General features: G+C 43.9%; 4 protein-coding genes and 4 long non-coding RNA genes across 9 annotated transcripts; 3 read left to right on the forward strand and 5 right to left on the reverse strand.

The window, feature by feature from the left end:
• Positions 1 to 22,749: 22,749 nt before the first annotated feature.
• LOC120041718 lies at positions 22,750 to 28,479 on the forward strand. Its single transcript, XR_005475929.1, has 3 exons — positions 22,750 to 22,763; positions 23,092 to 23,169; positions 28,206 to 28,479. It is a non-coding gene; the product is annotated as an uncharacterized LOC120041718 (long non-coding RNA).
• Positions 28,480 to 34,509: 6,030 nt separating this feature from the next.
• Positions 34,510 to 45,262, reverse strand: LOC120041721 (dynein regulatory complex protein 9-like). The gene is made up of 4 exons (XM_038986585.1): positions 45,251 to 45,262; positions 36,254 to 36,385; positions 34,819 to 34,920; positions 34,510 to 34,646 (listed from the first exon to the last, which is right to left on the reverse strand). The coding sequence occupies exons 1-4, from the start codon at positions 45,260 to 45,262 to the stop codon at positions 34,539 to 34,541; spliced, it is 354 nt and encodes a 117-aa protein (XP_038842513.1). The 3' UTR covers positions 34,510 to 34,538.
• A 4,205-nt stretch (positions 45,263 to 49,467) lies between these two features.
• On the reverse strand, positions 49,468 to 50,544 carry LOC120041722 (dynein regulatory complex protein 9-like). The gene is made up of 3 exons (XM_038986586.1): positions 50,327 to 50,544; positions 49,969 to 50,171; positions 49,468 to 49,630 (listed from the first exon to the last, which is right to left on the reverse strand). Exons 1-3 carry the CDS (start codon positions 50,453 to 50,455, stop codon positions 49,468 to 49,470), a joined length of 495 nt encoding a protein of 164 aa, XP_038842514.1. The 5' UTR covers positions 50,456 to 50,544.
• A 16,091-nt stretch (positions 50,545 to 66,635) lies between these two features.
• LOC120041716 lies at positions 66,636 to 68,079 on the forward strand. Of its 2 annotated transcripts, none has more exons than XR_005475926.1 (3): positions 66,636 to 66,801; positions 67,859 to 67,915; positions 68,020 to 68,079. It is a non-coding gene; the product is annotated as an uncharacterized LOC120041716 (long non-coding RNA). The 2 variants fall into 2 exon arrangements; XR_005475927.1 differs by lacking the exon at positions 66,636 to 66,801 and adding an exon at positions 67,722 to 67,756.
• An 11,020-nt stretch (positions 68,080 to 79,099) lies between these two features.
• On the forward strand, positions 79,100 to 81,335 carry LOC120041724 (axin interactor, dorsalization-associated protein-like). The gene is made up of 6 exons (XM_038986588.1): positions 79,100 to 79,199; positions 79,422 to 79,430; positions 80,218 to 80,340; positions 80,544 to 80,666; positions 80,822 to 80,939; positions 81,152 to 81,335. The coding sequence occupies exons 3-6, from the start codon at positions 80,253 to 80,255 to the stop codon at positions 81,246 to 81,248; spliced, it is 426 nt and encodes a 141-aa protein (XP_038842516.1). The 5' UTR covers positions 79,100 to 79,199; positions 79,422 to 79,430; positions 80,218 to 80,252; the 3' UTR covers positions 81,249 to 81,335.
• A 2,493-nt stretch (positions 81,336 to 83,828) lies between these two features.
• LOC120041723 (transport and Golgi organization protein 1 homolog) lies at positions 83,829 to 103,494 on the reverse strand. The gene is made up of 23 exons (XM_038986587.1): positions 102,744 to 103,494; positions 102,298 to 102,462; positions 101,939 to 102,072; positions 94,439 to 94,564; positions 94,289 to 94,310; positions 94,075 to 94,151; positions 93,892 to 93,969; positions 93,653 to 93,763; positions 93,124 to 93,195; positions 92,903 to 93,007; positions 92,663 to 92,785; positions 92,405 to 92,486; positions 91,216 to 91,268; positions 91,002 to 91,092; positions 90,786 to 90,924; positions 90,405 to 90,597; positions 90,149 to 90,216; positions 89,747 to 89,835; positions 89,269 to 89,331; positions 86,309 to 86,383; positions 86,157 to 86,203; positions 84,784 to 85,132; positions 83,829 to 84,627 (listed from the first exon to the last, which is right to left on the reverse strand). Exons 1-23 carry the CDS (start codon positions 103,492 to 103,494, stop codon positions 84,368 to 84,370), a joined length of 3,273 nt encoding a protein of 1,090 aa, XP_038842515.1. The 3' UTR covers positions 83,829 to 84,367.
• Positions 103,495 to 104,739: 1,245 nt separating this feature from the next.
• On the reverse strand, positions 104,740 to 107,111 carry LOC120041719. Its single transcript, XR_005475930.1, has 3 exons — positions 107,031 to 107,111; positions 105,419 to 105,475; positions 104,740 to 104,826 (listed from the first exon to the last, which is right to left on the reverse strand). It is a non-coding gene; the product is annotated as an uncharacterized LOC120041719 (long non-coding RNA).
• A 5,595-nt stretch (positions 107,112 to 112,706) lies between these two features.
• Positions 112,707 to 113,188, reverse strand: LOC120041717. Its single transcript, XR_005475928.1, has 3 exons — positions 113,102 to 113,188; positions 112,910 to 113,008; positions 112,707 to 112,787 (listed from the first exon to the last, which is right to left on the reverse strand). It is a non-coding gene; the product is annotated as an uncharacterized LOC120041717 (long non-coding RNA).
• Positions 113,189 to 118,436: the final 5,248 nt, after the last annotated feature.

Below are 118,436 nucleotides of genomic sequence, written 5' to 3' on the forward strand. Positions count from 1 at the left end.
TCTCACACACGCCGTACCATCCGATGGGGAACGGGTCCTGCGAAAGGATGAATAGGACGTTGGGAAACATGATCCGGGCCCTGCCAACGAGAGCAAAGCACAGATGGCCTCAGGCGCTGAAGTCCCTCACGTTTGCGTACAATTGTACAATCCACGAGACCACAGGCTTTGCCCCTTTCCTGCTAATGTTTGGGAGGACGCCAAGACTGCCTGTTGACCTAGTCTTTGGCTCTGTCATAGAGAACCCAGAAGTTGTCGACTATGACCAGTTTGTTCAGTCTTTGAGGAGAGATCTGAAAGAAGCCATGAATACAGCACAGGCATCTGCAGCGAAGCAGTTGAAGAGACATGCTGACCTTTATGACAGAAGAGTCAGAGGAGCACCAGTGGAGATTGGTGATCGAGTGTTGCTGGCTAACAAGGGGGAGCGGGGAAAGCGGAAGCTCGCTGACCGTTGGGAGGATACTGTCTACCTTGTCACTGGGTTGAATGCTGACAGCCACACTTTTAAGATTCAGAACAGCTCCACTGGACGGGAGAAGACGGTACATCGCAACCTGATAATGCCAGTCAACTTCATTCCTCTTCCCCATGCTGCCGTTGATGAGGGAACAGACATGTCTGGATTAACAGAGTCTGAGGGCATGAATGACAGCCTTATGGTCTCAGCTGCCATGGACACTGCAGTGGATGATGATGCTGAGTACAGAACAAGAGTGTGGGTGTCAGAATTGCCTTCTGAAGGAACAGGTGACACAAGCCTGGAGGGTGATGTGCGATCCTTGGATGCTCAGGATATTCCACCTTTGGATTCGGTGGGAGATATACTGCAGCTGGAAGGTCTGCCTCGGTCAGAGTCTTCAAGAATCTGACCGAGACCGTAACAGTGTAGTGAGTGAGCTAATTGACCAGTCTACTTACGATATCCGTACTGACCTACCAAACTCGGACCATTCCTTACCTGATCAGTTACAGACGGACTGTGTTGACAGACCCACTATTGCAACAGTACAAAACACTGTTACCCCTTATGCAGTTGAAGCTAGTCGGGGTCGTATTAGGTCAAGGGCAGGAAGACTATTTAAACCAGTGTCAAGACTGATTGAGATTATGAATCAGCAGACAGTTAGCTCTTGAAGGTTTAATATGTGAATAGAGGGTCAATGGTATTGGCATCTTTTATTTGTTTTGCTTTTACATCATTGTGACCATGATTAGAGGTTGCAAGATGGTAATGTGACGGATATGATCAACTCTCTTATGGTAGTTTATTTTATTACTTGGATGTTTTAAAGTCACTGAGTGTACTTAACATGTAACGGGCATGTTTACCTATGAGGGCTAAGGGGATTGATCAACCGCTTTTCACTCTAATTCTCAAGGAGAATAGTCTAATGACTGGAATATTTAGTGACTGATTTAAAGCAGGGTCTGCATCCTTGGTATACACAGCTTTACCTTTTAGTTTCTCTATTAGGTAGTATAAAAATATATCAAAAAAAAAATTCTCTGGATTATTCTGTACATATGTTGAGTGTCTCTGTATCTGGTATGTTTGCACAGTGCCGTTTTGTATTTTTATTATTTTTCTTTGCAAGTGGAATTCAGTAGGGGGGAGTGTAACAGGGTTTTATTGGTGATTCCCCTTGCCACTTTATTGTTAAGCCAATGGGTTTTTGGTTTTAGTTTTGTCTTGCCGTCACCTACTCAACATGGCATCTTATTGGCTGGTTTGCGTAGCTTGCTTACGAGGGAGGATGTTTCAGTTAGAATCGTCCCAGTGAACAAGCACCAAACCAGCGTGCGTGAGTGCAGAGTTGGATGGTGAGCCGTGCATTGCATGACGTGCAATTTTGTGCTGTTCCTATCAGAATAAATCTCCATGACTGGTGCTACACGTTGGAGTTCGTGTCGAGGATTGATTGTACACAACGCAAGAAGAGTACTGTTACACCTTCACTGAGGCTGCTGTCCTTATAGGTAAGACACTTCCTGGAGAGTGTGTCTGCGACAGGGATGTCTTTGCCTGGACGGTGAGTGATTGTGAAGTTGTATTTTTGTAGTTGAAGAATCATTCTCTGTAGCCTTGGCGGGGCTGCGGCTAGTGGTTTCCTCATGATTGACTCAAGGGGCTTGTGGTCGGATTCCACAATGACTTGTCGTCCATATACGTACTGATGGAAACGTTTACATCCGAACAGAATGGCGTAGAGCTCCTTTTCAATTTGATTTCACAGTCTGTGAGAGATTTGGAAGCGTAGCCGATGGGCTTTCCTTCTTGCAGTAGCACTGAACCTAGTCCATACTTCGACGCGTCTACTTGGAGTCTGAGCTCTTTGTCGGGGTCGTAGTAGGCAAGGATTGGTCCTGGTTCTCTCGGGATCAAGTCTTTCACATTTGGAAAGCAATGTTGTGTTGCTTGTCCCAGAGAAACTCACTGGACTGCTTTAGCAGTTGATGCAGGGGTGCATTAGCATTGGAGAGGCTGGGTGCGAACTTGGCTAAGTAGTTGAAAAGTTGTCTCGTGTGCATAATAAATCATAATACATCTCTGTTTGAAGCACAGAGTTGTGGGCTTCTATTTTATTAAATTGTCTGGAACCTAGCTCTGGTCCAAGTCGGAACGTGCACTAAAGCCCCGAACAAGAGCTATCTGGAACCCACCTGTCTCTCTGCACCTTGGCCAGGTTGTCAGGGGACAGTGGGTCCTCCTCTAGCGTGCGGTTCAGTTCCTTCTGGGATCTGTGCAGCTCACGGGTGGCATCTGACAGTCTCCCAGACTCTCTCTCAAACTGACGGGCTGCTTTCAGGTTCTGCTCTGCCCCTTTCTGCTGTTCAAGGACCTGTCCAATGTCGGCTGACACAAACTTCCACAAAAACATATGAATACGGGCTGAATAGGAGAAAATTACAGCTTAGATAGCAAGCATACCATTAATTTGCTAAAGACGCATCATCGCTTGAAAAAGCCAATTGACATTAGCTCCGCGTATAATGTTAGCTGAGGATAATCAGATAATACCTTATCAGCTTCTGGACGACCCCTGTAGGTGTCGGGCATGATGTGACCCAGCACTGCCAGCTGTGCCTCACAGTACTGGAGCACTGTACACACTCTGAGCAGCTCTACCCCAGACAAAGGAACCGACATCCTGATGGTCTGTGAACACTGAATTCGAGCGAAATTAGCCAAGCAATTTACAACATCGCCTATCTAGCTAGCTACTAACGATACCGTTTTCTAACTGTGACATTTTTGTGTTAGAAAATATCCTGGGCAAAATGCTCAATAACACAATCAACAGATTCGTAGCTAGGTATATTTCTTACGTGTCTTCACGGGACGTGTTGAAGTTTACTAGCTATATTTATGCACAATAAAAGGCCAGTAGTTTAACTAGAGCATAGTTTAGCTTGTCTAGCAGCACACTTGGTAGTTTACCCCGGTTACCCTGGTAACGCACAACATTTGATTATTGTTTTCAAAAAATGACAAATTCTTATCTACTTTGATTATTATGTTGTGTGAAACGCACGAGAATGCAATAAAGTGACAGTTAAATAGTTAGATACAAATAAATACATGTTTTGATTATGCGTTTCTGTCGTAACCGACTACGTGAATTTCCCAGCATTCCATTCCAATTTCCTTTTCTGCCATTTTTCTTACAGTGAAGGTGAGAATTACAAAAGGCCACTTTTATAAAATTGAAATTTCTATGTTATTAAGTCTACATTTGGCATAATGTAGTATAACTCACTCACACAAACACGAGTCCAGCTCTTTGGCAGATTTTCAGTCTGTGTTGTCGTGTCTCTGTTCAGTTTTTCACAAATGTTTTTTGGCCTCTGTTGATGAATAACTACCTGAGAGAGAGACCAAATCAAGACGCTGGACAGAGTGGATTTCAGTTGTAGCAAAATGGCAGGTTTATTGAGTCAAAGATATCTTGTCCTGCAGTTTATCGTGCACGGACCTAATCATATGGCTCTTAAGGAGTCAGCTGAAAAAGGGTAGCCTAAACAGAGATTACAGCAGATTTTATACATGGAACAATGTAGGTAGAGTCTCTTCGTGTTGGTCTTCTGACTGGTCCTGAAGAGTTGGAGGCGGGTCTGCTCTGGCCATAGCAGTAGCCCCATTGGTGCACAGCAGAGTCCTCTGCTCTTGGCACCCGACCAGTAGAGAGGGGAGTGAAGTGTGTGTGTTCATGCGATGATGAAATATTTGTGTGTCCAGGAGTCATGAGATAAGGGGAACTGTAACTGGCCGTTACTGTCTGGGGCTAGGGGGTTTCCTGATTAGAGGGATGTGAGCAATTACTTAAGTCAGGCGGTTTAGTTTGGCGCTCTAATACTGTCTTGTGCGGTTAGTGTCTTTGTGACAAAATGGGGAACCATGTGTTATGCAACAACAATCTTGTGTCTTAGCAATGGGGTGTGTTGTGCAAGCTTTAATCCTATGGTCACAAGCAGGCTCTAAATCAGCCTAGGCCACCTAAATCATGTTTAATATATGTGCTTGATTTATGAGCTATGTATATGAATATATGTATATATGACAAATCCCCCTCTTCACGTCTATTAGACGTGAAAAATAAAAGCAACCAAACAATTTGGTAGAAACCAAATTTTTGAGTCCCCCGTCTTTTAAGACGTGAAAACTATAGCAGAGACAAAAAATAAGGATATAACGAAAACAAGAAGCCCCCTCAAGTATGCAGCGAAGCGAGGTAAATGAGCAAGGACAAAAAGGAGACCACTCCAAGAACTACACCTGGAGTGGCCAAGAGGAGAAGTCAGGAGGGAGGGGTTCCTGAAAAGGTGCAAAGGCCTCATTAGGGTCCTCAACCTCCAAAAGCGGGTACATATGGGCCTGGTCCTTGGGCATAGGGGTAATGGCAGTGGTAATCAATCTAGTGGCTAATGTGCGAGCGCAAGGAATACAGCAACAACCGCACAGGGTTAGGATAGCCACAAAAACAGCAACGGACACTAGGACAGAGGAGATCAGGGTCTTATATTTACCAAACGCATCCATCCAGGAGTCCCACATAGAGGTGTCAACCCCGGAGTGGTGCTTCATCTTCCCATTAAGTGTACGAAGACCCTCTAGGGCAACAGTAAGACTACCATCAGTTGCTGTGTTATTGGGAATGAAAGTACAACATTGCTCCCCAAACATGGCACAGACCCCCCCGCGTTCAGCCAATAACATATCTACCGCGATTCTATTTTGAAATACCATCAGGGATGTAGCTGCCAATTGGCCATGGACCGCCTCGAAGCCTTGTTGAGTCCAATTGCCCAGTTTCTGGACATTAAAATGAATGTAATTAATTCTGTCCACATTTTTATTAACTGTACACCACCAGCAAAATGATGATTCAAAACCCGCGGCTACTTGGTCAACCAATTTATACTCATCTGGTACCCCCCTGGGGACGCCAATTGCATCAATGTAAGTTGGGTCCCCAGCAGAAGGGCCCACCGTGCGCTTGGTCCTGGTAGGCCAATATTCAGGACCCAGGGCTTGTATACGGGTGAGCAGATCTTGGACGCCTATGGGGTAAACAGAGATGGGCAACAGAAGAGTTACAAGTGCACAGGTACCAGTGGCATTGCGGGGAAGTCTGTCAAACAGACGAGTTCCCCCACACCACCACCACACATCAGCTCTAGACACTGGTTTAAAGATGGCCGTGAGCATGTGAGTGTACAAGCACCAACTAGCAGGGAGCTTACCAAACAATGTCCCTCCTCCTGTCATGTTTATGCATGTGAAGTTAGCTCTAGCCACGCTAGAGGAGAATATCGGTTTCTTGACCACAGTGGTGACTACCGGATAAACAGCGTCCCACTGTGAACACTTCTCAGGTGGGTTGTCTTTGTCCATAAGGGGCATTAGACAGTCTCCGGTAATGGCGGCTGGGACTATGCGGAGCAATGGTCTAGCTCCCATGCAAACGACACAGCTTTGCAGGGTCGTGTTAGCTGCTTGTTCGGTCAATAAAAGCCAATTGTTAGAGAAACCTGAGATTCCGGTGGCAGTAAGAATGGTATCATCAGGGGTGGTAGGAGTGGTGACCAAAATAATAGGACCCCAATCACCCTTCCCCTTAGATGTTAAAACAGTAAACCGGTCAGAAATAGCAGAGGGCTGAGCCTGTTGTGTAATGCAGATTTTTAATGGCCAGTAGAGTTGAGCCTTGCTAGAATCTTCATGTGGTGCTAGTATAAAATCCTGACAACCCGTCCCAGTACCTGGTCGGATAATTAGTGATAGACCCCAATTATGCAATCCAGTCCTAGTCAGCGACAATCTTTGTCGCCAGATAAGAACTGCTTGTCCTGATGAATAACTGGACCAGTCAGGACCAGTCTCAGCGACCAGGTTCTTCCATGACCACTCCTGAAACCCCCCTTTTGTCATGTACCAGTTAAATCTGGTGTACTCCAGAGCATGCCCTCCCAGGCCATTCCTAGCATTTCCCAATACCCCCCAAGGCAGTGTAATGGTGGTGGTCACATTTGAGGGTACACATAAGGTGGTGCTTCTGACCTTTGTTGGAGTGCATTGTTGTTCTGTGGGTGCAGTGCTACGTTTGGGACGGGAGTGATTGGAGGGAGTGATGTCAGGGACGGTGTTTGGGATATGGGTAGGGGTAAGTGTACGTGATGTGGTAGGGTGTGATAGTTGTTCTATTAACCATGTGAAGGTGCCCAGGGACACCCCAAATATCAGTAGGAATATCACAAATAAGGGGCCAGATATCCCTAGCCTTTCCCAGGGAGGGAGAAATGTCCCTCTAACTGGGCGAGGTTCCTTTTTCAGGGGAGGCGGAGTTTGATGCCGCATCACCTGAGTCAGGAGTGTCTTCATTTGGAATCGAATTTAGGCCGCTCAAATCAGCTCTGACTTCTGTCAGTGTTCTGGAAGGAATTGGAGCTGGAGTGCAATGTGTTAGGTGGTGCCAAGGTGCGCCTGATTTACCTTTGACCTGAACTGAGTGTGAAGTAACCTCCTTCACTTCGTACGGTCCAGTCCACCTGGGTTCCAGCCACTTTCTCTTGTGGACTTTAACCCTCACCCAGTCACCAACTTTTACCTTCAGTGGTGGCGTGTCTCCCGTCAGCTCCCCCTCTTGGACCTTGCGAACCTGGGTAGAGAGTGCTGCAGAGAGTTCCGTCAGTAGTTTCACATAATCAGACATTTCAATTTGTTGTACATCAAGAGCGGGCATATGACCTCCCTCTCTTGGTGGACCAGGCATGACTCTTCCAGTCATTATCTCATGAGGAGAGAGATGGGTGCCTGCCCCTGGTGAGGCTCTCATGGCCATCAACGCCAGAGGCAGGGCTTCAACCCATGTCAACTTCGAACCTGCACATACTTTTGCTATCTTAGCTTTCAAAGTCTGATTTGAGCGTTCCACCAGGCCCTGAGATTGGGGCCTGTACACAGATCCAAATCTGTGCGTTATGCCAAATCTTTCTTCCACCTGTCTCAGGTGTTTGTTACTGAAGTGCGACCCATTGTCGGATCTGATTTGTCGTGGGATGCCATACCTGGGTATAAGTTCTGTTTGTAGCCACTTAATGACTGACCTGGCATCCTCTTTTGCTGTTGGTATTGCCTCTACCCATTTGGAGAACCTATCTACCATGACTAAGAGATAGCGTTTCCCTTTAGATACATTATCGGCGCCCATGTCGGTGTAATCTATGCTAATGTCCTGAAAACATGCATTGGGCACTGGGTATGAACCCATCGGTGTTTGATATGGTTTCTTTGAGTTGTGGCTGCCACAAATGTTGCATTCGTCACAAAATAAGTCAGTCATTCCTTTCATGTGAGGGTGCCACCAGATGTGCGAGACCTTTTGAAGGGTCTTCAGTTTGCCTTCGTGTGTGGGGCCATGTGCTTCTCGTAAGAGTTCTGGACAGAGTTTTGCTGGGGCAACCAGTCTTCCGTCGTGACATCTCCAGAGTTCATGTGGTCCCTTGGTTGCCCCTTTCTGTGCCCATACTGAGTGTTCGTAGGGTCCGGCTGAGTGTTGAAGCACCGCTATGTCTTGCTGGGTAAGCTCTGTTTGTGATAGCTCTGGTTGCAGTACCATCTGTCTGGGTGTGTAACCTCCCGCTTTCTTGGCTGCCGTATCCGCTGCATCATTTCCCACACTGACCCTAGTTTTTAATTGCTGGTGTCCTTTGCACTTCATGATGGCTACCTTTTCTGGTAATGAAACTGATGCTATTAGTTTCTCCATCTGTGTCTTGTGTTTGATTGGGAGATTTCCTGTTGTTGTAAAGTTTCTTCTCACCCATTGGGGTCCATCAGTGTGGACTGCTCCATGAGCATAAGCTGAGTCTGTGTAGATGTTTACAGTTTTTCCTTTTGCTCTAATGAGAGCCTGTGTCAATCCTATGATTTCTGCCAATTGGGCAGATGCTGGCTGAGGGATGATGGCCGATTCAAGGGTGACATGTGAACCGTCTGGTAGTTGCTGTACCACTGCATAAGCTGCAATGTTACCTTCCTCTCCTTTGTAGCAGCAGCCATCAGTGTACAGCCATTGGTCGGGATTGGTCAGTGGTTCATTCTTCAGGTCTGGTCTCAGTTTTAGTTCTTGTGCCGCTCTTTCAGCACAAGAGTGGGGCAGTCCTTCTTCTGCGTTGAGTGCATCTGCCATATTTTTGTCGGTGTTAACAAACGCGATGTGTGACTGAGTGCATTTGTTCTGGATCTTGGTTTTTCTTTCAGCACTGAACGTGAATTCTTTGCTCATCAGATACGCAGCAACGCCATGATGGGTGTGGATCTCCAATGGATGACACATCACGAGGTGAGCTGTTTTTTCAATAGCTTTCGCTACTGCAGCAACGTATCTGGAGCATGTTGTCTGTCCTACCTCAATGTGGTCAAGTTTGGAGGAGTGGTACATCAATACCCTTCTCTCCCCCTCTTGTTTCTGGAATAGGACGGACGAGGTGAATCCTTCCTTTTCAGAAACATCCAAATGGAACTTGTTCTTGTAATCAGGTGCAGTCAAAGCTGCTGCCGCTGATAGATCAGTTTTCAGGAGTGCAAAAGCTGTTGACGCTTCAGGCGTCCAGGCCAGGGGAGAATGGAGGTTCCTGGGTCCAGCATCACGCACTATCTCTCTCAGTGGTTCAGTTCTGGCTGTATAGTCAGGGATATGCGTTCGGCTGTAACCCGTCAAGCCTAGGAAAGACAACATCCCAGAGACAGTGATTGGGCGTGAGTGATGGAGAATGGAGTCTCTGTGGGACTTGGAAAGTCCCGCTCCATCTCCTGAGATTTCTCTTCCAAGGAAAAGCACAGTTCTTCGACAGGACTGTACTTTGCTCAGCTTGACCTTGTATCCTTTGGTAGCAAGGAAGTCCAGTAGCGTTTTTGTCATTTGTAGGCAGAGATCAGAGGTAGGAGCTCCAAGCAGGAGGTCGTCCACGTATTGAATCAGAACCACACCTTCTGGGATTTCCAGTTCAGACAGGTGAGTCTTCAGGATGTGGTTGAAAATTCCTGGGGAACACCTGTAACCTTGTGGAAGAACAGCGTACGTGTACTGTTGGTTTTCATAGGTGAACGCAAAGAGTGGTTGAGATGCTTCATCCAGAGGAATGCTGAAAAAAGCATTAGCCAGGTCCACTACCGTGAAGTACTGATGCTTGGGTGAGAGATTGCTCAGTGTGATGTGAGGGTCAGGGACAGGCAGGTCGATGGGTGCAGTAACGTCATTTACCGCTCGGAAGTCTTGGACCATCCGGTATGTTTCACCACCAGCTTTCAAGACCGGCAGAATGGGCGTGTTCCATGGAGAGACAGTGCGATAGATGACTCGCGTTGCCAGGAGGCCATCTATGGTTGGCTTGATTCCAATAGTCTGCTCAGGTTTCAAGCGATATTGTGTTCGGTAAACAGGTGTCTGATTTGGGTTCAGTAGGGTGATGGCGACTGGGGCAACTTGGAGCTGACCCACATCGAATGGGGACGTGGTCCAAATTTTCTCATCAATAGTGGAGATCAGTGCTTCCGATGAGGGATGGTCAGTGTATGGTTTCCCATGATGTCTTGGCAGGGGTAGACGTTCAGGAAGACATTGTTCTTCAGTGTCTAGGTACAGGAATCTCCACATATTTTCAGAGGTGGCCTTGTGTATGCCTGGTGATGAGGTGGGCTCCCAGGTTAGTTTGGATGCCCGCCTGATCATGGGACCTAGGCTTCGTGCTTCAAAACCATTGCCCACAGCAAGCGTGACATGAGGTGCCGACTCTTCACCCAACATGTACCAGGTCTTCAGGTGTGGTTGTAGGATAACCGGTGCTGCCACCCCCTCTGGGCCACACACAATGGTGCAACACCTGATAGTTGGTGTCAGGTGCATCATGTTTTCGTCCCAGTCGTCTGTATAGGGGCAATCATCAGTATCCGTTACATTGAGTGTACAATGGATCTCAGCTTGTGGAGTCTTATATGGATGTAGAGTGTAGATCTGTGATTTCAGTTGGTTGAACTTGAACTGGATGTGTGGGGTGGCCGGCCCCATGGGAGTTAATTTCAGCCAGTACACTTCTTGGGTTTCGGACATTAAAGGGGTCGGCAGGAGTGGCATCATTATGATTCTTACCGGGTGATCAGGTGTTGAGGAGGGTGGGTGGGTGGATACTTCCACCCCACCCTCAGTAAGGTATATGGTGCACCCCATTTTACATAACAGGTCCCTCCCTAGTAGATTGATTGGGCAGTTGGGGCAATACAGGAACTGGTGTTGCAACTGAGAGTTTCCCCAGGAGAAAGTCAATGGAATGGTACGTCTTTGGTTTTCGGGAGATCCAGTTACTCCCACCACCGATATGGAGTCTGATGACAGCATGTGCTGGGATCTGATTGCAGAATAGGTGCACCCCGTATCTACAAGGAACTGATGGGGAACACCTCCTACCTCACACATAATAGTTGGCTCAGTGTGTAGTTGAAAATGTTGTTTTCCCCCTCCTGCCGCAGGTCTCCCTTCTGCCGCAGGTGGTGGGCATCTTCATGGCCAGGGCATTGTGTCTCCAGCCATTCCCTGGAACTGAGGTTGGTTGTATCCTCCCTGCTGCTGCTGTTGCATGTGAGTAGGTCCTGGGTGGTTGTATGCTGGTGTTGGTGTTGCTGGTTGCATATAGTTTGGTCCGGATTGGTGGTGATGGTAGTGTTGCGGAGGTGGGTATCCCCCACTTCCTCTTCCCCGTCCCCTACCTTTCCATGCACGTTGTGGTGCAGAGAGTGGCTGTTGACACTCCCGTGAGTAGTGGCCAGGGGTACCACAGTTGTAGCAGGGCCCTTTAGTCGGACCCCGTTGTTCCCATCTAGTGTATGGCTGTTGTTGCTGCTGGGGGGGTGGGTATTGTCCCACCATTGGTTGAGTCCCTGTTGGAACAGGGAGTGGTGCAGCCTGCTGTTGAATCATCTGTGAGACAGTCTGTGCAACTATTTGAGAGATGTCAGGTTTAGAGTCAGGTTCCGGTGTTTCTTCAGCCACCATCTGTTTCTTTGGTCTGTCCCCCTTCTGTGCTTCTTTGAGTTGTAGCTTCAAGAGCTGAACTTGAAGGGACTGGAACTGGCTCTCAGCACCCCCTTTTTCCTTGTTGTGTTGGGTCACATGGTGATGCACATGCGTATTGAATTGTGTCAGAGGGAGTGCAATCAGCCCCACGGTTCCTCTGAGTTTGGTTTTTACATCACCTGGGCACCCATTCACCACCATGTCTTTCCACATGTTGAGAGTGGTGTCCGTGTGATCGAATGGTTCATCGTGGACTGATCTCCAGGTGGTTTTGGCCCTGTCCAGGTATGCTGCTGGATGCTCACCTGGATTGATGGTAAATGAAGACAGGGTGGCATGGTTTCTTTCTGTAGGGTATGCTCTGCGCAGTTCCCCCCATAGTATGGTCCTAAAGTGGTCCAATGGCAAGGTAGGCTGGTCGTCGTCCAGGTTGGCTGCTGTTATGAGAGCGGTCATTGTGCCATGGTCGGTTGCTCTGGCTAGTAGTGCTTTCATATCTCCTAGGCAGAGATTCAGACCCGAGGTCAGAGTCTGAAGTTGGAGTAGCCATGCTGAGGCCCCTCCATGCAGACTGGGCATTTGTTCCATAATTGTGGTCAAGTCAGTCATTTTCCAAGGTTGGTACTCTAAGAAGCGTGGATCAGCTGCTGGGCGTAGGGGAAGCATGCAGGCTCCACCCCGTTCAGAGTCCCAGTGTTCTCTGGTGGTCACTCCTTTAGCTTTCAGTCCAGCCTGCCGGGCGGACGTTCGGGTGGTGGTTGCCCTCTGGGTGTCGGTCACGTCCGTCACCTTACCATTCATTATGCCTTCGATGTGGTATTCACCCATCCCTTCTCCTTCGACGCCCATCATTCCTTTCGCTAGGGCTATCGATTCACTTAGTTGTCTTCTTAGGTTTTGTATTTCGTATTCAACCTCTACACTGGTGGGTGCGTTTCTGTTACTGTCCTCATCATTTTCCGTTGCCTGGCTCACGTGGCTTTGGCAGGATCCTTCCTCAGCTTGGAGGCTGCGCGGGGAACACTCTCGGTAGTAGGTGGGGTTAGGTTGTGAGGGGAAGCACACACCTCCATCTTTATTTTTCAGACTCATGAGAGAGCCCACAGACTCTCTGAGGTCTATCAGGTGGGGTCCGGTTCCGGGGAAAACCCCGGAGTTGCATTGGGAGGTGTTCCCTGGATCTGGAGTGCTGGTGGTGGGGAGTTGCTCACACATAATCTGCCCTCCTGTTATTCCAAAACTCATAGCCCCCTTCAGCTGGCCTGCCTGTACACTTAGAACAGGGGCCTGTATTGCGGGCTGGGTCCTGGTGAGGAAAGGGTTACCATTGAACGGGTTGTGAGACGGGCCTTGTTGATTATGGCCCATTGAATATGGTGGAGGTTGGGCCCCCTCTATTGGTATTTCTGGATATAGTGTGGGAGGAGCAGACGCCGTGTTGGTGTTGTCAGCTTGGGGGGCTGTGGGAGAATAGTCGTGTGTAGCTTTGGTATCTGCTGACGTTTCAGAGACCATGCACATCATGTCTGGTTTGTTATTTGGTAGCACCCTCCTAGTCTCCTCTATCGCCCATGTCCCTATTCTTAGTTCCGCTTCTGCTCTCTCTCTCTCTTTTTTGCCCTCGTTTTTAAACATGTGTGTCTTGTTCCTCTCTGTCTCACTTGCTCTTGCTTTCTCCACTGCTTCCTCTAGCCCTCTCTGCATGGATTGGAGTTTCCCCCCTGTAGGGGTTCCCCCGCTAAAGTAGCCTGCTTGTGTCCATTGTAGTTTTATCCCTTCCCACACTTTCTTCACTTTCCTGTACTGTTCTTTACCTCCCGCTCTATCAATCATACTCTGATCTAAATACTCATTGAATTTAAGTTTGGGCATGGTGGATGCAGTCATTTGATCTAATTCGTCTAATAATATGTATAATGCGTTATCTAGGTTTAGTCAGTCCTTTACTATGTGGTGTTTATTTCTATCTTTGTATACTTAGCCCGTCCTTGGTCGAAACCAGGGATGTATTCGTGGTGCAGCCACAGACTTATCTCTTGTGTCCCACCCTCGTACACAAAGAGTTAATGAGTATGTGGTGATATCGTCGGGGGTGTGTTATCGGAATCTGTTCAGTGATTTATATAAGCATTTTCTAAAAATGATTCGGCAATATCCTTTTGGAACAATATATTAGTAAATTCAAGCGGTTCTATAACAATTGTCAGAATAATTTTAGCACTTTGGGAAATACCAACAGCACAAAGAGGGAAAAAGCAAAGTCAGCATTCAGCACGGCGGCTGGGTTAATTCACAGCTCGGCGGCTGGTATGAGCAGTATTTGGGCTCAGCGGCCGTAAATGTTACCCCGTTTATGTATTCTTAGTATGGCAATTATTCCCCAACAAATGTTTTCTCTCTATTTAATCGTCAATATACTCCCAATCTCTGGACAGTAGAACGTCAAAACTGACTATGGTTACAAATAAATTTTTCCGACTTCACTTCATACATAACCTATTTAAAATAGGACGGTTTTCTATGCAGATTTCAGTCCATTTAACTTCACTTCATACATAACCTGATCAACAGGACGGTTTTCTATGCAGATTTCAGTTCATTTATCATTTAACTTCACTTCATACATAACCTATTTAAAATAGGACGGTTTTCTATGCAGATTTCAGTCCATTTAACTTCACTTCATACATAACCTGATCAACAGGACGGTTTTCTATGCAGATTTCAGTTCATTTATCATTTAACTTCACTTCATACATAACCTATTTAAAATAGGACGGTTTTCTATGCAGATTTCAGTCCATTTAACTTCACTTCATACATAACCTGATCAACAGGACGGTTTTCTATGCAGATTTCAGTTCATTTATCATTTAACTTCACTTCATACATAACCTGATCAACAGGACGGTTTTCTATGCAGATTTCAGTTCATTTAATTCATATGGTCAATACAACAATAAATCATAGAATGTTCTACTCAACACAAGATATCTTTTGAAGTATACCCACAACAGTTTAGTAACAATTTAGCAACGATTCATACTCACACTCAGTACTACTGATCAAAATTTTGGTCATACTAAAATACAATATGCAGATTTTGATTTAACAGGCTCTGCTTACCTTTTAGTTGAGCGCTCTGATCAGTTTCCTGAGGCAAGTCGAATGGTTGAAGATCTCCTGGACTGCAGGTCACTCTTCCGTCTGATTTGCGCTCAATGATTTGTCTCCTCTCACACCAACTTGTCATAGATCGAAATCAGATGTTGAAACCATCCTCTGCTACCAAGTTTTGTTGATGAATAACTACCTGAGAGAGACCAAATCAAGACGCTGGACAGAGTGGATTTCAGTTGTAGCAAAATGGCAGGTTTATTGAGTCAAAGATATCTTGTCCTGCAGTTTATCGTGCACGGACCTAATCATATGGCTCTTAAGGAGTCAGCTGAAAAAGGGTAGCCTAAACAGAGATTACAGCAGATTTTATACATGGAACAATGTAGGTAGAGTCTCTTCGTGTTGGTCTTCTGACTGGTCCTGAAGAGTTGGAGGCGGGTCTGCTCTGGCCATAGCAGTAGCCCCATTGGTGCACAGCAGAGTCCTCTGCTCTTGGCACCCGACCAGTAGAGAGGGGAGTGAAGTGTGTGTGTTCATGCGATGATGAAATATTTGTGTGTCCAGGAGTCATGAGATAAGGGGAACTGTAACTGGCCGTTACTGTCTGGGGCTAGGGGGTTTCCTGATTAGGGGGATGTGAGCAATTACTTAAGTCAGGCGGTTTAGTTTGGCGCTCTAATACTGTCTTGTGCGGTTAGTGTCTTTGTGACAAAATGGGGAACCATGTGTTATGCAACAACAATCTTGTGTCTTAGCAATGGGGTGTGTTGTGCAAGCTTTAATCCTATGGTCACAAGCAGGCTCTAAATCAGCCTAGGCCACCTAAATCATGTTTAATATATGTGCTTGATTTATGAGCTATGTATATGAATATATGTATATATGACACCTCCTCCACGTCTCCTGATGTACTGGCCTGTCTCCTGGTAGCGCCTCCATGCTCTGGACACTACGCTGACAGACACAGCAAACCTTCTTGCCACAGCTCGCATTGATGTGCCATCCTGGATGAGCTGCACTACCTGAGCCACTTGTGTGGGTTGTAGACTCCCGTCTCATGCTACCACTAGAGTGAAAGCACCGCCAGTATTCAAAAGTGACCAAAACATCAGCCAGGAAGCATAGGAACTGAGAAGTGGTCTGTGGTCACCACCTGCAGAACCACTCCTTTATTGGGGGTGTCTTGCTAATTGCCTATAATTTCCACCTGTTGTCTATTCCATTTGCACAACAGCATGTGAAATTTATTGTCAATCAGTGTTGCTTCCTAAGTGGACAGTTTGATTTCACAGAAGTGTGATTGACTTGGAGTTACATTGTGTTGTTTAAGTGTTCCCTTTATTTTTTTGAGCAGTGTATATAAAAGTATGTGTACACCCCTTCAAATTAGTGGATCTGGCTATTTCAGCCACACCTGCTGCTGACAGGTGAATACAACTGAGCAAACAGCCATGCAATCTCCATAGACAAACGTTGGTAGTAGAATAGCTCACTGAAGAGCTCAGTGACTTTCAACATGGCACCGTCATAGGATGCCACCTTTCCAATAAGTCCATTTGACAAATTTCTGCCCTGCTAGAGCTGCCCCGGTCAACTGTAAATGCTGTTATTGTGAAGTGGAAACGTCTAGGAGCATCAATGGCTCAGCCGCGAAGTGTTAGGCCACACAAGCTCACAGAACGGGACCGCTGAGTGCTGAAGCGCATAGCGTGTAAAAATCATCTGTTGTCAGTTGCAACATTCACTACCAAGTTCTAAATTGCCTCTGGAGGCAATGTCAGCACAATAACTCTCAGTTGGGATCTTCATGAAATGGGTTTCCATGTCCGAGCAGCCGCAAACAAGCCTAAAATCATCATGCGCAATGCCAAGCGTCGGCTGGAGTGGTGTATAGCTCGCTGCCATTGGACTCTGGAGCAGTGGAAACGCGTTCTCTGGAGTGACGTATCTGGATTTGGTGGATGCCAGGAGGACTGCCCCAATGCATAGTGCCAACTGTAAAGTTTGGTGGAGGAGGAATAATGGTCTGGGGCTGTTTTTCATGGTTCGGACTAGGCCCTTTAGTTCCAGTGAAGGGAAATCTTAACGCTACAGCATACAATGACATTCCAGAAGATTCTGTGCTTCCAACTTTGTGGCAACAGTTTGGGAAGGACCTTTCCTTTTTTAGCATGACAGTGCCCCTATGCACAAAGTGAGGTCCATACTGAAATGGTTTGTCGGTCGGTGTGGAAGAACTTGACTGGCCTGCATAGAGCCCTGACCTCAACACCATCGAACACCTTTGGGATGAAGTGGAACGCCGACTGCGAGCCAGGCCTAATCACCTAACGTCAGTGCCCGACCTCACTAATGCTCTTGTGGCTGAAGTCCCCGTAGCAATGTTCCAACATCTAGTGGAAAGCCTAACCAGAAGAGTGGAGGCTGTTATATCAGGTGTCCACATCATTTGTGTCATGTAGTGTACCATCACACAGACGCAAACACCCACAAACACAGTTGTTGTTTTGTTGCCCTTATCTGTGCAGCATGCTGTTTCCACTGTGCTTACTCAATTAGCAGAATAGTACTCAATGTTCTCTTTATCTTTCTCAGCATTTAACAGTCTCTTTTAATCTTATTTTTCTTGAGTTACATTTTTATTTTAAAAAATCCTTCAATCCACCTTTTGGCTTTACTCTCTTGTCTCTCTCCTTTTATATTTTTGTCCCCCCCACCCCAGTCTCTTTCCGGGTCTGGGATGTCCATAGATATCGTCCCCACGTGTCTACTGCAGGTACTGCGAACTTGTACGTCTTCTTTTCAACCTCCCTTCGCCGTCTCTTTCTCTTTATTTCCTTATACTTTGGGTGTTAAAGCATGTTTCTAAACACTGGCCCAGGGCCAGTTAGGTGATTGTTAGGGTTTGGCTAGCGCATGTGTGGTGCAAAATGGCTGCCGTAGCATCACCCAGGTGTGAGCTGAGGTGTTTCTCCTGTACAATGTGAGGTTCTGAATTATGCATTACAACCCAATACTATATGTGATTGTGATTGAATACTCAATGTGATTGAATATTAGCAACTGTTGGCCTGGGCGCCTGGGTGTCTGTGTGTGTGTGCTGGAAGTAACAGTTAGCCCCCCAGATAAGTGTGCTGGGAAGCTGTGGTTAGCCTTGAGCGAGAACAGTGTGCTTTTGTATACAGGTGCAAATAGCTCAGACAATGTTGCAGAGCTGTCTGACCTCAGTCTCTGGGGTGAGGGAGCGTAATCTACACAGCAACAGCGCCGGGACACCAAAGAGCGCAAAGAGGCTAGGACTAGCCTGAGCGCCGGTGATAGGCTGGGTGAGTCTAAACCACGCCCAGTCTCTACTCTGACAGGCCGGCTCGGAAGCGGGAACTATCTCTGTCATGAGTATATTATAATATCTTTGTCAGGAACAAGTCAGTTCTCTGTTCTACCCTGCGGGGTGGTGCAGTGAACCCGTATATACGAAAATTGCATTTGCCATTTATTACTTAGTTAATAAAAAGTACATAGCATACAATTAGTGACTCATTGTCATACTTGTCCTTATACCAGATTGAATTGACGCAACCCTAACAACAATGTAAAGCACTTTGAGCACCTAGTAGGAAAACACTAGGTGTATATAAATCCAATCCATTAGAGATCAACCGATTTATTTTTCAACACCGATATTGATTATTGGAGGACCAAAAAAATCTGATTTTTATATATATATTTGTAATAATGACAGTTACAACAATACTGAATGAACACTTTTATTTTATGTCACACCCTGGTCTCTGTTATATTGATTTTCTTTATTAGTTTAGTTAGGTCAGGGTGTGACATGGGATGTTTGTGTGTTTTTCTAGTTTAGGGTGTGTGTATTGTTTAGGGGGTTGTGTATGGGGTTGTGTTCAGTAGAGAGGTCTAGGAAAGTCTATGGTTGCCTGGTTTGGTTCTCAATCAGAGACAGCTGTTTATTGTTGTCTCTGATTGGGAGCCATATTTAAGGCAGCCATAGACTTTAGGTGATTGTGGGAAATTGTCTATGTTCTATGTTGCATGTGTGCACTTAGTTCGGTTTAGCTTCACGATCGTTTGTTTTGTTCGTTTATAAGTGTTTGTTTTTTCCTTTATTAAAAGATGTATTTTTTCCACGCTGCGCCTTGGTCCACTCATTCGTCTCATAACAATCGTGACATTTTAACTTAATATAATACAAAAATAACATCTATTTAGTCTCAAATAAATAATGAAACATGTTCAATTTGGTTTACATAATGCAAAAACAAAGTGTTGGAGAAGAAAGTAAAAGTGCAATATGTGCCATGTAAAAAAGCTAACGTTTAAGTTCCTTGCTCAGAACATGAGAACATATGAAAGCTGGTGGTTCCTTTTCACAAGAGTCTTCAATATTCCCAGATAATACGTTTTTTTTGTTGTGGTTATTATAGGACAATTTCTCTCTATAACATTTGTATTTCATATACCTTTGACTATTGGATGTTCTAATAGGTAATTTAGTATTGCAAATATCAAATCATAGACTTAATATAATAAACTCAGAAATAGAAGCCTTTGGTCATTAATATGGTCAAATCCGGAAACTATCATTTTGAAAACAAAACGTTTATTCTTTCAGTGAAATACGAAACCGTTCCATATTTTATCTAACAGGTGGCATCCCTAAGTCTAAATATTGCTGTTACATTGCATAATTATGTACATTTCTGGCAAATTAATTACGGTCTTTGTTAGGAAGAAATGGTCTTCACACAGTTCGCAACGAGCCAGGCAGCCCAAACTGCTGCATATACCCTGACTCTGCTTGCACAGAACGCAAGAGAAGTGACACAATTTCCTTCGTTAAAATACATTCATGTTAGCAGGCAATATTCACTAAATATGCAGGTTTAAAAAAATATATACTTGTGTATTGATTTTAAGATAGGCATTGATGTTTATGGTTAGGTACACATTGGTGCAACAACAGTGCTTTTTTCGCTAATGCGCTTGTTAAATCATCACCCGTTTGGTGAAGTAGGCTATGATTTGATGATAAATTAACATGCACCGCATTGATTATATGCAACGCAGGATAAGCTAGTAATATCATCAACCATGTGTAGATAACTAGTGATTATGTTAAGATTGATTGTTTTTTATAAGATAAGTTTAATGCTAGCTAGCAACTTACCTAGGCTCCTTTCTGCACTCGCGTAACAAGTGGTCAGCCTGCCACGCAGTCTCCTCGTGGAGTGCAATGTAATCGGCCACAATCGGCGTCCAAAAATGCCGATTACCGATTGTTATGAAAACTTGAAATTGCCCCTAATTAATCGGTCAACCTCTACAATCCATGAATATGATTGTTATTTTAAGCTAACTCTAAGGAGCACTCTACCTACCTGCAGCCAGAGAGCCTACTTCATGGCTCTATGCCCATAGTCCACCCTCTCTTATGTAACAGTTGCCCATCTTTGTTGTAGCGCTAAACGATAGGTCTGTAAACACCAAACAGTCGAGTGATGTTTACAGGCCTTTACCCTCCCCCATTACATCTCTGGTGTCAAAGGAGGGGTGAGACCGGAGTATTGTTGAGGGAACTGTATATGCATGAATGGTGTTTTCGTCTTGACTCAAATTACATGAATTCTCTCTCTCCCTCTCTTTGTTTGCTCTCCGCTCGGACTCGACTGGCCACTCAGCAGGGCGAGGATCGCTCCTCCTCCCTGTCTCCCACAGGTAAGACACCAGTCACACTATTCCTCCATTTCCCTCTACGGTTACATCACGGCTGCCATACACTGCTCGGTGCAGCTTGTCCTACTGGCTTCCAGGGAAACCAGATTATAAATGGATGTGAACTTGAGCGGCTTCCAACACACTCCTCTCTCTCCTTACTAATTTATGTATTCCAAATTGACCACTACCCCCTAGACGTTCCTGTGGATCTGAAAGAATTTTACTATTCACTCTGCCGCTCTCCCACCTGCTCACATCCTGTTCTGCTTGCAGCCCTCCAATCACCTTCTTACCCCGGCCCTGTTGCCCCGCCCTCCTGCCAGGGGCCCGCCCAGCGGCCAGACAGCTTCTTGTTTCGCCTCAGCCAGAAGGAAGAGCAGAGGAGAGGTATGTCACCGGATCACAACCTCTGGATCTTGCTGCATGGCCTTGGGAGCTTTCAGAAGAGAGTGTTGGTACCTCTTGAGCGTGCAATGCGCATGTCACAATTGAGTGTCGTATGTGACATTGTTCTGGTAACTGTGTCTGGGCTGATAGACATGTCTGGATGGGATCCTGCAAAGTCACTGAGCAACACTGTAGATAGTTGATCAAAATAGAAGGGGGGCAGTGGGGAATAATTTTCAACATGGACAGATTTCTATGTTTTAAATGGGGGAGGGGAAATTGTCGGCTTTTTGACTTGTACGTATGATGTATGATGTTCAGCTCTGTTGGTTTTCTGATCCCATCTGTTACTTTGAGTGCTGTCTGACTATAGGTCACAGCCTGTCTGTTGCTGTAGAGTTCCGCCTGTATGTTGCTGTAGAGTTCCGTCTGTCTGTCTGCTGTAGAGTTCCGCCTGTCTGTCTGCTGTAGAGTTCCGCCTGTCTGTCTGCTGTAGAGTTCCGCCAGTCTGTCTGCTGTAGAGTTCCGCCAGTCTGTCTGCTGTAGAGTTCCGCCAGTCTGTCTGCTGTAGAGTTCCGCCAGTCTGTCTGCTGTTGAGTTCCGCCAGTCTGTCTGCTGTAGAGTTCCGCCAGTCTGTCTGCTGTAGAGTTCCGCCAGTTTGTCTGCTGTTGAGTTCCGCCAGTCTGTCTGCTGTAGAGTTCCGCCAGTCTGTATGCTGTTGAGTTCCGCCAGTCTGTCTGCTGTAGAGTTCCGCCAGTTTGTCTGCTGTAGAGTTCCGCCAGTCTGTCTGCTGTAGAGTTCCGCCAGTCTGTCGCTGTAGAGTTCCGCCAGTCTGTCTGCTGTAGAGTTCCGCCAGTCTGTCTGCTGTAGAGTTCCGCCAGTCTGTCTCCTGTAGAGTTCCGCCTGTCTGTCTGCTGTAGAGTTCCGCCAGTCTGTCTCCTGTAGAGTTCCGCCTGTATGTTGCTGTAGAGTTCCGCCAGTCTGTCTGCTGTAGAGTTCCGCCTGTCTGTCTGCTGTAGAGTTCCGCCAGTCTGTCTGCTGTAGAGTTCCGCCAGTCTGTCTGCTGTAGAGTTCCGCCAGTCTGTCTGCTGTAGAGTTCCGCCAATCTGTCTGCTGTAGAGTTCCGCCAGTCTGTCTGCTGTGGAGCTCCGCCTGTCTGCTGTAGAGTTCTCTAGAGTTCCGCCTGTCTGCTGTAGAGTTCTCTAGAGTTTCCCCGTGTCTGTCGGCTGTAGAGTTCCGTCTATCTACTGTAGTTTGTCTTCTGCATTGTTTGCCAGGCGTCTGATCATGCCATTGTATCTGTAGAGAGCTGGACTTCACCCTCTTCAGAATAAATGATTAGCACCCATTCTGCTTTCACCAGCTTTTGATCTTGTATGTGTATGTTTGAGCCTGTCTGGTTCTGCCTTCCCCCCCAGGTGATGGTGCCGCCCCCAGGCCGGAGCCTGAAGAGGTGACCCCTACCCAGCCTCAAGGCCCCATGGGAGAGGAGGCTGCTCTGGTGGAGCAACTGCGGAAGGTGAACAACACCCGACAAACAGATTCTCCCGCCTTTTGACCAAGCCATTAGGGCCTGGAGTTTCTACTGGGTTCCTTGGCCCATATACATAAAGCATTTCAGAGAAGTGCTGAAATAGAATCAGTCTTTCCTTTCAGATCATAATTAGATGGACACGGGATCTGATCCTAGAACATCACTATTACTCTAAGATGCTTTATGAGCCCAGGTCAGATCACAAAGTCAGGAAAAACTCCTGGCCCTACTTGTGCTAATCCCCCTGAAATTGTGTCCTGCTCTATTTTGTAGAACATAGAGTCGCGTCTGAAAGTGTCCTTGCCCAGCGACCTGGGAGCAGCACTGACCGACGGGGTCGTCCTCTGCCATCTGGCAAATTATGTGCGGCCACGATCCGTACCCAGCATCCATGTGCCTCCCCTGCTGTGGTGAGTGTTTGTGTGTGCACTTTATGCGTGTGCTGTGCGTGCATACCATACGTGCATTAGTGAGATGTCAGTTTTAGAATGAATTTAGTCAGTCAGGAACACTACACTTCAAGCATATCAATACAACAATGCTCCTTTTTACTTTGCCATACATTTGCATTTGGGTTATGATCAGACACTGCTTATGTCCCAAATTGCACCCTATTCCCTACATAGTGCACTACTGTGACCGTAGGCCCTGGTCAAAAGTAGTGCACTATACAGGTAATAGGGTGCCATTTGAGACAAGCCAATGTCGTTGTGCTTATCGTTGTCTCTGTCCATCAAGCCCAAACTGACGATGGCCAAGTGTCGGCGGAACGTGGAGAACTTTCTGGAGGCGTGTCGCAGGATCGGGGTTCCACAGGTAAGACCTTCACACTAGTTGAATAAAGGACTGGTATACAACTCACTAGTCCTCATGCTAAAACGTCTGTGTGTTTGTGATGGGTTAGAAAAAGCATGTGATACAAGAGAACCTGTACTGACGGACTGTTCTTCAGATTTTAATTTGCTAGTAGCAGACGGTGACATCACCAATGTAATTAAATACCTAAAGGCTACTGTCAGTGCAGGTTTTTCTCTTCTGTCATAAGATTTCTTCCCTCTACTACTCTGCTTTTTGTATCAACACTAAAGTTTAGCCTAGTTCTCTGTCCCTGCTCTTTTTATCAGCTGACTCCAGGTAACTCAACTGGCAACCTGCAGAGCTTTTGTAAACTTGACTTGGAGAGCCGCTTGCCTGTTACTAACAGTAGCTTTCTCTTTCTGCTCCTCCGCTCTTCTTCCTTTTAACCGTAACACTTCCCCCTCAAACTCATCTTCCATCTGTCCGTCCAAACACACAACTCCCCTATCTATGTAATTGTATCCTTTGCCTGCCCATTCTCTCCCCTGCTTCATCGCCCATGGGACAGGAGAGGCTGTGCACAGTGGAGGAGGTTCTGGATGGCCGGGGAGGCTGTGTTTACTGGACGCTGGGGGTCCTGCTTTCCATGGCTCCTCCCCCCCTCCTAATGCCTTCTCCCCTGGCCCAGCTGGCAGGCTTCGCCCTCTTCTATCTGTCCACCATGTCTGTGCTGTGTGCCCTGTACTGCAACCTGGTGCCCCACCTCTGAACTGTCTGTCTGGACCACACAACCCCTTCCTCACCTTACCCAACTGGCTCTCCACCACTCGTACACACACATGCGCGCTCACACACCACTCGTACACACACATGCGCGCTCACACACCACTCGCACTCCTACGCGCTTCTCATTTCATATTGCGCCGACTCCCATCACCACAGCGGTATCCATTCAGACGCAGCAGAACTCGACAAGGGAAAAACGCAAGAATGAGAGTGGACCTCTCTGTCCCACTCTACCATAACAAAGAGGAGCGCTCGCCACTGCCTGGTTTGCCATCCACTGAAAAGGGAACAACTCCATATGCCAAAAGCCATATAGTAGGTTTTATCTTTTGTTGTTCCAGTTGTTTGTTGGGGAAGGTTACTTGCTTCCACTCAAGGAGTGGCGAGGTGGACCTTCAATGCTCCCTCGTTACCCTTCTGTGATGTACTGGCACTGCCCCCATTGAGAGAGACAGCGAGACCCGGAGGTTGCTATGTTGTCAATGAGCTGTCTGCTACTGTACCTACCTACTGAACCTCCTTCTGTGCCTTAAGTTTGTCCGCCTGCCGACGTGTGTGCGTGTGTTTTTTAGATGGAACCTTCCCACCCGAAAGCGCTTCCATTGCACAGATAACATCAAAGTAGGAGTGCTTGTCATATGTAGCCTACGTGCTTCCTCCTCCCCGACTGCCTCTGAGAAGAAACAACCACGAGTAATCTGACCATTCAACGCCCTATCGCTTCTCTTCTTTCCTGACTCGAACACGGCTTCGCCTTAGCTGCAAAGTCAGTCGGACGTTTTTGCCTAATCAAGAAGAGAGCAGGTAGCCGAGGGTAATTTGTAAGCCTTTGAGTCCTTGCTGACGCACAATCAAGTATCCTACAGGCACCTTTTTCTCCTTGACTGTCTGTGATCGAGCCCCCCTCTGTCCTAACGCTCATTTTGTGGCTCCGGGGTGATGTTACCCCTAGGTACAGATCTAGGATCTGCTTCCCCTTCCCCAATCCTAACCTAACCTTCCCCTTCCCCAATCCTAACCTGAAATGCTCAAATCAACCTACATTTTACATGTCGACATTAGGTAACGTTGTTGAACGTGATGTTATGAAAATGCTTTTAAAACATATGATAGGTTTTGGAGCACCTAGCACAAGCTTGGAAAGATGTGGCCACAGCCATATTGAAAAAAACGTCATGGGAATGGTAGAGCGTCTGCACCGAACTGTACGCATGGCTTTTTGTTCAAGAAGTGAATAAACGAAAAGCTAAAACTACCAATTTGAGATGGAACAACAATAAAACAATAACAATCATGTTAACAAGACTGTATTGTCCTGTCAAAAAATCCACTTGCATAAGTTTTGAGCTTAGTCAGATGTAGGCTATATAATTGTAATTTTCACATGGGCAGGGGCATCGGATCTACTGTTTCCCGACATTAGTAAGGAGCTAAATACATGACGTCCACAATAGCAAAGCAGTTAGCTAGCATTGAATAAACTTGTATAGTCCAGTCAATAACCCAATTGCACATGTGTTTGTGTTCATTCAGCGAGCAAGGTCTAGCTGTGTGAGGCATTACAGTAGTTTAGACGGGCATCGATCGTACTGTTAGCCATCAAGCTAGCTAAGAGCAAAAAGCTTAGCAAACCGCATGGTAGTGCCCACAACAATAGTCACTTTTGTAGGCACATGGTGTACACTATGCATAAAACAGTATTCAATATGGTTTGCAGTGAGGGACTTCAGATGTGCCAAACCTAAGCGAGGCTAGCTGGGCTAGAAACAGCTGACTAGTAAAACAAGTATTCAGTTAATGCAAGCTAACGTTAGCTACAGACATGTAGGTTGTTAAATGTCCACTCCTATTAAATCAATTGCAGCTAGTAGTCAGACTTACCACACGATGCTGCCAGTATCCATAGTAAAATTCTGAACTGTCGCAAGCTGTTCTGATAACATCGCTAGCTAACTAACAAAATATCCATCAATGATAGCTGAGCTTGGAGTGGTTTTGGTCTTACTACCTAGCTATGATAGCCCAACTTGCACAAGTTCATTTTTTACTTAACTATGTAAGTCAGTTAAGAACAAGTTCTTATTTACAATGACTGCCTACCAAGAGGCAAAATACCTCCTGTGAGAATGGGGGCTAAAAAATTATAATGTAGGACAAAACACACATGACGACGAAAGAGACAACTACACAACATGACAGAAACACATGACAGCACAACATAGTAGCAACACATCATGACAACATCGCCACATGGTAGCAGCACAAACATGGTAGATAACAATAGATCGTGTTAAGCAACCACAAGTGTCAGTAAGAGTGTCCATGATTGAGTCTTTGAATGTTGAGATTGAGATAAAACTGTCCAGTTTGAGTGTTTGTTGCAGCTCGTTTCCAGTCGCTAGCTGCAGCGAACTGAAAAGACGAGCGGCCCAGGGATGTGTGTAATTTGGGGACCTTTAACAGAATAGGACTGGCAGAACGGGTGGAGTATGTGGAAGATGAGTGTTGCAGTAGGCATCTCAGATAGGGGGAGTGATGCCTAAGAGGGTTTTATAAATAAGCTTCAACCAGTGGGTCTTGCGCTGGGTATACTGAGATGGGAGTATAGAGTGCAAGGATGTGTCCTATAAGGAGCATTGGTGGCAAATCTGATGGCCGAATGGTAAAGCACATCTAGCCACTCGAGAGCACCCTTACCTGCTGATCTATAAATTACGTCTTTGTAATGTAGCATGGGTAGGATGGTCATCTGAATTAAGGTTAGTTTGGCTGCTGGGGTGAAAGAGGAGCGATTACGATAGAAAAAAACAACTCTAGATTTTACCTTAGCCTGCAGCTTGGATATGTGCTGAGAGAATGACAGTGTACTGTCTAGCCATACTCCCAAATACAATTTATAGACATGTCTGGAAGCCACTCAAGTTCACACGGCACGCAGTAGTCAATGAGGCAATTTTCTAATGTTTTTGTTGTACTGGTTTAAGGGTTTGAACTTGCTTCTTTATCACATTTGGTTATCAAAAGCCCTTTTAACTTACTACAATGTTTCACTTTGTCTTTAACCTTTAGTAGGTAAAATGCTAAACTGACCCAAGATCAGTGTAGGGGCAACTTCACTCTACCCCCATTTTGTGTCTCTGGTGTGTGATGAATGTGTTTAACACTAGCCTGGTTCCAGATGTGTTTGTGCGGGTAAGATGGCACAAACAGATCTGGGACCAGTCTATGTAGGCACAAGCTGTGGTAACAATCAGCCCCAGGATATGGCAGGACTACAGTGCCTTCCGAAAGTTTTCACACCCCTTAACTTTTTCCACATTTTGTCACAAAAACTTATTGATTTCAGCGTTAAATTTTTAATTAAAAACATAATTCCACTTTAACATTATGGGGTATTGTGTGTGTTCCAACAAAATGTGGAAAAAGTCAAGAGGTGTGAATACTTTCTGAAGGCACTGTATATCGCAATGAGTGCTCTTATACCGTTCTATACGAAGACAAAGCACATATTTTGTGAGACAGAGTGAATCTGTGGTTTGTTCCAAATAGGACCCTATTCTTTATAGTGCACTACTTTTAATCAGATTCCTATGTGCCCCCTGGTTAGAAGTAGTGCACTCAATAGGGAATAGGGTGCCATTCGGGGGACGCAGGCTGTGTGTGTAGTTTGTTGTTGGTCTATGCTGAATGACAAGGAGTAATGTCTCCTCTGGCTCTGAAGAGCGGTGTGTATGTTCTCTCTGTCAGTGGTCTGTTTGCTTCCAGTGTGTGTAACCACGTGTCTATCTCTCCTGTGTCTTCTGTTGTTGACCTTTCAACTCTTTCCCAGAGCTCCTCCTTTCACAATAAAATGAACCAAATATTTGGTGTGACTTCCTTCCTCTTTGCCGCCTGTCTTCTCTCCTCGCTACTTCTGCTTGTGTTCAGCTTGTTCTCTCTCTCTCCTGCTCCCTCCATATTTGCTCCTGTGGGATATGTTGTTCAGTGGGTGTCTCAGTTCACAAGTCCCTACTTATTGTAACCCTGTGCCTGTGTTTGCACACCTGCTCCCTGCTCCGCTTCCATGCTCTCCTCAAGGTCATGCCGTTTGGATCCCATTCACCTCCTTTTCCATCTTATGTTGAGTTTGTCTTTCCATTTGTCTTGATTTCTGTTATCTTTTGGTAGTTTGTTATTATTTACCCATCCATTGACATACCCTTTTTTGTTCTCCCGTTTTCCCTCCTCCCTTTGTTGTCTGTGTGCGTGTGCTCTTCATCTGGCCTCAGACCCAGCTGTGCCTGCCCCTCCACATCCTGGAGGAGAGAGGGCTCCCCCTGGTGGCCGGGATGGTACGTGCGCTCCTGGAGCTGGCCCCGCCCAAATACACAACCTCCCCTGCCACCACCACTAACCCTCTGGCCATGTAGGGCAGCAGAGTTCCACACTCACTCATGGATGGACAGATACAGGACCCACCCTCTCGCTCTCCGAATGTACGTTATATGGCTTTCCCTCTCGACCACCCCCCACTTCCCCTCAACCCTAGACCCCCCCCCCCCCCCCCCCCCTCAACCATACAGGGTCACCCAGCCTTCCCAGACAGGTCTTCCCCAATGAAGAGAGAAGAGGGAGCACGAGTACGTCAAAGAAAGGGATGACTGTCTCTTCCTCTGTGTCCTCACACAGACTGCTTACGACTTGCAGCCTTACGGACGAACAGATGGACAACCGAGATTGTCCCAGACAAACAGTCAGTTGGACGGCGAGTAAGAGTGGTTTTTTATTTTCTATTATTAGTCATTTGACTTCTCTCTCCATCCTCCTCTTATCTATGTTCAGTAGGGGTTGTTTTATTTTCTATTATTATTTCATCTTATTTTTCATATTCCTTTTACTTTCACATGTTAGATCCTTGCATGTCAGAGGGGTTGGGTGGGTGTATGGGGAAGGGTTAGGAGACTAGGAAGTTGTCGGTTGCATAAGTAACCTTTTAAGGTCATGTGCTACAAAGAGCAACAATAACGGTGGTGGTCTGTCGTCATGGGAACATTGATGCTGCCAACACTTAAAATGAACCCGTCTTTTTTTTGTTTTGTTATTGTGGTCAAATCACGAGCTGGCTGAATCAAAAACCGATGCTGGATTAGAGAGAGAGAGGGCGCTCCGGGAATCTACGCTTTATACTTTCTCAAAATGTGTACAAAACATTACGAACACCTTCCTAATATTCAGTTGCACCCCCAGAACAGCCTCAATTCGTCAGGGCCTAGACTCTACAAGGTGTCGAAAGCATTCTACAGGGATGCTGGCCCATGATGACTCCAATGCTTCCCACAGTTGTCAAGTTGGCTGGATGTCCTTTGGGTGGTGAACCATTCTTGATACACACTGGAAACTGTAGAGTGTAAAAAAAACAGCAGAGTTGCAGTTCTTGACACAAACCGGTGAGCCTGGCATCTACTACCATACCCCGTTCAAAGGCACTTCTTATATCTTATATCTTCTTGCCCATTCACCCTCTGAATGGCACACATACACAATCCATGTCTCAATTGTCTCAAGTCTAAAAACTCCTTCTTTAACCTGTCTCCTCCCCTTCATCTACACTGATTTGAAGTGGATTTAATAAAGGATCAGCTTTCACCTGGTCAGTCGGTCATGGAAAAGGAGGTTTTCTTAATGTTTTGTACCCTCAGGGTCATTATACAGAAGTGGTGCAAACTGGGACAAAAAAAAAATCGCATTTGTATCCTATTTTTCCCCAACTTTCAGCACACGTCTTCCAACATATTTCAGGTGGACATATATACTACTCACACACTTTGTTTGTATTGCATATTTGAAATATTTATCTGAATTTACCTTAACCCCCCCCCCCCCGCCCCAAAAAAAGTGTTATTACAAAACACAGTGAAAAAGTTGCAATAAAGGAAGAACTATGCACAATAGTGATTATTTTGATTAACCTTCCATTATAGATTCATTGGAGAAATATTTTGCAAACCAAATTGACAAAATAACAGGCGTTTCGGTGGCAAGGGTGTCAATCATAGACATAAATGGAGGACTCCGATAGATATAACTCGTTTCAGTATAGACATTACCATTGAGGGCTTCCACTATTTAAAAGTAGTCAACTGTGTGGGGATTCCTATGGGTTTGGAAGTGATCAGCCAATGATCAGAGAGCATTGGCTTCTTCAAATTGGGTTGCCTATTGTTTGTAAACCAAAGAGTAAGGTAATATCCAGAAGCCAAGACCAAGATTTCTACCAGGACTTTGTTGGTCCCAAGATCCAGACCCAGTGAGTTGAGACCATGACAAGTTAAAGACCGAATGTGGTCTTGGGGGGGGGGACTCAGTCAGGCTTTCAATTTACTCCTGAACATTCTAGTAGTATAATGCACAAGGTGCAATTTTGAAAGTGGGTACATGGTGGTCCTCTGTAGCTCAGTTGGTAGATTATGGCGCATGCAACTTTAAAATGAAGATGGCCTCAATGGCACTGCCCGTGCTGTCACAGATGCCATAATGGCATAGATACAAAGATGAAACCTCTGTATATCTCCATGGTGTCAATTGTTTCGGTTGTGACTTTTTCAGTTTGACTTATTTTGAACATCAAATGAGGTTGGTGGCACCTTAATTTGGGAGGACGGGCTTGTTGCAATGGCTGGAGCGGAATGTATGGAATGGTATCAAACACATGGTTTGTTGCCATTCCATTTGCGCTGTTCCAGCCATTTATGAGCCGTCCTCCCCTCAGCAGCCTCCACTGGCTAACATATTGCTAGCTATCTTTAATTTCCACATCTTCTTACGTTACAGCCTTATTCTAAAACATACAGTATTTTTTCACCTCATCAATCTACACACAATACCCCATATTAACAACGCGGAAGCATTTTTTTTGTTTTAAAATGTATCTAAAAAAATATTTTTTAATGAAATATCTTATTTACGTAACTATTCAGATCTTTTGCTATGAGACTCGAAATTGAGCTCAGGTGCATCCTGTTTCCATTGCTCATCCTTGAGCTGTTACTACAACTTGAATGGGCATGATTTGCAGAGGCACACACCTGTCTATATAAGCTCCAACAGTTGACAGTGCATGTTAGAGCAAAAACCAAGCCATGAGGTCGAAGAAATTGTCCGTAGGGGAAGGGTACCAAAAAATGTCTGCAGCATTGAAGGTCCCCAAAAACACAGTGGCCTCCATTATTCTTACGTTTGGAACCACCAAGTCTCTTCCTAGAGCTAGGAGGTGACCAAGAACCCAATGGTCATTCTGACAGAGCTCCCGAGTTCCTCTGTGGAGATGGGAGGACCTTCCAGAAGGACAACCATCTCTGCAGCACTCCACCAATCAGGCCTTTATGGTAGAGTGGCCAGACGGAAGCCACTCCTCAGTAAAATGCACTTGACAGCCAGGGTTTGAGTTTGCCGAAAGGCACCCAAAGGACTCTCAGACCATCAGAAACAAGATTCTCCGCTCTGATGAAACCAACTCTTTGGCCTGAATACCAAGTGTCACGTCTGGAGGAAACCTGGCACCATCACTAAGGTGAAAGATGGTGGTGGTGGCAGCATCATGCTGTGGGGACATTTTTCAGTGGCAGGGACTGGGAGACTAATCAGGATCGAGGGAAAGATGAACAGAGCAAAGTACAGAGATCCTTGATGGAAACCTGCTCCAGAACACTCAGGACCTCAGACTGGGGTGAAGGTTTACCTACCAACAAGACAATGACCCTAAGCGCACAGCCAAGACAACGCAGGACTGGCTTCAGGACACGTCTCTGAATGTCCTTGAGGGGCCCAGCCAGAGCCTGGAATCTCTGGAGAGACTTGAAAATAGCTGTGCAGCGACGCTCCCCATCCAACCTGACAGAGCTTGAGAGGATCTGCAGAGAAGAATGGGAAGAAACTCCCCAAATATTGGTGTGCTAGGCTTGTAGAGTCAAGGCTGTAATCGCTGCAAAAGGTGCTTCAACAAAGTACGAAATAAAGGGCCTGAATACTTAGGTAAATGTGATATTTCCATTTTTTTATACATCTGCAAAAATGTTTTTAAAAAACTGTTTTTGCTTCGTCATTATAGGGTATTGTGTGTAGATTGATGAGTGGGAAAAAGTCATGGGGTCTGAATACTTTCTGAATGTACTGTATGTACATCCCAAAAGCGTACTTTACACATTTCTTGATATATGAGATGTTTGGTACTGACACTATTTAAAAATAGATGAAGATTTACCAACTTGCTCAAAAATGTTATCGGAAATGTTTGCAGATAGACTACTCACCATGTGGTCATGCTGGAGAGGGGTGCAATCCCAACACCTGGTGATATTTGTAGGAGTTGCTTAAGGCACAGTCTTTTATTGTGTGTGTTTAGTTAGTGATGTCAAAATGTGGGACAGCATTCTTTTTTTGGAAAGATGTTTAAAAATAAACAACTGCTTATTAGATCAGTATCTTTCAATATAATAGAACACCTCTCAAAAGAAATGTGTATAAACAATTACTTTGTACTATAATAATTTAACAATATATTTGGTATTGCCTTAGAACATATTGTGATGTATATAGATGTCCTAAGTTTGGAGACTTAGCTTTTTATTTTTTTTATATATATATATATATTTTTTTTTTCGGGGTGGGATTGCAATTTGCACCGCTTCTGTAGAATCACCCATGTATAAAGCTGTAATTCATGTGTTTTTCCACAAGGAGTTGCGTTCTCGTGTAGCTACATGGATTGGACGATGTCCCTAAGCGCTGGGCCAGGGAAGTAAAATAAAAAGTACTATAAGAAAAGAAAACAGGCCTCTTAAAAGGTTAGCGTTACGAGTGGGATTGGTTCAAGCTGATCCTAGACCAGCGTTTACAGGCAACTTCTTCCTTGAGCACAGCTCAGTCAAGTCTCTAATCAAGGGTGTATGTATGGGCAGGTTGACTGACAGCATATGGGCAGGTTGACTGACAGCATGACATCAAGGCCTGCAACTTTGCATTAGTATCTGTGTTTTTATCTTGCAGTAACGGTTATTTCTTATTGTAGTCCACTCTACTGATGAGCTGTTGGGGCCGGCCAGGTTCTGGGGCTAAGGCACTGGGGATAAACATACACTACCTTTTTTATTTTCTACAAACAAACGTTTCTTTTTTTCTTGTATTTTTTACAAACCACCTCATCACCTTCACATTTGAGTTCAACATGGTGTGTTGAGACCGTAGACAAGTAGTAGTGAATATGACAGTGTCTCCCTCATGCACAGAACTCATCTTTTTATCACTACATGTAGCCAAGTTTGTATGACATTCAAATGGATCTACAGATTTAACTATTGACAGTGTTCAAGACACCTTTCCAATTCTTCTCATGATCAAGTTGTTTTTGGTGAATTGTTCAACCACATCTTAAAGACACAAATGTGGCTCTTGCTACACACACAGGTGTGCATATTGCTAATTTGGTCTGGCAGCGGTTACAGTAATCTGCCAGACCGGAACAGTATTTATTTGTCACTAGCGCTGTCCTTAGTGAACCCCATTGACAAGGTCGTGTTCATTAGGCACCAAACAGAAGAAAACACACTGAAACAGGGATTACCTGTACTTGTCCAATAAGAAACATTGCAGTTCAGTTGCATGCCCTAATGAACATGGCCCAGCTCTACTTAGAGCAGTGTTACCCACAGAAAGTCAGGTTAACGGACTGACTCTTAGTTCTAATGAGGCAGACACAACCTCTCGTTCCCAGGGAGGGGGATGAGGGAGTGCTAGCCTTAGAGCTGACAATAATACTCTGGTGAAGACTGACCCAAGGACCACTGATTGATGGGGTCGGGGATCTTGTAGGCAGATTCCCAGCCTCCCTTTTCAGAACTCTTATCTAAAAGAAAGCTTCTGAAGTGAAAAAATATATCAGAGGTATGTTTTTGCCATTTTAACTTTGTTTTTGATAAGACTCAGAGTTCTGAAAAGGGAAGTTAAAGGTGATTTTAAATATATTATAAATGTTTTGTTTAGATATTTTCACCCCTCCTAACTTATGTCGACTGACTTGGGCTTTCTCCAGCAGAAATCATGTGCCCCTACTGCTGGGTCTGGACCCTGTGACATTTGTACAGTAAAATAGATACATTCCATATGTTTACAAGTAGGTACCAGATAAAGAGAGGACCTTCTTTCATGACCGCAACATGGTCTTTTTAACTTTTTACACCGTTTGCTGAGAAATTGTCCCTGAAAACATGTACAAAATGGAATTATTATTTTCTGGAATTAATATTTGGAATTCTTTAAAGTGCATTAATAAAAGTTACCCATTTCAGTCTCATGAGTACGCTTGTTTATTACCATTCTTGCCCTTGTGTTAGACTGCATATAAGTAAGAACCTGGCAATGGTGGTAGTAGTATTCAAAATGACCATGCCAACTTTACTCTGTTAAAGAAAAAAAAAAGCTTTTCTCATTGAAGATATATTTGCCTACAGGCCAGTGTCGACTTAGATTGTCTGTAATCAGGAATTGAACATTGATGAAAAGTAACATGTCTGTATTGAGATTTTTTTTGGGTTTCCTTTCACTGGAGCTCTTGAAGAAGGGACACCTCACTTTTTCTTCTTTCCCTTCTTTCCCTCCTTGGACTTGGGCTTCTTGCCTTTCTTATAGGGGCCCAGGCCGCGTCGCACTAATGTTCCCCTCCACCACGACTGGATCTGCAAGTGACAGACAGGGAATAAGAAAATGATTTAGTGTAATGAACAAAAGAAGAGGGGAGTACAGTTGTGAACAAGATGCATGGCATTAAACACTGCACTGCCACTGGATGTGATTGGTTTCCTTGCTGGGCAGGTGGTGGTGATTTATTAAAGATTGTTCAATGATTACCTTGGTGGCTGCGTCTCGCTCCATATGTTCCTTCTCCAGCTTCCTGCGTAGGGCCTCTTTCTCCATCCTGTCCTCGATGACCACCTGCTCAATGTCTCTGTACTGGAACAGAAGAAAGTACAAAGACCGAGTCAATATCCAGAGTACAATTTCTGTTCCATACGGGTATACTTTCTAAAAGCGGCAATTTGCAGTCTATTTTAGTAAAAAGCTATGTATGGAAACTCATTACATGGAGCTCCTGATGAACAGTTCTTGTGCTGACGTTGCTTCCAGAGGCAGTTTGGAACTCGGTAGTGAGTGTTGCAACCGAGGACAGACATTTTTACGCGCTTCTGGACTCGGCGGTCCCATTCTGTGAGCTTGTGTGGCCTAACACTTCGCGGCTGAGCTGTTGTTGCTCCTAGACGTTTCCACTTCACAATATGAGCACCTACAGTTGACCAGTGCAGCTCTAGCAGGGCAGAAATTTGACAAACTGACTTTTTGGAAAGGTGGCATCCTATGACAATTCCACGTTGAAAGTCGCTGAACTCTTCAGTAAGGGCCATTCTACTGCCAATGTTTGTCTATGAAGATTGTGTCACAGAACAATGAGACAGATATTTCACCAGATGTGAAGCATCTGCTTGGCGTTTCCACTCAGTACCAAATATGGTAGTGAGAGGAAGCCCACTGACCTGCAGTTGGAGAAGGTGGATTTTGGACGACATTCTGCACATTTTCTCCTTGATGAAACATTTGATCTCAATACAGTTTTCTGTTCCCAAAACTACAATCTGTTATGAACAGAGTGGACTATGTTTTGTAGACTTTGCAAAAGGGTAAAAGTTTTTTAAAATTGCGTTGTTTAGGAGTGCAAGGGTGAATTGAGTTATTGCACAGGCGCACTTCACAGAGTAGGCGTTCCCCAACGGAAATATGCAGATGCATGCTAGAACGCGCCAATATATTGAAAACGACAGACTGTGGTCTATCTCGGTTTAGTTATAGAATCCACTACTTTGAAGGGGTGTCCACATACTTTTGGCTATGTAGTGTACAATTCATTTAAAAGTTTAAAAAACGTATGTAGCAACTGCAGATTTCCCCTTTAATGATCTGAGGACTTGTAATAACAGTTTATTTGCAGGTGGGATGTGCAACTCAATAATAGGACGGTGTTCGTAATGTTTGGTATACTCAGTGTATATCAGGCCTACTATCCTATTCATTACCTAGTGTCAGTGCGCTAAACCGTATACTACAGAAAGAAATGGGTTGTGAGCCATGCAGACCAGGGTTGTATTCATTAGGGCACACCGAAGCAAAACATTATTCAACGGAAAATGAAAACTACTGTTTCTTTTTAGAAAAGTCCAGGTGGTCCCTCCCCATTTCAGTCTGTTTTTCCCTGTTTGGTGCCTAATGAAATCAACCCAGGCTTTGTCCTCACCTTCTTGGCCAGCTCCTGGAGCTGGGAGAGATTGTTAGCTTTTTTGTTCCTCAGGCTGTTGAGTTCCTGCTGCTTGTCCTCCATGTCTCTCTCATAGCGCTCCATCCACACCTCCAGCTTCTCATCCAGACTCTGAGAGGTGCACACAAACACACATTGTTGCAGCTTCACCTGACAGACAAATATGGCTCTGCTGACGGCCGCTGTCCACTGTTTTGTGGTTCTGAAAGTCAGATTTTGCAGTGATTTGATCTGCAGCTATTCGTGGTGCTAAATCCCAGCTATGGCCGCTATTGCTCTAGAGACAAGGGCTCATCAATTTCTTGTACAGCTCCCACAACACATTTTTTGTGATTAAAAATGTTTTAATTGGTATTGCTGTCGTAAAGGTTGCCGAACCCTGAATAGGTGCTAGGGATTGATTTGGGATTCTACTATTGCAATAAAATAACAGCATTTAGATGGCAGCTCAAAGAATGTACCAAGTCATCCTACTACACCCAATATACAATATCGGTCAAAAGTTTTAGAACACCTACTCATTCAAGGGTTTTCCTTTATTTTTAACTATTATCTACATTGTAGAATAATAGTGAAGACATCAAAACTATGAAATAACACATATGGAATCATGTAGTAACCAAAAAAGTAAATAGCCACCCTTTGCCTTGATGACTGCTTTGCACACTCTTGGCATTCTCTCAAACAGCTTCACCTGGAATGCTTTTTCAACAGTCTTGAAGAAGTTCCCACATATGCTGAGCACTTGTTGGCTGCTTTTCTATCGCTCTGCAGTCCGACTCATACCAAACCATCTCAATTTGGGTAAGGTCGGGGTTTTTGTGGAGGCCTGGTCATCTGATGCAGCACTCCATCACTCTCCTTCTTGGTCAAATAGCCCTTACACAGCCTGGAGGTGTGTTGGGTCATTGTCCTGTTGTTTTTTAACACTTTTTTGGTTACTACATGATTCCATGTGTTATTTCATTGTTTTGATGTGTTCACTATTATTCTAGAATGTAGAAAATTCTGTAGTGAAACACCATCCCATCTGGTTTGCGCTTAGTCCCACTATCATTTGTTTTTCAACAGGACAATGACCCAACACACTTCCAGGCTGGGTAAGGGCTATTTGACCAAGAAAGAGAGTAATGAAATGCTGCATCAGTTGACCTGCCTCCACAATCACCCAATCTCAACCCAGTGGTTACTACATGATTCCATATGTGTAATTTCATAGTTTTGATGTATTCACTATTATTCTACAATGTGGAAAATAGTAAAAAATAAAGAAACCCTTGAATGAGTAGGTGTGTCCAAACTTTTGACTGGTACTGTAAGTATTCAGACTCTTTACTCAGTACATTGTTGAAGTACCTTTGGCAGCGATTCCCACAGCATGATGCTGCCACCACCATGCTTCACTGTAGGGATGGTGCCAGGTTTCTTCCAGACATGGCACTTGGCATTCAGGCCAAATAGTTCAATTTGGTTTCATCAGAGCAGAGAATCTTGTTTCTCATGCTCAGAGTCCTTTAGGTGCCTTTTGGCAAACAGGCTGTCATGTGCCTTTTACGGAGGAGTGGCTTCCGTCTGGCCACTACCATAAAGGCCTGATTGGTGGAGTGCTGCAGAGATGGTCGTCCTTCTGGAAGGTTCTCCCATCTCCACAGAGGAACCCTGGAGCTCTGTCAGAGTGACCATCGGGTTCTTGGTCACCTCCCTGACCAAGGCCCTTCTCCCCCGATTGCTCAGTTTGGCCGGGCGGCCAACTCTAAGAAGATTGTTGGTGGATCTAAACTTATTCCATTTAAGAATGGAGGCCACTGTGTTCTTGGGGACCTTCAATGCTGCAGAATTTTCTTTGGTACCCTTCCCCAGATCTGTGCCTTGACACAATCCTGTCTCGGAGCTCAACGGACAATTCCTTTGACCTCATGGCTTGTTTTTGCTCTGACATGCACTGTCAACTGCGGGACTTTATATAGACAGGTGTGTGACTTTCCAAATCATGTACAATCAAATGAATTTACCACAGGTGGACTCCAATGAAGATGTAGAAACATCTCAAGGATGATCAATGATAACAGGGTGCACCTGAGCTCAATTTCGAGTCTCATGTCAAAGGGTCTGAATACTTATGTAAATAAGGCATGTTTTTTTTTTAAATAAACAAAATAAAAAAATTGTTCACGTCATTATGGGGTATTGCGTGTAGATTGAGGATTTTTTAAATTTAGAATAAGTGTAACGTAACAAAATGTGGGAAAATCAAGGGGTCTGAATATTTTCCAAATGCCTTGCCAGGTTCTCAGGTAGCCTAGTGGTTAGAGCGTTGGACTAGTAACTGAAAGGTTGCAAGATCGAATCCCCGAGCTGACAAGGTAAAAATCTGTCGTTCTCCTCCTGAACAAGGCAGTTAACCCACTGTTCCTAGGCTGTCATTGTAAATAAGAATTTGTACTTAACTGACTTGCCTAGTTAAATAAAGGTTAAAATAAAAAATATGTATTATTTTGACCTAAATTGCTTTTGTTTTAGAGATGAGTACTGAATTGGATTTAAAATTGTCCCATACGATAAGGGGATCTTCTATACCTATTAGAGGTCGTCTGATTAACTAGGGCCGATTTCATGTTTTCATAACAATCGGTAATCGGCATTTTTGGACGCCGATTACATTGCATTCCACGAGGAAACTGCGTGGCAGGCTGACCAGCTGTTATGTGAGTGCAGCAAGGAGCCAAGGTAAGTTGCTAGCTAGCATTAAACTTATCTTATAAAAAACAATCAATCTTCACATAATCACTAGTTAACTACACATGGTTGATGATATTACTAGGTTAACTAGCTTGTCCTGCGTTGCATATAATCAATGAGGTGCCTGTTAATTTATCATCTAATCGCAGCCTACTTCGCCAAACGGGTGAAGATTTAACATAAGCACAATAGTTGCACGAATGTACCTAACCATAAACATCAATGCCTTTCTTAAAATCAATACACAACTGTATATTTTTTTAAACCTGCATATTTCGTTAAAATAAATTCATGTTAGCAGGCAATATTAAATTGTCACTTCTCTTTCGTTTTATTACAAGCAATGTCAGGGTATATGAAACAGTTTGGGCCGCCTGGCTCGGTGCGAACTAATTTGCTAGGATTTTACATAATTATGACATAACATTGAAGGTTGTGCAATGTAACAGCAATATTTAGACTTAGGGTTGCCACCGGTTCGATAAAATACGGAACGGTTCCGTATTTCACTGAAAGAATAAACATTTTGTTTTCAAAATGATAGTTTCCGGATTTGACCATATTAATGACCAAAGGCTCGTATTTCTGTGTTTATTATATTATAATTAAGTCTATGATTTTATATTTGATAGAGCAGTCTGACTGAGCGGTGGTAGGCAGCAGCAGGCTCGTAAGCATTCATTCAAACAGCACTTTCCTGCATTTGCCAGCAGCTCTTAGCAATGCTTGAAGGACAGTGCTGTTTATGACTTCAAGCCTATCAACTCCCGAGATTGGGATGGGAATACTAAAGTGCCTATAAGAGCATCAAATAGTCAAAGGTACATTAAATACAAATGGTATAGAGAAAATTGTTGACGCGTCATAATTTCTATAATAACTACAACCTAAAACTTCTTAACTGGGAATATTGAACCACCAGCTTTCATATGTTCAGAGCAAGGAACATAAACGTTAGCTTTTTTACATGACACATATTGCACTTTTACTTTGTTCTCAACACTGTGTTTTTGCATTATTTAAACCAAATTGAGCATGTTTCATTATATATTTGAGACTACATAGATTTTAGTTATGTATTATATTAAGTTACAACAATACTAAATGAACACTTTTATTTTAATTGTCATTATTACATACACATATATACACTGCTCAAAAAAATAAAGGGAACACTTAAACAACACAATGTAACTCCAAGTCAGTCACACTTCTGTGAAATCAAACTGTCCACTTAGGAAGCAACACTGATTGACAATAAATTTCACATGCTGTTGTGCAAATGGAATAGACAACAGGTGGAAATTATAGGCAATTAGCAAGACACCCCCAATAAAGGAGTTGTTCTGCAGGTGGTGACCACAGACCACTTCTCAGTTCCTATGCTTCCTGGCTGATGTTTTGGTCACTTTTGAATGCTGGCGGTGCTTTCACTCTAGTGGTAGCATGAGACGGAGTCTACAACCCACACAAGTGGCTCAGGTAGTGCAGCTCATCCAGGATGGCACATCAATGCGAGCTGTGGCAAGAAGGTTTGCTGTGTCTGTCAGCGTAGTGTCCAGAGCATGGAGGCGCTACCAGGAGACAGGCCAGTACATCAGGAGACGTGGAGGAGGCCGTAGGAGGGCAACAACCCAGCAGCAGGACCGCTACCTCCGCCTTTGTGCAAGGAGGAGCACTGCCAGAGCCCTGCAAAATGACCTCCAGCAGGCCACAAATGTGCATGTGTCTGCTCAAACGGTCAGAAACAGACTCCATGAGGGTGGTATGAGGGCCCGACGTCCACAGGTGGGGGTTGTGCTTACAGCCCAACACCGTGCAGGACGTTTGGCATTTGCCAGAGAACATCAAGATTGGCAAATTCGCCACTGGCGCCTTGTGCTCTTCACAGATGAAAGCAGGTTCACACTGAGCACATGTGACAGACGTGACAGTCTGGAGACGCCGTGGAGAACGTTCTGCTGCCTGCAACATCCTCCAGCATGACCGGTTTGGCGGTGGGTCAGTCATGGTGTGGGGTGGCATTTCTTTGGGGGGCCGCACAGCCCTCCATGGGCTCGCCAGAGGTAGCCTGACTGCCATTAGGTACCGAGATGAGATCCTCAGCCCCTTGTGAGACCATATGCTGGTGCGGTTGGCCCTGGGTTCCTCCTAATGCAAGACAATGCTAGACCTCATGTGGCTGGAGTGTGTCAGCAGTTCCTGCAAGAGGAAGACATTGATGCTATGGACTGGCCCGCCCGTTCCCCAGACCTGAATCCAATTGAGCACATCTGGGACATCATGTCTCGCTCCATCCACCAACGCCACGTTGCACCACAGACTGTCCAGGAGTTGGCGGATGCTTTGTAAGGGAGGAGATCCCTCAGGAGACCATCCGCCACCTCATCAGGAGCATGCCCAGGCGTTGTAGGGAGGTCATACAGGCACGTGGAGGCCACACACACTACTGAGCCTCATTTTGACTTGTTTTAAGGACATTACATCAAAGTTGGATCAGCCTGTAGTGTGGTTTTCCACTTTAATTTTGAGTGTGACTCCAAATCCAGACCTCCATGGGTTGATACATTTGATTTCCATTGATAATTTTTGTGTGATTTTGTTGTCAGCACATTCAACTATGTAAAGAAAAAAGTATTTAATAAGAATAGTTCATTCATTCAGATCTAGGATGTGTTATTTTAGTGTTCCCTTTATTTTTTTGAGCAGTGTATATATAAAAATCGTCCGATTTAATCGGTATCAGCTTTTTTTGGTCCTCCAATAATCGGTATCGGCGTTGAAAAATCATAATCGTAAATAGTCAGTTATAAATACTTCTGTCCTAGTTAAAAACAAGTTGTCAGGTGCCTCCCGGGTTGCGCAGTGGCCTAGGGCACTGCATCGCAGTGCTAGCTGTGCCACCAGAGTCTCTGGGTTCGCGCCCAGGCTCTGTCGCAGCCGGCCACGACCGGGAGGTCTGTGGGGCGATGCACAATTGGCCTAGCGTCTCATTGCGCTCCAGCGACTCCTGTGGTGGGCCGGGTGCAGTGCGCGCTAACCAAGGGGGCCAGGTGCAGGTTCACGGTGTTTCCCCCGAGACACTGGTGCGAGACACTGGTGCGGCTGGCTTCCGGGTTGGAGGCGCGCTGTGTTAAGAAGCAGTGCGGCTTGGTTGGGTTGTGCTTCGGAGGACGCATGGCTTTCGACCTTCGTCTCTCCCGAGCCCGTACGGGAGTTGTAGAGATGAGACAAGATAGCGATTGGATACCATGAAAATTAAATTTAAAAAAAGTTCTCATCCATTAGGCTTTAACTACATTTTCAATATCCTCGCCCACGTGGAAATTCTGTAAGAGTAATATATATGCCAAATATTTGATGCTCCGACTGCAATCTGTCCCCTATCAACACTAACTTTTGGTGCCAGAGAGAAAGTAGTCAAGACGACTAAATTGATTGAGCCTCTGCCATGTATATCTCACTAGGTCAGGATATTTAAGCCTCCATATATCCACTAGTTCCAATATATCCATGATATTCGGGATTTCCTTAAGTGTATGAAGGGGATAGTTTGTAGTGTCATTACCTTTACGGTCCATAGCGGTATTTAAAACCGTAATATAATCTCCCACCATGATAATACAGTCTTGTATAGCTTGTATGGTTGATAAACTATTATATATATTTTCAAAGAAGCGTGGATCATCATAATTTGGTCCGTAAAGGTTAATGAGCCATATCTGTTTATGGTCCAATAACATATTTACATTCACCCATCTACCTTGATGATCTGTTTGGACAATTTGCACATTCGGATCAAAATTACTGTTAATTAATATCATTACCCCTTTCGAGTTTCTTTGCCCATGGGAGAAATATATTTCGCCTCCCTAGTCCTTTTTCCACACAACTTCATCTAAAATAGTTGAATGAGTTTCCTGTAAACAATATATATTAAACTTCTTCTCTTTTAGCCAGGTAAATACTGATCGTCTTTTCTTATTATCTGCTAAGCCATTAATTATAACTGGCTATACTTATTTCACCATTTACCATATTGAGATACAAGTTTCAAATCTATTTATCATAATATATGTTTGTAAACTCACCATTTAAAAGTACCATAGTGATTGAGTGTCCATATAGCTATACCATGATATTTGCATTGCTACTAAGTAAATCTCCAATTGTTCCCCACTATTCAGTTGTTCCATCACTGAGCCCAACTCAAGAAAGAACTTGATATACAGTTGAAGCTGTTTGAGAAGGCATGCAAAACGTAGCAATAATAGGGAGATTTGATTAACCATTGTCACGTCCTAGCTGATGAATCTCAGCTACACCCCAACGGTCCCCCGTTGTGACCATATTCCCAAGCATCTCTGTGTTGTCAGACCTTTGCCACCAGGGCCACAATAATATGCCCCCTCTCTGATCGTCCGAGTGTGACCCCCTCCCCATTGGTTACTGCAGCTAGTGTTGCCAGCACTGCCACTGCCTGGGTGGGGACACCCCACTGGAATCTCCACCAGTTAGGTACAAGGTCTTCAAGGTTCTCATTAGCAGCTTTGAGAATTTCCTTGTATATTATGCTCTCCCATCAGGGGGATTTGGCTTTGTAGGACCAACCCTGCCAGGCAGGCTCAGAATCTTGAGTGTGTGGTGCTGCTTTAGTAGTAGGTCTCAGACCACATTCATCTTTCTGATTTGGCTGCGTATAGGCTACTTACGGTAGGTCCATAAAACAGATAAGGTATGGGTCGCTCAGGTATAGGGTTGGGGATAGGCCAATAAATAAATCAACTACATGTATGATATATTTTAAAATGTATATCCTACATCTGCACAAAATTGAAAGCTCTCATAACCCCTGCTCACAAGCACACATGGGCTCTGGGATTTGCAACCACCATCCTTTTTCACTCACTCAACTCCACACTTTTCCAAACACAAAAACACACACCCCACCATCCATCACAATACTCCAGCACATACCCACCTACTGTGTCCTCTGTGTTTTATCTCTTCCATGTTGATTCAGTACTTTTGTGTTCCAGTTCCTTGTATTTTAAGATGTACAATTTAGTTAATTATCCTTTCTTCAATGCTATCTTATCAATTCATAAAATACAATAAATGGAAAGTCTAATACTAATTATTTTTCCAACATTCCCTACCTAGAATGGTATAGTGTAGTTGTAGTTTATTTATTTAAATTGTTGTATTTTATTGCTTTTTTAGATATTTTTTTAAATTACAATCCCGACCATGGCTAATATTGAGTGTTCCATTATTAGAATCCTCTATGGGAACTTTGTAATATTTAGAATAGCCATGGAGTAGTCTGTGTCTCGGAACATTTGGTTATCAATATACAGTTTATAGACTACGAGAGCTACACTTTTCCTTTTTAATATCTTCTCCTTGAAGATTGGGTACAGAGCTTTGCGCCGTTCTGCAATTTCCTTCGGAACTTATCATTCATGCCTATTTTCGTGCCAGTGAGTCTTTTACCCAGGCTTTCAACCATTATTTTATCTTTAAAGAAAGCAAATTTGGCAAAGATTGGGCGCTCATATCTCGGGTCCTCTCTGTCCGAAACAGTGTACACGTTCAAGTTGGATTTTGTCAACAGCTTCGCGTGGCTTCTGAAGCGCTGTAAGAAGGAATTCCTTCACCACATTTTCAGGAACTTCTCCTTTTTCTTGGATAGCAGTAAGTACCATATTTTCTCTCATAGATCTATTCTGTATGTCAAGTAAGGCTTCTCTCAGAAAGATGTTCTCCTTTAAGTTCATTTAACGTCCATTTCAATCTTATTGACTGTCCCTTTAAGCTTGTTTGTTTCTTTCTCCATTGTCGCAGCTTTTTCGTCACTCGTCTCGAGGCTCGCCTTCAACTCCTTTATATCTTTCCTAACTGATTCAAGTATGCAGTTTGTCGTCGATCGATTTTAACAGATTGGTTTCCACCCTTACCATTCCCGGTAGTGAAAAGCATAAATCGTCTGTGTCCGTCAGTCTCATTTTCTTTTGGAGATTGGTTCTCCTTGTTTACTCTGTCATGTTTGGTGTTGCTTGTTGTTGTAATATTTGTCGATACATTTCTTAAGCCTGATGAGTTGTTTTGTGTTATCCAGATTGAAGGTTATTACCCACGAGTATGTAAAGTTCTAATATTTAGTCTTACAGATATTGAATATTATGATTTTATCTTGAGGCAATCTGCACCGCTGTGTAGAGTCTGCCATCTTACCTCCGTTCCCATCTAGTGGATTTTTTTTTAACACCGGCTATTTCTTTTCACTTTGTCATACAGGCCAGGAATATGGAGTGAATGCAATGTTGTTGATCTCTTTGTATTTCCAAGTATTGGGATCATGTTATGGGTATGCTTGTCACCGGCAGGAACTGAGGAGTTTGTTAGGATCAAAATAAATATGAAAGAAGAAAAGCCCAGTTAAAAAGTTACAGAGAAACCCACCTCAATCTTCTGTGAACAACTACACACATTTTTATGCAAAAGACACCAGAAGGGCTTTCCAAGAGGTGTTGACTGTTCCTGAGTGGTCTAGTCTCAGTCCTGAATTAAATCTGCTTTAAAAAAATCAGAGACGAGGTTTAAATATCGCTTTCCGTCAATGATCCCCAACCAAATGTAATGAACTTTCGCAATTTTGACAAAAACAATGGATATATTTTGCCCTAAGAGTTGTGCAAAGTTGGTAGAATTCACAGCTGTAATGTCTGCCAAAGGTGCTTCCACCAAGTATTTAAGATTTACGTCGGCCTCAGCCCGATCAAATCCTGCCAGTCTGCACAGCGCGATATCCATCCAGAGCATATCGGACTGATTTTTCTCTACCACATCTCCGGATTCCTACCGCAAGCTCTGAAACTTTACACCGGATCATCGCAGCTAGCTAGCTGCTATCCGAGTGGCTACAACTGGCTAACGTTTCTGTCCCGAAGCAAGCACCAGTTAGCCTGGAGCTAGCCTCGAGCTAGGCCCATCTCCTGGCTAGCCGCAGAGATCCATCAGTCAATCCCTGGGCTACAATACCTCTTTTGCAAATTGGCCTGGACCCCTTTACTGCCGACACGGATCCACGCTGATCCATTACAACTGGTCTGCCGACGTAACCGTCCGAGGGGGTTTCTACAGGCTCTTCCGTTGCGACGTCCCCCTGAGGCCCATCTGCTAGCCTGCTAGCCCCGGCCTGCTAGCTGTCTGAATTGCCGTGTCTTCAGCTCGCCAAGTTACTCAATGGACCCTATGATCACTCGGCTACACATGCCTCTCCCTAATGTCATTATGTTGGTTAGTGATTATTGTCTTATTTCACTGTAGAGCCTCCAGCTCTGCTCAATATGCCTTAGCTAGCCCTTTTGTTCCACCCCTCACACATGCGGTGACCTCACCTGGCTTAAATGGTGCCTCTAAGAACAAAACATCTCTGATCGTCACTCAATGCCTAGGCGTACCTCCACTGTACTCACATCCTACCATACCCTTGTCTGTACATTATGCCTTGAATCTATTCTTCCGCGGCCAGAAATCTGCTCCTTTTACTCTCTGTTCCAAACACACTAGACGACCAGTTCTTTTAGCCTTTAGGCGTACACTTATCCTACTCCTCCTCTGGTGATGTAGAAGTTAACCCAGGCCCTGCAGCCCCCAGCATCACTCCCATTACCCATGCACTCTCATTTGTTGACTTCTGTAACCGTAAAAGCCTTGGTTTCATGCATGTTAACATTAGAAACATCCTCCCTAAGTTTGTTTTATGCACTGCTTTAGCACACTCCGCCAACCCGGATGCCCTAGCTGTGTCATAATCCTAGCTTAGGAAGGCCACCAAACATCCTGAAATTTCTATCCCTAACTATAACATTTTCCGACAAGGTAGAAATGCCAAAGGTGGCGGAGTTGCAATCTACTGCAGAGAGAGCCTGCAGAGTTCTGTCATACTATCCAGGTCTGTGCCTAAACAATTCGAGCTTATACTTTTGAAAATCCACCTTTCCAGAAACAAGTCTCTCACCGTTACCGCTTGTTATAGACCCCTTCAGCCCCCAGCTGTGCCCTGGACACCATATGTGAATTCATCGCCCCCATCTATCTTCAGAGTTCGTACTGTTAGGTGACCTAAACTGGGACATGCTTAACACCCCGGCCGTCCTACAATCTAAGCTAGATGCCCTCAATCTCACACAAATTATCAAGGAACCTACCAGATACAACACTAAATCCGTAACCAACCTCTTAGATATCATCCTGACCAACTTACCCTCTAAATACCTCTGCTGTCTTCAACCAGGATCTCAGTGATCACTGCCTCATTGCCTGCGTGCGTAATGGGTCCACGGTCAAACTGACCACCCCTCATCACTGTCAAACGCTCCCTAAAACACTTCAGCGAGCAGGCCTTTCTAATCAACCTGGCCCGCGTATCCTGGAAGGATATTGACCTCATCCTGTCAGTAGAGGATGCCTGGTTGCTCTTCAAAAGTGCTTTACTCACCATCTTAAATATGCATGCCCCATTCAAAAAATGTAGGACTAAAAACAGATATAGCCCTTGGTTCACCCCAGACTTGACTGCCCTTGACCAGAAATGTGCATCCTGTAGCACTAATTCCAAAAAGTTGTGGGACACTTAAGTCCATTGAGAATAAGAGCACCTCCTCCTAGCTGCCCACTTCACTGAGGATAGGAAACACTGTCACCACCGTTAAATCTCCGATAATCGATAGTTTCAATAAGGATTTTTCTACTGCTGGCCATGCTTTCCACCTGGCTACCCCTACTCCGGCCAACATCTCAGCACCCCCTGCAGCAGCTTGCCCAAGCCCCCCCCCTCCCTCGCCGCCTACCCCACCCAAATACAGACAGCTGATGTTCTGTAAGAGCTGCAAAATCTGGATCCCTACAAATCAGCTGGGCTAGACAATCTGCACCCTCTCTTTCTAAAATGATCTGCCGAAATTGTTGCAACTCCTATTACTAGCCTATTCAACCTCTCGTATCGTCTGAGATCCCCAAAGATTGGAAAGCTGCCACGGTCATCCCACTCTTCAAAGGGGGAGACACTCTAGACCCAAACTGTTATAGACCTATATCCATCCTGCCCTGCCTTTCTAAAATCTTCAAAAGCCAAGTTAATAAACAGATCACTGACCATTTCGAATCCCACCGTACCTTCTCCACTATGCAACCTGGTTTCCGAGCTGGTCATGGGTGCACCTCAGCCACGCTCAAGGTCCTAAAAGATATCATAACCGCCATCGAAAAAAGACAGTACTGTGCAGCCGTCTTCATTGACCTGGCCAAGGCTGTCGACTCTGTCATTCTTATCGGCAGACTCAATAGACTTGGTTTCTCAAATGACTGCCTCGCTTGGTTCACCAACTATTTCACTGATAGAGTTCAGTGTGTCAAATTGGAGGGCCTGTTGTCCAGACCTCTGGCAGTCTCTATGGGGGTGCCACAGGGTTCAATTCTCGGGCCTACTCTTTTCTCTGTATATATCAATGACGTCGCTCTTGCTGCTGGTGATTCTCTGATCCACCTCTACGCAGATGACACCATTTTGTATACATCTGGCCCTTCTTTGGACATTGTGCTAACAAACCTCCAAACGAGCTTCAAAGCCATACAACACTCCTTCCGTGGCCTCCGCTTTTAAATGCTAGTAAAACTAAATGCATGCTCTTGAACCGATTTCTGCCCGCACCCTCCCGCCCGACTAGCATCACTACTCTGGACGGTTCTGACTTAGAAAATGTGGACAATTACAAATACCAGGTGTCTGGTTAGACTGTAAACTCTCCTTCCAGACTCACATTAAGCATCTCCAATCCAAAATTAAATCTGGAATCGGCTTCCTATTTCGCAACAAAGTCTCCTTCACTTATGCTGCCAAACATACCCTCGTAAAACTAACTATCCTACCGATCCTTGACTTCGGCAATGTCATTTACAAAATAGCCTCCAACACTCTACTCAGCAAACTGGATGTAGTCTATCACAATGCCATCCGTTTTGTCACCAAAGCCCCATATACTACCCACCACTGCGACATGTTTGCTATGCTCTCGCTGGCTGGCCCTCACTACATATTTATTTTTTGGGAAAATGTTCTATAACTTTCTTTCACTTTGAAAATGTGGAGTAGGTTGTGTAGATCTATCGGAAAAAACATAAAATGTAATCCCTTTTTTAGATTGAATTTTAAGGCATACACTGCATGCAAGTCCTATAATAAGCAAAGACAAATTATAGCTCTGTTTTCAATCAAAATAAAACAGGCTCATAGAAATGGCTGGAACGGTATCATACACATCCATGCGTTTGATACCATTCCATTTACAACATTCCAGATATTATTACAAGCCACCCTCCCCTCAGCAGCCTCCTCTTTGTGTGGGTTTTGAAAGAATTTGACTATTGCCTGCACAGACAATGAATTATTAGCCTACATATTCATATTGACCATAACCTGACCTGATTATTATGTCCAGGAGGTTGGCCTTCCTTCTTTTCTCTTCTTCCACAGCGAAAAGCAAGCTGTGAAAGGTCCCTTTCTCTTGCAGCTCTGCCAACACATCAGCAATCACGTGACCCACAAACTGACTGTATGCCAGGAAGACAGAGAGAGAGAGAGAGAGCATGATCGTTATGTATGAGGTAGATGGCATACAGGGTACTTTTTGGATTCACAGTTAATACAGTCTGCTCTGCATCTTGGAAATGTTTGACAAATGTAAACAATGGCAATGTGTTTAGTTCAGTGGTTGACCTGAAAAAGATCCCAATGAAAAGTTGTCTCGTGTGCATAATAAATCATAATACATCTCTGTTTGAAGCACAGAGTTGTGGGCTTCTATTTTATTAAATTGTCTGGAACCTAGCTCTGGTCCAAGTCGGGAACGTGCACTAAAAGCCCCGAACAAGAGCTATCTGGAACCCACCTGTCTCTCTGCACCTTGGCCAGGTTGTCAGGGGACAGTGGGTTCTCCTCTAGTGTGCGGTTCAGTTCCTTCTGGGATCTGTGCAGCTCACGGGTGGCATCTGACAGTCTCCCAGACTCTCTCTCAAACTGACGGGCTGCTTTCAGGTTCTGCTCTGCCCCTTTCTGCTGTTCAAGGACCTGTCCAATGTCGGCTGACACAAACTTCCACAAAAACATATGAATACGGGCTGAATAGGAGAAAATTACAGCTTAGATAGCAAGCATACCATTAATTTGCTAAAGACGCATCATCGCTTGAAAAAGCCAACTGACATTAGCTCCGCGTATAATGTTACCTGAGGATAATCAGATAATACCTTATCAGCTTCTGGACGACCCCTGTAGGTGTCGGGCATGATGTGACCCAGCACTGACAGCTGTGCAGAACAGTCCTGGAGCACTGTACACACTCTGAGCAGCTCTACCCCAGACAAAGGAACCGACATCCTGATGGTCTGTGAACACTGAATTCGAGCGAAATTAGCCAAGCAATTTACAACATCACCTATCTAGCTAGCTACTAACGATACCGTTTTCTAACTGTGACATTTTGTGTTAGAAAATATCCTGGGCAAAATGCTCAATAACACAATCAACAGATTCGTAGCTAGGTATATTTCTTACGTGTCTTCACGGAACGTGTTGAAGTTTACTAGCTATATTTATGGACAATAAAAGGCCAGTAGTTTAACTAGAGCATAGTTTAGCTAGTCTAGCAGCACACTTGGTAGTTTACCCCGGTTACCCTGGTAACGCACAACATTTGATTATGGTTTTCAAAAAATGACAAATTCTTATCTACTTTGATTATTATGTTGTGTGAAACGCACGAGAAAACAATAAAGTGACAGTTGAATAGTTAGATACAAATAAATACATGTTTTGATTATGCGTTTCTGTCGTAACCGACTACGTGAATTTCCCAGCATTCCATTCCAACTTCCTTTTCTGCCATTTTTCTTACAGTGAAGGTGAGAATTACAAAAGGCCACTTTTATAAAAATCGAAATTTCTATGTTATTAAGTCTACATTTGGCATAATGTAGTATAATTCACTCACACAAACACGAGTCCAGCTCTTTGGCAGATTTTCAGTCTGTGTTGTCTCTCTGTTCAGTTTTTCACAAATGTTTTTTGGCCTCCTCCACGTCTCCTGATGTACTGGTCTGTCTCCTGGTAGCGCCTCCATGCTCTGGACACTACGCTGACAGACACAGCAAACCTTCTTGCCACAGCTCGCATTGATGTGCCATCCTGGATGAGCTGCACTACCTGAGCCACTTGTGTGGGTTGTAGACTCCGTCTCATGCTACCACTAGAGTGAAAGCACCGCCAGCATTCAAAAGTGACCAAAACATCAGCCAGGAAGCATAGGAACTGAGAAGTGGTCTGTGGTCACCACCTGCAGAACCACTCCTTTATTGGGGGTGTCTTGCTAATTGCCTATAATTTCCACCTTTTGTCTATTCCATTTGCACAACAGCATGTGAAATTTATTGTCAATCAGTGTTGCTTCCTAAGTGGACAGTTTGATTTCACAGAAGTGTGATTGACTTGGAGTTACATTCTGTTGTTTAAGTGTTCCCTTTATTTTTTTGAGCAGTGTATTAATACATGGCTATAATCAGTAGGTGTTATATGTAGAGTTAGCGACCAAGCCTATGTGTTGAGGTGCTCCCACAATAATGTGATTTGTACCACATCTAGGGCTGTGGCGGTCATAAAATCTTGTCAGCTGGTTGTCATACAAAAGCTGCCTGTCTCACGGTAATTTACTGTTAATTAACATCAACACGTTTAACATTTCCAGGTATCCATGCAAACATGACGCTGATGCACACCTTTGGAACATCTACATTTAAAAAAAAGTATAATAAATCAATTCAATATACACCATCACAGTAAATCCATGATTTGTTCTCGGCAGGTCTAAAGAAACATGATGATATGAAGAAAATGTATTTCAGAAGAACAGAACATGAGTTAGCCTACTGTATGTTATCTGGCTGTGAGCCATGCCATAGGCTGTAGGTTTGTTCATTTAGCAGACAAGATACTTTTGTATATATAGTGTATGTGGACACCCGATGAATGAGTGGATTTGGCTATTTCAGCCACACCCTTTGCTGACAGTTGTGTGAAATGGAGCACATAGCCATGCAATCTCCATAGACAAATATTGTCAGTAGAACGGCCTTTCTGAAGAGCTCAGTCACTTTCAATGTGGCACCGTCATAGGATGCTATGGCTATGTTGAGCATAAAAGTGATCATTTGAACAGGTCCTATACACTAGATTTAGAGTTATTTGGCAACTTTAGTTGTGAATGATATATACCATAGAATGTCTTAGAAATCAAAAGATATATGGGCTGCATGTGACTATAGGCTATTGATCATGTGAGAAAGTCACAAAAAAAGCTTGCCACTTTTCCGCTGGTTCATTTCACTCATGTCAGGTAGGCTACTCCGGTTATTTTGCCTTGACAGGTGATATTCCGCCCAAACTCTGTATGTCATGGCCTCTCCAACCCTGTTCCTGCAGCTACAGTATGCTTAATTTGGGAAACCAAGTGAAAACTGTTCGGGAACATCGATAGTGACATGTTTTCACAATGCAACTTATTTAATTAAACGGTTGACAGCCCCTCTGCATGCTGGAGAAAGGAGGGGAGGAGATAAACGCACGGTGGTGTGATTCTGTAGCGAATGGTAATGTAATGCCTATTAATTATGAAAACAAATATATTTTAAATATATTACTAGCCTATTCAAAATCAAATACAAATTCTCTATAATTGTAGGGTAACGCTGCATTTATTTAATTTAGGCTAGACCAATTATGTACCAAAGATATCTTAAATCAGTATTTATTTGTATGTTTTTCTGCCATGTGTAATATGCGGTAGGCTATATTTTGTATAATGGCACAATCATTATAATTCAGGATTTTTTGGGGGCTTGGGCTCATATATAGGCCAATGCGTAATCATAAGCTCTAATATGCATATACAGTGCATTCGGAAAGTATTCAGACCCCTTGACTTTTACCACGTTTTGTTAGTCTTATTTTAAAATAGATTAAATACGTTTTTTCCCTTATTAATCTACACACAATACCCCATAATGACAAAGCGAGAATAGGTTTTTAGACATTATTGCACATTTATATATAAAAATAAAAAAAAACTGATACCTTATTTATGTAAATATTCAGACCTTTTGCTATGAGACTCGAAATTGAACTCAGGTACATCGATCACCCTTGAGGTGTTTCTAACTATGGTAAATTCAGTTGATTGGACATGATTTGGAAAGGCACACACCTGTCTATATAAGGTCCCAGAGTTGATAGTGCATGTCAGAGCAAAAAAACAAGCCATGAGGACAAAGGAATTGTTTGTAGAGCTCCGAGTTAGGATAGTGTCAAGGCACAGATCTGGGGAAGGGTACCAAAACATTTCTGCAGCATTGAAGGTCTCCAAGAACACAGTGGCATCCATCATTCTTAAATGGAAGAAGTTTGGAACCACCAAGACTCTTCCTAGAGCTGGCTGCCTGGCCAGACTGAGCAATCGGGGGAGAAGGGCCTTGGTCAGGAGGGTGACAAATCAAATGTATTTATATAGCCCTTCTTACATCAGCTGATATCTCAAAGTGCTGTACAGAAACCCAGCCTAAAACCCCAAACAGCAAGCAATGCAGGTGTAGAAGCACGGTGGCTAGGAAAAACTCCCTAGAAAGGCCAGAACCTAGGAAGAAACCTAGAGAGGAACCAGGCTATGAGGGGTGGCTAGTCCTCTTCTGGCTGTGCCGGGTGGAGATTATAACAGAACATTGCCAAGATGTTCTAATGTTCATAAATGACCAGCATGGTCAAAAAATAATAATCACAGTAGTTGTCGAGGGTGCAACAAGTCAGCACCTCAGGAGTAAATGTCAGTTGGCTTTTCATAGCCGATCATTCAGAGTATCTCTCCCGCTCCTGCTGTCTCTAAAGAGTTGAAAACAGCAGGTCTGGGACAGGTAGCACGTCCGGTGAACAGGTCAGGGTTCCATAGCCGCAGGCAGAACAGTTGAAACTGGAGCAGCAGCAAAGCCAGGTGGACTGGGGACAGCAAGGAGTCATCATGCCAGGTAGTCCTGAGGCATGGTCCTAGTGCTCAGGTCCTCCGAGAGAAAGAAAGAGAGAATTAGAGAGAGCATACTTAAATTCACACAGGACACCGGATAAGACAGGAGAAGTACTCCAGACACATAAACTAGTGCAGCATAAATACTGGAGGCTGAGACAGGAGGGGTCAGGAGACATTGTGGCCCCATCCGATGATACCCCCGGACAGGGCCAAACAGGCAGGATATAACCCCACCCACTTTGCCAAAGCACAGCCCCCACACCACTAGAGGGATATCTTCAGCCTCCAGCGACGCCCTCCTGTCCGGAGCAGCCAGAGTCTCCCTCCTGTCCGGAGCAGCCAGAGTCTCCCTCCTCTCCGGGGCAGCCAGAGTCTCCCTCCTGTCCGGGGCAGCCAGAGCCTCCCGCCTGTCCGGCGCTGCCAGAGTCTCCCGCCTGTCCGGCGCTGCCAGAGCTTCCCGCCTGTCCGGCGCTGCCAGAGTTTCCCTCCTATTCGGGGTCCGTTGTAAGGGTCCCCAGTCCGGGGTCGGCGGCAAGGGTCGCCACTCCAGAGGCGCTACATAAGGGGGCCAAGACTAAGGTGGAGTGGGGTCTACGTCCCGCACCAGAGCCGCCACCGCGGTGTAATGCCCACCCAGACCCTCCCCTATTGGTTCAGGTTTTGCGGCTGGAGTCCGCACCTTTGGGGGGGGGGGGTTACTGTCACGCCCTGACCGTAGATTGTTTTGTATGTTTCTATTTTTAGTTTGGTCAGGGTGTGATGTGGGTGGATATTCTATGTTGTAGGTCTAGGTTTTCTATTTCTATGTGTTTGGCCTGGTATGGTTCCCAATCAGAGGCAGCTGTCTATCGGTGTCTCTGATTGAGAGCCATACTTAGGTAGCCTGTTTTCCCAATTTTGTTTGTGGGTGGTTGTTTTCTGTTTAGTGTATGTCACCTTGCAGAACTGTTCGTTTGTCGCTTTGTTGTTTTTTGTATAAGTGTTTTTATTGATTAAAAGGTATAATGAATACTTGCCACGCTGCTACTTGGTCCTCTTCTCCTTCTCCAGATGACAATCGTTACAGCGACATCATTGAAGTGTATATAGAAGAAAGTCGGACCAAGAATTGAACCCTGTGGCACCCCCATAGAGACTGCCAGAGGCCCGGACTACAGGAAGCCGATTTTACACACTGAACTCTATCGGAGAAGTAGTTGATGAACCAGGCGAGGCAACCATTTGAGAAACCAAGGCTGTTGAGTCTGTCGATAAGGATGTGGTGATTGACAGAGTCGAAAGCCTTGGCCAGGTCAATGAATACGGCTGCACAGTATTGTTTCTTATAGATGGCGGTTAAGATATCGTTTAGGACCTTGAGCGTGGCTGAGGTGCACCCATGACCATGATAGAGCATGACGCTTGCAACGCCAGGGTAGTGGGTTCGATTCCCGTCACCACCCATACATAAACGACAGCAGGTTTTATTGTAAGTCGCTTTGGATAAAAGCGTCTGATGAATGACATATTCTTTTTATATATTCACTTACTTGCTATACAATGTAGAGAGAAAAAGGGTCAATTCAGGAGGGAGCTACGAAATTCATGTCCAAACGTTGTTTTCTTTGCCTTATGTCATTAGAAATTACATAGAATTAATCATTAGCTTGTTCTCTACAATATTATAACATTCATATACTTGTACTTGACAGTGTTGATGAAATAATAACGATCATTTGCTGTGACCATTACTAGTTTAGACTGCACCGCACTTGGTTGTATGTGTTCCATATTTGGTGTTGTGAGGTTAAATATCTCAGAGTAAATCATCGGTAACTTTTCAACCATATTTGATAGAGACATTGGGTTTAGACTATTGTTTTCTGACATAATGTTCTATTGATTGGGCATATTTGTAAACCTTGAATGAATTAATAATTTTATGTTTTTGGCTACTTTGCCACCAGATGCTTTCCTATATCGTTGGTGTAATATAAAATACAAATACCAAATATTGTGTTTTATAAAGTCACTAGCTAGATTGGAAGAATGAGACAAACAAGGTGATTGTTTTTATTGTGTTGTTTAACTCCTGAAAGTATAGTCTTTGCCACAGTGGGCTATAAAGTCTTTTGAAGGACACTACCGGTCAAAAGTTTTAGAACACCTACTCATTCAAGGGTTTTTCTTTATTTTTACTATTTTCTACATTGAAAAAAAATAGTGAAGACATCACAACGATGAAATAACACATATGGAATCATGTAGTAACCAAAAAAGTGTTAAACAAATCCAAATATATTTTAGATTCTTCAAAGTAGCCAGCCTTTTAATTACTAACTCTATTTTATCAATGTACCAATCGGGCTTCAGGAAGAAGTATAGCACAATTACAGCAGCCATGAAGGTTTTAAATTATATCACTGAAGCCCTTGACAAAAAACAACACTGTGTCTCACTTTTTATTGATCTCTCTACGGCTTTTGATACAGTTTATCATGCTATACTAAGGCAGAGATTGTCGAGTGTAGGTCTTTCAGAGCATGCAGTTGCATGGTTTGCTAACTATCTGTCTGATATAACTCAGTGCACTCAATTTGATGGGCTTATGTCTGTTAAATGGTCTGTCTTTAATGGTGTGCCCCAAGGCTCTGTACTTGGTCCTCGCTTATTCACTATTTATTTAAATGATTTAGACAAAAATGTCCAAAATGCGCAACTTCATTTTTATGCTGATGATACTGTTATTTACTGTTGTGCCTCGTCTCTTACAAAAGCTTTCCAGAACTTGCAAACGGCTTTTTATACTGTTCAACATACCTTGTGTCAATTGAAGCTTATCCTCAATACTGACAAAACTAAACTAATGGTGTTTTCTAAAGCAAGAAATAGACCTCTGAACCTTTCACCTATTACTACCTGTCAGGGCAAGGAGATTGAGGTTGTAACCTCATATAAATATCTTGGAATTTTAATTGATGACGGCCTCTCTTTTAAATTGCATATTCAACAACTTACAAAACAATTGAAGCTGAAATTGGGATTTTATTTTAGGAATAAGGCCTGTTTTTCTTTTGAAGCCAGAAGGAGGCTAGTATCAGCTACATTTATGCCTTTACTAGACTATGGGGATATTTTATATATGAATGCTTCCGCTCAGTGTTTGAGATCAATTGACACCCTTTACCATGGTACTTTGAGATTTATTTTAAACTGCAAAACCCTTATGCACCACTGCACTTTGTATACCAGGGTTGGCTGGCGTTCTCTAGTCACTCGTAGGCTCAGTCACTGGTATACTTTGATTTATTAAGCCATTTTGGGTTTACTACCTTTTTATTTGGGCATTTTTATTGTTCAGAAATGTGGTGGGTACTCTCTTCGTTTGCTGGACTTTATCCTGCTAACTGTTCCAAATGTCCGAACTGAATTTGGTAAAAGGGCTTTTATGTACTCTGCGCCATCGTCTTGGAACGCCTTACAAAATACTTTTAAACTGGAAGAACTTGTCCCGATTGGTATTTTTAAATCACTGATGAATGATCTTGAGACTGATTCCCTGACCTGTCAATGTTTTTAATTTGCTGTTTTTGATTTTTGTTATACTCTTGTTGATTCAATGGTTTCTACTAGATTACTTGTAGTTTTTCATGTTTTTTGTCTGTATTTTTTGTAATGACTTGGTGCTGCCTATCTTGGCCAGGACGCTCTTGAAAAAGAGATTTTAAATCTCAATGAGCCCTTCCTGGTTAAATAAAGGTTAAATAAATAGTAAAAATAAAGAAAAACCCTTGAATGAGTAGGTGTTCTAATAGCAATAAGGCACCTCTGAGGTTTGTTGTATATGGCCAATATACCACCCCTCCTTGGGCCTTATTGCTTAAATAACCCATATCTCTTTTATAACAGGATATTATCATTGACTATATGAAAGTGCATGTATGAATGAGTCTGATTTACCGTTTTCAATGGCAGGTTCACCTTCTGAAGCCGGATGAGGTTCCAAAGCGTGCTGCGCACCCACCAAGCTCAGTCCCATCTCTGTACTCTTCTACGCTGACAACAACAACGTGATACTAAAGAAGCATCGCAACATGGTGGTCAAGACCTGTGACACAGGTGGTAGCCCATCTATCTATTCTACTTAATTTTAATCAACTTAATTGCCATTGTTCCAAAAGATACAAACAGGGTAATATAACTTGCAACCAGCAGTTGATCGCAATAATCTATCAATATGATGATATGTATGTATCTAATATATTGATTTTGAGTCTGAGAGTGGTATATGAACAACACCCATTGGACCTATAACCATACTTCACTTTTGATTAACTAAACTATTCAAATCTACAGTAATTCAGATAATTACATCACCCCTTCATGTCATATATTCTGTGACCAATCAAAGTTGTAAAGTACTGTATCATAAGTATATCAATGCTAAAATTCTACCCTTTTGATGACTATAATATCTTGTTGAACCATAAATTTGTCATTGTCTCTTTTAGAAGTACTAAACATGGTTTGCAAAACATACATGTTTTTCTTCTTCTTTAATCATACTTTTAACCAGTACAAGTTAGTAACAATGGAAAATGGCAACAAACAAAAAAATGTTTGGCCATTTTTGTATGTACAGTGTAACAAATACACAGTGATGTATGTCCTTGTCAACAGATATCTGGAGGACTGTATACGGCTATATTTGTAATAAACTATACTGAACAAAAAAAACGCAAAATGTAAAAGGTTGGTCCCATGTTTCATGAGCTGAAATTAAAGGTCCCGGAAATGGTTTGTACGCCAAAAAAATAAAATTGTGAGCATTTCTCCATTGCCAAGATAATCCACCCACATTGAAAGGTGCACCATATCAAGAAGCTGATTAACTAGCATGATCATTACACAGGTGCACCTTTTGCTGGGGACAAAAGGCCACTAAAATGTGCATATTTGTCACAACACAATGCCACAGACGTCTGAAGTTCTGAGGGATTGTGCAATTGGTATGCGGACTGCAGGAATGTCCACCAGAGCTGCTGCCAGAGAATTGAATGTTCATTTCTGTACCATAAGTCGCTTCCAACTTAATTTTAGAGAATTTGGCAGTACATCCAACCGACAATTTTCCTGCCTGCTAGCCATTCAAAATGTAACGATTCCTTTTGGGTGTCAGGGAAAATGTATGGAGTAAAAAGTACATTATTTTCCTTAGAAATGTAGTAAAGTAAAAGTTGTCAAAACTATAAATAGTAAAGCACAGATACCCCCCAAAACTACTTAAGTAGTACTTTAAAGTATTTTTACTTAAGTACTTTACACCACTGTATGTGCTTCAATAGAGTCTGACGTTCAGGGTGGTTGGACATATAAGATGGGGTGCTGGTGAGCTTCTGCCCCCATTTTAGGTCGTCACACAAATATTCCCCCACCCATGTCCATTGAATCATAGTAATTACACCTTGCTTTAAGGAAGCATAGCAAGAATGAAAGGAATCAATTTATCATTGAATGATTTATAAATCTCGCTTATTAAACCATCATTTCCAGGGGACCTATTGTCCTTAAGGCTTTTAATACAGTCTTATCTCAATTTCAGATAACTCATCACAAAAATCCCTGAAATCATTATCTTCTTAGCTACTTCTTTGCTACATTGTCTAAGAAAAGATCCATATTGGAAGTTGGCTGGGCTGATGTATACAGATTCTGATAAAACTGGGAAACATGCTGAGAGATTTCTTTTGGATTTTTATTGGGAGTATTATTAATCATTAATTGACATATGGAAGGAAGTCTTTTCGCCTGCCCTTTTTTCTAAATTAAAGAAATATCTTTAATTGTCTTGCTCTTACAAACGCTCCCCGGGCCTTTTCCTCGTAGAAACAATCTAACTGCATTTGCAATGATGATAGCTCCAGTAATTCCTGATTAGTTAGTTCCCTTTTTTTAGTTTAATCCATTATTCCCTTTATGATGTCATATTCTTTCTCTCTCTTGGCACGAGCAATTTCTTTTCCCATTGAAATAGCCAAAAGCCTTAATCAAATTTCCTTAGCTCCCAGTAACTTCCAAACATATTCATAACACAGGCACAATTCCTGTATGTATCATTAATTCCTGCTACTTCCTTCTTAAATACTTCATTCTCTAGTAAAGTCTTGTTCATTTTCCAGTAACCTTTAACTTTTTTTGGTTGACAAACCATGCATATTTATCTTTATTGAGATCCCGTTGTGGTCTGTTAAAATCAATGGTTCAATCGAGACTGTATCAACCTTGTCAGCAATATCTTCAGATATCAGCCAGAAATCAATACGGGATTGTATAGATAAATCTTTGGTACTCCATGTAAACATAATCTTATCTGGGTTCTTATGTCTCCAAATATCTAGAACACCTAACCTTAGACATATATTCCTTATCTCACAAACAGAATTGCTATCCATAGGAGGCCATCTATCTAGATTATCATGTAATACTGTATTAAAATCTCCACCCCATATTACTTTGGCCAATTGAAATTTAGACATCATTTTACTTATTTTCCTCTCAATGTCTCTAAATAAAATACAGTTACTTGACTTGTTATTGGAAGCTTAAGTATTTACAACAATGAATTGAACATGGTTAACATCTACCAATAGTATAATCCATCTCCCTGTATTATCTGCTTCATGACTCAATATATGAGCCTTAAAGTTGCCTTTTAAAATAGGAACACCTGCTGACCGATTAGTACCAAATGAAAACCAAATGTCATTCATATCATCACCATTGACACTTCCAAAACGCAGTATCTGTGCAACAGGCATGAGTTTCTTGAATGAAATAAGTCGGCACTCTTACCCTTACAATACAAAAATAAAGATCTCCTTTTCAAAAAATGACAGATTCCCCTGGCATTAATAGAAAAAACAGAAATGGACATTTACTATCAAAGTGACTATATGAAGAATATTAAACTTGTATACGTTCACATGAATCGGGTTCTCATAAAAAGAAAAGGTCTTACTAGTTGCAAATAAAAACATACCTTTGCACCACGTAAGTGGTTGATCTAAATTATATATATTTATACAATTGCAAATAACATTGTACCATAGATTGGTAAAAACGAATAGCCATCAAGCTAACATTAAGTGTCAGTGCGAATTTCCCTGCCATAAAAAAATATATACATATAAAAAAAGTTTGGCTCACACAAACAATGCTCTTTCCTCAATAAATATCTAGTTTTATCAAATTAGCAAATAAAACTCAGTCCTGCACAACTCACTTGACAAGTCCAGCAGTCAACAAACTAGGCGTCAGCGTGAATTTCCCTTCCATTACCAAAAGCCTTAGCTCCCGCAAAGTATGCACTTTTCCCTTCCTTCCTTGCTCTCTCAATTATCGGCCACAGACGATTCAGAGCTTCTTTGTCAAATGGAAGCTGCTCCTTGGTTGGGATATTCGGGTATGAATCGCATTCACCCCCCTTTTTTACACCGCAAGCATATGAGTGAGTTTCAACAATTTCTCTTTTCTCCTTGGAAGTTTCAACATTCATTATCAGCAACAGTTTGGTCATGTCCTGATTACATGCTACTAGCTATGAAGACGTTAGCAGGCTAATTTAACTACACACGCTGACACTTTTCGATAGCTAGCTTGTTGGAAATAGTCAAAAATATATGTCAAAGGTTTGATTAATTACAAAAGTATTCATTGTATGGTTAGATATCATTTTTTGTGTAAAAAACAAATTGCAACTGCAGTCTAAAACTATAAACTTTGTGAGAAAACCCCAAAATTGTTCCTCAGCTAGAAATGTTACACCCTCTCATGTCGCAATCTTTACCATATCACTGATTTCATGAAGCTCTCCTGCTCATCAATTACTTCACAAAATCCCGCAAACGTGAAAGTGTCAGAAATAAACATTGCGAGATTGTACATATGTGTGAGTCAGAGATTTGAAAGCAGACGCTTTCATCCAAAACGATGTACAGTAATCCGTACATACATTTTACGTTTGGTTGGCCCAGGGAAATTAGAGTTTTTCGATCTTATCGAAGCAATTTTTGTATATCTTTTTTGTAGTACTGTATGTATTCAATCATTTCGAATTGATCACTTCCCACTGGGTACATACATCAATTCAATGTTTATTCCACGTTGGTTCAACGTAATTTAATTGGAATTACATTGATATTGTGTCACAGTGAATTTTATAATCTGCAGTCAATTTAATTATGTTTTCATGTGCCATGATTCTGACATTTTACATATGATCCTCATAGGATTAGGCTACATAATTACAGTGGTGCAGTAAATGTAATCTCAATTCAATACGATGTGCATATACTGTACATATAGCCAATATAGCTATTAAACCCATGTTCAGTGACTGTAATCTGTGACGCAAGTGGCCTAATATGTTTGTGACGTTCCATGGTACCCACCGTATTGTTTAAAACTAGATTCTGATTGGCTTGCAGGTCATTCTACAGTGTAAATTATAAATGAAAACGTGCTTTTATAGCAGTGTTACAGATTCACAATACCGAGCGTGTCTCAACCCGTACCGCGCTTTTATCTACCTAAAGGTATCTTCACGCACAACTGGATAAGCCTTTTGGATACGCTTGTCCAAGGTAAGGATATGCGTCAAGCTATAGCCTACTTTTAATGTTTTAGTTCCGAACTTAAATTACTCCAGTCAAGTGATTCATCGTAAAAGTTTGTTGTTTTGACTGAGCAGTCCAATGGCCAATAACATACATAGATTATGCATTAGGCAATGCACAAGTCAGTGTTTAGGTCAGAATATAAAGTTGCTACTTCCGTCAACTCAAGTTACTCAATTCAAGTGATTAATCGTAAAATTGAGTTGTTTTGACTGTCAAAACAAATAACTTTGATGGAATATTCAAAATTATAATGGCAATTATGAATCACAAATTCACAACATTACTTGCATTTCAATGATTCATCCAGGCCCAAGACATAAAGTTGCCTGAAAGCTGTGTAACAATCATTCCATTGCTGACCCATAGGATGGTAATCACGTACATGATTGGCTTAATCTAGAATCATGGATACCTTTCATGTGAGTACACACACCATATTTTTTTTTTACATATCTCAGAAGGAAGATACCTCAATATCTGGAAGCACTGTCTCATGTACAATTGTTAATGCTATCTCTGAAATGTCTAACAAAATGTTGACTTCATCGTTTCATCAAGACCCTCTCATCACAAGTTGGAACTAGTGGTCAACATTGGGACAATGCAGCCATAAATAACATGGACCAATATTTTAATGGAGGTAAGCACTACACTTCTGATGGGTTTAAAGATTGTATTACATTATCTAAAAGTGAGAAAGTAAACCCCAGCTGTTATTCTTTTCACAGGGAAGGACAATCCCCATTATGCCATGAATGTTTCATTGCTGAACAACCATAGATATGTTTCCTCTAATTTGGCTCCCGTTCCTCCAACAGTGAGCAAGACCTGCCAGCAGAGCTCTCTGGAGCAGGGAGACATCCCGTCATCCTTTTGGCGCCTGACAAAGTACACTTTTTTTCTTCTAAATAACACTATACTAACATCTTCTGCACAAAGTTACATTCCTAATAAGATTGGTGTTAAGTGAGAAAGAATCCTAAAGATGGTCCAATGGGCATGGTCTGAAGCCTCTCGTCATCTCAGTATGTTGAACCACCTGATTTCTTGCAGGCTTGAGATTCAGATCCTGCTGAACGATGTTAAGCATTCGATTAACCACATGCAGGGGACGCTGAACACCATGCAGGGGCAGTGTATTGAGTTGCAGACTGCCTTGTCTAAGGTAGTGTCAGATGAGTCTCAGATACAGAAGAATAAGTCTATGATGGTATGGTGATAATGATTGAGATGGTGATTATAATAATGATGACTAGCGGTACCCCACCCTACGGGCAGTAAATCATTGGATCTGATTAATTCAATTCAATGCAATTCAATCTTTGAGGACTGCAACCATAGAAATACAATTTATTTACACTAATAATAAGCTATTGTCAACTTCCCGTCTATGCTTATCTTGCTCATTGCTCACTGTCAATTGCTCACTGTTACCCTATGTGTGCAACTATTATTGATTTCTCACAGAAAAATAATTTGGTTTCAAATGTACCTGGGGCCATGTAAATAATTGTTAGGCTACTCATTTTGAATCCACCGGTGGCAACTTGTGTGACCATAAAAGTCTGTGTGCGATTGGGCACAGTAAAATGATTTGGTTACTGACCGGCCCTACATTATAGAAGGCCCTTCAAGTCGGAACTAGGAAATTCTGACATTTCTGACTCACAAACTCATTATGGAATGATGATTTCAAATTTCCCACTTGTGAAGTATCAGAATCAACCAGTAGGAAGATCTACACTGATAACTTACATTCATTTTAACTCTGAGGTTCCAAGTTTCCGATGGCATGTTAATGCGTCAATAATTGCCATAGGTAATTTTGAATGTCCAGTCAGTGAGCATTATGGGTAATTATCCTACATACTTACATCAAATACTTTATGATAGCATCATCTCCTGTAGTAACAGTGCCATTCCAAACACAATAAATGTGAAAATTAACAAAGATACAAAATATTGCTAAAGTGAAGAAAATCAGCTCAAAATTGTAGGAGGAAATGCCCCTGCAGCAGGGAGGCTTACGGTATTATAATATATTGTAGACAACATTAATATAATTTGTGTATTTACAGTATCGTACACATACAAATGAAAGTATATGCTAGGGATTGATCTACACTGAGTGAACAAAACATTAAGAACACCTTCCTATTGAGTTGCCCTCCCCCTTGGTGGTGGACCATTGTTGATACTCAGGGAAAACTGTTGAGCGGGAAAAACCCAACAGCATGGCAGTTCTTGACACAAACCGGTGCGCCTGGCACCTACTACCATACTCTGTTCAAAGGGACTTAAATCTTTGGTCTTGCCCATTCACCCTCTGAATGACACACATACACAACCCATGTCTCAATTGTCTAAAAATCAATCTTTAACCTGCCTCCTCCCCTTCATCTACACTGAGAAGAAGATTTAACAATTAACATCAATAAGGGATTATAGCTTTCACCTGATTAGTCTATGTCACGGAAAGAGAAGGTGTTCTTAATGTTTAATACACTCAGTGTATGTGTCAATGATGTTATAGATTCCAAGTGGTTGATTTTTTAGGGAATGACTATATTCTCTATATTATACCTGCAGATCATCACAGCAGCCGAAGTTGCTGTGCAGAGGGAGGAGATCCCCCGAGCATCAGGCCTCATCCCGTCACAGAGGGAGGGTATCCTCCAAACAGTCAGTGTCCCTGCACAGACGGAGGGTATCCTCCAAACAGCCAGTGTCCCTGCACAGAGGGAGGGGATCCTCCAAACAGTCAGTGTCCCTGTACAGAGGGAGGGTATCCTCCCAACAGCCAGTGTCCCTGTACAGAGGGAGGGGATCCTCCAAACAGCCAGTGTCCCTGCACAGAGGGAGGGGATTCTCTCAGCAGCTAGCATCACTGCACAGAGGGAGGAGATCCTCCGAGCATCAGGCCTCATCCCGTCACAGAGGGAGGGTATCCTCCAAACAGTCAGTGTCCCTGCACAGACGGAGGGTATCCTCCAAACAACCAGTGTCCCTGCACAGAGGGAGGGTATCCTCCAAACAACCAGTGTCCCTGTACAGAGGGAGGGGATTCTCTCAGCAGCTAGCATCACTGCGCAGAGGGAGGAGATCCTCCGAGCATCAGGCCTCATCCCGTCACATAGGGAGGGTATCCTCCAAACAACCAGTTTCCCTGCACAGAGGGAGGGTATCCTCCAAACAACCAGTGTCCCTGCACAGAGGGAGGGGATCCTCCAAACAGCCAGTGTCCCTGCACAGAGGGAGGGGGTTCTCCCAGCACCTAGCATCATTGCGCAGAGGGAGGAGATGTTCCGAGCATCAGGCCTTATCCCGTCACAGAGGGAAGAGAAGATGCTGGAAGAATCCATCACTGCGCAGAAGAAGAAGATCCTCAGAGCATCAGGCCTCATCCCTGCACAAAAGGAGTTGATCCTCCTGATGGCCAGTGTCACTGCGCAGAGGAAGGGAATCGTCCCAATGGCCAGTGTCCCTGCGCACAGAGAGGGGATTGTCCCAAAGGCAAGTGTCTCTGCTGAGATGGAGGGGATCTTCCAAACAGCCAGTGTACCTGCACAGAGGGAGGGGGTTCTCCCAGCAGCTAGCATCACTGTGCAGAGGGAGGAGATCCTCCGAGCATCAGGCCTCATCCCTGCACAGAGGGAGAGGATCCTCCAAACAGCCAGTGTCCCTGTACAGAGGGAGGGGATTCTCTCAGCAGCTAGCATCACTGCGCAGAGGGAGGAGATCCTCCGAGCATCAGGCCTCATCCCTGCACAGAGGGAGGAGATCCTCCAGAAGGCCAGCGTCCCTGCGCACAGGGAGTGGATCGTCCCAAAGGCTAGTGTCCCTGCAGAGAGGGAGGAGATCTTCCTCACAACCAGTGTCCCTGTGAAGAATGGACACAATCATCCACAACCACCTCCCATCATCCCCATGGTGGCACCACTGTGGAAATGGGATGGTGGAGCGTGTACTCCACCTGTGGATTTCTATTCCAAGAGAAGAGGTCACTTAAACGTACCTAATTAGTAAAGAAATTACCATTGTGATAGCTTGATAATAAGTTGTGATAGGTTAAATGTATGGCTCATGTGAGTGTATATCTGTAATAATTTCATGCATTTTCTACATAAAACAGGTTTAGCTCCATTTTACTTTGACATTTTAGTCATTTAGCAGACGCTCTTATCCAGAGCGACTTACAGTAGTGAGTGTATACATTTTCATACTCCAGTGAATCTCTCCAGGATTTCGCATGGATTTTTTTGATATTTGCGGATAAATATTTTGCAGCAAAATTATGACATTTTGCATAGCAATATGCAATTGTTTTGTCCAATTAGTTGCAAAAATGCGCTGACAAGGGAAAAAACTGTGTTGATGTGTGGCTTGATTGAACCATATTATGCAGTAAATGTGCGGTGATTGGTTGAAATTGCGAGCCCTCTTTTTGTACTGTGGTAATGGGTCAGTTCTATGCGATAATATTGTGATGATGTGACTATTTTATGCAGAAATAGTTTGGCGATTGGTCAAATTTGTAAGCCCTCGCATAATATGCAGGGAATTGTTGATTTTGCAACCAAAACAATGCGATCGCAGAGTCCTGGAGTAACCTCCCTGCGTGTAGGTTAAGATTGGGTTGTAACAGAGTATCAGAGCCAGACGTTTCTACCTGTCAGCTAGTAATTGTTCTGTATGGTGACATGAGCAGAGTGGCCTGACTTCTCCCACTTATTACAGATGTCCGACTTAGATATGTTGAGCATCCTGCTATGATGTCCATCACCAAGCCGGAACACTCCGAGGCCACTTCTCAGTGCCAGACTGGCAGCCGGCCGGTGGCTGAGCCCGAGACCCCTGCTGTTCACAATAACAGTGGAGGCTGGCTCAGCTGGGTTTTTGGGAGTGGAAGATTTAATAAGAAGGAGGTTCATCTACCTGAGGACAAAGACAGATCTGTAAGGAACTGGTTCTTAACACTATATTCTATGTAGAGACAATTGAGTGGATAATTTTTTTTATTGTGGCTTGCTTCACATTGCTAACATCTTCTTCCTCAGATTGTCTGGGATCCAACTCTGCACAGATGGGTTAACAAAACTGAGCCCAAGGCTGAGGTACACACTTAAATTCAATGAAATTAAAAACAGTGAACAACCATTGTATTTCAACTGTGATAATATTACTAACAATTTGGAAAATGTGTTGATGTGTTTTACAGAACAAGTGTGTACCACCACCTCCACCGATGGGGACATATGGATATCAGGGGAACACTGGCCCCAAAGGAGTGAATCCTTACTCTATGAAAGCAGGTGAATATTGCTTTAGAATTCATGTGGTTTAACCAAGACTGTGTCAGCCGATCATAGATGTCCCTGGTGGTCTCCTGCTAACAGCTTTCCCACTACCAGCAGGTCTATGGGGCAGCAAATACCCTACAATACATTACAATGATGGGACCAACTCAAAGCCTCCAAGCCATGGGCCTGGACTGCTTCCTAGACAGCTCTCTGGCTTGCTCCCTCCTTCACACGTTGACCTCATGGCACCAATGGTTGTGCCACCTGACACTCTACCCTACTGAGGTATGACTCTGGAAAATCCTTCCAAATTGTATCCATTCATCATTAACTGAGATTTTTCTTTAACATAGCAAGTGGCTGAAATAGCAAGGATGTTAACTATTTTTTATTTTTGTCCAACAGGCCATTTGCCCAGAGTGGATTTGCCATACATAGAATTTTTCAGCATTAAAAATCTTCAGCATAAAAAAGTATTAAAAGATGATCTTTTAATTAAATCTCTCCTTTGTGTCCTCATGTTCACATTAATTTGATGTGTTCTATCATCCTTTACAATGCTTATTGCTTCTGCATTATTTTACAGACAAGTATATATTATACACATAGACATTACAAAAACATATTTTTGTGCATTTTGGATTTCCTACATTTACTTACTGTACAGACAAGTATATTTTATACATATATTTTTTTTTAACTACATTTTTTTATGTATTCCATAGACAGAAAGAAATATATTTAGATGCATTTTGAATTCCTAAATGTCAATATTTTATTTTCTGTGTCACGTGTTTATGCCCATTTATGTACATCCTGTGTATGTTACCCTTCCAATGAGCTTATCATATAAACTACAACGCAAAAAGTATGGTTTACTTCACTTTTAATCATGTTAGCACAGGTAACAGCCGTTTACAGTCTTTCTTTAGTTTTTCATTCTTACTCTTCCCAATTCAATTAAACTATATTTCTTTATTTCCCATGGGCTTCACCAGAGTACCCCCTAGTGGCTGGAATACAACTGTATTAAGCCCCTTACAACACCCCCCTGCAAAAACGAAATGTTGTCCCAGTTGCAGCCTAGTATCTGTCTTGTTTTGCACGCTTTGTACAAAATAATAAAATGCAGTACTACAGGATATTTCTTAACGTAGCTCTTTATTAGCTAGCTATAACTGGCATGTTCACGTATCGCCAACCAGCATCAAACTGACCATGACCTAACCATTTGGGTGGTCTTAACCAATCATAGCACAGTATAATATGGCGGTAAAATGCATCCAATTATAATTCAGTATGTTTACACATATGGATATTACAGTATCCAAACTGATATGCCATTTTTAGTTGTTTTTTTTAAACAGCGGGACACCACCCTCACCTTCGACCAGCTGGTGGACCTGTCCATTCGGCTGGATAACCTGCTGGCTACCCAAAGACGTCCAGACCTCTGCGACCATCTGTGGCCGCAGAGGTCACACTGCCGGTCAGTGCCGGGTTTGTTCCTCTGGGGGTCGAGGCAGCAGGCAGGGCACTCTGGCGTCACCCCAGGTGAGCCGGCACCATTCTCACCCAGAGCCCTCTGTTGCACACATGTTTTTGTATGTTACTTTTCCTGAGTTTTCCCCGCATTCCCAGCATAAAGCGCTCGTCGATTCAGGCGCGGCTGGGAATTTTATAGACAGATAATTTGCCCATAGTTTAGGGATCCCCATTGTTCCAGTGGCTATGCCCTTCCCAGTTCACGCCTTAGTCGACCATTATGGTCAGGGTTGATTAGGGAGGCCACCGTTTCCGCTCAGTCTCTTCCTCATTGACTCTCTTGCGTTTCCCGTGGTACTAGATCTACCCTGGTTAGCCTGTCATGACCCCACTGTTTCATGGCAACGGAGGGCTCTCACGGGGTGGTCGCGAGAGTACTCGGGGAGGTGTCTAGGGGTTTCCGTTGGTGCTACTACAGTGGAAACTCCAGACCAGGTCTCCACCGTGCGCATTCCCCCCGAATATTCCGATTTGGCTCTCGCCTTCTCCAAAAAGAAGACGACTCAATTACCACCCCATCGTCGTAGGGATTGTGCGATAAATCTCCTGGTAGACACGGCACTTCCCAGGAGTCACGTGTATCCCCTGTCACAGGCGGAGACGGCGGCTATGGAAACATTTGTCTCCGAATATCTGCATCAGGGGTACATTCGGTCCTCCACTTGACCCGCCTCCTCAAGTTTCTTTTTTGTAAAGAAGAAGGAGGGAGGTCTGCGCCTGTGTATTGCCTATCGAGCCCTAAACCAGATCACTGTGAAGTACAGTTACCCGCTACCTCTCATAGCCACAGCGATTGAGTCAATGCACGGGGCGCGCTTCTTCACCAAACTAGATCTCAGGAGCGCTTACAACCTGGTGCGTTTCCGGGAGGGAGACGAGTGGAAGACGGCGTTCAGTACTACCTCAGGGCATTATGAGTACCTCGTCATACCGTACGGGTTGATGAATGCTCCATCAGTCTTCCAAGCCTTTGTAGACAAGATTTTCAGGGACCTGCACGGGTAGGTGTAGTGGTGTATATTGATGACATTCTGATATACTCCGCTGCACGCGCGGAGCATGTGTCCCTGGTGCGCAGGCTGCTTGGTCGACTGTTGGAGCATGACCTGTACGTCAAGGCTGAGAAATGCCTGTTCTTCCAACAGTCTGTATCCTTCCTAGGGTACCGCATTTCCACCTCAGGGGTGGAGATGGAGAGTGACCACATTTCAGCCGTGCGTTATTTGCAGACTCCGACCACGGTAAAGGAGGTGCAGCGGTTCTTAGGGTTTGCCAATTACTACCGGAGGTTTATCCAGGGTTTTGGTCAGTGCGTTTGCAGTGGTCGGCAGAGGCGGACAGAGCTTTCCTCCGTTTGAAGGCGCTGTTCACTGACGCTCCGGTGTTGGCACATCTTGACCCTCTTTGGCGTTCATAGGGGAGGTGGACGCATCTGAGGCTGGGGTTGGAGCCGTGCTCTCACAGCGCTCGGGTAAGCCACCGAAGCTCCGCCCCTGTGCTTTTTTTCTCGAAGAAGCTCGGGCCGCCGGAGCAAAACTATGATGTGGGGGACAGGGAGCTGTTGGCTGTGGTTAAAGCCCTGAAGGTGTGGAGACACTGGCTCGAGGGGGCTAAGCACCCTTTCCTCATCTGGACTGACCACCGTAACCTGGAGTATATCCGAGCAGCTAGGAGACTGAATCCTCGTCAGGCAAGGTGGGCCATGTTTTTCACCAGATTCAGATTCACGATCTCGTATAGACCAGGTTCCCTTAACACTAAGGCTGACGCGCTGTCCCGTCTCTACGGCACTGAGGATCGGACCATCAATCCTATTCCCATCATTCCGGCTGCTAGGCTGGTGGCACCAGTAGTATGGGTGGTGGACGCGGACAACGAGCGGGCACTAAGGGGGGAACTGCGCCTCCACAGTGCCCGGAGGGTCGTAGGTATGTGCCGCTTGCTGTCCGTGATCAATTGATTCGGTGGGCTCATAGTCTACCCTCGTCGGGCCACCCGGGGATTTTGAGGACAGTGCGGGGTCTTAGGGGGAAGTACTGGTGGCCCACCTTAGTTAAGGACGTGCGAGTCTATGTTTCCTCCTGTTCGGTGTGCGCCCAGAGCAAGGCTCCTAGGCACTTGCCTAGAGGGAAGTTACTACCCCTCCCCGTTCCACAACGGCCGTGGTCTCATCTATCGTTGGATTTCCTCACTGATCTTCCCCCGTCTCAGGGAAACACGGCGATCCTGGTCGTTGTGGATCGGTTCTCTAAGTCCTGCCATCTTATCCCGTTGCCCGGTCTCCCTACGGCCCTACCGACTGCGGAAGCTCTGAGCACCCACGTCTTCCGGCACTACGGGGTGCCCGAGGACATCGTTTCTGATCGGGGTCCCCAGTTCACATCCCGAGTGTGGAAGGCGTTTATGGAACGTCTGGGGGTCTCGGTCAGCCTGACCTCAGGGTATCACCCGGAGAGTAATGGGCAGGTGGAGAGAGTGAACCAGGAGGTGGGTAGGTTTCTGCGGTCGTTTTGCCAGGACCGGCCAGGGGAGTGGGCGAGATACGTCCCCTGGGCTGAAATGGCCCAGAACTCACTCCGCCACTCCTCCACCAACATGTCACCGTTTCAGTGCGTGTTGGGCTACCAGCCGGTCCTGGCACCGTGGCATCAGAGCTAGACCGAGGCTCCAGGGGTGGAGGAGTGGGTGCAGCGCTCTAAGGAGACCTGGAGGGCCGTCCAGGAATCACTAAGACAGGCGAGTGGACGGCAGAAGAGGAGCGCTGACCGTCACCGCAGTGAGGCCCCCGTGTTCGCACCGGGGGACAGGGTCTGGCTCTCGACCCGAAACCTGCCCCTCCGCCTGCCCTGCCGGAAGCTGGGTCCGCAGTGTGTGGGGCCATTCAAAGTCCTGAGGAGGATAAACGAGGTGTGTTATCGATTACTACTTCCTTCGTATTATCGTATTAACCCCTCGTTTCATGTGTCTCTCCTCAGGCCGGTGGTAGCTGGTCCCCTGCAGGACGGTGAGGTTCCGGAGGTCCCTCCGCCCCCTCTGGACATCGAGGGGTCCCCGGCGTACACGATACGGGCCATTCTGGACTCAAGATGCCGGGTGAGGGGCCTGCAGTACCTCGTGGACTGGGAGGGGTACGGGCCGGAGGAGAGGTGCTGGGTCCCGGTGGGGGACATATTGGATCCATCTATGCTGAGGGAATTCCATCGCCTCCATTCGGATCGCCCAGCGCCTCGCCCTCCGGGTCGTCCCCGAGGCCGGTGTCGGCGGGGGGGGGGGGGGGGGGGGTACTGTCACGAATATCACCGAAGGTGGCTCCTCTTCCCGTTTCGGGTGGCGCTCGGCGGTCGTCGTCGCCGGTCTACTAGCTGCTACCGATCCCTTTATGTTTTGTTGGGTCTAATTGGTTTCACCTGTTCCTTGTTTGGGGTTATTTAAGTTCAGTTAGCCCGCCTGTGTTCGTGCGGGATTGTTTTGCTGTATTTGGTATAGGAGTGTTTCTGTTTTTTGGATTGTCCGCTGTACAGCGTATGTGCCTGTGTAGTACATTATTTTGGAGTGTTTTACGCCTGTGTTCGGCGTCACCCTCTTTGTGCACGGTTATTGTAAGGAATAAAGTGTTTTTTTCCGAATCCTCTGCTCTCTGCACCTGACTCCACACCCATCACTCTACGCATCGTTACATTACCAACATTATTCTAGGGAAGTGAGGCACTGAGCCTACCAAAGATTTTGTGCCTGAGCCTCATTTACATTCTCTGTTTTACCATTTTGTTGAATTTCACTTTGTTGTCACTAGCAATAGATTGTATAGCTGTGTCACAGTCCCCTTTAAAACTAAATCCATTTTACAATGGCTGTACTTGAACTCAACATGATTGAGTTGCATAGAAAAGTAGCAGATTCAACATCCTTTTGACTATCTGGAGATATGCCAATACAATCAGTGATTGTTTACAGTTTGGTGATTTACAAAAACAAAAGTGTTTGGGGTTTCTTGTGCTGTGTGACACATTCTTCACCATATTTACCTTTCACTGCATTTCTCCTCCCCCCTCTGTGTTTGGTGTTTTTGTATCAGTTAGTTTAGTCTGACTGTTGCACCGACTTAAATTTGTGCTGTCATCCTCATCTCCTATTTCATTACATATGGGTGACGGCCCAACGGATTGGTCAACTCAACCTATTCCTCAATCTGATTAACAAAACTGAGGCTAAACTGAGGCTGAGGCGGATTAACAAAACCTCCATTCTTGTCCCACATATTCCTAAGATTTTTGACACTATGTTTAGTGACAATTGGTTTTCCAATTGGCCATTGCAAGGTTTTGTCAACTTCCTCACAAAATTGGAAATCACATTTTTCATTATGCTGCATAATGGAATGTATTGCCATTGAAATATGATGACAATCCCAAAATGCATTTTTGCCCCCCCCCCCCCCCCCACACACGACATTTGAGTCGTAACTTTCTGATCGTTCACAACATCCATGCCACCCCCATACAATTTATGCTTCAGATTTGGTGGTTCAAGAGCCTTATTTTAATTTACCATCTGTTGTGTCAAATTATTCTTATCTATGCATTTATCAGTACGGTCAACTCCACAGTTAACGCTTATCACCCCAGACAACAGTGTCACTATCAGTACAGTCAACTCCTACTTTAGCACTAGGTCCACCCTTTACCAGTTCTTCCACCAACACCAGATCTCTGCAACAAACTCCCTTCCCTAATTTATTATATTTTATTCCAGTATATTGTTGTTAAATCATTATTATATAGGTTAGATCTATGGATAGTATAGCCTATAATTGCTTGTGAAACAGGTAGGCCTACCTCTTATTTCTTAAATAGGCTCGAACACAAAGCCCTCTTGTTATAAAGTCAAATTAAAATGAAGACCCTAGTGAGTAATCCCAACCCCACTTTATTTCAGCATCCATAATAGTTGTTTCTATTTAAGCCAATATGTAATTTATAGGCCTATAGTGCAGGGCTAGGCAACCATGGGCCTGGAGTGCCGCAGACCCTTCATGTTTTTGATTTACCAACCTGGAACAGCGGGTGTGTCGAATTTAGGCAATCACTGAACTGATCAATTAGCTCAGTTGGTCAGGTGCCTAGTTGGAACAAAATCCTGTAGTACCTGCTGCGCTCCAGGAACAGAGTTGCCTATCCCAGCTATAGAGCCCCAAAGTGGCGGTGTCATAATACCCGAACAAGGAAATGGTTCTAATCGTTTTTCCACCATTTATTTTTCCCCTTAAGGAATTTTAGAAACACTTAAGGGCTGTGTTTTGTATAGGCTTACCCTGGCATGACGTTTTGATAACCATTTAAATCACTCTTGGACAAGGTGACTTTCAAAAATATATTCGGGTCTATTTACTCTCAGATTCGAAAATGCTAATTAGCATCAAAGTAGACACGCAAGACTACAAATCCCTGCAAGCTCCTGCACGTCATCTCTAGCTGACCTTTGCAAACAGGTATATTGTGTCAATTTAAAACTTGCACAAAACAGTTCACAGAATTGTCAATTTAAAGAAATGTATTCATTACTACATTTTGCTAACATTAGATATAGTTAATCAAGAGATTCTTTCCTTTGTCTCGATTCGGCAGTCTCATCCAGATCATTCATGGCATTTTTAGGTCTTTATGATAGCCACATTAGCAGCTAATTAGCATTTAATTTTTAGGGGTAAATACAAGCGAATATATTGATAAGTCAGCTTGTCCTGGACCTAGAGAGATTTACACGGTTAGCAAAACGTCACTCAAAAGTAAGCTTACACGAAACACAGACCTTATTTTAAGTGTTTCTATAATCCAGTAAGGGAAAAACGATTGGAACAATTTATTTTATGGGTATGACTCATATTGTGGTACTCTATAGTGTATTGTACTGGGGGCTATGGACTGGGTGGAGTAGAAAGTGTTGCCATAGACCTCAGTCCCCCATAAAATAACACCATATATAGATTCTACAGACCCTAGTGAGTAATCCCAACACCACTTTTACTTTGGCACCTAGAATAGTTTTCTCCCTATAAACCAATATGTATTTCATATACAGTGTATTGCATTGGAGGCATTTATTTGACCTTGGAACATGTGTTGACCCCCAAACTGAATGCAAATATTACTTAAATATGAAGAACTGTGAGTCATGGATGATCTGGAGTCAGAACTGAGGGCGCCTGGAGAAGAACAGGGCGAAAATGAGTCTTCAGATGACGATGAATCAATCAACAGAAAACGAATCAAGAAGCCAAACCTTCCCCTGGCGCCTCCTTTATTTAAAGGTCATTTATAAAATGGAGTGTGTAGAAGAATATGTGAACCCTTGAGTAAGCTAAACCAGCTAGTTAGCTAGTTCAAGCTGCTGTTTACTGACAAGTACTACATACACTATATATACACAAAAGTATGTTGACACCCCTTCAAATTAGTAGATTCGGCTATTTCAGCCACACCTGTTGATGACAAGTGTATAAAATCGAGTACACAGCCATGCAATCTCCATAGACAACCATTGGCAGTAGAATGGCCTTACTGAAGAGCTCAGTGACTTTCAACGTGGCACCACCATAGGATGCCACCTTTCCAACAAGTCAGTTTGTCAAGTTTCTGCCCTGCTAGAGCTGCCAACTGTAAGTGCTGTTATTGTGAAGTGGAAACATATTGGAGCAACAACGGCTCAGCTGCGAAGTGGTAGCCCACAAGCTCCCAGACAACTGCCGAGTGCTGAAGCGCATAGCTCGTAGAAAGCATCCTCAGTTGCAACCCTCACTACCGAGTTCCAAACAGCACAAGAACTGTTCGTCGGAAGCTTCATGAAATGGGTTTCCATGGCTGAGCAGCCACACACAAGCCTAAGATCCCCGAGCGCGGTTCCAAGCGTCGGCTGGAGTAGTGTAAAGCTCGCTGTCATTGAACTCTGGAGCAGTGGAAACGCATTCTCGGGAGTGATGAATCACGCTTTAACCATTTAGCAGTCCGACGAACGAATCTGGGTTTGGCGAATGCCAGGAGAACACTACCTGCCCGAATGCATAGTGTCAACTGTAAAGTGGAGGCGGAATAATGGTCTGGGGCTGTTTTTATGGTTTGGGGTAGGCCCCTTAGTTCCAGTGAAGAGATCTTAGCCTTACAGCATACAATGACGTTCTAGACGATTCTGTGCTTGCAACTTTGTGGCAACAGTTTTGGGGGAAGGCTCTTTCCTGTTTCAGCATGTCAATGCCCCTGTGCACAAAGTCCATACAGAAATGGTTTGTTGAGATCGATGTGGACGAACTTGACTGGCTAGCACAGAGCCCTGACCTCAACCCCATCGGGATGAATTGGACCGCCGACTGCCAGCCAGGCCTAATTGCCCAACATCAGTGCCCGACCTCACGAATGCTCTTGTGGCTGAATGGAAGCAAGTCCCCGCAGCAATGTTTCAACATCAAGTGGAAAGCCTTCCCAGAAAAATGGAGGCTGTTATGTCAGCAAAGGGGGGTACAACTCCTTATTAATGCCCATGATTTTGATGAGATGTTTGACCAGCAGGTGTCCACATACCTTTGGCCATGTAGTGTGTGTTAATGCCCGATTTATTGTTTTCATCTATACATGGGATGCTCTTATTTACCAGTAGCAATGTCTGTTGTTTCATTAGAGACACCCCGTGAGACTGGCTTTCACAAGACCACAAGGAACTGGACTCCTGATCCATCCCTGTAGTACAATTGATAACTATTGCTATAAATGCTAAAAATCCAATCTTACTGAAACTTATATCACTTTTTGGCCTATCCCTCTGTACTGGTATGTCTCTACTACTTTCACCACTCCTCCCCTTAACCCATCTTCCTCTCCTTTCTTCACTGCCTCAACATATGACAACATCTGCACTACCCTGGAAACCTCAACCTACCTCTCCTGCATGGGACAATTCTGATCCCCAGCTCCATGGGCACCCGCACAATTAACACATTCCACTACTTTCCCCAATACTCCACATTCCTTCGTCTCATGCCCTTCTGCACATCCCACTCAGGTAACATACACATAACACACACATTTATAATATTGTATATGGACATCTCTCAACTTTTTTTTCTCCCTAGCTCTCTCTCGCTCTTCCTCTGTGTCTGTAAATATCTCCCTCTCTGTGTCTGTCTGGTTGGTCTCTGGGGAGGAGGCTTTCAAGTTTGTACGTCTGGACGGCTCTATAAGAAAGAAGAGAAAGGTACCCCAGAATGACCCACCCGTCAGCCTGTTGAACAAGCAGCTTTCATCTGGAGGGAAGCTTGGACTTACGCAACTTTGTGGCAACTTATGCACTACCCTCTGGAGTGCCTTGCGGTCTGAGGACGAGCTGTTGCCTTACAAGGCAGTGATGCAACCAGTCAGGATGCTCTCGATGGTGCAGCTGTCAAAACTTTTCAGGATCTGAGGACCCATGCCAAATCTTTTCAGTCTCCTGAGGGGGGGTAGGTTTTGTCGTGCCCTCTTCGCGACTATCTTGGTGTGCTTGGACCATGTTAGTTTGTTGGTGATGTGGACACCAAGGAGCTTGAAGCTCTCAACCTGCACCACTACAGCCCCGTCGATGAGAATGGGGGTGTGTTCGGTCCTCCTTTTCCTGTAGTCCACATTCATCTCCTTTGTCTTGAGTATTCATCTAATTAAGTGTGTATGTGAACATGTTCCGGCTCGCCAGCCAATTATCATATTGATGAAAATCCAGTGTCTGTGTTATGACTAACGTATGATGTTACACTCATTCTGTTTTTTTATGATTTCTAATTCTTAACCTTCTATGATATGCATTTAACTCTGTAACACAACCGTGTCAGTGAATCACAGGAAGATTTTGTCAGAGTTGTCAGATGTTCCAAGGCTGTGACAATTGGCTCAAATCTATTCATGTCTTCAGCAAATTCTTGAACATTTCAATATTTTCCATCTTCTTTTGATCCTTTAGTGCACACAATCTCAGGAGGAGTTCAAGTTGGAAGATCTGAAGAAACTGGAAATCAGTATGTATACTAGGAAGAATATGATATCGTCAACATCTGAATGCTTTATTCATCATTAGTTGAATGTTTTGGCAATGTAATGTGTTAATTGTGCTTTTCTCTCAACAGTTATCAACAGTATTTTGACGTATAACAGAGATTTTGCTTTTGATGTGCAGCCAGTGCCCTTGAGGTAAATGAAGATCGATGAACCATCACAATGCAGGCCACTTATTGTCGTACCCAATGTAAATACAGAGTTTTTTGTTTAAGTACACAATAATCAGAACAAATCAGAGCAAATTATGGAGTAAAGCAAACGGTATTACTAAAAATTCAACAATGGCTTCCCCATCTGAATGACCTAATCTCCTAACATCATGCTGAGCCTGTAAATATTCAACAAGTAATCTAATGAATGAAATCTTACATTCAGGAGAATCCTTGCCCCAGGGGAGGAGGAGAACTTGGAGGTGGAAGAAGAGGAGGATGCTGCTACAGGAGCAGGCTCCCCAGAGTCCTTTCCCAACAGAGTACCAGGTAAGAACTCAACAAATACTGTGTTTTATTTGTAATCTATGGTGTATATAGAGCATTCATAATCATTGGTCTTTATTCTGAATCTGACTGTGTAATTTTGCCATGGTTATTTTTTTGGCTTTGTGGCCCTGTTTTGAGTGCCTTTGTGATTGCTGTCTCCTCTGTTCCCTGTCTCTCTGCATGGCTTCGTCACTCTGTCCTCACTGCCTGCTCCATTCACAGTTTTGCAAGGTATGGTTTGGTTGAGAAGTAAGGGGCTGGCATGGGTTTGAATGGGTCTGTCTTTTTATAGTTTTGTCGTAGCATGAATATGATTGCCTACTAATGGACAGTTTGTTATTATCAAAAACCCTATCCTACTACTACTAGATAGCTTTAGTTGTTGAATCTACTTTACAATGTATTTTTTTTATAAGCATTCACCAAAACGTGTATGTCATCTTAGCCTTATCTGTTAGTCAGTCTACAACTTCTTCTGCTGCCTATTATTATATAAGTAAAATACTGCTGACAGTAATGACTTGAACAAGGATCTGTAAGTATAGACACTGGTTACGTCCCAAATGACACCCGATTCCCTATGCAGTGCAATATGGGCCCTGGTCAAAAGTAGTGCACTATAGTAGTGAACTTGTCCCCCTTGCCCATTTTAAACATGTATTTTTATTTTTGTTTTGCTTGTAACTGCTTCGGGTAATGCAAGTTCTTGTGCTGTTAGGGGAATAACCTATGTTTAAATGTAACAATCTGCTGCTGTATTTTTTTGTTTTGTGTAGTTTCTTAATCATTGTACATAAACTGTATGTGTAAACATGTATACGCAGGGCCCAGCTGTAAAAGAGACCTTGGTCTCAGTCTGTGTTCCTTGTTGAAATCAAGGTATAATAATATAGGGAGTAGGGTTCCATTTGGGACGGTACCATTATCTTGATTTCAGCTGCATTAGTTCTGGGAACGTGGGAATGTTTTCTGCAATTATTGTATCTTTAGAAAGTTACAGCTTTCATGTCTCCAACAGGTACATTGTTGCCACGGTTACCCTCAGAGCCCAGGATGTCGCTGCTCACAATAAAGATTGACAAGATTGGGCTGAAAGATGCTGGGCAATGCATTGATCCCTACATGACAGTTAGTGTGAAAGGTACTAAATGTAGGCTACATTGTTTACATTGCTGAGATGAGTTGCTTACATTCACATCTGAAATGGTAAGGTCTGAAACAGTGTCTAGAAAAATGTTAAAATAATTATCTCTGTTGAGTTGACACTTGACAGTACATTTTTATAAATATAATTTATTCCTGCAGAACAGCCCAAGTGAATCTGAACGTTTTCTTTCCCAACAGATTTGAGTGGCATTGATTTGAACCCAGTGCAAGACACACCTGTGGCAACCCGAAAGGAGGACACATACATTCACTTCAGCGTAGACATTGAGATCCAGAGACATATCGAGAGACTACCAAAAGGTAGTCAAACGTTCTATTTCTACTGAATTAGTAGTGGGGCCTCTATTTAGCCGGTATCATGTAATATTAAGCTAATACAGTGTCAGTTTATGTTCAAATCCTTGCAGAGGGATTGGGCAGACAATCGTTAATCCTGAATTGTGTTCATGTTCCGGGGGCAGCTATTTTCTTTGAGTTCAAGCACTATAAACCCAAGAAGGGGTTTACCAGCACAAAATGTTTTGCCTTCATGGAAATGGATGAGATCAAACCTGGTCCCATTGTGATCGAGTTGTGAGTGACACATTTTGTGTTTTCCAGATTAACTTTCTTTAAATGTACTCACTATTTTATTTTAAGATGAAAATAAATTAAATTTGATAACTATTTATTTTGAGAATCTCAGATTTTAGCTATTTTTGGGGGGTGGGGGGGGTGTTCTGGTTCAGTCTGCCGTTTGAATATACCGTTTGAATTAATCACTTATTTATGCTATCGGATGTCAGGTACAAGAAGCCTACTGACTTCAAGAGGAAGACGCTCCAGCTCCTGACCAAGAAGCCACTCTATCTCCACCTCCACCAGACGTTGCACAAAGATTAATAACCGAGGTCACAGAGTAGAGCACATCAAGAAAGCAGAAGCGCCACAGAATTCCACTGTAGTCATCAGACATCCAGCAAAGTTTGGTGTACCGCCTCCCTATCCGCCTCCACTCACATCAACAATACTAAACCCAGCAAGCCCAAATGCCACAACCTCAACTCTGTGATAGGACGGCCCTGGATGACATATATTAACTACAGCGGTGACAACACACTACTGTATAATGCTGCTTCGTAACCAAGTGGGAGGTGGGAATTTACCAGTTGTGAAGTCGTAAATACCAGTTGGATGCATTCACGTGATTTGAACTTGTTGAGAAAAGATCATTTGGCTAATGGCCAACAAGCTGCCTAAACCATAAACTAAAAGCTACAAAATGCAGTATTTGATCCCTCTGGTGCCAATTAGCGATCACTTTTTTTCTCCTCTCTGCATGACGCTCAATGGAAAAGAAGAGTTGAGTTAGCAATTGGTACTGTATGTCAAACAACCAGCCTCGTCTTTAGTCTTCCTCTGCCTTTCCCTTTGGGGATGAAAGAGGATCAACATGGTCATAGGTGCTCAAGCGGTCTATTGATGATGTCATATCCTGGTGCTGACACTGCCACAGTGAAAATATATAACTGCCCTGTTCATTTACTTACATCCTTATCACTGATCTGGCGTTATTTAATAGGTAAAATTAATATATTGGGATATTTGCTTTAATCTATCACATTATATGTGTGATTACTTCAAGGATGGGAGGAAGGATGCATTTTTTTAGCATTCAGAAAGGATTCTGAGATGCTATGATGTCATCCTGTTATAAAGGGAGTTGAAAAGGATGCTGCATGTAACTGAAGTTGACTTTTACCTTTGTTTTGAATGCTGTTCCCATCAAGGCCACAATGGCTAACCACTATTAAAACATTGTCTCCATTTTATTAATATTTTTTTTTGTAATGGCACTAACTGAATACACTTATGGTGCTTTCAAGACAACTGGGAACTCTGAAAAAAATTTGGTCAAATCATGACGTCAGTGATCATCGGGTTGGAATGTCAGAGCTCTAGAAAGGTGCCAGAGTTCCCGACTTGGAATTCCGAGTTGGATGACTTAAAAGATTTCTCCCAGTCAGAGCTTGTTTTTTTCAGAGTTCCCGGTTGTCTTGAACACACCGAAGTCGGAGATTTCTGAGTTCCCAGTTGTTTTGAACACGGCATTAAGAGACACTAATCAGTGCATATTATTGTGTGTGCTGCACGACAGGGTTGACGATTGTCAATACAGTGTTGTGCTTTTGGTAACAGGTTGTGAAAAAATGAACATTTATCATTGGACTGACAATTTACACTGCTTTCATTTTTAATAAACAAAATGCTGTTTGAATAGTGGTCCTTCCTTCTTTACACTTAATAAAGGAGCGAAACCTAACATGTCAAATTTTCACTGGGCTTGTTTGACATTGCAGGTGACTGCTGACTGATATACAACGACTCATTATTCGTAGATCAGTTAGTCATAATGAATCACATATTTGATTCTCACTAACATAGCCACTGCCGCGTAAGACTAGTGAAGGCTTTGCAGGAGTGCCCATAGTAATTACCAGAATTACCCACTTAAATCAGGAATAAACAGATGGGTATTACTGTAGCAGTTATTGTTAGCATGTACAAAGAGAGCAAATTCAAGTGTTGGGTGTCGACAGAAAATCCACTTAGTCATCATGATTAACCTTCAGTAACTCCATTTATGGCGTCACATACTGTAGAAATGTACAATGTCAATTCAGACCTGGAACAATGTGAAAAACGTGATGACAAACCCTGTTCATTCTACCTGCACTGTTACTGTAGACTAGAGCAGGGTTTCGCAAACTCGGTCGTGACCCCCCCCCCTCCTGGTGCACATTTTGGTTTTTGCCCTCGCACAACACAGCTGATTCAAATAATCTAAACTTGATGAGTTGATTAATAGAATCAACTGTAGTGCTAGGGCAAAAGGACTGAGTTTGGGAAATCCTGGACTATAGCATAAGACTCATCAATCCCTTGTATGCCCTTACTTTTCCCTGTGTCATTCACTCAGCACCACTTTCAGTGTACAGTATGTTGGTGACAGGCAGAGCAGAGCCCCACTACACAGTCATTTGACAGCCTCGATAACAGTGTACATCATAACATTACAGATATGCCAATAATCACTCAAGTGTTTTGGTAGCGCTAAATATTGTCGGTGGGTACAAAGAAACGTTCTGGGACCTACAGAGAGTAAAACATTTCTAACCAAAGCATGCAATGATATACATTTAATGCAAATAGTCTTTAGTCACGTGCAATTTTTTGTTGTTATTTTCTTTTTATTGAAAATAAATAGATAAATGTGATGCATCCCTGATGTAACATAAGAACAAAAAAAGAAACAAATGTGAAGGTCATATGACAGGTGTTCAGTTAGTGGGTGATTACTGGCTTTTCACATGTAATACAACTACCCATACAAAACAAAATGCACTGTCAGACATTTCCTTTCAAACTAAAATGGATCACAAAAGTTGTCATATGCTTCATATGAACAATAGACAACTGCAGTACCTTTTACCAGTTTTATTAATAAAATATCCTAAGAACAGCAAATACATCTTTGACTTTCAACTTACACAACTTTCCTTTTCAGTTCATTCTGAAGAGAGTTTGGGGAAGAGTTAAGATAATATGGTACTTCTGAAATGATCGATCAAGCAACCCAAAAGCTTGGGGTCCATTTATTTTCAATAATTTCCACAGGAAACCATGATAACATTGTGAAATGAATACAAAATCAACATAATACCCTTTCAAAAACTTAAAATCCTCAGTCATACAATAGAAATGTTATTGCACAATAGGACTTGCAGAGTAACAAGCCTCAGTTCTACTCCTCTTCAAGTCGTTATTACATTTCAGACACGAAACATAAGACATTGATTTTCTGATGCTTTAATAGGAACACTAACTTTTTAGATACTTCTGTTGTTTGCAAGTATATCATATGATATTTATTTTCAGCATATTAAAAACAAAAAGGAAAAAATAAAGAGATGAATCGTGGTTGATTAAATGTAGCCAGGTCGTTAACGGTTGGCAGGTGTCTAAGGCTCTGCCATGGCAGAGCTGACTGAGTCATGGGGGGCAGCTGTTGCCTGCTGGGAGCTGTAGTCTTGCCCCTGGCCCTGGGGGCCAGCGTCGGGCTGGGGGCCCACTGAAGAGTCATGGCCATGTGGGACCTGTGGCTGCACAGGGAAGTCTTTGGGGCCGACATGAAGAGGGAATGGGGCCACCCCAGGGGGCAGGTGTCGGAGTGGGATGGAGTGATCAAGTGGTCCATAGTGCACGTAGGTATGTGGGGGTCCTATGGGTCGGGCCATAGGAAGGTAGAAGGAAAAATGAACATACAAATATAACACTGTAGTACCAACATAACAATAGCATTGCTAACCACAACTGAAATACTAATAGCAAAGACTCAACTTGAGATAAAAGTTGGCGGCCAGAATTCACCACCTACCGAATGGAGGAGGCACCGGTCCATAGTGAGGAGGTGGAGGAAGGTACCGGTTGTGTGGGGAAGAGGGACCGTAAGCACCAGGAGGTGGAGGCCGATGTCCGGGTGGTATCATTGGACCAGGCGGGTGTCCGTTAGGCGGTGGGGGTCCAGGAGGCATCATGCCTGAGTGTCCGTTGTCTGGTCGGTACACGGGAGGCATGAAGGGTGGGGGAGGAGGGATGTGGTGTGGTCCGGGAAGGGGACGGTGGCAGTGTCCGGAGGGATGGCTGATGACTGGTCTGAGGCTTGAGTCGAGGGGGGAGCTGATGGGAGAGACTAGCAGGGAGCCAGGACCCTGAGGTCGAGAGTTCTGGAGGAACACAAAAAAATATTAAAACAAAGAATAGCAATAGGTCCATTGTGCTTGTAGCCCTGCTGCTGGCACCAACAATGAGAGACCCTTTCATCTGATTCAAACAGTTTGGTTAGGTTAGAACAAAACAAACAATTATGCACTGGTGAGAAAGACAACAATATCCCACAATAATAAGTCAAGTTACACAGTCCCACAAGAATCACACGACCAAGTTCCACACACTGATTCAGAATCAGGACCGTTTCCACAAAGCATTAACCTCAAACACACACAGCTTTAAATGATAACACATTTGAGATATCCATCAGGTAGTTGTGCTGAAGTTATGGCTTTGTGGAACAGTGTCACCAATTCATTCAATGGGGGTCAGAGGGAGGGTGTTGTAATATAGGGAAAATATAAAAGGAGCTTACAGACGGGCCACGGGAAGCGGCAAAGGTCTTCAGACTTCAATGGGAGTAGGGCGGCAAAACGCAAGCAGTTTCGCAAGTGGCGCCATTCGTGGTACTCACTCCAGTGAGCGGCGGCGCTGGCTCTACGCTCAAGGCTTCAAAATATGCATGGTTGACCAATGAGCAGAGTTCTTCTCGCCAACCAACCAACCAAACTATGTTTTAATCACAACCGCCGAGCTGACAACAACCGGGACCGCTGGCATCTACACACGGTAGGCAGAAATGTTCAGTTTACCGCAGCCGTTAGTAAGCGCCTTAAAACAAGCAACCACGCATGTCAGAATCCAGTCAGCAATGTTAAGTCTGACAACCATGTGACGCCACTACCCAGCTGACTGCCACTCCAGCCACTGATCCACGGCTGGGGTAAGCATGCTCACACACACATCCGCATCCCTGCCACCGCTGCCTCGAACATAATACTCACTGCCTCTGGGTTCTCTGTGGAGGCCTGGGCCTCAGCCTGTGACTCTAGTGGAGCGGTCTGTTTAGTGCAAACACACCCACATGATGGAGGAACAGGGGGGAGAGATGCACATTGTCTCAAATTGACTGAAACTTACCGAGCTGCCCAGATTGCTTGGTGAGGATGTACGTGGGGCCATGGTGTCTGTGGAGGAACAAAGGGAAGAATGATTAGAGGAGATATAGGATAAGGGCTCGATTAGGGAATAATACCACATCAAACCTCATTGACAAAAAATACAATCCCTACCAGGTCTAGCAGCCACTGGGTGTTTGTGGTACGGAGAGTAACGGCGGCCGTGAGGGTCAGAGTGAGGTCGTGGTCCTGTTGGACAATAAATACACGGTGATACATCAACGTAAAACACTGCAATATTCTCAAATCTTCTAGAATGCTAACCTTGGCTCTCCTGGTTGTCATTAGGCACCTGACTCTAGACCACGTTACTGGTTCATGCTACCATCTATTTATAGCAAAGTCTGGTCTATTTGCAGTCCGAGGAAAATGTTTGGTCATGTCATGGTAGGATATTATTCTTCCAGAACTAGAAGTACCAGTATCAGAATATTTGAGATTCTTCAAAGAAGCCACCCTTTGCCTTGATGACAGCTTTGCACACTTTTGGCATTCTCTCAACCAGCTTCATGAGGTAGTCACCTGGAATGCATTTCAATTAACAGGTGTGCCTTGTTAAAAGTTAAATTTGTGGAATTTCTTTGCTTCTTAATGCGTTTGAGCCAATCAGTTGTGTTGTGACAAGGTAGGGGTGGTATAAAGAAGATGGTCTTTTACCAAATAGGGCTAAGTCCATATTATGGCAAGAACAGCTCAAAGAAGCAAAAAGAAACGACAGTCCATTACTTTAAGACATGAAGATCAGTCAATCTGGAAAATTTCAAGAACTTTTAAAGTTTCTTTAAGTGCAGTCGCAAAAACCATCAAGCTCTATGATAAAACTGGCTCTCATGAGAAACGCCACGGGAAAGACCAAGAGTTACCTCTGCTGCAGAGGATAAGTTCATTAGAGTTACCAGCCCAAATAAATGCTTCAGAGTTCAAGTAACAGACACATCTCAACATCAACTGTTCAGAGGAGACCACGTGAATCAGGCCTTCATGGTTGAATTGCTGCGAAGAAACCACTACTAAAATTCTGCAGTGATACGCCATCCCATCTGGTTTGCGCTTAGTGGGACTATCATTTGTTTTTCAACAGGACAATGACCCAACACACATCCAGGCTGTGTGAGGGTTATTTGACCAAGGAGAGTGATGAGTGCTGCATCAGATGGCCTGGCCTCCATAATCACCCGACCTCAACCCAATTGAGATGGTTTGGGATGAGTTGGACCCCAGAGTGTAGGAAAAGCAGCAAACAAGAGCACAGCATGTGGGAACTCCTTCAAGACTGTTGGAAAAGCATTTCAGGTGAAGCTGGTTGAGAGAATGCCAAGAGTGTGCAAAGCTGTCATCAAGTCAAAGGGAGGCTACTTTAAAGAATCTCAAATATATTTTGATTTGTTTAACACTTTTGGTTATTACATGATTCAATATGTGTTGTTTCATAGTTTTGATGTCTTCACTATGATTCTACAATGTAGAAAATAGTAAAAATAAAGAAAAACCCTAGAATGAGTAGGTGTGTCCAAACTTCTGACTGGTACTGTGTGTATGTGTATATACAGTTGAAGTCGGAAGTTTACATACAGTTAGGTTGGAGTCATTAAAAATAGTTTTTCAACCACTCCACAAATTTCTTGTTTACAAACTATAGTTTTGGCAAGTCGGTTAGGATTACGTTCATCTCTAGGAGACAGAACGTGTCTCCTTTCTGAGCAGTATAACGGCTGCGTGGTTCGATTACAGGCTCAAAATGGCCAGAAACAAAGACTTTTCTTCTGAAAGGCCAGCATCCCGGTGTCGCCTCTTCACTGTTGACGTTGAGACTGGTGTTTTGCGGGTACTATTTAATGAAGTTGCCAGTTCCTCAACGTGTGAGGCGTCTGTTTCTCAAACTAGACACTAATGTACTTGTCCTCTTGCTCAGTTGTGAACCGGGGCCTCCCACTCCTCTTTCTATTCTGGTTAGAGCCAGTTTGCGCTGTTTTGTGAAGAGAGTAGTACACAGCGTTGTGCGAGATATTCAGTGTCTTGGCAATTTCTCACAAGGAATAGCCTTCATTTCTCAGAACAAGAATAGACTGACGAGATTCAGAAGAAAGTGCTTTGTTTCTGGCCATTTTGAGCCTGTAATCGAACCCACAAATGCTGATACTCCATATACTCAACTAGTCTAAAAGGAGGCCAATTTTATTGCTTCTTTAAATCAGGACAGTTTTCAGCTGTGCTAACATACTTGCAAAAGGGTTTTCTAAAGATCAATTAGCCTTTTAAAATGATAAACTTGGATTAGCTAACAACGTGCCATTGGAACACAGGAGTGATGGTTGGTGATAATGGGCCTCTGTACGCCCATGTAGATATTCCATTAAAAAAATAAAAGCCGTTTCCAGCTACAATAGTCATTTACAACATTAATGTATACACTGTATTTCTGATCAATTTGAAAAATAAAGGACATTTCTAAGTGACCCCAAACTTTTGAACGGTAGTGTATATTTTAAATATATATATATATACAAATGTATGGAATGCAGTAATCCCACAAGGGAAAGCAAAGGCTGAAGCTTTAGTAACCTAACGAGTTGCCACACACATATGATCTCACAACAGCTGAACACAACAAAAACACCACCATAGTACTGAAAGAGCAAGAGGGATGCAAGAGCGGTTATTCCAAATTGTGAAAGCAAACGAAGGCATGGGAACATTCTGGATCGTCTGGACACGCAAACACAGGTGAGAAAGATGGGTATGGCAGTAGAGGGAGAAAAGATGGCAGTGAAAGAGACAGGAAAGAATGTCTTCGAAAATCAGAGAGGACGTAATTAGAAGACAAACATGAGGAAGAGGAAAAGGTCAAATGGGTACCAACTAGGAGCAGGATGAGAGCAGTAGGAAGAAAAATAAGGGAAATTATTGGAACACCACAGCGGAGGTAAAGACAGGGAAAAAGGAAAGGTGAAAAAGAAGCGGGGAGTCAGGGCATACAAGGGTGAACAAGGGGGGGGTGGTTGATTGGCTGAGGGATGGTACTGCTCGGCCAATCAGGGCCAAGGCTGTCCGGGGCGTGGGTTCAGGAGACTCACGGTAGGGCTTGTTCCTTCGCCCCACAGGGGGAGGGGGGGGCACCCGTGAACTTCTTACAGGGCCTGTACGAATCACCTGTTTAGCAAAACCATTTAACAACAAAACACTCAGCCAAATACCACTCTCAGTCTCTCCACATTGGACCAGCTACAAGGAATTCAAATCAAAACCCCAGGAAAACATGCATTTCAGAGGGTGGACGTCAAACAGCAGATGAGGTATCAGACAGTCAAAAAGTCCAAGATCTAATTTGAAACGCAGTCACAGATGATATCCAACCGACAAGACAATAGAAATGGTCAGGAACGTTACAGAACGTTCAGATAGAAATATGATTCTCTGTCCTCAAGAATAGAGTCATATCAGCCCTATTCATTTCATTTCTACCTGCAAGTTATGTTCTGACGATTTTGCCTTTTCTGAATGCACCCCAGACGTGCCAGTACTAAATAACGTGAACTGAGGATTGGTTCTTACCTCGTCGGAGAGGCATGGGAGCCATCCCAGGGGTGGGCTTGAACAGAGGCCTACAGAGCTCCTTCAGGTTGCTGGACATGTCAGTCAGTCTAGGGTGAAAAAGAGAACAGGCATTTAGATTCTCAATACTGTACCTCCAAATCTAGACTAATACAGCTTACTGCATTGCAAAACTGTGACCAAAACACTTGCATTTGTGGCCCTTCGACTTGGCAGTGCAACCTTTGGTTCACAATGTGCCTCTTTTTACTTTACTATTATGACTAATTCAAAAAGTAAATGTGAGATTGACCAAAAATAAACCAAATCAAAGGATCTGCCTGTCTCCATTTTGAGTGAGCAATAGGTGAGCCCTGCTTTGGTATAGCCCAATTGAGTCTGTTGTATTAGTGTTGCACTCACAAGTTACGAATGTTAGTTGTTTCCTTCTTCTCGTCGAACAGAGCTCGCTCTGCGGCGCGTGCAATCACCTAGAGAGAACGAAGAGACATTTAAAATCTCCTGTTATGGACTAAATTCACCTTACAAATGACTGGCCAAACAGAAGACTTAAAAAAAAAAATCCTGATCCTAATGTATGTGCCATCGATGGGGGTTGAGAAATGAGACATTTGTTGTTTCTTTAACAAATGGACTAATAAAGTTGTATTGTACAAACCCAGTTCTCGTGAGATTTCTGCTCCTGCTCAATGATCTGAGCTTTGTAGAACTTCTCGGTCCATTTCAGCTCGTCCTGGATCTCCTTAACGCGCTGCCTACACACCTTGACCTCCTCCTCTAGGGCCTTGCCATCCATCTCCGTCAGCCGGTCTTCCCTGTTGGGGCGCTCAAACTCCTCCTTGGTCAGCTTCCTGTAAGGCGACACACAAATTAAATCAAACTATTTAAAGACCATTTGAAAAACTCAAACCTCAGAGTAAAATAATACAGTAAAAGACAAGGAAAAATGTTTTTTTTTTTTTACATGTTGTGGAACCATGGAGAACAAACCCTACTATGGTATTAACACATGAACTGCACTGCTTCTGATTCCACTTACTGCTGCAAAGCGTTCTCCTTCTGCTGGTACATCTCTGTCATGATGTCATTCTTCTGCTGCAGGGTCTTGTACTGGTTCTCCAGGTGGTTCTTGTCACTTTTCACCAACAAGATGTCATGCTCCAGCTTCTGAAATTGCTCTGTGGTGAAAACAAGTTGATAGTGTTGAGAGAGAAAAGGCAGTGATGCATATCAAATTCTAGTTGCTGGGACATACCTTCCAGCTCATTCCTGGACTTCTCTTCGTTCAGCAGCTTGGTCATGAAGCGATCGCGCTCTTCCTCCACAACAGACAGAGTGGTCTGGACCTGTGGAAAGTTCTTCCAACAGTTAGTGGAAGAGTTGACACACTTCTTGGTTCTGAGCACAAGTTTTACCTGCCTTCAGGTACACAGAAATCTGGGTCCGTTCAAGAAAGAACTCAGTCTTACCCGAGAGACATCCATCATTTGCTTATGGCGGTTTTGGATGATGGTCTGCTTGTCTGAAACAAATAATTGTAAACACAGTGACACGTTTCAGGAAAGTAGGCGTATGTCGTGCGTCAATACTTCACAGGAGAGGCATTTGAATGTATAACTATCAAAATGCGTTTTTGGGGGCAAAATGCCTTCTGGTACGTGAACTTCCATGTGCCTTAATAACAAACTTGCATGCCATCCGTAAATACGAATAAAAATGGTCAACTATGAGCAGAGTTAGTTTAGCCACGGAAAAAGGAAGGAACCTTCCCTCTAGCCATGATTGGCTGAGATAATGGATGAGCTGGACGCGCCATGAAACGAGTTCGGATTGGTCTGCCATGTAGCACGCTAAATAAATAGTGCTTTACATTCCACTATACAATACCACCCATTCCCAACATAAATCAGGACAACAATCTATAACATGAGCTTCTCAGTATGTGTAAGTAACCCTTTCTAATGCAGCTTTTTTGAAAGATGCTCTCCACTTTTAGGAGACCCAAGTTTTGAAATCAGTGGACTGTCCGGTGGAAGCAGAGTATGATAGCTAAGGAGATGGAGAAAATTCTGTGGTTTGATTGCAAATATGCAGAGGCAGTCGAAAATAGAACACATAGAAGGCTGTTGTATAAAGCACCTGTCTCCAGAATACATCTTCAAACTAAGGGAAACCATTTTCAGATATAAGTTTCTAATTTTGTCAGAAAGTCGTTTTCTCATTGCAAAATAAAGCATATTGTTAGCTAGCTAACAATATGTGTGAACAATGCTGAATGGGTATAGACAAAGAAGAGCTCTCCAGTATGGGTTACAAGTTTATCAACTTTCAAAGCAGAATTACTTTCCCATTGTTCCTCAACTGTAGTGTATGATATACCATTTTGATGCTCCGAGTCTCTACTTTAATCCAATGTAAAAAAAAACACAATTTCAAATTTTGCTACATAAGACCAAATCACATGACAGTATCCTAATCAGAGAAGGCTGGTGGGAGGAGCTATAGAAGGACTGGCTCACTATAAAGGCATAAATGGAACGGAGTCAAGCACACTGTTTCCATGTATTTGGTTCCATTCCAGCCATTACAAGGAGCCCGTCCTCCTATAGCTCCTCCCACCAGCCTCCTCTGATTAGGACACCGTGTCAGGTGACTTACCGTTAGAGGCTACCCCGTTAGCAACAACTCCACCTTTCAGGTCATCGCAGGCCTCCAGGTCTCCTAGCAGGTCAGATAGAACCTGCCAGAGAGATTGAGAACCACCAATTGATACATTACACTTTTCCCCTGGAATCAGTCAAGAAGTATTTTTTTGGAACATAATACAGGTGACATGTTTCTTTGTCATCAGGGTGCATTTGAGAACGTGTGAACAGGAATTGATGTGTGTAACAATATCGTAACGTGTAAAAAAAACTCAACGTTGTGGTCCTTCTGAAGGAGGGAATCCTCCAGGTCTTTCTGGGACTTCTGGTAGACTTTGATCTGCTCGCTTGTCTCCCTGTGCTTCTCCTCCCACAACTTGGCAGCATGGTGCAGCTGTAACAAGGAAATTAGGGCATCAGGACGGTGCAATGCAGGCCCTGCATGGCCAATGAGTCCTACACAATGTCATGAGGCTTAAAGTGTGAATCGTTGTTCCATATTGGTACTCACCGAGAGGTTCTCCTCCTTCAGGGTGGCAATATCCTTCTCCAGAACCTGGACCTGGACATTCCGGGCATCTTCGCGGAGCTTGGCTTCATCCATCAGAATGGTAGACTACAGATTCAATGATAAGGATAATTAAAAGGAAATAAACACTTTACATTTGATTGTTGCAATGTTAATATATTTGACATATTTTCATTGGGCCTGTTCACTTATATGACCTATACCTTCGACAGTGCATCCTGGGTCTTCTTCTTGCTGCGCTTCAACTTCTCAATGGTTTTGTCCATTTCGGACATCTATGGGCAAAGATAATGATTAGCATAATGACAACCATCTTTCTCTGTCCTCATCAACGAGCCATCCTATTTAGGATAGTAGCTGGCTAATAGTAGCTGCCTATGCTGTCTACATCACGAAAGCAACTGCTCTCTAGGGTGTCTCTCTCTCTCATTTGCAGGCTGTCCCTTTCTCTCTGTCTGCCCGCGCAAGTCCATGCAGCTGTAGGTGCAATGGATTGTGGTCATTTTAGTCAATTACCACATTTTCTGCACTAAACTATGTGGAATATTTATTCTCCTGTTGAAAACTACAACGTCCCGAAGTATGTGCTTGATTTGATTTCTCTCTAGAGAAACGGCACATTGAGCTCACATAATAAACTAACTTAATGGAATTCAAATAATTGAACCGACGTCAGAGAATTGGTTGTTCTGAAACATTTTAATTACAGCTAAATCGCTCAATACTACTCACCATATCTTCATGTTTCGCAGTATTGGCCCGCTCTTTGTCAAAGGATATGGCGTGTAAGTTATTTTCCTTGTCCAGGCGCTCATTTTGTCTCTCCATCTCTTGCACAATATTCTATTGGACAGAAAAAGAAAATGCTTAGTCAATTTAAACACTATGGAGAAGAAAAAAATAATAAAAAATCTAATAATTGTCAGCATGACAATGACATGTGATCAAGATAATATTTCTTAGAGACTCACCTCCAATTCCTGGATCTTCTCCAGAGATAAAGTGGCAGATTTTTCAGACAGCTTTTGCTTTTCTTTAAGTTCTTCGCCCTGAGGGGAACCCAGTAGAAATATACTGTCAAAACATTATGTACCTTAATTCACATTGAACTCAAAAGTCTGGATCTTAGTCAGTGAAAAGTCTCTGCAACTTACCTGTTGCTGCAGTTCAGCGACCTTTTGGAGTATCTCCTTCTTCTCTTGTTCAAGCTTTTTCATCCTGTCCACCATTTCTTTTTCAGTAGCGAAATAAAAACCATGACAAGAGTATGAAATCAGACATGGTTTACACATGACAAGAACACCAGCCTGTAAGCAATATGAATGAGGATTCACTATGCACCCTAAATAGCCAGAGAGAAGAACTTACTTAGATATGACTTGCTTTTGACCTGTGAGAAGGAAAAGAAAAGTGGCAGCAAACAGCCTCCTCAACGGTAGCATACAATACATCATAGAATAACATAAAGCAATCAGATGATGAAATTATGAAAGCAGTAACTGTGCAACAACGACTTACAGATAGAATGCTCCTCCAGAAGAGGAAGCCGATGACCCCGGCACCTGCAGTGATCAGCACGGGTTCACAGGACACGCCGTAGAAGTCTGGACCTGGCTTCCAGTGCTCTGGCAGGCTGGTGACCATCTGGGGAGAGACAGGTCCAATCAGTGTTACTACAGCACATGTCAGGCTTAGCAAATAAGTTGGGTAATAGCTGGGCTGAGATGACAAAAGAAAATAAGTGATGTTAAAAACATTGAACTAAACCATCAGGCATTCCAGTGTTCTGTTTACAAGCATGGCTAATGGTTATCCCACTGAGCACCCTCTCAGTCAATGCAGAGGCATATCTTCAGATCAAATCAAGGTGGGTTTAGAAATAGATGTAGCCTATAACCTAGTTGTTGATCAAAATCAATAGAGAGAGGATTTGCCTTGACCTTATGTAATTAATGGGGAATGGATTGGACTGGGGCCCTACCACTGTCCAACCATGGTGACCTTTGCACAATACAGAACTTCCATCGCAGTCGCTCAGTGAAATTCAGGGATTAGCTAAATTAATCACCACAGAGTGGATCTAACTAACAAGCCTTAGGCCTATGTGGATTTAGAGTGCAAAAGATTGCATCATGTAGATTTTCACCCTGTAAAATGTCCAATAAACAAAACAGATGATTACATAACATATCACTGGACATGAGCCACATGTAGATTTTAATGGCATGTAACCTCAAGTGATAGTTATGTAAGGGGAAGCTGTCAAAGCAAAATTCAACAACTTGAAGGCACCTCTCTATCTTAGACCCAGATATAGGAAGAACGGATACTGCTAGTCTGGAAAGTGAGACATATTTTTAATGAGGAAGAGGACAGACAACTTCCACTTTGAACAAAATCAACTAAAAGAGCAATTAAGTGATCCATTCTAGGCTGCAGCTATTTGGGAAATGCATTAGGTATTGTTGGACAAAATCATTCCCCAAGACAATGAAGTTGCCAACAAGATTCAGTTTCAATGTAGCCTAGCTAGCCAGCCATATGGCGGCCTAAGACTTGACTAGCCAGCTAGCTATATTGTAGCCAACTACTTACATATCGAAGTATAAGACAGGCAGTTGATCAGATTCTGTCATCAGGGGCAAAGTGGGTAAAGATGTTGTTTCTTCCGAATCCATCGCTACTGTACGTTACTTTGACAGTTGAGCTGGCTATCTAGTTAGTTTGGCTTGTGACTTGCAATGCAACTCGTTTGCATAAACCCTAAAATCCTCATTTCACCAACTGATCAACGTAGTCGACTGTAATATTCATATGTGTAAACATACTGAATTATAATTGGATGCATTTTACCGCCATATCATACTGTGCTATGATTGGTTAAGACCACCCAAATGGTTAGGTCATGGTCAGTTTGATCCTGGTTGGCGATACGTGAACATGCCAGTTATAGCTAGCTAATAAAGAGCTACGTTAAGAAATATCCTGTAGTACTGCATTTTATTATTTTGTACAAAGTGTGCAAAACAAGACAGTCGACTACTGGAGAGGATCCTTCATCGTGGTTCTCTTTACCCAGGAGAGGACAATATGTACCTATCTTTCTAGCTACTGTAACCTAAGCTTGAAGGTTAGCTTGCCAATGCTGGCTCTGCTTCGCCAACAACATGTCTACTAGCCTCCTTTTAGAGTTATGAACGTGATTACTTTCTAAGCAAAACGCACAAAGCCTGTTATGCATGTGAATGAGGACCCAAAAGCGACGTAATAGTAACAGAGTCTTTATTCCAGTATAAAACAAATAATGATTCTCCTGGATATTATCAATGGTCAATCCAAAACACGAAACTGAAATCCTCTCGTCAATAGAGAGGAACGACTGGAGACGCGACCACAGACTGCAGGTCGCTTCAGGAAGGCACTGGCCGTAGCTGACATAGACACCTGCTCACACGCAGCATCTGAAGAAGGCAAAGAACACGACAGGGCGGAACAAGGACACAGGAACAGCAAACATCAAACAAGAATCCGACAAGGACAGAAGCGGAAAACAGAGGGAGAAATAGGGACTCTAATCAGAGGGCAAAATAGGGGACAGGTGTGAAAGAGTAAATGAGGTCGTTAGGAGAATGAGAAACAGCTGGGAGCAGGAACGGAACGATAGAGAGAGAGAGCGGGAGAGGGAGAGAGGGAGGAGGAGAGAGAGAGAGAGAAAGAGGGAAAGAACCTAATAAGACCAGCAGAGGGAAGCACAGGGACAAGACATGATGAAAGACAAAACATGACAGTACCCCCCCACTCACCGAGCGCCTCCTGGCGCACTCGAGGAGGAACCCTGGCGGCAACGGAGGAAATCATCAATCAACGAACGGTCCAGCACGTCCCGAGATGGAACCCAACTCCTCTCCTCAGGACCGTAACCCTCCCAATCCACTAAGTACTGGTGACCACGTCCCCGAGAGCGCATGTCCATGATCTTCCGTACCTTGTAAATAGGTGCGCCCTCGACAAGGACGGGGGGGGGGGAGGGAAGACGAACGGGGGCGCGAAGAAAAGGCTTGACACAGGAGACATGGAAGACAGGGTGGACGCGACGAAGATGTCGCGGAAGAAGCAGTCGCACAGCGACAGGATTGACGACCTGAGAGACACGGAACGGACCAATGAACCGCGGAGTCAACTTGCGAGAAGCTGTCGTAAGGGGAAGGTTACGAGTGGAAAGCCACACTCTCTGACCGCGACAATACCTAGGGCTCTTAATCCTACGTTTGTTGGCGGCTCTCACAGTCTGCGCCCTGTAACGGCAAAGTGCAGACCTGACCCTCCTCCAGGTGCGCTCACAACGTTGGACAAAAGCCTGAGCGGAGGGAACGCTGGACTCGGCGAGCTGGGACGAGAACAGAGGAGGCTGGTACCCAAGACTACTCTGAAACGGAGATAGCCCGGTAGCAGACGAAGGAAGCGAGTTGTGAGCGTATTCTGCCCAGGGGAGCTGTTCTGCCCAAGACGCAGGGTTTCGAAAAGAAAGGCTGCGTAAAATGCGACCAATCGACTGATTGGCCCTTTCTGCTTGACCGTTAGACTGGGGATGAAACCCGGAAGAGAGACTGACGGAAGCACCAATCAAACGACAGAACTCCCTCCAAAACTGTGACGTGAATTGCGGGCCTCTGTCTGAAACGGCGTCTAACGGGAGGCCATGAATTCTGAACACATTCTCAATGATGATTTGTGCCGTCTCCTTAGCGGAAGGAAGCTTAGCGAGGGGAATGAAATGTGCCGCCTTAGAGAACCTATCGACAACCGTAAGAATCACAGTCTTCCCCGCAGACGAAGGCAGACCGGTAATAAAGTCTAAGGCGATGTGAGACCATGGTCGAGAAGGAATGGGAAGCGGTCTGAGACGACCGGCAGGAGGAGAGTTACCTGACTTAGTCTGCGCGCAGTCCGAACAAGCAGCCACGAAACGGCGCGTGTCACGCTCCTGAGTAGGCCACCAAAACCGCTGGCGAATAGAAGCAAGCGTACCCCGAACGCCGGGGTGGCCAGCTAACTTGGCAGAGTGAGCCCACTGAAGAACAGCCAGACGAGTAGAGACAGGAACGAACAGAAGGTTACTAGGACAAGCGCGCGGCGACGCAGTGTGAGTGAGTGCTTGCTTTACCTGTCTCTCAATTCCCCAGACAGTCAACCCGACAACACGCCCCTCAGGGAGAATCCCCTCGGGGTCGGTAGAAGCCACAGAAGAACTAAAGAGACGGGATAAGGCATCAGGCTTGGTGTTCTTATTTCCCGGGCGATAAGAAATCACGAACTCGAAACGAGCGAAAAACAACGCCCAACGAGCTTGACGTGCATTAAGTCGTTTGGCAGAACGGATGTACTCAAGGTTCTTATGGTCAGTCCAAACGACAAAAGGGACGGTCGCCCCCTCCAACCACTGTCGCCATTCGCCTAGGGCTAAGCGGATGGCGAGCAGTTCGCGGTTACCCACATCATAGTTGCGTTCCGATGGCGATAGGCGATGAGAAAAATAAGCGCAAGGATGGACCTTATCGTCAGACTGGAAGCGCTGGGACAGAATGGCTCCCACGCCCACCTCTGAAGCGTCAACCTCGACAATAAATTGTTTAGTGACGTCAGGAGTAACAAGGATAGGAGCGGATGTAAAACGCTTCTTGAGGAGATCAAAAGCTCCCTGGGCGGAACCGGACCACTTAAAGCACGTCTTGACAGAAGTCAGAGCTGTGAGAGGAGCAGCCACTTGACCGAAATTACGAATGAAACGCCGATAGAAATTAGCGAAACCGAGAAAGCGCTGCAACTCGACACGTGACTTAGGAACGGGCCAATCGCTGACAGCCTGGACCTTAGCGGGATCCATCTGAATGCCTTCAGCGGAAATAACAGAACCGAGAAATGTGACAGAGGAGACATGAAAGGCGCACTTCTCAGCCTTCACGTAGAGACAATTCTCTAAAAGGCGCTGGAGTACACGTCGAACGTGCTGAACATGAATCTCGAGTGACGGTGAAAAAATCAGGATATCGTCAAGGTAAACGAAAACAAAGATGTTCAGCATGTCTCTCAGTACATCATTAACTAATGCCTGAAAGACAGCTGGAGCATTAGCGAGACCGAACGGCAGAACCCGGTATTCAAAATGCCCTAACGGAGTGTTAAACGCCGTTTTCCACTCGTCCCCCTCTCTGATGCGCACGAGATGGTAAGCGTTACGAAGGTCCAACTTAGTAAAGAACCTGGCTCCCTGCAGAATCTCGAAGGCTGACGACATAAGGGGAAGCGGATAACGATTCTTAACCGTTATGTCATTCAACCCTCGATAATCCACGCAGGGGCGCAGAGTACCGTCCTTCTTCTTAACAAAAAAAAACCCCGCTCCGGCGGGAGAGGAAGAAGGCACCACGGTACCGGCGTCGAGAGAAACAGACAGATAATCCTCGAGAGCCTTACGTTCGGGAGCCGACAGAGAGTATAGTCTACCCCGAGGAGGAGTGGTCCCCGGAAGGAGATCAATACAACAATCATACGACCGGTGAGGAGGAAGAGAGTTGGCTCTGGACCGACTGAAGACCGTGCGCAGATCATGATATTCCTCCGGCACTCCTGTCAAATCACCAGGTTCCTCCTGAGAAGAGGGGACAGAAGAAACAGGAGGGATAGCAGACATTAAACACTTCACATGACAAGAAACGTTCCAGGATAGGATAGAATTACTAGACCAATTAATAGAAGGATTATGACATACTAGCCAGGGATGACCCAAAACAACAGGTGTAAAAGGTGAACGAAAAATCAAAAAGGAAATGGTCTCACTGTGGTTACCAGATACTGTGAGGGTTAAAGGTAGTGTCTCACATCTGATACTGGGGAGAAGACTACCATCTAAGGCGAACATGGGCGTGGGCTTCCCTAACTGTCTGAGAGGAATGTCATGTTTCCGAGCCCATGCTTCGTCCATAAAACAACCCTCAGCCCCAGAGTCTATCAAGGCACTGCAGGAAGCAGCCGAACCGGTCCAGCGTAGATGGACCGACAAGGTAGTACAGGATCTTGATGGAGAGACCTGAGTAGTAGCGCTCACCAGTAGCCCTCCGCTTACTGATGAGCTCTGGCCTTTTACTGGACATGACATGACAAAATGTCCAGCAGAACCGCAATAGAGGCAAAGGCGGTTGGTGATTCTCCGTTCCCTCTCCTTAGTCGAGATGCGAATACCTCCCAGCTGCATGGGCTCAGTCTCTGAGCCGGTGGGAGGAGATGGTTGAGATGCGGAGAGGGGGAACACCGTTAACGCGAGCTCTCTTCCACGAGCTCGGTGACGAAGATCTACCCGTCGTTCTATGCGGATGGCGAGTGCAATCAAAGAGTCCACGCTGGAAGGAACCTCCCGGGAGAGAATCTCATCCTTAACCTCAGCGTGGAGTCCCTCCAGAAAACGAGCGAGCAACGCCGGCTCGTTCCAGTCACTGGAGGCAGCAAGAGTGCGAAACTCTATAGAGTAATCTGTTATGGATCGATCACCTTGACATAGGGAAGCCAGGGCCCTGGAAGCCTCCTTCCCAAAAACTGAACGATCAAAAACCCGTATCATCTCCTCTTTAAAGTTCTGATAATCGTTAGAACACTCAGCCCTTGCCTCCCAGATAGCTGTGCCCCACTCCCGAGCCCGACCAGTAAGGAGTGATATGACGTAAGCGATCCGAGCTCTCTCTCTTGAGTATGTGTTGGGCTGGAGAGAGAACACAATCTCACACTGGGTGAGAAAGGAGCGACACTCAGTGGGTTGCCCAGAGTAACATGGTGGGTTATTAACCCTAGGTTCCGGAGACTCGGAAGACCAGGAAGTAGCTGGTGGCACGAGACGAAGACTCTGAAACTGTCCTGAGAGGTCGGAGACCTGAGCGGCCAGGGTCTCAACGGCATGACGAGCAGCAGACAATTCCTGCTCGTGTCTGCCGAGCATTGCTCCCTGGAACTCGACGGCAGTGTTGCGAGAATCCGTAGTCGCTGGGTCCATTCTTGGTCGGATTCTTCTGTTATGCTTGTGAATGAGGACCCAAAAGCGACGTAATAGTAACAGAGTCTTTATTCCAGTATAAAACAAATAATGATTCTCCTGGATATTATCAATGGTCAATCCAAAACACGAAACTGAAATCCTCTCGTCAATAGAGAGGAACGACTGGAGACGCGACCACAGACTGCAGGTCGCTTCAGGAAGGCACTGGCCGTAGCTGACATAGACACCTGCTCACACGCAGCATCTGAAGAAGGCAAAGAACACGACAGGGCGGAACAAGGACACAGGAACAGCAAACATCAAACAAGAATCCGACAAGGACAGAAGCGGAAAACAGAGGGAGAAATAGGGACTCTAATCAGAGGGCAAAATAGGGGACAGGTGTGAAAGAGTAAATGAGGTCGTTAGGAGAATGAGAAACAGCTGGGAGCAGGAACGGAACGATAGAGAGAGAGAGCGGGAGAGGGAGAGAGGGAGGAGGAGAGAGAGAGAGAGAAAGAGGGAAAGAACCTAATAAGACCAGCAGAGGGAAGCACAGGGACAAGACATGATGAAAGACAAAACATGACAAAGCCTGGTAAAACGAGCGTGGGTATCATTTATATCCCACTCAATAAGCAAAACACCGGCTGTGGACACTTAACTTCAGTCTACACTTCACTAGAACAAGTCAACTAAAAAATGGGAAAGGATCACTGAACCTGGGCTGCATTTAGTACGTTTTTACGTTCTGGAACGTTTCATTTAACGGAAACGGTGCTGTACTCAACTACCAGTTGAAAAAAGGGGAAGGGTTGGGTAACGCTGTCAGCATGGCAAATGCCGCCCCCTAAATAAAAATAATACATGCATTGTCCCAGCAATAATAAAATAAGTATGAATACTTGAGTCCTAAGCACTACATGCAGGCAATTAGTCAATTACAATAGGAAGGAAAGCCCATTCACAAGAGAGAAATACATGAAGTAACTTACCATAACACCATATATTCCAAGATACTCATAAAACAGGGTGACGAGACGACCAGATAAAATTAGCACTGATACAAATGATGAACCACTCTGCTCATCTTCATGGAAATCAGTGACAGGAGGTGACTCCAGAGATCCTGGAAATACAGCACAAGCAAATTAGGTTAATGCATACAGTTTACATCTCACCACAATTTCAAAAGTAGGGAAGTATAATGAACACCTACCTGAGGGAGGGTGATCCATGTCTACGCTAAGTACCATGTCCAAGGTATTTTCCAAAATAGTTTGAGGACCCCTCTGGATTTCTTCTGGAGTTTTAGAGCTTGCCTGATTGTCTTTGTTTCTGTTAAAGTACCCACCATCCTCCTCAATGCCCATATCTGGTATCTTGTGACCCTCATGGGCAGGCTTCTCAGGTGCCTTAGTCTCTTCACCCGATTCTGTCACAGTGAGGTTGTCCTTGTCTGTGTCCTCCACAGAGTGCAGGAATGTCTTCTCTTCCTCCGCATCAGACATATCCCCATCTTTTGAAACATTCAGAGAGGTTCAAACAGTGAGTAAATGTTCATGCATTGCAATCTAACTGGCATTGTCAGGAAGTGTATTTGTTCTGTCAACAGATTACTATTTACTTTGTTGTACTTCTTGGGCATTTCTTAAATACAGCTTATTCTGCAAACCAAATCTCCAGGCATTATTATCATGTCATTAGCAATGAATGAGACTTTCCAAATCTTTATTTAACAAAAGGTTTTAATCCTCCTATACTCTGACATGAACAATAACTGAAAAAAAGCATTATTACCTGTGTCAGGGTGTAGTTGACTGCCCACTGCCATGGGAGCACTGTTTCTGGCCGTTGAGTACTTCTGACGCAGGGTGAACACCAATTCCTGGAAGTCGTCCAAGATGGAAGCTTCCTCAACAAACTCCTGCTGCTGGTCAGCGTTCTCATGGGCATCCAGCATCCTCTCAATCTCATCCAGGATTGGGGTTTCAGAGGCTTCCAAAATGGCTTCCAGCACCTTTTCAATGTCCTCACGGGCGTTTGTCTGGGACAGCCGGGCAGCCTTCAGCTCCAGGTCAAAAAACAGGAACTCCAACCTAAAGAGGTTCTGAGGACCTAGAATCTTTTGGAGGCGCTCCATATCCTTCTCCTTGCAGCGGTCTCGCAATAGTGTCAGCCTCAACACATTGTCACTGTATTCCGCCTCTTTGTTTGGAAGGGGATCCAGAACTTTATCTTTAAGTGAGGGTGTGTGGCTTTCAGCATCATTTTCAGTCTCATGCACCTCAGGTTCTATGTCAATAGCCTCGTCGTGTTGGACCACATCCAACACATCACTGGATACAACATCGGTTTGTGTATAATTATTGGGTTGCTCTGGCCCAAATTCAGATAGACTTTCTGTGTCATTTTCATCAGTGTGCTCAGTTTTGGATGAAGACAATACTGCATTTTCATCCTCTAGCAACTCTTCCTCAATCTCTTCCCCCTCTAGGTGTATTGAATCCTCCTCCTCTATGGGGAGTTCTTGATGGCTCTCTTTCACCATTGTGTTTTTACTTGGATCTGGGACCTTCTCTACTTGTGAGAAATCTATTCTTCAACAGCTTGTTTCTGCTCTGATTCGTTAATTTTACTATCAAAAGTCTGAGAGCATGTCTGTCTGTGAGAGCTGTTTAGGGACTGGGCTGTCATCTTCTGTAAGATTCTCTGCTAAAGCCTCAGTGTGTTCAAAGGGACTCGCATCATCAGCAGGAGGTGTTGAAGGTTCGATGTCACCTTCTTCAGATTCATCCTCAAACTGCAACGTCTGAGAATCCTCATCAGGTACTTTGACAGCATCCTCACTGAAATTAGAGTCCACAGGTTCCTCAAAGATTAGCTCAGAGGAAGTAGAACAGCCAAATGACTCCTTGGGTTCTTCAATTTTGGGAGGCTCCTCTGGTGTAATCTCACCTTCGTCATCATCCTCCTCGTCATCTTCCTCTGAACCGGCAACATAAGCTATTCTTTCCCCACCACTGACAATGTTAAAAACGGTATCACCAAATGCAGACCACAGGTTATTGTCCTTGGAGTCCTGTTTCTGTGTATGAGGTACCTCTGATAGACTGTCTTCCTCATCTGTCCGATCAGATTCCGGAATGTTCTCGTGTTCCAAATTAGAACTTTCTTCAGAAAAAGCCAGCAATGGAGTTTCCCTGAGATGATAATCACTTTCCTCATCCTGCTGATATTCAGTCTTGTCACTTTCCTTGTCATATGGAGTCACCTTCAAAGTGTCCTCATCATTGGAAGTGACAGCATCAAAAGTTATTCCAAGTGTGATTTTTAACTCAGGAATAGGTCTGCCTTCTGAAAAACCATCAGGTGCATTTTCTAACTCAGGATCATCTTTGGATTCAGGTTCTGAGGGGGTTTCTTTGATCTCACCTTCCTCTGGTTCAACAACACTGTACGGCACAGAGTCCTCTGTCCTCTGCTGATCTTTCTGAAGGTAATCTTTGATCCTCTCAGCTGTGGTCTCAAGTACAGTGTTAGATTCCACTCCCTTTGTGTCAAGAGTTTCAGGCTGAGGCAGAGAGGACTCTAAAGCCTCAAAATGTCTCAGATCATCATTATCTGGAACCTCTACAACCTTATCAATGTCCTCAGGTACATCCCTATCAATCTCATCATTTTTTAACAGTGTCACTTCAGGTGGAGGCTCATCCACTTCCACCGTGGTGCTCTCAGCACTTTTGTTTAGGTAAAAAGTCTCTGTGGTTACTTGCACAGAATCCTCCTTGTCTGTTAACAATAAAGAGGAACCTAACAGTGAATCAATGTCATAACTGTCAAACTTATCGTGTCCAGTGTCAAAGCAAACAATGTCGGTTTCCTGAAAAGAAAAAGAAAACATTGTTTGAGTCATACTACCTGTCATGTTCCTGACCTTATTTCCTTTATTTTGTCTTTGTTTAGTATGGTCAGGACGTGAGCTGGGTGGGCATTCTATGTTATTTGTTTCTATGTTTAGGTTGGTTAACTAGCCTGATATGGTTCTCAATCAGAGGCAGGTGTTTTACGTTTCCTCTGATTGAGAACCATATTTAGGTAGGCTATTCACACTGTTTGTTTGTGGGTGATTGTTCCTGTGTTAGTGTTTATGCCACACAGGACTGTTTCGTTTGTGAGTTTGTTCCTGTTCGTGCGTTCTTCGTTGTCTGTAAGTTCTCATGTTCAGGTCTGTTTACGTCGTTTATTGTTTTGTAGTTTGTTAAGAGTTTTTTCGTGTTCGTCTTTCTTTAAATAAATCATTATGTCTTCATACCTCGCTGCATATTGGTCCGATCCTTGCTCCTCCTCAGAAGAGGAGGAGAACGAACGTTACACTACCTATTTCAGAAAGAAGTTCAGTCATTCCAGACAATGTTTTAAGCGATGATGCATTGGCAGTAGTGAACTAGGCCTACATCTATTTATTGACTTACCTCAGCAGGAATCTCCAATTCTTTTTCAGTGTATATGTGATTGATTACGAGTTGGTCCTTATTGAAGTAACCAAAGCGGTTACCAACCTATTGTAAGAAATGGAAACAAAACAGAGAATGAAACATGTTAACAAAACAGAAAAAGCTTCAACATTCCTTCTAGACTGCAATGTTATCACATACAGTACCAGTAAAAAGTATGGACACACCGACTCATTCAAGGGTTTTTCTTTATTTTCTACATTGTAGAATAATAGTGAAGACATCAAAACTATGAAATAACACATATGGAATCATGTAGTAACCCCAAAAAAGTGTACAAAAAAAATATCTAAATATATTTTATATTCTTCAAAGAAGCCCAAATCAAATTTTATTGGTCACATACACGTATTTAGCAGATGTAATTGCGGGTGTAGCAAAATGCATGTTGTGTTGTTGAAACAGGAATGCTTTTACAACAGTCTTGAAGGAGTTCCCACATACAGTATGTTGAGCTCTTGTTGGCTGCTTTTCCTTCACTCTGTGGTCCAATTCATCCCAAACCATCTCAATTGGGTTGAGGTCGGGTGAATGTGGTCAAAAAGCCCTTACACAGCCTGGAGGTGTGTTGGGTCATTGTCCTGCTGAAAAACAAATAATTGTCCCACTAAGCACAAACCACATGGGATGGCATATCACTGCAGAATGCTGTGGTAGCCATGCCGGTTAAGTGAGCCTTGAATTCTAAATAAATCACAGACAGTGTCACCAGCAAAGCACCCCCACACCTCTTCCATGCTTCACGGTGGGAACCATCCATGCGGAGATAATTCGTTCACCTACTCTGCATCTCAGAAAGACACGAAGGTTGGAACCAAAACTCTCAAATTTGTACTCATCAGACCAAAGGACAGATTTCCACCAGTCTAATGTCCATTGCTCGTGTGTCTAGGCCCAAGCAAGTCTCTTCTTATTATTAGGGTCCTTCAGTAGTGGTTTCTTTGCAGCAATTCAACAATGAAGGCCTGATTCACGCAGTCTCCTCTGATCAGTTGATGTTGGGCTATGTCTGTTACTTGAACTCTGTGAAGCATTTACTTGGGCTTCAATATGAGGTGCAGTTAACTCGCAGCAGAGTCTTCCTTTCGTGTGGCAGTCCTCATAAGAGCCAGTTTCATCATAGCGCTTGATGGTTTTTGCGACTGCACTGTTCTTGCCATAATATGGACTTGGTCTTTTACCAAATCTTCTGTATACCACCCCAACCTTGTCACAAGACAACTGGCTCAAACGCATTAAGAAGGAAATAAATTCCACAAATAACATTTTAATAAGGCACACCTGTTAATTGAAATGCATTCCAGGTGACTACCTCATGAAGCTGGTTGACAGAATGCCAAGTCTGTGCAAAGCAGTCATCAAGACAAGGGGGGGCTACTTTGAAGAATCTAAAATATATTTGATTTGTTTAACACTTTTTTGGTTGCTACATGATTCCATGTGTTTTCCAAAGTGTTGATGTCTTTACTATTTTCTACATTGTAGAATAATAGTGAAGTAAAACCCTTGAATGAGTAGGTGTGTCCAAACTTTTGACAGGTACTGTAATTTAATATTAACTCATACTTACACTCCCTGCACATATATTTGTCCTTTGGCCTGAGAGTTTATAGTAGACATATATAGTCTCTCCTTTTTTAAATGACAGAAACCGACAGTCTGGTCCGGTGAAATCGCTGAAAGCTTTGCCCCGGCACAGGAACACTGTGGAGAGGAATGATTCAAAGATCAGTTGTTTCACGCCTACCAAAGATTCCAGGCCCATTACCTCAGCGTCCACCCTATGTGCCCCATGCACAATCAGGGCGTGAATAGAATACACATCACTAAAGTAAGCCTTGTTTTATCTGCTTCTCTTTTTACAGAGCCAGAGTATCCAAAAGGAAAGCCAAGCATTAAGGCTAAATAGAATATTGTTTTTGTCTTGATAGGGTAGATGTAAAAAGAGAAGAACTTGCAAGCAGAGGGGTTAATGACATGCCAGTATTTTATGTCAACAATAGCTAGCTTTATAGCTAACCAGGCCTATAATCCATCTTGCAATTTGCTTCCTAAACCAACACAGAAGTGTGATATATTAATGGTCAGTTTAGTAAGTAACTATAGTAGTTGATTACAATTAAGCTCACATCTATATTATTGTGTGTAGCTAGCTAGTTAGTTAACTAAGAAGACTGCCAGATCAATTGGCAAGTTGTCATGTAGTTAGTTAGTCAATGTTCACAAGTTTGGATTAGCTATGGGCCCTTGTGTAGCTTTGCCTTTGGGTTCAAGAAAATATATAGGCCAAAAGCTTGTTTACATGGTCCAAGCTACTAATGTAGTTACTACAGAAACACAGTTATTATAGTTCCAGAATTTGGCAACTAGTCAGGCAGTAGCCAACACAGGCCGAGACTTCGCTTCGGCTACAACTAAGCAAGCTTAGGTTATTATGCATTGGTAGTGTAACGACCCTGGGGTTATAAGCGCGGCAATCGACACAAGCATGCTTTTGCGGCACAGTCGATAGCGCGCTGGACTTCGGGCTAGAAGGTCGAGGGTTCGAGACCTGCTCCCTAACTGTTTCATTACAGTATTTACAACTAACGTTAACGATAGTTGCGCTAGGTTAGCCGAGTTCATCCCCTTGAAATGACAACGCCGGTCAAGCTAGCTAGCTATGGAAAGATGGAAGCATCCTGAAAGTTCGCTTGAGTTTAGCGCCAAGTACTTACCATTGCATTCCTCGTCTGCACTGTCTTGTTTTGCACACTTTGTACAAAATAATAAAATGCAGTACTACAGGATATTTCTTAACATAGCTCTTTATTAGCTAGCTATAACTGGCATGTTCACGTATCGCCAACCAGGATCAAACTGACCATGACCTAACCATTTGGGTGGTCTTAACCAATCATAGCACAGTATGATATGGCGGTAAAATGCATCCAATTATAACTCAGTATGTTTACACATATGAATATTACATCCCCCTTCTTTTAAAACAAAATATATTTTTTTACATATTCTAAGCGTTTCTTTTGAAAACATGCTCTGCAGTTTGAACTCAAGGTAAGTAACCATTTATATTGCATACTACACCAACTGAATCAACATAGACTCTGAAACAATGATCCAACATACTGTTACTTTTCGAACAAGGGATTCTCAGCAACTCAGCTTTCACAGTAGAAATACATCTTAACATTTCAAACAAATACAATACCAAAGCATTTCAAGTGAACTTTCAATAACAAGTTTACAGTGTGGAACTCTTTTAGGGCAGCGATCCGCCTACACCCTTTGACATTTCTCGGTTCTAGGACAGCTCTGGGCTTGACCTCTCTTCCTGACCTTGTGCGATATGATGCTGAGCATGCTTCTGTGTCAGTCAACAGTTCTTGTGGTGTTGCAGGTAAGTATGGTGTATGTTGTGATGTGTGTGTGTGTGTGTGTGTGTGTGTGTTTAGTCCATCACGTTCTCTTTCAGGGGAACAGTTCATCTCATCAGTGTGTTGTTCTTTTGTGTTCAGTAGGTGACGACGATTGCGGCGGTACACCGCTCCTTCTGCGGTGAGGACGTGCTATGAACGTTCAGTGTCAGCTGGCTGGATGACGACTGCTGGCTTCCAGAGGCCATGCTCCTGGATTCAAACTGACTCTCCGTCGATCAGTGGTGGCAGTGGTCTAGCTGTCGTAGTATCGCTTTTGTTGTTGTTGTCTCTGTGCACGTTTTTCATGCATTTCCTTGTAGCTGACGACCTCAGGTTGTAGCTGCTGGTTGGTGCTGGGAAGGATTGAGCGAAGTCCGCGGCTCATCAACAGCTGGGCTGGTGATTTGAAGTTGTCAACTGGAGTGTTGCGGTATTCAAGGAGGCTGAGGTAGGGGTCTCTCTTGTCTGCTTTTGCTTTGTCCATGAGTGATTTAGCAATCTGCACTGATTTTTCAGCAAGGCCATTACTTTGAGGGTAATGTGGGCTTGTGGTGATGTGTAAACTCCCATGCTTTTGTGAAGGATTCAAACTCATTTGATTTGTAACAGGGCCCATTGTCAGATATTAAAGTCTCTACAATGCCATGCCTGGCAAAGGCTGCTTTCAGCTTGTGTATCACAGCTGCAGATGTGGTGCTGTGAAGCTTGTCGAGTTCGAAGTATCTGCTGTAGTAGTCAACTGTTACGATGTAGTTCTCGTTGTTCCAGGTGAACAGATCGGTTGCCACGACCTGCCAGGGTCGGTCTGGGATACAGTGAGGTAACATTGGCTCTTTGGTGTTTGAGGGGCGTCGTTCAAGACATATGGCGCATTTACCAACAATGTCCTCTATTTGTTTGCACATTCCGGGCCAAAACAAAATGTCCCGTGCTCTCTGTTTGCACTTTTCCATGCCCATGTGTGTGTCCAGCATGGATCTTTGTCAAAATCTCTTCCTGAGACTGGTAGGAATGATGATTTTCTCTCCTTTGAAAATAATTCCGTTGATCTGTGATAGTTCATCAGGATGGTTCCAGAATTCTGAGACGCTCTGAGGGCATTTTCTCCTCTCCTCAGGCCGTCCATCCTGTATGACTTTCCTCAGCTGTGCGAGTTGTGAGTCCTTTTCTGTTTCTGCTTGGATCTCCTTCAGTTTTGTGTCACTAACTGGTAAGTTGCTGTACACAGTGTGCACTTGCATGTCCATGCCTTCACTGAGGCTGCTGTCCTTATAGGTAAGAAACTTCCTGGAGAGTGTGTCTGCGACAGGGATGTCTTTGCCTGGACGGTGAGTGATTGTGAAGTCGTATTTTTGTAGTTGAAGAATCATTCTCTGTAGCCTTGGCGGGGCTGCGGCTAGTGGTTTCCTCATGATTGACTCAAGGGGCTTGTGGTCGGATTCCACAATGACTTGTCGTCCATATACGTACTGATGGAAACGTTTACATCCGAACAGAATGGCATAGAGCTCCTTTTCAATTTGAGCGTAGTTGATTTCACAGTCTGTGAGAGATTTGGAAGCGTAGCCGATGGGCTTTCCTTCTTGCAGTAGCACTGCACCTAGTCCATACTTTGACGCGTCTACTTGGAGTCTGAGCTCTTTGTCGGGGTCGTAGTAGGCAAGGATTGGTCCTGGTTCTCTCGTGATCAAGTCTTTCACATTTCTGGAAAGCAATGTCGTGTTGCTTGTCCCAGAGAAACTCACTGGACTGCTTTAGCAGTTGATGCAGGGGTGCATTAGCATTGGAGAGGCTGGGTGCGAACTTGGCTAAGTAGTTGACCATGCCAAGCACTATTTCCAGCTCTGCACGGTTCTTTGGTGGCTAAATTTATTTTATGGTTGAGATCTTCTGTGGATCTGGCTTGATTCCAGTCGCTGTGAGAAGATGTCCGAAGTAGCTGACCTCTGTAGCGCCGACTGTGCTCTTCTCTGGGTTGAGCCGGATTCCTCTCTCACGGGACCTTTGCAGCATCGCGCGGAGGTTTCGGTCGTGCTCCTCTTTGCTTCGACTATAGACAAGGATGTCGTCCACAATTAGTGGATCCAACTGGTGGTCAGTATGCACTACTACACCCTCTCTCACATGAACGCTAACATTACTGGTTTCAGTGGGAAAGATGGTAAATGGTTCAGACATTAATGGCAAATATAAAAAACTAAGATACCCAAGTTACCGGAGTCTACAATGGCAGACTGTTAATGTAGAGTAGGGATAGTGAGAAGTAACATTCAAGACTGAAGCAATTACCCCCTCTAGTGGTAAACTTTATACTGTACCAGGTTCCTACACACTGATAATGCAAAACATTGAGGACACCTGCTCTTTCCATGACAGACTGACCAAGTGAAAGCTATGACCCCTTATTGATGTCACTTGTTGAATCCACTTCAATCAGTGTAGATGAAGGGGAGTTAAAGAAAGATTTTAAGACCTTGAGAGAATTGAGACATGGATTGTGTGTGTCATTCAGAGGGTGATTCGGCAAGACAAAAGATTTAACTGCCTTTGAACGGGGTATGGTAGTAGGTGCCAGGCGCACCGGGTTAAGTGTGTCAAGAACTGCAACACTGCTGTTTTTTTCATGCTCAACAGTTTCCCATGTGTATCAAGAATGATCTACCACCCAAAGGACGTCCAGCCAACTTGACACAACATGGGCCAGCATCCTTGTGGAACGCTTAGGGCAGCTTGTAGAGTCCATGCCCCGACGAATTGAGGCTGTTCTGAGGGGAAAAGGGTGTGCAACTCAATATTAGGAAGACGTTCCTAATGTTTTGTGCACTCAGTGTATGTAGTCCTACATGTTTTTAAATAGTACCGTATCACAAACCACAGTACAAAACCATATAAAGTGTGGGCCTGTAGTATCTGTAAATCAACTAAACATAGTTTTTTTATTTCCATATGCAGATAATAAAGCATCATTGTTCGTGTAATAATCTAATATTAGCATTATACCTCTAGGAAGAGGAAATGGTCATAAAATCAAATAGATGAAAAGACGGAAACAAAAATGTTTTTGAACTACAACTTATTTTATTTAAACATTTCAAATTCAGTGCAAAGTAATGTAGTGCATTGGTGTCTAGATCCCTCTTGGGTGGCAAAGTGTCACAATAATCCTGTGGGGAGAGAAAACAAGAGAATACATTAAATTAATGGGTGTTAACTAATCAGGGTTCAACAAAGCACTTCAAGTCCTCAATCCTTCAAAAGAGAGAGAGAAGGAGAAAGGAGTATGGTCCCTGCAGTAGGACTACATGCTGGCCATGAGGTTCTCCAAGTGGTACTCCAGGAGGCTGGAGAGCTCCGTGACCAGAGACTCTGGGTTAAAGTACCAGGCCAGCTGCTGGCCAAACATGTCATCTAGCAGAGCCATCAGCCCGCCCTGAAGAGAACACCACACAACACATAGAAAATGGCTCTGAGTTACTAGCTTATCAAGAGGAGAGAGACAATTAGAAATACTCCCCCTAAAATGACATTGGAACCTGGTTAACCATGAATAAGGAAGTAAAAAGGAAGTACACTAAGAATATGGAAGTAAACAGGAAGTAACCTCTTGACTCTTACATTGAGCAGCAGCAGGTATCTGTCAGCCTCTGGCTCCATGTTGGCAGCAGTGGGCAGGAAGGAGTACAGGAGAGCGTACAGACGCTCCACAAACCCACCGGCGTGCTAAAGGAAACAAAGGAGGAGAAAAGAGGAGAGAATAGAAGAGAAGAGGAATTTAAGTGAAACTGCTAATAGAGAGATATCAAAACATGTACCAGTGAGATGCTACTTACCACCATCAGGGACTTCTGAGCTGTCATCATCCCAAACAGCACCAGCTCAAAGAGGACATCTATCATGTTCACATGATGGATCTAGGACAAGAAAACACGTTTGGAGAAAATAGGAATGATTTCATATAGATCAGCTACTGTGATGTATAAAAGACATGCATGTGGAAGAACTCAGTGAGACTTGAAAGAGTTAATGAACTCACCTTTGCCTCAGCCAGCTCCCTCTCAATGTCATTCCGCTTGGAGGGGTCACTCAGGTAGTCCACAAAGTCGTTATAAGTACGGATGAACTTGGCCTCGTCCTATGACAAAGAAAAGAGCATCTTAGTGAACAGAACACATTTCACCTCAGGGACGCTCTCTTTCCCTTGAAAGAGAATGCGTTAGTGAGTTACCATGTGGTTGGCCTGAACCAGTGCGCCCAGGAGGACCTTTCCCGCCACAAACAGATGGTTCCTGCTCAGGGTGGAACCAAGCAGGGTCTAGGGGAGAGGGAAGAGTTAGGGTGAGGCATCTTCCTCTAGGAGAGAACAAGAAGTCACAGAGAGAAAAAGAAAAGTGTGTCCACTCACAATGAAGGCCTGGCGCAGGGAGACGAGCCTCAGGGCGATGTCCTCCACTCTCTTGGTGGTAAGGTAGAGGCTGTGAAAGGGAGGGATTGGAGCATGTCAACCATTAGAGTCAATGGGGGATAGCAGCATTATGACCACTATCCTTCAGCATCTGACAAGCCCAGACTACACAGACATTTATAGGAACTCACTTTACCAGAGGAACCTCCCTCTCCTCGGCAGCATGTCCTCCTCCCAACCCTACGACAACAAAACAAGCATTCAAAATCAGTGACCAATGAGCATACATTTAGTTTTACTTGTATTTAAGAGCAATCGAAGGCCACGGAAGGAGAGTTGTATGGCATTGAAGCTCGTCTGGAGGGTAGTTAACACAGTGTCCAAAGAAGGGCCAGAAGTATACAGAATGGTGTCATCTGCGTAGAGGTGGATCAGAGACTCACAAGCAGCAAGAGCGACATCATTGATGTATACAGAGAAGAGTCGGCCCAAGAATTGAACCCTATGGCACCCCCATAGAGACTGCCAGAGGCCCGGGCTACAGGAGGCCGATTTTACACACTGAACTCTATCGGAGAAGTAGTTAATGAACCAGGCGAGGCAATCATTTGAGAAACCAAGGCTGTTGAGTCTGTCGGTAAGGATGTGGTGATTGACAGAGTCAAAAGCCTTGGCCAGGTCAATGAATACAGCTGCACAGTATTGTTTCTTATCGATGGCGGTTAAGATATCGTTTAGGACCTTGAGCGTGGCTGAGGTGCACCCATGACCATGATAGAGCATGACGCTTGCAAAGCCAGGGTAGTGGGTTCGATTCCCGTCACCACCCATACATAAACGACAGCAGGTTTTATTGTAAGTCGCTTTGGATAAAAGTCTGATGAATGACATATTATTTTTATATAGTCACTTACTTGCTATACAATGTAGAGAGAAAAAGGGTCAATTCAAGAGGGAGCTACGAAATTTATGTCCAAACATCGTTTTCTTTGCCTGATGTCATTAGAAATTACATAGAATTAATCATTAGCTTGTTCTCTACAATATTATAACATTAATATACTTGTACTTGACAGTGTTGATGAAATAATAATGATCATTTGCTGTGACCATTACTAGTTTAGACTGCACCGCACTTGGTTGTATGTGTTCCATATTTGGTGTTGTGAGGTTAAATCTCAGAGTAAATCGTCGGTAACTTTTCAACCATATATGGTAGAGACATTGGGTTTAGACTATTGTTTTCTGACATAATGTTCTATTGATAACCTTGAATGAATTACTAATTTTATGTTTTTGGCTATTTTGCTACCAGATGCTTTCCTATATCGTTGGTATAATATAAAATACAAATACCAAATATTGTGTTTTATAAAGTCACTAGCTAGATTGGAAGAATGAGACAAACAAGGTGATTTTTTATTGTGTTGTTTAACTCCTGAAAGTATAGTCTTTTCCACAGTGGGCTATAAAGTCTTTTGGAGGACATATTGACCAAATTCAGACAAGGGGGGGCCACAGCCCACGGAAAAAAAGCACTGAAGGCTCTACACTACCGGTCAAAAGTTTTAGAACACCTACTCATTCAAGGGGTTTTCTTTATTTTTACTATTTTCTACATTTTAGAAAAATAGTGAAGACATCAAAACAATGAAATAACACATATGGAATCATGTAGTAACCAAAAAAGTGTTAAACAAAAGCAAATATATTTTAGATTCTTCAAAGTAGCCACCCTTTGCCTTGATGACAGCTTTGCACACTCTTGATATTCTCTCAACCAGCTTCATGAGAAAGTCACCTGGAATGCATTTCAATTAACAGGTGTGCCTTCTTAAAAGTGGAATTTCTTTCCTTTTTAATGCGTTTGACACAATCAATTGTGTTGTGACAAGGTGGGGGGGTATACAGAAGATAGCCCTATTTGGCAAAATACCAAGTCCATATTATGGCAAGAACAGCTCAAATAAGCAAAGAGAAATCATTATTTTATGACATGAAGGTCAGTCAATATGGAATATTTCAAGTGTAGTTGCAAAAACAATCAAGCACTATGATGAAACTGGCTCTCATGAGGATCACCACAGCAATGGAAGACCCAGAGTTACCTCTGCTGCCGAGGATAAGTTCATTAGAGTTACCAGCCTCAGAAATGGCTGCCCAAATAAATGCTTCACAGAGTAACAACATCGACTGTTCAGAGGAGACTGTGTGAATCAGGCCTTTATAGTTGAATTGCTGCAAAGAAACCACTATTAAAGGACACCAATAAGAAGAAGAGACTTACTTGGGCCATGAAACACAATCAATTTGTCCTTTGGTCTGGAGCCCAAATTTGAGATTTTTGGTTCCAACTGCCATGTCTTTGTGAGATGCGGTGTGGGTGAACAGATGATCTCTGCATGTGTATTTCCTACCATAAAGCATTGAGGAGGAGGGTATATGGTGTGGGGGTGCTTTGCTGTTGACACTGTCTGTGATTTATTTAGAATTCACACTTAACCAATATGGCTACAACAGCATTCTGCAGCTATACGTCATCCCATCTGGTTTGGGCTTAGTGGGACTATCATTTGTTTAAATAAATTATTATAAAAAAATAAAAACAATTGTTTGTTACTTTTACACCTTTTTCGTGGTATCCAATTGGTAGTTACAGTCTTGTCTCATCGCTGCAACTCCCGTATGGACTCGGGAGAGGCGAAGGTCGAGAGCCGTGCGTCCTCCAAAACACAACCCAGCCAAGCCGCACTGCTTCTTGACACAATGCCTGCTTAATCCGGAAGCCAGGCGCACCAATGGGTCGGAGGAAACACCATACACCTGGCAACGCTGTCAGTGTGCATTGCGCCCGGCTCGCCACAGGAGTCGCTAGAGCTCGATGGGACAAGAACATCCCTGCCGGCCAAACCCTCCCCTAACCCGGACAACGCTGGGCCAATTGTGTGCCGCCCCATGGGTCTCCCGGTCGCGGCCCGGCTGCGACAGAGCCTGGACTCCAACCAGGATCTCTAACTGCACAGCTTACCTTAGACCACTGCGCTACTCAGGAGAATTCATTTGTTTTTCAACAGGACAATGACCCAACACACCTCCAGGCTGTGTAAGGGCTATTTTCCCAAGAAGGAGAGTGACGGAGTGCTGCATCAGATGACCTGGCCTCCACAATCCCCCGACCTCAACCAAATTGAGATGTTTTGAGATGAGTAGGACCGCAGAGTAAAGGAAAAACAGCCAACAAGCGCTCAGCATATGTGGGAACTCCTTCAAGACTGTTGGAAAAGCATTCCACGTGAAGTTGGGTGAGAGAATGCCAAGAGTGTGCAAAGCTGTCATCAAGGCAAAGGGTGGCTATTTGAAGAATCTCAAATATACAGTATGATATGTTTTGATATGTTTCACACTTTTTTGGTTACTACATGATTCCATTTGTGTTATTTCATAGTTTTGATGTCTACACTATTATTCAACAATGTAGAAAATAGCATTTTCTTCTTTGACGCACCTTATGTCTAAACTTCTTTACAGTGAAATGTTCTTGATTGGTGATCTCAATTGGTGTTGGTTAAAACCGGTGTCTGATGATTTAAAAATGTTTCACCCACTCGCCCAAATCTTAAATGCCCAGATAAATCTACCCTGATTGATTTGATATTAACAAATGTTCCACATAAATATTCTGCGGTTGGTGTTTTTTGTAATGATTTAAGTGACCATTATGCTGTTAGAAATACTAAGGTTCCTAAGACAAACCCATGTTTTATTCGTAAGAGAAATTTGAAGTGTTTTAATGAGCAGGCTTTCTTTCATGATTTGTTTTATTTTGACTGGAGCAAGATTGAGTTTATCCCTGATGTGGAAACTGCCTGGATATTCTTTAATGATGTTTTTTTCCAAATAGTAAACACACATGCCCCATTCCGCAGGTTCAGGGTTAAAGGGCGGGATAATCCATGGTTTTCTTCTGAGCTGTCTTGTATTATTCACTACTGTAATCTAGCCTGGGCTAAAGCAAGGAAATCATGTTCTGATGCTGATTGGCTTATTTTTAGGCAGTTACGAAACAAGTGTTCTTTTCTTCTCAGGAAGGTCAAGTCTGAATATTTTATGTCTGTTTCCACTGATAACCTGAATGACCCTAGAAAGTTTTGGAAGGCTATTAAGTCTATGTCTGGTAACAGTAATGTTAATGAATTACCGTCATGTGTTTTGAAGGACTCTCTTGCTGTATATGACAAAACTGAAATGCTGAATTGTTTCAATGAGCACTTTGTATCATCTGGTAGGCTGTTTGATTCAGTGTGCTCTGTCTCTGTACAACCCTGTGTGAATGAACCAGTGTCCTCTGTCTCTGTACAACCCTGTGTGGATGAACCAGTGAGAGCTGGTCAAACTTTTTGCTTTTTGCCATTCTCAGTGCAGGTGGTACATAAAGCCCTGAAATCCTTAGATCAGAGAAAACCTGCAGGTCTTGATCATTTGGATCCCTGCTTTTTAAATCTGGCAGCTGATTTCATAGCTGAACCACTTACATATCGGTTCAATCTAACCCTGGAATGTAATGATATTCCGAAAATCTGGAAATTAGCATTTGTCCTTGTCACGAATCCCGCTTCCTGAGTCTGTTTTTGCCTGTGTTCTGTCCTGGAGTGTTTTTTCCGGTGTCCTGGAACGCACCCTGTCTGGTTGCCGGGCGACGTAGCTGGTTGGGAGATCTCTGATTTACCGCACCTGTTTCCAATCCACTATCTGCACACCTGGTCCTGATCATCACCCCTCCACTTCATAAGCACTGACCTGACATCCATTCCCTGCCGGATCGTTAGCCATGAACAGTATGTTGTGCCAGTGTATCAGCCTCCAGTTTGATAGAGTTTGTTTTGTTGTTTTGTACGTTTTGCTTGCCTTGAACTCACTTCCGTTTTTTCTGTCTACAGTCATTCACCCGGAACACTCATCTCATCCCTACCTGGTCGTCGGTGACTTCAGTTACTTCATTGGATCTGCCTATTCAATCCCATCAACTCACCTCCGCTGCCCGCTCCGTCACTTGGATTTTTCTATCACTACATTCAAACTTGTAAATAAATACTCACCTTCGTCTTACTCTCCTTGTCCTGGTCTGCTTCTGGGTTCAACTTTAGAAAACCGTGACAGT

Source organism: Salvelinus namaycush, unplaced genomic scaffold (assembly GCF_016432855.1).
Source record: "Salvelinus namaycush isolate Seneca unplaced genomic scaffold, SaNama_1.0 Scaffold516, whole genome shotgun sequence".
Classification (NCBI taxonomy): domain Eukaryota; kingdom Metazoa; phylum Chordata; class Actinopteri; order Salmoniformes; family Salmonidae; genus Salvelinus; species Salvelinus namaycush.

Bases quoted from the DNA above. Each gene is read 5' to 3' on its own strand.
- LOC120041721 (XM_038986585.1), bottom strand. The intron at 34,921-36,253 runs GTGAGGACAAAG...CTTCTGTTCCAG, and splicing joins TCCAGGAGCTGGCCAAGAAG to TACAGAGACATTGAGCAGGT. The intron at 34,647-34,818 runs GTAATCATTGAA...TGTCACTTGCAG, and splicing joins AGCGAGACGCAGCCACCAAG to ATCCAGTCGTGGTGGAGGGG.
- LOC120041722 (XM_038986586.1), bottom strand. From the start codon at position 50,455: ATGTCGGTTCCTTTGTCTGGGGTAGAGCTGCTCAGAGTGTGTACAGTG. The intron at 50,172-50,326 runs GTATTATCTGAT...TTTTTGTGGAAG, and splicing joins GTCGTCCAGAAGCTGATAAG to TTTGTGTCAGCCGACATTGG. The intron at 49,631-49,968 runs GTGGGTTCCAGA...CCTGGCATACAG, and splicing joins GCCAAGGTGCAGAGAGACAG to TCAGTTTGTGGGTCACGTGA.
- LOC120041724 (XM_038986588.1), top strand. From the start codon at position 80,253: ATGTCGCTGCTCACAATAAAGATTGACAAGATTGGGCTGAAAGATGCT. The intron at 80,667-80,821 runs GTAGTCAAACGT...TTCATGTTCCGG, and splicing joins TATCGAGAGACTACCAAAAG to GGGCAGCTATTTTCTTTGAG. The intron at 80,940-81,151 runs GTGAGTGACACA...ATCGGATGTCAG, and splicing joins GGTCCCATTGTGATCGAGTT to GTACAAGAAGCCTACTGACT.
- LOC120041723 (XM_038986587.1), bottom strand. From the start codon at position 103,494: ATGGTGAAAGAGAGCCATCAAGAACTCCCCATAGAGGAGGAGGATTCA. The intron at 102,463-102,743 runs GTAATAATGCTT...ATGTTTCAAAAG, and splicing joins TCAACTACACCCTGACACAG to ATGGGGATATGTCTGATGCG. The intron at 84,628-84,783 runs GTAGGTGGTGAA...CCCGACCCATAG, and splicing joins ACCGGTGCCTCCTCCATTCG to GACCCCCACATACCTACGTG.